Source organism: Uloborus diversus, chromosome 6 (assembly GCF_026930045.1).
Source record: "Uloborus diversus isolate 005 chromosome 6, Udiv.v.3.1, whole genome shotgun sequence".
Lineage (NCBI taxonomy): Eukaryota > Metazoa > Arthropoda > Arachnida > Araneae > Uloboridae > Uloborus > Uloborus diversus.
In genome coordinates this window covers 156,519,060-156,663,238 of record NC_072736.1, presented here as the reverse complement: position 1 = coordinate 156,663,238, position 144,179 = coordinate 156,519,060, and the positions used below count along the sequence as shown (strand labels likewise).

At 33.7% G+C, this 144,179-nt stretch overlaps 1 protein-coding gene across 1 annotated transcript; it reads right to left on the bottom strand.

Annotated features, from left to right (window-relative positions):
- Nucleotides 1-52,732: 52,732 nt before the first annotated feature.
- On the bottom strand, nt 52,733-108,619 carry LOC129225039 (asparagine--tRNA ligase, cytoplasmic-like). The gene is made up of 16 exons (XM_054859585.1): nt 108,601-108,619; nt 105,380-105,456; nt 100,303-100,368; nt 96,222-96,404; nt 96,056-96,134; nt 94,286-94,356; nt 89,006-89,092; nt 84,111-84,197; nt 78,814-78,870; nt 77,624-77,779; nt 74,087-74,208; nt 69,902-70,037; nt 69,516-69,677; nt 59,647-59,730; nt 55,507-55,638; nt 52,733-53,103 (listed from the first exon to the last, which is right to left on the bottom strand). The coding sequence occupies exons 1-16, from the start codon at nt 108,617-108,619 to the stop codon at nt 52,972-52,974; spliced, it is 1,650 nt and encodes a 549-aa protein (XP_054715560.1). The 3' UTR covers nt 52,733-52,971.
- Between the last annotated feature and the right edge of the window lie 35,560 nt (nt 108,620-144,179).

Sequence of the window (144,179 nt, the reverse complement as noted above, 5' to 3'; positions counted from 1 at the left end):
TACAATTCAGACCTGATCTGACGCATCGACAGCGTGTAGACATCTCTTTGCACTTGCATGACATAAGTTCTTGTAATTTCTCAATTGTCATTTCGGGGAGTGCACACCATAGAGGTTCAAACTCTTCAGCAATATTTTTCCATCCCCACTGACATGGATCCAAGAGCTGAAAATTTTGCTGAAGACATTTTATCCATAGTGAACACTGTAACATTGCTCTCTTTAGGTGATGCAGAAGAACGTTGCTAGATGGTGGAATACATTCAACTGGTCTGTTTTGCTGGGTGAAGAAAATTCTCCTAGCCGCATTTACGGTTTCCACTGAGCTCTAAGAATGATACGTCAGGACGACGAAGCGCTGAATAAGTAGGAAATGCTTATTGTCTTCATTGATGCTTTCGGGTACTTTAGTATAGTACAAAAAAACTTTATCAACATCTTTAAAAGCCATCCACATTTTTCATGCAGTACCTAGTTTTACCAATGCTGGCCAAACTAGACACCGGATCAACTCATGTAAAGGCATGTTAAAAATTCAGAAGATCTGATACACCTAGTGGTACTTTACGGTGCAAAACGTGGATGGAAAGATACCATTCAGATATTCTCCACTTCCATACTCCACCCATAGCTCTTGCAGTTTCGGAACTCGGAATATAGCAATCACTACATCATCCCTGTCAACAGTTTTCACAGTGATCTTAGCATGACCCGAGTATTCTACTGCATGCTGCATATAAAGGAATAGCATCGCATCGGCTTCTTCGTGGGATACAGGAGACATGGTTTCAAAATTGTTCTTGACTGAAGCAACTAGTGTCTTTGTAGGTGCATATAACCTGCTTTCCATCTGGTAGATCCATCTTCACGAGATTTTCTGCCAAAAATTCGAAAACCTCCTCTTTATTTTTATCTTTCGCAAGAAATTTAGTAAATGACTTTGATATCAAAACATTGGATTTAATACTTATTCTTGGTCCAGATCCTCTCGATTGTCTCATGTCGCTTTTCAAACTTCCCTTTGAATACCGGTAGAAAACTAAATCTACCCTATAAACGCTTTTTGGTCTCATTAATATGTACGGCTTCAAAATCTGATCGCAGTATTGTTGGGCAATTCGAGTAGACTGAGGAAAAAGCATGTGAATCAGTGCAGCCCCATCAATTAACAATTTGGTTCCGGAATAGCCGTCAAAACCAGTCCAGTAGATTGGATGATACAAGAAGCTACGTTGGACTTTTTTCTTGGTTTCCTAAATTTGCCAAGGTTGGATATAGAAGGTGGATACGAACTGTTTTCATGGGAAAAAATTCTTTTACATCCATTTGAAATGCTTGGCCGGCAACATATAGCTTAGCAAAAAGAGTGCTGCCCTCCTCAAATCAACAATGTTTTGCTTGTCTTTGGACTGAACAGAAATATTTTCTGCTCATCAAGAGGAGATTGTTTCTTTTAATAACATCATGTATGGATAATTTTCTTAACACTAAACGATCTTCTACAAATGTATTTAATTGGCTTGCGTATTTAATTGGCATCTCAGAAATGCCACTTTCTTCCGAGAGAATAATTTTGTTCTGTTTACTGCAGTTGAATCGTCATTTTCGAAAGGATTCCCGTGTTCTTCAATTGTTTCAACTAGGCTGGAAACATGAGTTTCATATCGAATACAAAAGCTGCTAGTATCTTCGTGTATCTAGTATCTAGCTTTTCAGTAGTGACGTCAGACTTCAGGCTCTGATTTTCTTTAAACTCCCCAATCATGCGCACAACTTCCGGTCCAGCAACGATCCATTGTATTAATGAAGCCGCATATGACTTAAACGGGATAGAATAGTTGATGATTTTTAAATTAATTTGTTGTTTTGCTCATGCAAATGGTCGTGTGCCATCCTGGAAAATTTCCTCTCAGTTTCGGAGCCAGATATATTTCCCCTGTGAAACTCCTGGAAATAGCTGGATCTCTGGTAACTGCTTCCAATTGAACAGAAATACTGAACGCCGTCGGGCATAATTTGTATGATCAAGAGCAAACATCTATGGACATATATGTTCTCAAGAGTGACAGTAAAACCTGAGAAATTTCCTTGAAGAATAGTGCGCACCAGATTTAAAAGTATACATTCTACTCCATGGTGATCTTCCAGTACTCAAACTGAGGCGAATCTTCTGATCTTCACTTAACCCATTCTGTAAATATTTCGTCGAAATCTTTTCGATTTTGATACGCCTTCCCTAACAGAACTTGGAGAGTGGTTACTGAAAATCGTTAGTGTATCGACTTCTCTTTACATGCGAAACTTTCAGTGTTCCTTCTGCTCTTCCCGATGTTGTTACATGAGTTTCTACTAGGAGTTCAGTTCATCCACTTCCTTCAAGCCAAGTACCTATTGCAGATGAAACAGCCATTTCTATGTGGAGACCACCTAACATGACCAACTTTTTATTTTCGCCATACTCATTCGGCATAGCCCACTGAATAGATCTTAGCAGGGCGCGTAGATAGGACCTAGATTACAAACACTTATTTCATTAAATATTTTACTTTTTCAAAAGCACATTAAAAAAATGATCATGGGCGCCCATATGCAAAATTGTAAGGGGGGGGGGGGCTCAGATTTTTCCTCATGGAAACCGATTTCAGGACAAATTAGAGTCATTAAAATTTGACATTTTTAATAATTAATTCATTAATATCTGGAGAAGAAATGTTTTTACATTTTTGCAAAGAAAAAAGCACTAAAAGCAAGCAAGTTCTAATTTATAAGGGGGGTTGAGCCCACACTTGCCCCCCTATATGGGCGCCCTTAGAAATGATGGCAAGCTATGTTAGTATTTTGAGGTCACATGGAACAAATGAAAGAGGAAAAATTTTTCTAAAAAATATTGCGAGTTTTTAATACTTTTTGCTTATTGAAAATGACGTAAAGGAATGAATACAAGCTATATGATAATTTCAATGCTAGATGGAACGAACAATCGAAGTTATCGATTTCGAACCGTAATAGAATTGTATGACTCACCTTTATTTGATATTATTTGCTACAGCATTAACCCGTCAAATATTCAGTTATTGAAAATTATATCTGAATAATAAACATATCCCTATGGAGTTAATTATTGCTGAGAACAGCATTTGGAAAGAAACGAGCTATAGGTGGACTGCAATACAAAATTAAAAGCTTCACTGCGGGTTAGATGCGGCGGAAGTTGGAACAGTTCAGTGAGAATCCCCACTCCTCCCGCTCCATGTAGTTACGTTATTACAGTGAAATTTTTAAAACTATTTACTAAGGGGGGGGGGGACAAATGCATGTTTTTCTAGTTTATTTTAGAGCTTTTATTTAGTGCACCTATTTTTTACGGAAGAATGATTTCTAACAGCATTTTGAGCAGTTAAACGAAACTTTTCACCTTTTCACGACAGCCATTTTGATGACGGAAATTTTAATAACTCTTAAACTATTTGTGATAGGAAAAAAATTCAATCACTATTAAATAGCTCTTTTAAAACGCTTTTAAATGATATACTTTAATATCACAATATTAAGATCCATAATAGAGTTCTAAGCAGTTAAACGAACGTACTTTTCTTTAAAAGGCGGCCATTTTGATGACGTCATCATAGGGGGTTCATGACCTCTGATCAAATGCCTCCCGACGGATTTTTGTTCTTAGATATGTACATAAGCATTGTGCAAAATTTCAGATTTTCGCCCCTTTGCCTGCAATCGGATTCTTTGAAATTTGACATGCTACTTCAGACCCGATAACAATGCAATATTCTATAATCCGATTAATTAATTAACTATTAATTATTAGTTTATTTCGATTTTAATCAATATTTTTGCATGAATCCCTTAATATCTAATTAAATATTGGTAGAAACCCCTGATTTTTCTGCATCAGGTAAAATTTGTTCCAATGTTCCAAGGTAATTAGAATGGGAATTATAATTGTTTTAAACTAATTTCATGCCAAAATGTAGGTAAGCCTTCAATTGAAAATTCATTGTTGACCACGATCATTGTTGAGCAATGCTTTTATTAAAATGCATCTGAAATTTTTAAAATAATATAAATATGATTTCCACACACATACATTGATGACTGGTATGAATTAGCTGGATCAAACAATTATTCAACAGGCAATTTATCGGAACAGTTGAACGCTTTTAGAGCTCGACTATTACACCCTAAGGCAAATGCACCCATATAGGAGGGCAAGGGGGGGGGCTCAAGCCCCCCCCCCCTAGAAATTAGAACTTCCTTGCTTTTAGTACTTTTTTCTTTGCAAAAATGTAATAACATTTCTTTTCCAGTAATTAATGAATAATTTATCAAAAATGTCAAATTTTAATAACTCTAATGTGTACTGAAATCGGTGTCTATGGGGAAAATATCCTGCTAAACCATGCAGAAAATGTCTGAGCCCCCCCCCCCCCTTACAATTTTGCATATGGGCGCCCATGCTAAGGAGTAAAACATAAAATAAAATAACTATTTAAAAAACTAAAAAAAAAAAAAAAAAACACACGTTTTTCTAGCAATATGATCTAAAAAGTAAAAAATAATTTTCAGATGTTAAGTATGATAAAATAATCGACCAAACAATTAACTTTAATGTAAAAAAGCGTGGGGTGCTTCATATCAGTTGTTTTTAAAAAAATTTTATTTGTTATTCTTGCAAAAAGTAAATAGACAGCACCCCACGGTTTTTTAACATTAAAGTTAATTGCATGGCCAATTATTTTATCATACTAATTGCTAGAAAAGCGTGTTTTTTTTTTTTTTTTTTTTTTTTTTTTTTTGAGCTTTTAAACTATTATTTTATTATTTTGAAAGAGCACTACGGTAAATAAATGTACACTGGTGTGCAAAAAGTAAGGACGAGACGGTTTTCTCAATATAACTTTGTACAAAAGCTTTCCAAATCAACACATTTAATACCGTAAGATACCCAATACGTAAGGACATGTGTAATGTAAGCAACACTTATTAAAAGAGAAATCAGAGGGATAAAAAGAAGCTTTATTGAAAAAGTAGCATGGAGCGCAATGCGACTGAAGGCCGAAACATCCCTGTGATGGGTGTCCAGCAAGAAACATCCGGTCTTTAGTAGGGGATATGATCTCCCCCGACTGCTTGGCAGGTTTCACAGCGTCTGCCCATGCTGAGAATGAGGGTGTCAATGAGTTGTTGAGGCATTGCTGCCCATTCGTCTTGCAGCGCCAATCGAAGCTCCCGAAGCGTTACTGGTGGTAAGGTACGAGCTGCCAAGCGTCTGCCTAGAAAATCCCATACATGCTCGATGGGATTGAGATCCGGAGATCGTGCCGGCCAATCCATACGTTCAATATCCTCACTCTCTAAGAGCTGTTAGGCAGCTACTGTGCGATGACATGGTGCATTGTCGTCCATGAAAAGGAACTGCGGACCCATAGCGCCTCTAAAAAGACGCACATATGGAAGAAGAATCTCGTTACAATAACGGGTCCCGTTGACTGAACCTGCGTCGAAGATGTGAAGGTCTATACGACTACCAAGCATGATGCCTCCCCAAACGAGAACACCGCGACCTCCATACCTGTCCCTTTCAATGATGTTCGAGGGATGATTGCGGCTTCCCCGCGCTCTCCAGATGAGTATGCGATGAGAATCGCTACTCAGACTGAATCTGCTCTCATATGTAAAGAGTACTCGTCCTCATTCATTGTCTCTTCAATTCCGATGTTCCCGGCACCACAGAGAACGCCTTCTCCGATGGGCAGGCGTTAGAGGTACACACCGTATAGGGCGTCGTGCAAGCAGACCACCACCGTGCAGTCTTCTGGCCACGGTAAAACACGATATCGGTCGTCCAGTCGCCTGTGTCGTGTGTCTAGCGATTTCTCCCGCTGTCTGCCGCCTGTTTCTTCTGGCCTGTAAGGCAATATACCGGTCATCTGCGGGTGTGGTTCCTCGTGGACGACCACTACTGAACCCCCGGATAGCTGTTCCTGTAGTTTGAAATTGTCTCCAAAGTCGTGAAACGATGCTGTGAGCAATTCCGAACTCTCCAGCCACACTTGTCACACTTGTCGCATCCAGATGTCGTCTAACAGATTGATTATTCGCCATTTCTCGCTGAGGCAGCAACTCGGTGTGATTTTAACTGCTATACGGCGTGCAATCTCTTTTCCAGAAATACTGATCTTACACCGACAACATGCTTTATACTACTCAGACACTCCCCCATTACGTCTGCCTGTATATCTGCGCATGTGCTACCGTACATCACCTTACTTAATCTCCTGATTGGTCTTTCTGTCCGCTCTGTCTTTTCGTTCAGCTGATATGCTAATTTTTCGACTTCGTCCTTAATTTTTGCACACCAGTGTATATCCTCACATTAATTATTGAGAGAAACTACATAAAATCGCTAACAAATTTTTATATTTTTTCAAGTAAGATTCATATGGTAAAATAATAACTGTCCTAGTAAAATAATAAATTCTCTCTGGATATAATACATTGAATAAGTTTTATTTTATAATACCATGCGATATTTCCCAAATCATAAAAGCATTACGTAATTAGAAAAAATAAAACAAACTCTTAAAACTCATACTATAAAAAGAAATCCCCTTAGAAAATTCGGTCTTAGATAATGTTGATTCCAATTTTCAGCTAGCCAAGTCACCAATGCATTAATATTGATTTAAAGATCAAACATGATCTTTTTAGAAAGCTTTTATGTAATGAAAAACAGCTAAGATCTGGGCCAATGAATTGATTTATTGTTTTAATTGATGAAATGTTGCTAGGATTTTCGCATTTCTTTAATAAAAGTACTCAGTCGAAGTAGAATTCAGTTAAGTTCTATGTGAGCCTCTATGTTATTTAAATTTGAAATTTATTTATTTTTTATACAAGCTTGTGAAATAATGATAAAACTCAATCTACTGAAAAATATTGCACGATTTATATCATCTTACGACTGATTTCTTTTTAAATGTTGAAATAACCAATTAACTTTTATGATATTGAACAAATTACAGGGTTAAAGATTGCCTGACTTTTGAAGACTAAAAGTAACCACAGTTAACATCCAGATAACTTTTATGATGTTGCACAAATTGCAGGATTAAAGACATAGTTTGGTTTTTGAAGACTGAAAGTAACCATTAAAACTCAGTTTACTTTAATGATGTTGGACAAATTACAGGACTAAACATTGATTTTTGAAGGCTGAAAGCAAAGATCCAGTTAACTTTTACGATATTGTACAAATTTCAGCATTAAAGATTATTTGATCTTTGAAAATTAAAAGCAATACTTTGATGCAAAGAGAGAATATTGCAAATCATAATCAAATAAACTTCTTCCTTTTATTGGGCAGATAATTCAAGACTGCAAAGTGATCAAAATTTCTTTTGTTATGTCCATTATCTATGTTAACTTTTTCTTTCAACAAATATTTTAAGCATACATTGGAGGACTAGCTCATATTTCGCAAGTTCTTTGAAAGTCTTATTCTTCTTTCTACATTTCTTATTACACGTCATTTCATCATGTGTGAATAATTGTTTTTGTTTTTTTCATCATCATCGTCAGGTAATTTTTTTGTAACAGTGTTTTTTCTGAAGACAATTCGCTTAAACTGAATAAAATGAAAAGAGATAATGTATTCATTTTGAAAATTTAAATTATGGATGTGATGCTATACATATGTGAAAATTATTCTTTAATTCTTTCTTTTTAATTCTTCTGTGAACTTATAACTTTAAAAAAGGGTTTAGCTTGACCAATCAAAAAGGAAACGATATCACACAGAAAAGGAAAAGTTGAAAGAATTACAGAACGTATGACAATGGAAGAAACTAGATTTCGATTTCTCAAAGCAAATACATTAACTTCTGCTACAGTCTCCATTGCTAAAGCACTTTCCGTTAATTTGACATTGTTGACTCTCTGTGGCGTAGAAATGTATTCCTCAAAGTCCAAAAGAGACTCGTTGAAAAAACGGTCAACAATACTTTTACTGAAACTCATTTGGTTCTCCTTGACCATGTACAATTTTACAATCGACATTTTCTCCATTTTGATCGGAGACTATGGGAAGGCCTCAGTGATATTTTCATGGAGTTCTGTCCTGATGGTCACACTAAGAATGATATTGTTCTTAAAAGCAAAAAGAATAACAGAGTTACTTAATCAAATACAATCAATGATGCAATTTTTAAATTCGAAAGACTTAATGAAGGTCAAGCGAAAAGCAATTAGCTATGCTGTCTGCACCATCGTATTCGGAGGTGTTCTAAGCAGTATGTCAATCTTGAGGAATGAAAGACACCATGCCTCAGCAGACGAAAACTCGGACACTCTTAGTAGATGGAAAATGAGTTTCGTTACCTACAAAGCAGTAGGAACGATTAAAGTATTAGTATCAGGAGTAAATTGCACAGTAGTCATTGGTAACATATTATTATTCTACTCCTTATTGTGCTTCGTGTTTCAAAATGTTAGTAACAACAGAATTTCACTATTGCGTGAAAGAAATGGTAGCTTGAAAAGCTGCCGATTCTGCATTTTGCAACATAATTTCATTGTTTCAAAGCTTTTTTTTCTTGATGATGTTCTCTCCTTGCCAATTTTTATCAATGTTTTGATTTCTATTATTCTTTTGTTTTTTAATTATTACAAACTATTATTTACTGAGCGCTCAACTGAAAATTTGACATTGATTGTAAGTCTCTTTACTATTTTTATTCATACTTCTTACCTGACATTTCTCACCGTATCAGTAACTGGTGCTATAGAAGCAAGCCATAAGTATTACGAGGCTGTGCACAATAAAGCAAAGCAGTTTCCAAACCAATATATTGAATTAAAATCATTGTTGATAAATAAGAAAAAAGTGAATCTCACACTATGGAAGCTGTATTTTATAGATAGGCGACTAATAATCAAAATTTACGGAAGTTTACTAACCTACGGTATACTTATTGCAACATATCAAGGAATTCCATTTACTCAATAGATAAAACCCAGGTACTACATAAAGAAGCTCCAGCTCCCTGGTTTGCTATCGCTAGTCAATTACCTTCACTACACGCAGTTCTTTTCGATTTGATTCACGATCGAAGCTAGCTGCGCTCACTCATCAGCAGATCCGTTTAAAGCTTAATTACTATAACTGTCCGGCAGGACGCCCCAATGGGAGGTCACAGTGACCTCCCAAAGATTTCCTTATTCGGCAAACTTTGTCTGACAATTCGGCAAAAATGTGTTCCATTCTGAAAATGACCATCATTTGGCAAAACTATCATAACTCATCGAAATTTGGAGTTCCATTCAGCAAATTGAGTATTTCCACCCCCCCCCCCAAATTTAAGTTTGTGGCGCCCCTGGGAATGAGCAATTCCAATCCGCTTGGGTGATTCTCCAAAACCTCAACAATATCCACACAGTGGTGGATACAGACTATCATTTTAGGGGGGGGGGTCATGCTCACCAATGACATCCCCCCCATTAGAGAAGCTATGGTTTTGGGCGCAAAAAGTTTCTTAAACTGCTAGGGTGTCAATTTTTAGCAACAAATTGGTTAGGAATAGGGCACCTAATATGACATGAATGTTACTAATTAATTTAATTCGCAATAAAGAGTCAAATTTAAAATTATTTTCTTTTAAAAGTAATTACTGAATGAGAGAGAAAAAGATTATGTAAACTTATACATTTCACAAAAAAAAAAAAAAAAGTTAGAACACAATGCGGGCGGATAATATCGTTGATGATTCGGGAGGGGTCATGACCTCCACGACCCTCCCCTTGTATCCGCCGCTGATCCCAGTAGAATAACAAGAATTGCATGACCCACAAAGTTTGTTCTTTTTTAATTGTTAGAAATATTTTTTCTGATGCATATTTCCATCCATATGAAAACAGTGACTCATTAATTTTTATCTAAGAAAATTTTCGAATAACCAGAAGTCACTCTCCTGACCTGTCCGAATCTTTTTCTCGAATGTAAATACTTAAATTGCTTTATAATCTTATATCATCATCCAAAAAATTAAATTTGTGGTATTAAATTATGCATAGTTAAAGATGTAAAATAATATTACTCTACTCTATTTAACTAATTAAACAATCATAGTACGTCATTTTAAAATTTTTCGAAGACTTTCATGTCACTCTCCTAGCCTAAGAGTAAGTTCAATTATTACAGGTCGAAAGAAGGAATTTGAACTTTTTGGCATAGCAACTGTTTATTCTCACCATTTTGTTGGATTCATCGAGTATTGTGCAGTTCTGATTTGCCTGGTGGTCATATGAATTTAAAATTTAAAGCTGAGGTACGTAAAAGTTTTGCAGACAACTTCCCCAGACAACATTTCTGCTAATTATATAAAAGTGAGTTTTAAAAGTTTTTCTGTTATGTAGAATTTAATTAAGAGATAATAATTTCAAAATATTACATTTTGAACATTAATTATAATTCTGGGCTTAAAATGTCACTTTCCTGGCACACAGAAATGTCACCCTCCTGGTATTTTCCATACCAGGACAGCATAGCTAAAGTGTACCGTATTATTCCGCATGCCAGAAAAAAGTAAGGTTGACCAGCATGCTGGGAAATTCGAATTTTACGGCACGCCGGAAAATTTGAGTTTATTTTGCAACAAAACAAAAGTAAATTTCCCATTTCAATTCCAATCAAAAAGTAAAAATCACTGTAAGGAAAAAAAAATAAATATCGACAGTCACCTTCTTTCAAAAAAAAAAAAAAAAAAAAGAAGAAGATAAAACAATAAATTTTTCTGTCGGCGAGTTGAAATGAAGAAAAGAATCGCGATTGCTTGACCATGTGTTCTTCATCAAGGAGGTCGGTTCCTATTTCATAAACCCTCTACTCCACCTCATTTGCTTCCCTAAGGGATTTTAGTAATGGGAGAAACCGGTGCAGACCCATTCTCTCGGAAGATGTTACTGAATAATATTTTCCTTGTTAAAATAACAAATGTGTGTGTGTGTGTGACATTGTTAATTAATATTTTTACAAAATTAAACTGTTTATTAATACCAATAAAATATGCACAAATAGTATTTTTTAAGCTGAACATATGTATGACATACGAACACACGTAAATATTGTTGATAAAAAACCAAATATCTTCAATACCTTTTATCTTTAAATCGATTAAGGAAAGCTCATCCTTGAGAAGATATATTTTTAAAGAGAATATGAGGAAATGAGAAGCAAAGGAATGTAATTGCCAAAATTAAAATTTTCGAGATAATCATTACAAATAATAGGAGAACGTCTCCTCTGCTTAGGGGCAAGAGATGGTACTAGTAGCTGAGGGGCAAGAGATGGTAGGGACTGTTATATAGCATGATTTAGAAAAACAGTTCAATGAAAGTCTACCTAGAATCTGCACTTAAAACACATTTTGCAAGGAACTTTAAAAAGTCCACTTACATCCATTTGCTTTTCACACTACGTCATGTGGCCTTCGCCATCCATCTTGTGTGATGAATAGCACCAGGTATTCGAAAAGTAACATTGTAAAAAGACTCCCTAAATAAGTTAAGCAAAGTGGAATGAACTTTTTATAGGCATCCCTAAGCTGCTACTGTTTTTATTTCTCGGAAAGAAAGCTTGGAATTTCACCTTGATTGCTTATTTTGTTTTTAATTTCCTATACTTGCTTTGAATTGCTTCTTATCTATATCATTCATCCTGAAATTCTTGAAAAATATCTGGTTGAGTACTGGTGGACGTACCTATTTTGTAAATCAAAACTCCTTTCAAACCAACTTCTAAGATGTGGTAGCAAGAAGCTAAATACAAAAACGTTTTCTGTAACAAACTGTACTCACAAAACGCAGGTTTGTACTGCAGAAAGGAGCCATATAATGACTATCATTTTAACGTAAGCCCTACAGGTCCTCGTCTAAGAACACAGGCCCCTATCCTGGGAATCGTAGTTTTTTCTTTCTCTGGGGGGTCGAAAACCCTTACAAGACTGGGATTTTTAAGCTAGTGTTTAGCGCTGACCACCGAGGAGGAAAGCAACGTTCCGTATTTATGGCCTCTACAGCTATTTTCATAAGTTTTACACGCAGTTGTTTGTTTTAGCTTTGAGTTTTAGAGACATAACTGCAGTACAGTGAAAACCTGTTACAACGAACTTCAAATTACCAGACATTTTCTTCTTTGTATCGAGGCTTTAGTAGTAATGAAATTCAAACAACGTAATGGAAATCAAATCGGAGCTGAAAATTTCTTTCGTTGAAACAGATATTTCGTTGTATCAGTATACGTTGTAACGGGATTTCACTGCATATATTTCTGATAATATTGCTGTTTTTCCTCTAATGGCTTAACATTGTAAGGGGGTTGCAACCGTTAACTAAAAGAAGCAATACAATTTATATTATAATGATTCGTTCTTTTTACGCGATTTTGAGGACATTATCTACGACCTGACTTGAAAAATCCTAAATAATGTTCAACAAATTTTGACAAAAATTTAGATGAAAATAGACTTAAAGAGAATAAAATTCCCTATAAAATGAGACCAGAACGAAGTTTCTAGAATGAATAGTTTTGGTTTTACAGATGAAAAACTACTATTTTTTGCTAAAAATTACCACTTTTCGTAACTTTAGCCTCTTTGCGGCACGTGTTAATATCATCGAAATGACTTGAAACTTTGCAAATCACATTTTGAAGTCTATTGGCACATTTTAGGGGGGTGCCGCAAAAGATTAGTTAAAAAAAGTTTTTCCCCATGTACCTTGTGACCACCCTAATGTCAACTATTCATCAAAAATTACGAACATTTTGTTAGAGCCAAACAGATATTGAAAAGAAATAAAAACAAATAAATTAAAAATGCATTAAAATAAAGTAAAAAGCAAATGTTAAAAATACATTGATAAATTAAATTGAAACAAAAATTTGGGAAAAACATAAAGGAACTTAAAGTAAAAAATAAAAATAAAATAAAATGATTTTTTCAACGCATGCTTTTTATGCATCTAGGACTAACGGTTGCGGTAATCGAGGTCGTGCAAGTTAAACGGAGACAGGCTGTATATAAAAATGGCTGTATGTGTGTGTGCATGTACGTTCCTTACACTGTTTTAAAAAATCCTGAGATTTTACGGTAAAAGTTACTGGCTCCATGTTGCCAGTAACTTTTACCGTAAAATCCTATTTTACTGTGAACTTTCACGGTAGAATAAACAAGAATTACAAAACGCAAAATGCGAGCAGCAGAGGTTCGATCTCGGGACCTTCTGATAGGCAGGCGGCTTTGCTGCCCACCACACGAGTTGGGAGACTTCCACTGAGGGGAAATAAGGTGTTATCTGCTTAGCACTGAAAACCACGTCGTGTATCAATTGGCACTGCAATCGTTTATTTTTTTCTTTACAATTAACTATTTTTTTATGTATTGTAAACACTCCATTTTGCAGTAATATTTACCGTAAAAGTTACCTGCATTTTTCACAGTGTACACAAATCCGCAGTTAACGTCGCAATTTTTGCCAAATTTGGCACAGAGGTCCTTTGATGCTCAGGAAAATTAGCAGAGGTGGAAAGCTAGAAAATCCGTGGAAATGAATGTCTATGCCTATGAATAACAGTGAATGAATGTTTGAAACTTTAGAAAAATCCAAGGAGGTCTAACTTTAAATTTTGAGTCATATATTGCTCTTTTCGACACGTTGATGGAAAATTTTGCGCTGTTTTTTTCCTTTTCTTTAAACCTGATTGTTGAACATGCATCACTTGACACAACTTTTATTTTCTATGGTAGACCGTGCAACGCCGGACGCCGTAGAGAGTATCTAATATAATACATGAAGACAATAAAATCTTATTAGCAGCCAAATTGATTCAGGCGCTTTTAATATGCTTCAAATATGTGACGACGGCGACAAAAAAATTAAATTTTTCAGATAAACATGTTTACGTTTTAAAGACGGATTTAAAAGCAATTTCTCATTTAAAGAACATGTTGCCATACAAAATTATTAAATGAGTTTCGAATACTTTTCAGTCTTTTGCTATTATCTCAATCGAATATTTTAAAGAGTGATGAAGGTTAGAAGCCTTTTTCTCTTTGTTAGTCTGAACTCATTATTTGAACTTCATTATTATAGAGATTCATTGCCATAACAGCTTAGGAAATGTGATCCTATTTTTCCAGCAATGCATCTTTCTTAATTAAATATTTTTCTCCAACTTGCAGAATATTTTCTTCTCTCTTTCAGAAGTTTTATTGAAAATATAAATAATCATCCCAGCTGCTCATTAACAAAAAGTTTTGTCGAAAAAATGTATTAATTGAACATCAACGGAACAGATCAACATAGTTGATAACTTTAAAAGTATTGGAGAATGATAATCGATACAATCGATACGTTGATGTGTTATTCAATTACTATCAAAAGAAGTAACAAACAATCAAACCATCATGATGCTACTTGGTTTCTTCCTCCTTTCTTAAATGACATTTCCTGTTTTTAATTTCAGAAACTCTTTTATTTAATGGCAATACATATATTGGGCATAGATTTCTAGCATTAGAGTTAAAAATTAAAAATAAATTTCGTAAATTAATTAGTGCATCAGTTTTTTCCCTCCAAATTACGTTCAGAGCTTAAAAATGAAAAAAAAAAAGGGACAATCTACAAAAAGTGTCAGTTTATTCTAATCATTTATGAGTGCATATAAAGTGATTTATGCCTATGCAACACATTGAAATTAAGCGAAATGACATAAACGATCTAAAGTGAAAGTACGGTCGCTAAAACTGCTGTACTAACAAGGGAACGCAAATAGCATAAAGATTGTTATTAAGATATATCCTTTTTAAAATGTTTAGTAATTGATAGGTTTTAGTTCAGTCTTTGATCGTTTATATAGAAACGTGGTTATATTATTGTTGAAGTATGGTTACTAAATTGTAGATTTTCTCATCCGCAGTGTGTCGAACGATTTTTTTTTTTTTTTGAGAACTATTTTTCGCTTGGGTGAGAAATTATTGAAGAATGGAAACTTTAATTGTAGATTTGCTCAACAAGAGTGGGTCAACAATGATTGTAAACAGTCATGCTTGTATGAGATATTATTGCAGAATGGTTACTATGTTGTAGATTTTCTCGTCAGGAGCGCGTCAGCAACGGTTTTGGCTCTCTGAACAGTATTTCTTGTCAGAAAAATTATTGAAGGAAGGTTACTATATTGTAGATTTTCTCGTCAGGAGTTTGTCAACAACGAATCCTACTCAGTGAAAAATGTTGCTTTTGCTGAGAAATCATTGAAGAGTAGTTACTACATAGTGAATTTTCTTATCAGGAGCGCGTCAAAAACGTTTCCTGCTCAGTGAACTGTCTTGCTTTTGCCGAGAAATTATTGAAGAAAGGTTATTTTATTGTAGATTTTTTTCCTCAGAAATGAGTCAACAACGATTTCTACTCTGTGAACAGTCTTGCTTTTGATGAAAAATTATTGAAGAAAGGTTACTATATAGTACATTTTTCTTTCAGGAGTGTGTCAACAACAGTTTTTGCTCGCTAAACAGCATTTCTTGTCTGTGAAATTATTGAAGAAAGAAAGGCTATTATAGTGAAGGTTTTCTTGTCAATAGTGTGTCAACAACGATTCCTGCTCTATGAAAAATCTTGCTTTGGGTGAGAAATTATTGAAAAAAGGCTACTAAACTGTATTTTTTTCCTCAGGAGTGGGTCAACAGCGATTCCTGCTAAATGTTCAGTGTTGCTTGTATGAGAAATTGTTGAAGAATGGTTACTTTGTCGTAGATTTCTTTCGTCATAAGTGTTTCAACAACGATTTTTAATCTGTGAACAGTCTTGCTTTGGCTGAGAAATTATTGAAGAATAGTTACTAAATTGAAGATTTTCTTACCAGGAACGCGTCGACAACGGTTTTTTCTATCTGAACAGTATTTCTCCGCTGAGAAGTTATTGAAATATGGTTACTACATTGTAGATTATCTCGTCCGTAGTGTACCAACAATTATTCTTGCTCTGAGTACAGTCTTTCTTGTATGAAAAACTACTGAAGAATAGTTACTCTAATGTAGATCTTTTTGATGTCTTTCTAGTACTAAAACTGCTGAAAAATGGTTACTTTAGTATAGATTACCTTGCCTGGAGTGTATCTACAACGATTCCTGCGATGTTTACAGTCTTTCTTGTACAAAAAACTAGGTTACTCTAATGTAGATTCTCTCGTCCAGAGTGTATCAACAAGGATTTCTCCGCTGTGAACAGTCTTGCTTGTATAAGAAAATATTGATAAATAGTTACTATATTGTATAGTTTTGCCAATAGGGGTATTCAACAACGCTCTTGTTTTCTGTTGTACGAATGTGTTGCAGTGATACATCTCCTAAGTTTAAACTTAATTCTTGTTACAGTCGAGTCCCGACTTACGCGAGGGATGCGTTCCAAGACTCCTCGCGTAAGTCGAAATTTCGCGTTGTGGAAAAATATATGCATACAAATTTTTTAAAGCATTCCATATACTTTCAGACACTTATAAACACCCCTCAAACTGCTCTAAAGCATTCTTTAACCATACACTAAAGTTTCTTGCATAAAGAACTGAACTTTTACTGTATTTAAAAAATAAAAAACTGTTACTCAACATAAAATATTTTAAGATGAACAAAATTAATGAGCAATAGGAATGGAAGACATAAAATAAAACAACACGGTACGCACAGCATGTAGTAAAATTAAAATGATGCACTATAATAGTACAGTAGATACAGTAACAATATTTAAGAGTTAAAAAATGAGGATAGTGATGATTTATGCTCCATGATCAGATCGTTATTCTTATCTAATACATTTTTAAATACGTTTGCTAAGCCTTTTTAACGTTTCAATTTTGTAGTTGTTCAAGCATATTGAGAATTTTAGAGTTTTTTTATATTTTTGGTCAGAAACTTTCTTTTTCTTCCCATTTTCATAATTTTAGATGAAGGTGACACTAAGGTGCTATTATTTTTCAAGAACTTTTATGTTTAGAATGAAAAAAAATATATAAATGAAAGCTGCTGAGTGTTTATTTGATGCACTAGACTAGTTTGGTGTGGGAACTTTGGCTGTCAGTGAAGCTTAAAGGAATGTAAAACCATTCACGAAATCAATATTTAGTAGTCAATAACGAAGGTGATACTTCCTTCCAAAAAAATTCGTGTTGTGGGTGAAAAATTCGCGTTAGCTCTAAAATTCGTTACTCGTGAAAAATTCGCGTTATAGCCATTTCGCGTAAGTCGAATCGCGTTGTAGCGGGAGTCGACTGTACTACTTTAATATTATAAGAAAGTTAATGTCAAGTCTCTAGGAGCTGTACTTCAGGAACATTCCCTATTTGAATGTTTGGTAGTCCTCGATTTCAATTATTCATTTGTTTTTGAATAAAATGGTATTATTGCTAATTAGGAAGTGACCTCTATATTGAAAATTAGTAATTATGATGCCTTAGTTTCAGTCATTGATCATTTTATGAAAAGGCGCTTGACGGAGTAAAATAACTCCAAAGGTAAAACGTTATTCTTATTTAAACTTTGCTTATGCAAGAAAACAGGAGTTAAGAGGCTATGAGCTTTACGTTCAGAAGCATTCACTTTGCTAATGTTCAGTAATTGTTTACTCTTGGTTTCAGTCATTGTTTAGTTTTACGGAAAAAAAATGTTGGAAAAAAAAGTAAGTTATTAAAAATTCAGAAATGATCCTGAAAAGTGCTCAACTGATAATAGAAATGAAATATGAGCCAGTCTGAATTGAAATAAAACCATAACATGAATGGGACTTGTCCTCAAAACAGTTCGGTAAAAAGTAACATTATTTCACAAACTGTCTCAAAAATATTTTATCCACTTTTACTGCTACTTTATATCCTCGGCATAGACATTTTGTGTTTCCCAAACGCGACCAAATTGGTCAGCTTTATTGGGAAATTCATAAAAGTTTTTTGGATAATTCTGCACGCGATAAATTTCGGACTAGATTTTGAGTCTTTGATTGCGCGAAAAAGGGATAAATCAGCCCTAGCATATACTTTGACTTCAACCGTTACGCTGATATTAAGAATCGCAATGTTAGCTAGAGCGAAAATGTTCCACAATTTTATTGCTAACATTCAGCTAATGATCCTACATAAGAGTAGTTTAGACAATCTGAAAGTGAAGACAAAAACCTATTTAATCCTCGTTTTAATTTATGCCTTCATACTATCGTTTATAAGATTCTACCTGCACATTACAAGATTCTCATACATAGAAAACAAGTATGAGTATTTCTGTGGAGTGAAAATAAAGATTCAAACTATTGAAACTATCAGAGCTGTTAGAAATGTTGTATCTGAAATACAATTATCGGCAATGGTTGGAAGTATTTTCGTATTGTATAGTTCGCTTTGCAGCATGCAATCCTTGTTATTTCGAAGACAAATTGAGTCTTCACGTAAAATTAACGATTTACAATCATGCAAGAGAAATATTAATCAATACAAATGCGTGATCACAAGATTATGGCTGTTTGATGACTTATTTAGCCTTCCAATATTTCTGTGCCTTGTAATTTCTATTGTTACATTGTTCAGCAAGTATTATTACATGCTTTTCACTCATTCAATTGGAGTTTTGAATTGGACAAGGCAAGTTTTGGCTTGTCTCAATCAAAGTTGCTTCATTTTACTTCTTACCGTTTCTGCATCTGACGTACTGGACGCAGGACAAAAGTGCAAGTATTTAATCCGTAATTTGGCCTCTAAGTTTCCTGATAATTACCTCGAACTTAAGCTGCTGGTGAGATGGGATAAGAATAAAATCGTTCTTACGCTCTGGAAAATGTTTCCTATCGACAGGACACTTTTTTTCAGGATTTACGGAACTTTGCTCACTTACGGTATTCTTGTTGCAACTTACAATGGTCAAGATTTTGCAGGAATAAGAAATAAAATTTCACCAAACCAAACTGGTTAGTCTCAAAACGTTGAATTTAAGGAGCATTTTTGTGTATTATGCACACGCAAAAAATGCTTTAAATATTTAACCGTAATCTGCTTTTCAAAAGTTGTTAAGTAATTGCCTAAAGCTTAAGCTGCTGCTCAGATGGCATAAGAATGAAATCGGATTTATTCTCTAGAAAATTTTTCCTACCCAGAGAACACTTTAACTTTTCTAAAGCGTTTACGGAACTATCCTGAAATATGATATTCTAACAGCAACTTACAGTGTCAAAGATTTTGTCGGAACAAGAAACGAAATTTTGTCAAACTTAACCCTTTTGCATCAAACCGTTGAGATTATTGTGGATTTTTGAGTATTATATATTATACATTACAATTAGTATTCGAAATATTCAATACACAACCTAACCTTCTAAGTTTTCAAGCAACTAGCCTGCTCGCTGATTACATGGAATTGGCAAACGTCCAGTTAAGACGAGTCTATCTAAACGAGGGGGGAAAGTAAAAATTTGATGCGCGTGTTCCGCTCATTTGAATGTGACTCTGCTCGATTTAGAGGCTAGCGTGCATCTGCAAAAGCCGACATCCCCGAAAACTAATAGATGCGTCCGTTTCCGGCTGTAAACCGGATGTTTGTCTTTTCATCTAATCGGTGGTCAGATTGTGCCTCGAAATAAAATTGTTTTTGTGATGGGATAGAAATAAAATACTTGTTTCACTTTGAAAAATGGAAGACTGCTAATTTATTTTTGACTCCAATATTTGTTAAAGGTATGGTTCAATACAAAAGTTTTTTCTTGTTCATTGTAGTTAGTGTGCTTGTGTTCAAGAAGTAATGCGAGGATTCAGTTGATATTTGGTATACAAGTGAGCTCACACGTTAACAGGCGCTAATTCAATTTTGGCTGCAAATCCTCGAGGGGGGTTGGTTTTTGAAATTTGCCTACGATTCCGACTACTGTTGACTACGATTACTACTTTTGACTGAAGGAAACAACTCAATTGGCGAGAAGTTCTTCATCCATTATTTGTAAATATACAGGCGAATCGAATGACCTTTTAATTTTCAACTACGGGCAAAGCCGTGCGGGTACCACTAGTATTACATGTAAGCTTTTAAAGGGATTTTCAATTTTCTTTTTCATTCTGCTTTCGGTTAAAAATATTTATTATCTGCAGAGACGAGCTATATGGGTACTTGGAGAGTCTTAAGGTTTCTAAGACGAGACAGTAAATCGCAGCAAGCTGGTAGATAACGTATTAGTTTCGATTACATCATGTGAGATACGTGAATTCAAAGAAAAGGGTAAAGGTGTCTTATTTCCTCTTCCTCAATTTTCTGGACTCTGAGTGTGTGCGTATATATATATATATATATATATATATATATATATATATATATATATATATATATATATATATATATATATATATATATATATATATATATATATATATAGAAACACTATCATATTTTTGCAAATGCACTAGAAAAAGATGTGCCCATCGGTATTCCATTGATCTGTCTGTAGAAATTGGAACCATTCTATAAGTAATTCTCAAAAATATACTTTAGAACTTATACAATTAATTAGAGATCAATGGAATACCGATGGGCACATCTTTTTCTAGTGCATTTGCAAACCTATTTTTGCATTTTTATGAATCTATTTTTTTAATAAACAACAATATAGAAGCATTTAGATATATTGATGATATTATTATTTTTAATAACAATGATTTTCACAATTTACACAAAGAAATTTACCCAAATGAACTACTGCTGAAACAAACAAATAAGGATGAGTCAGCTAATTTCCTTAATCTCAATATTCAACTGAATAATAAAGTTCCCGGTATAGCTTTGTATGATAAACGTCAGGATTATGATTTTAAAGTGTATTCTTTAATTCATTTTCACAGTTGTGTCAGTAGAAAAGTGTTCAAAAATATAATCATTTCACAAATTATTAGATATAAAAAATATGCAATAATAAAACAAATCTGAAAACAGCGATTCGAATTTTAATTGCTACCCTAACTGAAAATCAATATCCGGAGCATCTTACGAAGCATTTCACTTGCAGTCTTGTGGAGGACTAGCGATAGTCAATTGACAGTTCCTTGATTTTTCTGTTCCATGAATTTGATGGTTGTACGTTCTTTCTTTTGATTTTGAGTTCAGGTATGAATTTTGTTTCTCTTGTGGTTTAAATGTTCTATTTTCTTTATATAAATCTTGTAGCTTAAATATTGTTCTATTTTCTTTAGATAAAACTTGTATTTTTCGTTTTTAAAAGGTTCAATGTTTGTATTTCATGTTATGCTGATATTCTGGACTTTCAGTAACCCAATTGCTTGTTTTGTGAGATGTCGGGGACTAGTGCTGCTTTTTTAGGCAAATTTCGCCAGCAGCACTCACGAAACATCTCATGGTTTTTCCCTACCCTTGGGGAGTACCCCCTGATGAGGCCCCAGGGTATTTTGGGATTTTTTCATTTTTTTTTTCATTTTTTCCTTCTTTTAAAAGAATTTTTCGTTCTTGTTCAATCATTATATTGCTATTAAAATATATATATATATATATATATATATATATATATATATATATATATATATATATGAAGTAAACCCCGATCATTCGCGAGTCATTAACCGATAAAAAACATGCAATTTCGCAGTAAAAGGCAGATACCAAAGGCTGTTTTTTTTGTTTGCAAAGTTTTTTGCTGTTTTGCGAATAAACTCGGTGTTATCTGTTTTATTTATTCTGCTTTCTTCATCGTACATACACTTACTGCTCTTTATTGATATAAAGTTCTGTTGTGCAAAAATGCAAAACATTTTTACTGTGCTGTACATATTTTCATTGCTTGAAGAAAGTATTATGCATCAATACAGCTAAGTTTGTGAGGAAGGACAATTTTTACCTGATTCGTAACTCATTTTTGCGGTTTATCCGCGGTTTTTATTATCCGCGTTACGTGTTCCACCCAATTCCGCGGATAATCCGCAGTTTACTGTATGTAACAACACCAACGAGCCTGGACATGGTTGTCCCAAAAGTTCGTAAACGCTTGCTAGAAATGGAATTTTTAGCATTTTGGAAAACTTTTTGCTGTTTTTGTTATTACTTGACAAGTAACATTTCAATATTTTGTTTACGAACTTTTGAGACATTCTATTATTTAAGCTTAAACACATGGAACACAATTTGTTTTTCGTTTAAAAAGTTTTTTAAAAATTGCACTTTTACCAGAATTTAAATTAGTTCTCCTATTTTAGCTCCTCCCTTTAACGCATCTTGTAAAACAAGTAATAATGGATCAAAAACCAGGTAATAATACTAAGTACGGATTAAGAACTGTATCAAAGAAAAACGTCACAGATGGTGCTTTTTTTTTTGGCACAAAGCGTCACAAATTAATTTTCTTTTTTGTTTTGTTTTTCGCACCAAAACACATTTTGTGTTACCACGTGGTGTAGTAAGGGCAACGCACCTGTATTTATCTATGTTTTTCTTCATAAAAGCATTATTGGCGCATATAATACTCTGTCTCATCTTTTACTCGAATTACTCTAGAGGAAGAAAATAGGCGCATCCAATTCACCAATGGGGTCGTTTCCAAAATTTTAAAAATATTTTTTTCTGAAAGAGCATGTTTAAAAACATAGAATCTGACTATTTTTTAAATAATTTGCTTAAGTTTAATATTTAAAAAAAAAATACTTAAACGCTTTCATTGTTTATATTTCTGCCGATGACATCACAAATGATGAAATGCCATTCTCTGTTGCCATTCATAGAGCAAAATATTTAATTCGCATCTTTACTCACGTGTATTGGCAACGATAGGGTTGATAGCAAGCGTAGAGCGCAATTTTAATTCGCTTCTTGATTAAATAACGTGGAAACTCGAAAGAAAGATGCGTCAAATAGCAGCATTTGTGACGTCATCAAGACCACGCCTTGTTTGAAAAATTGGACATTTTAAAAAATTAATTAAAAAATAACTGTTGGGAAAATAAAAGTATTTTCTGGGTCCATGTTATTTTTTTTTCTTTTTTGCTTATTCTATCGATTTCAGTGACAAAAAGTACTACTTTTGACTGAAGGAAACAACCCCATTGGCAGCTTTCTGCTTTCTGTGAGGTAAATCTAGTAACATAGCAAAACTATCAGATCATTCAGTTTATAGTCTTACTACTATTATATGTGGGAAAGTTTTTCTGTATGTGTGTGTGATTGTTTGTTACTCTTTCACGCAAAAACTACTGAATGGATTTTAATAAAAGTTTACAACAATATAGCTTATGCGTCAGAATAACACAAAGGGCAGTTTTCATCTCGTTGTGGGGGGCAAAAACCCTATGGGGGGCGTTAAAACACAATTTTCACATAAATTCTCTAATATGGGGGTGAAAAAATACTTGCATATATTAACATTATATGTCCATCGAAAGCTCTGATTTTTCTGCTGAAGATGGCGTCTGTTCGAAATTTCTAAGTGGAATAAAAAACGAGTTATAAGCTTTTTAGTTACATGTTAATCTTACATTTAAAATGATCCGTTCTTTCGATGGATATAATGTTAACTTGTGCAAATAATTTTTGACCGCCACTGTTTGAACTTCATGTAAAACTTGTGTTTGAAATTGGAACAAAACAACAGCTACTCATAGAAATTTTTTCGAGCCCAGCAATAACCAAAATAAATCATAGTCGGTAAAAAAAAATTGAATTTTGACATCTTGAATTCAAATTATGTTTTTCAAAATCACGAGTGCGCGTGTGTGTGTGTGTGGATGGGGGTATCTGTATGTGTGTAGGGGGGGTATCTGTATGTGTGTGTGTGGGGGGTATCTGTATGTGTGTGTGTGTAGGCATGCGTGTGTATATGTATGCGTGTAGGATATGGAAGCAATCTGGAGAAGGTTTTCGCTAGAGGAGCAGCATCGTGAGGTCGGTCGACGGTGGTGCTGCAGAGGGAGGCGGGGTGAAATAAAATCATAGGACGCCAAAAACAGTCAAGTGAAAACAATAAGCAATCGTGATTGCTCAAAAAAAAAAAAAAATAAAATAAATCATGTGCTCAAATTGATATGTTTTATGTTTTAAATGTTTTGAAAGGAAATTCAATCGTCCTCAAAAATGTTTGTTTGCAGTAAAGATAACAAAACAGATAAGCAAAATTTAATAAAACAAATGAAATGCAAAACTTTTCACAGACACTTGATTTGAAGGCACTAACTAATGAAATTACATTCGTTTATTCTGTAGGGCAGAAAACATTTTCCATTTTATTCGTGGGGAAATAAAACAAAACTCTTAATAGGATTATTAAATTTCAAAACGCAGTCAGAGATTTGCATCTCCTTGAATTTTTATCTTACTTATTTTGGCATTCCAGCTCAAAACGGAAGAAAAAGATCGTCTGCCTGACTGCAGATATTTGCTAACGCACCGTATACCAATACAAGCAAAGACCTTAAGTTTTTTTTCGAAAAATAACACCTTAAATTTGGAAGAATGGTAAAAAGTGCTTTGTTCAAAACATGTTCCATCGATTGTTATATATTTCCTCCATCTTTCGGAGTAAAAATATTCCTCGTGTGCTACGAACCGTTTACTGAACTATTTTTCCCATCTTCGTATGAACTGAAGCGCTGCTTAGCAAGTGGTTGACCCATCCATGCGAACAAGTGTTAATCGGAAAGAACCAGATCTGGTGAGTAAACTGTATGCGGTAGAACTTCCTAGCTGAGTCCCTTTGTCAAACCTTTGTAGTATATGATGTAGCATTGAGCATGAAGAAAAATGACTTTATGCAGCCTCTTTCGGCATTCTATCATTTTTTCAAGGAGTGAACGGTTCAAATCGGTCTAGTGTTGTTGGAAACGTTTATTATTAACCTTTACCCCGAGTTTTAACAGATCTTATCAGACCAAGCTTCTCTGATCCTACGAAACAGAGAGCATCTTCGTTTTGCCAAATTCACACGCCAAAACCATTGCTTATAAGCATCTTGAGACGCAGCATGTTCATCGTCATCTTCTCAAAATAATCAGCATGATTCGACAAGTTTTCTTCAACTAAATGCAATGCAAAGAAATTGTTGCTGTCTGTGAACACTCTTATTTCGGTACCAGTGGCACCCGCACGGCTTTGCCCGTAATAGAAAATTAAAAGGTCTTTTGGCTCGCCTGTATATTTACAAATAATTGATGGTAAATTTTCTCGCTTACGGTTCCACGTTATGATAATTTCATCATTTATTCGTCCATCTTATGATAATTTTGTTCTTAAAATTGGAATAGAAAAAGAACCACATCGAATTTTCGAAAAATCGCTTCGAGGTGCACACCCCCATGCTACAAACTAACTTTGTGCCAAATTTCATGAAAATCGGCAGAACGGTCTAGGCGCTATGCTCGTCACAGAGATCCTGACAGACAAAGAGACTTTCAGCTTTATTATTAGTAAAGATTAACTTCGGCATATGACCGGCTGGTGGCGTGATGGTTAGGCGCTGGCCTTCTACACCTGTGGACCCGGGCTCTCGCCTGCTGAGGTGGCAATTTCGCTTCAAAAGAGAGTACCGGTGCCTCCATCTGGTGGAAATTGGGCGTTAAAAAACTACTGTGTCATGCATCAGCGCCTTAATGGTGACATATGAAAGACTGATGCATTGTTGGGGAGCGCACTAAGTCTGATTACGGCCCAGGCGCCTCTTGAGTTGGGTCTCTTATACAGCCCCATTGAACCCCCCCCCCCCCAAAAAAAAAACAACTTCGGCATATTGAACGCAACAACATAACAGTCTGCACACTTTTCCAAATTGGAAAAGACCGCCATTCCCAAAAGAAGGGATGTGTCGGGGTAAAACTATGGTCATATTTGGATTCAGGGAGTCATTTTACGTAAGAATCAGCAAAGATTATATCAGAAACATTTAGAAGATATTTTTTGCAGCACGCTGTTATTTGTTTTTAAAGTTTTGGATTAGTAACTTCAAATCAGCACTGTTTCCATTTTTTAACACGCTTTTATTAGTTTCGTCCATATATATGTATCTTGTAACTCAAGTTTCGCCCACTTCTTGCCGTCAGATTCGTTTGAAATTCGGCATTTTTTTTTTCATAAGCGGGAAGGTTATCAGAATATTCTCTGATAGCTAAGCTGTGTTGAAAGCTCTCAATCGAGACTGCTTTTCTACCAAAACCGTTTGGGAGTGCCATAATGCACTGGTAAGACTAGCTGGCAGTAATAGGGTTTCCCTTAGTGGGTTCCTGGTCGCCGTGACATTGTGGGCAACGAATTGGCAGATCAGTTAGCTAAGGAGGGCTCCAATGCACCATTTATGGGACCCGAGCCTGTCCCTGCCTGCTCTACAATGCAGTAAGGGCTACTGCAAAGAACCTACTTATGGATGAATCATATGGCCTGTGGCTTCAGTCCAACTCTCAAAGACAGGCCAAGACTCTGAACCAGCGGCCTCCCTGGCTTAGATCCAAGGAACTGCTTAATTTGAGTAGGAATGAGATCAAGATGTCTGTTGGGTTACTATCTGGACACTGCTCTCTTAATTGGCATCTTAATCTGATGTGTGTTACCGACAATCCTTCGTGTAGAGGATGCTAGATGGCTGATGAGAGCTCAATTCATGTGCTATGTGAATGTGACTTCTGCTCTGCGCAAAGATTTGAGCACTTGAGATACCACTATGTAGATTCCTGGGAACTGCCTAGAATTTCGGTTAGGCAACTGCTGAAATTTATTTCTGCTCCTTTAGTAGTCTAAGCGGGGATAGTACAATAGACCTGAGGTCTCAGTGCTCGCGCTAGTTTCAAGCGCTCCCCGTTTCACTTCATACTTCATACTTCGGTCATATTTGGATTCAGAGAGTCATTTTACATAAGAATCAGCAAAGATTATATCAGAAACATTTTGAAGATATTTTTTGCAGCACGCCGTTATTTGTTTTTAAAGTTTTGGATTAGTAACTTCAAATCAGCACTGTTTCCATTTTTTAACACGCTTTTATTAGTTTCGTCTATATATATATATATGTATCTTGTAACTCAATTTTCACCCACTTCTTGCGGTCGGGTTCGTTTGAAACTCGGCATGCGACCTCAGACCTGATAACGATGCAATATTCTAGAATCCGATTAATTAATTAACTATTAATTATTATTCAGTAAATTACCGCCCATTAGCCAGGGCTAAAGCAGAAATACGTGAAATACACCGCCAGCTCAGTCATTTCCAGCCGAGGACTGCAGTTTCGTGCTTCGAGTTGAACTGAACCATTGCTTTCTGTCACTCGTGTGGTCTGCTAATTCTCTATTAGCTACCAGTTTGTTTCGCACTCTTGGCTTCCTTAAGAGGTTTTCCATCTCCAGCTCAGTCACTTTCCTATGCCGGACTGATGAGTGCTAATAAGCTCGAAACTGCAGTCCTCGGCTGGAAATGACTGAGCTGGCGGTGTATTTCACGTATTTCTGCTTTAGCCCTGGCTATAATGGGCGGTAATTTACTGAATATACCTTGCCTCGCGTTCAATCTTCGAATTGAACTGAACCATTGCTGTCACTCGTCTGGTCTGCTAATTCTCTATTAGCTACCAGTTTGTTTCGCACTCTTGGCTTCCTTAAGAGGTTTTCCATCTCCAGCTCAGTCACTTTCCTATGCCGGGCTGATGAGTGCTAATAAGCACGAAACTGCAGTCCTCGGCTGGAAATGACTGAGCTGGCGGTGTATTTCACGTATTTCTGCTTTAGCCCTGGCTATAATGGGCGGTAATTTACTGAATATACCTTGCCTCGCGTTCAATCTTCGAGTTGAACTGAACCATTGCTGTCACTCGTCTGGTCTGCTAATTCTCTATTAGCTACCAGTTTTTTCGCACTCTTGGCTTCCTTAAGAGGTTTTCCATTTCCAGCTCAGTCACTTTCCTATGCCGGGCTGATGAATGCTAATAAGCACGAAACTGCAGTCCTCGGCTGGAAATGACTGAGCTGGCGGTGTATTTCACGTATTATTAGTTTATTCCAAATTTAATCAATATTTTTTCATAAATCCATATATATAAGGACGGAAAATGCTCGCACTAATTATAATTAAGTATCAGTAGAAGCCCCTGATTTTTCTGAATCAGATAAAATTTGTTCCAATGTTAAAAGGTAATTAGAACGGGAAATATAACTGTTTTAAACTACCTTAAAGTGGGGCTACTTGAGCCTGCAGGGGCTAGTTGAACCCATAAGAAAAAAGTGTTTAAAATCCGTCCTGGTCCTAGTATATAACTCAATGTATAGACTTAAAAAACTTTCTCCATGACAGGTAGCAGTACTAGGTACAGGCTGGAGCAAGAAACAAAGTTTCTGCTATTCCCAGCTTTTTCTGATTGAGGTTATGATTGCAAATTGTCTAAACAGTTGTTTTTTGTGTCTGCAAACTTTCACATCTAAGTTCATGGAAACACCTGGTATCATCAAGGTCAAGATAGTTCTATGTTTGCATTCTATTTCTAAATAAAATAACAACGTTTTAAGGTATAGCTATATAATTCACACAGTAACTAATATAAGTTAGTAAAAGTGAACTAGTTGCCTTAAAATGGGGCTACTTGAACCCAGCGTTCAAATAGCCCCAAACCACATTTCATCACTAAATTATGTTAAGTAAGGTTTGTAATCTTTTAAAATAAAGAGATTAGTTACTATTTTATACTCGTTTTTTGCAGATCTGGGGTTAAAAAGTGTCGAAAGTAAAAGAGAACCTTTTGAAGCAGGAAATAATGCGGACTATTAAGAGGAAAAATTACAATTGTGTCCAGATTGAACTAATTCCGGAGAAATGTCTTAGAGAGCGGCATCAGCCCGTTTTGTCTTAAGTAAGTTAACTCTCAAAAGGAAATTAAAAGATCGTTCACAAAACAAGCCTGGGCATCCTGTAGTATTTAGTAGCTAGGAGAAGAGCAGGTATTAAATAATATCAGAGAAAAAAAATCCATCCAAGCCATTAAATTGAGGGGTTTTCATTCTTTCTAATGTTTAAATAATGAGCATTTCAATTGGTTTCAGCTGTAGTTAGATTGTTTCTATTTATGAAATTATTTTTGGCTAAAAATATGTTTTTATGTATACGTTGATTTTATATTAATTTATATGGGTCATTCTCCAGAAAACGTAACTTTTGAACGCAAATGTTTTTCAATTTCGAAACCTTTTATTTTCTTTTTCTTTTCGTTCTTGCATGAAAGTGTTACCTACTAGAAGTAACCATGAACAATGGCCCCGCTAAGTTCCAATTGTTTTACTCATAAATAAAAAAATCAAAAAATGCCCTGCTCATAAAAATAAAATAAAAAAGAAAAAACTTTTAATTTTTTGAAACTCGAGGCCAATTTAATATCAAAGTAGTAATTATGTTAATTGTGCGAACAATCAGCTATTTTAATGATTAGTGCGAACACAATATTAAGCTCTCTTAATTAAAGTACGTCTTAATTATTAGTTTGAAATGTATGTTAAAAATAGTATTTAGTAAATTTGAAGATATACTGGCAATTTATAATTTTGGTAGAATGCCTATTATTCATGTATTTCCCCTCCATCATTTATTTTCACCTCAGAAATAATAACATTGGTAAGGTCTGTCACGGAGGTGAGGAATTGTCCATTAATATAGGCCTAATAGATACATTTTTTAAGGAAAACTTTTTTTTCTTCGTTGCTACAATCTGCACATGTTAAGCATATGAAAACATGTTCACTTTTTTTTACATTAATTTACATCCCTGAAATTCAAGTTCACGGAGGTGAGAAGTCAGAATAACCATACTAAGTTTTTGAAACAAAAACTATCTTTTTGTTTTTCGACAAAAATCTCACAACTTCAACTATGGCTGAAAATAAACAAGGGGGCTTCCTTGTATCATCTTTACTAACAATAAAGCAGTAAGTCTCTCTGTCCGGAGGATGTCTGTAGGATGTCTGTAGGATGTCCGTAGGATGTCCGTAGGATGTCTGTGACGCGCATAGCGCTTAAACCGTTCGGCCGATTTTCATGAAATTTGGCACAAAGTTAGTATGTAGCATGGGGGTGTGCACCTCGAAGCGATTTTTCGAAAATTCGATGTGGTTCTTTTTTTATTCCAATTTTAAGAAAAAAAAAACTATCATAAATTACGAAATTATCATAACGTGGAATCGTAACATGGGCACAAGCCAATTGGCGAGATACGAAATTATCATAACGTGGAACTGTAACGTCGGTACAAGCCAATTGGCGAGAAAATTCACCATACATCATTTGTAAATATACAAGCGAACCAAAAGACCTTTAATTTTTCTATTACGGGCGAAGCCGTGCGGGTGCCACTAGTGGAAAATAAAATTTGATGTCATTACTGCCACTTGTTAACGAGGAATGGCATTTTGTGTTTGGGTAACGGAGGTGAGAATTTATTGAGTGACATGACTTCTTGTCCTACTCAAACGAACTAAAACATAATATTAAAAAAATATATATACTCAAACAATTAGTATTTGAGACACTTGTGAAAGGAATAATCAACAAATAAAATTAATAAGTACATACTTTTAATCAAACAAGTTATTAAGCAAAATAAACGGCCACACAAGGTGTGTGACATGCCACGGAGGTGAGAATTCGCATGTTATGAACCAAAAATATACTAAAATAAAAATTATCATTAAAAAATTGGTGGCAGGATTGAATAGATATATTTTTCATGAAATTAAAAATCATTGTTAAATGAATTGTTACTTAAAGTTTTTACTGTAAAAGGCGTGTGACAGAAAAGTTACACTTTTTGAAGAATGACCCATGTAATAGTTTGCTCACTAGAATGCATGTTTTGATTTTATTTTTCAAAATCATTGGTCCTTCTTGATACCACCACCTGTTTTATAACTTTTTCTAATGGATTTGCTGAGTGGGACCAAGTAGCCCCAGCGCGGGGCTAGAAAAAAAATATAGAGAGTTATAATTGTTGTTTAAAAAAGGCATTAGGTGGTGGCAGAACGTCTGAAATGTGGTACAAACAAGGTTATCAGTTCACATTATGGGTTTAACGAAGCATTCAGTGTAAAACTCGCAAAAAGTATGAAAACTCGGGTCCAAGTAGCCCTACTTTACGGTAATTTCATGCCAATATGTAGGTAAGCTTTCAATTGAAAATTCATTGTTGATCACGGTCATTGTTGAACAACGCTTTTATCAAAATGTATCTGAAATTTTTGAAGTAATATAAATATGATTTCCATACACATACGTTGATGACTGGCATATGAATTAGCAGGATCAAACAATTATACGACAGGCAATTTATCGGAGCAGTTGATCGTTTTTAGAGCTCGACTATTACACCTTAAGGAGTAAAATATAAAATAAAATAATTATTTAAAAAACTAAAAAAAAACACGCTTTTCCAGCAATATGATCTAAAAAGTAAAAAATAATTTTCAGATGTTAAAATTGATAAAATAATAGGACTCGACAGATGCATCGGCGCCGATGGTTCAACAATTTAGCCATGGGCATCGGCGGCCGATGCTAACTTGCAGGAAACATCGGCCCATCGGCCTTAAAAAAACATGAAAAAGCCGATGGAATTGGCCGATGTTTTTGAAAAAAAAAGGAACTTTGTAGTTTTACTTTTTAATACAAAGTAAAGGGAGTTATTGTTTTCATATAAAATCGTTTACTTAAATTTCAGTATGAATTTCTATTTTAGTCACCCCGGAAAGAATTTTTAATACTGCATTCAGGTACCAAACAAGTTAATTGTTGCGTTGTTTCTTGCGGCTGGATGTACGTATGTATCTCTCATAAGTCATAACTCAAAAATGGTAAGCTGTAGAAGGCTGAATTTTCGCATGTGGGGTGTGCGTACGTTCCAGTTGTGCACTTCCCTTTTTGTTTTCGGTCGGGTGTTCTAAAAAGCCTATTTACTCATTTTTTGTGGCTATTAATTACTTATTTCAATGCAAAACTTATATAGCGTCTCAGACTGATGATCATTTGGTGATATATTGCCGAATTGGAGACTATGGAAACAAATATGAGATGGCGAAACCGGTTTTGTTTCATTTTGTTTTTTTAATTTTTCGATATTTGTAATATGAATCACAGTAATGCAGTCTTTTCTGTATCGCTTCGGCGGAACTACAAGTTTGGGGCCCGTCGAAATACATTTTGGGGCTCTATTTCTCTATCACAGAAGTTGTAAAACATTTATCATAAGCATTTTTGTAACTCCTACCAGGGCCGATCCCAGGGTGTCGGCCGCCCGTGTGCAAAGACCTAATGTGCCGCCCCTCAAGAGTAATTTTAATATTTTGACTAATCTTTAACGTCTATATAAATCTTTCTTTAACTTTCTGTGCCAAGTTCGAATTTAAAAAAGGGGAGGGGGACAGAAGAATGATCTTATAAAAAGGAAGAAATTTTTTATAGTAAGAAACTCCTTAGGTACAATTTATATCTTTGAAGAAAGTAATAGATACCAACATTTACTAGTAGTAAAAACGCATTTTATAGTCTTTCTTCGGTGACATCAAAGAAGGGACGGAGTTAGGGGAAGCGTGGGGGGAGGTGTCAGGGGTTCAGGGGAGGAGGATTGCTAAAAGAAAATTATCGAAATTGGCGTATGAAAAATATTTTTACTTAATCACTAGTTGTGTTTGGTTGCAAGGACAAAAGAGTCGAGTATATTCAAGGTGCATGTAAAAATTTTCGAAATTGACGTCAAATATCGCAGTTTTAGGAACTTTTTCTAGACTTTAGGTGAAAGTATTGTTGCAGTTCTTTCCTAGAATTCTTTCAAAATTGAAATCGTATTGAAGCTATTTTTTAAGACCGTAGCTTAGGAAGGATCGGAGTTCTTCCCGAAAAATCTCCGAAACTGAAATTTTAAACCCGCAATTTTGGGTTTCCTTTACTGACGTTGCAAGAGGGAGGGAGATTCAATCGTCTCCCATCGGAAGATTTCGAAATATAAGTTCAAAATGCAAATTTAGGCTGTCTTTGGTGACGGTAGGGGATCTGGCGGCTATCCTCCGGTAATTTCTCGGCACTATTTTTTCAAAAAACCGTTTTTGGCTAAATTTGAAAACAATAGGGGAAACGTGAAAATATTCCGAACCAAAATATTTTTCGGAACTGAAATCCATTATAGGCTATTCTTGGGAAGGAAGGATTTTGGGGCTCTTAAGCGAATATTTCTAAAATCGCAATTTTATATTATCTTTGGTGACGTTAACAAAACTGGGAAGCTTCTACGGATCTTTCGGATATTTTTCAACATTAATATCTGAAAAATATAACTATAGACATTTGTCCACCTCACCTCGACGATTGATGGATATGCCCTAGCGCCGTAAAAAGTTACATAAGCCTGGCAGTTCTCCTCCGCAATTCTTTAGAAATATAAGTCCCAAAATCGTATTTTAAGCATTGTTTGATAACGATGGGACTAAGAGCGGGCGGCGGTTCAGTGTGTCCTCATGAACTGTGTTTTTGAAACTGAAGTCAATTTCAGGCTAGTTTAGGCAAGAAGCTGTGACTCCACGGAACCGTCTAAAAACGAAATTTTCAGGTATAGTGATGGCGTTGGAGAAAAGGGGGATCCGGGGTCTTTCCCCTAAAGTTTTTGAAACTGATGTTTGAGAAACGCAATTTTAGTTTGTTTTTCAATACGTTAAGTGAGAGGGGGCGGAATTAGGGGCTTCTTTAAAGACGCTAATTGAGACTGTCTTTGGTAGTAATATTTGCGAATGGATTTCGGTGTCCTCCACTGCAAAAATTTCGAAAAAATCCAAAGCCACTTTATATGACGTTTGATGATAGGAAGGGCTGTCGTCTGAAAACACGTTTTGTATTTTGGAGCCAACATTTTTAGGCTATGTTTGATTAAGTTAAGGTGGAAGAGGTGAATCAGAGACTTAATTGGGTCCTTACGATCGATGGTTCAACCAGCGAAATTTTCCGAAAGTAAAGGCCTAGAATCGCAATTTTAAGCCTTCTTTAGTTTCATCAAGGAGGCATGGCCTTTTGGATCTTTGTTTTGGAACCACATTTAAATTTGCTTCCCGGGGCAAGGGCCCTTTCGTCCTACCTGATCTGAAACCGGGCAGTTCATTCAAGATTTTAATCAGAAATTTGTTTGTAAAGGGAGAAAATTACAACATTTTAGTTCGTCATTCATATATGTTACTCTCAAAGGAGTCGCAATTTTCCACTTTCTCTCCACGCATCCACGATTGTTAAACACAGAGTTTGTTACATAGTTTGTTGTTTAAAATGCTTGCGAGAGTATCTAATCAGTATAGCTATTTTTTTTATAAATAAAATATGTCTTCATAGTTTAGGTCTATAAAAGCTTGGGAGTAAACATTAGTGGCCGCCCTCGGTGCTTCTTTTAGACGGCACCATTTAATGCTTCAGAAGGGGGCCTTTCCCCTCCACTGTATCCATGCCTGATTACCAGTTCTGTCACAAACTTTGCAACCAAATGAAGCATGTGTGTTAAGAGTAGATATTAATGAACAATGAACCAAAAACAATGTTCCCTAGCATTCTATTTTCTTAAACTATGCTATGCTGTTGGGAAACCGACACATACTTTGACAATTGAACATTCAAAAATCAGCATATTTAGACTACTTATTATAAGTTATCTTGTGAGAAATTCTTGAGGAATTTTGCTTGATTATATGAAATATATGATGCGACCTGCGGCCGCCCCTTGCTTTGGCCGCCCTTGTGCGGCGCACACTCTGAACACCTGCTAGGATCGGCCCTGACTCCTACGGTTCCCCTATGGTTATGGGGCCTTTCGCGCAATTGCAACATTTGCTACATTTTAAATCCGCCACTGCACGTCAAAACAAACTCGGGTGAAAGTTTTAAAAGTTTTTCTGCTCAATGTTTATGATTATTTTGAACTACTTTTTACGACTATTTTTTGTATTTCCGAGAACACTTGCGTGCCCCTCCTCCCACTTCCTTAATTTCTGAAATTAAACTCTAGTTTTACTTCTGAGTTGTTTAAAACTAACACCATTCATAAAATTAGAGACTTTTTTCAAGCTTTATCTATTGTTTAGGAAGAATTTAGAGCATTAATGTAAGAAATTGATTAAAGACGTTTTGAATGGTGACATAATTCGGAAATCAAAGGGACTTTTGAATTTTTTCTTCAGAAGTGCTGAAGTAGATTCAGAAACTCTTCCGAGGCGTTGGTGGTAGCGGTTCTGTATTAAACAAATAAGGCCAAAGTTGGGGCCGAAGTTTAATGTTGTGTGTTACTCCAAAATCAAAGGGTGACTCCCTAACCCACCCTCGTCGTTTCAAGCATTTCTTAAATAGTTAGCGATTATTAATTTTGGTCAAGAAATGTCATTTTGCGTATTTCTTATACTTGTTTCACCTATATTTCGTAATGAGCCATCTTTTTTGCATCATTAATAGTGATCGATTTTTTTTCTCTGTTGTAAGTAACTATTTTTATGTATTTATATAAAATCAATGAATAAGTTATTTTCGTTTTCATCATATTTTTAATAATATGTTATAGAAAAGTTTCAAGGATTTTCTATCATGCATTTTTTTTTAATTTCAGAAAATGATTGTTAAATTGAAAAATTTTATTTGAACTTGTTTGTAGTGCTTCATAATAGATTAAGCAATCAAATTGTTCAATATTACGTGTGCAAACATCAAATCAAGTAGTATATGTATTCAGTTATTAACTTGGTGTAAATATCGAGTTTGTTTATTGTGGCTGCGTTTTAAGAACTTCGCTCTTTTCATGGCTATTTCTTTTTTCCGCAAAATTTATATCACTGTTATAGCTTTTATGAAAAATACAAACTTTTCTGTTCATAAATTTTAAATAAGTACAGAAATATTCCTGTTATGATTTAATATTGTAATTTATCTATTACCTTTTTTTGTTTAATTTGATGACTAAAAAATGTATACGTGCAATCTTTCCACTTTAATTGCGTAATTTGTTGACGGTTTCATAGTTTTATTCTTAATTTTTTTTGAATGATTAAACAACATAGTTTAATGTTTTTTATCTGTGTTTAGTGTACCTAAATCCATACATTATTACAATATTACTGAAATCTTAGTTATATATTCAATTTAACAAAAAAAAAAAGAAAAAAATTTGTTATTAAACAGTCTCTTTGTTTTTCTTCCTTTCTTCTTTCTTTCTTTTTTTTGACTGTTCTTCTTTGTCTTCTATCATACAGCAGTCAAAAAAAGAGAAGCATATTTACACCCTATACAGGTTGTACATAGTACGATCCAAAAGTTCGGGGGACAAGCTGTATAAAACCTTACACAGAATAATTCACATTACCGAAGCACATCCACCTTCAAAAGGTCACCCCGAGGGACTATGTACTTCTGCCAGTGTTCATATAACTTTTGGAAACACTCCTGGAAGCCATTTTTTTCGCTACCTTCTGTGATGCAGCTTTATCTTCTCCTGACGGAAGAAAGCGGCGTCCATGCAAGTGTTTTTTTTTTTTTTTTGCTGGGAACAGGTAAAAGTCACACGGAGCTAAGCCCGACGAAACGTTATGTTATTTGTTTGTCATATCAGAGTATTGACCAATCGAACTGTGCATCCTCAACATGAAAGTCTACTTTTTCCCCACGATGAAGTTAAAGCAGCAGCGCAAGAGGCCTTACAAGAGGTTGCGATAAATGTCTTGTTAGGAGTCCTTCTAAAAGCTATACGAACGTTGGCAGAAGTGCATAGTCGTTCAAGGTGACTATTTTGTAGATATGTACTTCGGTAATGTGAACTATTCAGGGTAAGGATTTATACAACTTGTCCTCGAACTTTTAGATCATACTACACACGTATGAGTTTTCAAATTACTATTTCATAACGTTTTTGAGTGACACAAGTTTACGCACATGAATACATCACAAGAGAATTTGCGATAATTAACTAAGGAGGCGTTCAAAATGGACAGTTTGGTCATCTATATGTTCTTAGGTACATATGCATGTACAGATGTGCTGAAAAAACTTGTGAAGTTTAAATTGGACGATCGTAAAATAGAAATTTAGGTCGAAATCTGATTTTTTTTTTTTTTTTGTGATTACAATTCCTTATTCGGAGCAAGGAAGTAAAGTGAAATGAATCAATGATCCTTTAAATCCCTGACAATGTTATCAATTTATTTTTTATTTATTAATTTTTTTTTTTTTTTTTTTTTTGCCATCGGCCTTCGGCAATCGACAATCGACCATTTGGAGGAAAACAATCGGCCACCGGCCATCTTTGAACAATCGGCATCGGCACATCGGCCAAAAAATGCCATCGGTCGAGCCCTATAAAATAACTGACCAAACAATTGACTTTAATGTAAAAAAAAGCGTGGGGTGCTTCACATCAGTTTTCTTGAATTTCTTCCATTTGTTATTCTTGCAAAAATGTAAACAGACAGCACCCCACGGTTTTTTTACAGTAAAGTTAATTGTATGACCAATTATCTTATCATACTAATTGCTAGAAAAGCGTGTTTTTTTTTTTTGAGTTTTTAAACTATTATTTTATTATTTTGAAAGAGCAACGGTAAATAAATGTATATCCTCACATTAATTATTGAGAGAAATTACATAAAATCGCTAACAAATTTTTATATTTTTTCAAGTTAGATTTATATATGATAAAATAATAATTATCCTAGTAAAACAATAAATTCTCTCTGGATATAATACATTGAATAAGTTTTACTATATAATACCATACGATATTTCTCAAATACTAAAAGCATTAGGTAATTAGAAAGAATGTAAACAAACTCTTTGTAGTTTTGTTACTAAATAGAAATCAATACAATACTAAAAAGAAATCCCCCTTACAAAATTCAGTCTTAGATGATGTTGATTCCAATTTTCAGCTAGTGAAGTCACCAATACAATTGCTTTAATATTGATTTAAAGATCAAATATGATCTTTAGAAAGCTTTTATGTAATCAAAAACAGCTACGATCTGTGACAATGAATTGATTTCTTTTTTTGATTAATGAAATGTTGCTAGGATTTTCGCATTTCCTTAACAACAGTACTCAGTCGAAGTAGAATTCAGTTAAGTTCTATGTGAGCCTTCGTGAGCTTAGTTCTGTGTTACTTAAATTTAAAATTTATTTATTTTTTATACAAACTTGTGAAATAATGATAAAACAATCTACTGAAAAATATTGCACGATTTATTTCTTCTTATGACTGATTTCTTTTTAATTATTGGAATAACCAGCTAACTTTTATGATATTTAACAAATTACAGATTTAAAGACTGTCTGACTTTTGAAGAGTAAAATTAAAGATAGTTAACATCCAGCGAACTTTTATAATGTTGCACAAATTGCAGGGTTAAAGATATAGGGTGGTTTTTGAAAACTGTAAGTAATCACTTAACAACCAGTTAACTTTTAATGGTGTTGTACAAATTGCAGGATTAAAGATATGGTTTGGTTTTTGAATACTGAAAGTAACCACTAAACATCAGTTTACTTTTAGGATGTTGTACAAATTACAGGACTAAACATTGATTTTTGAAGGCTGAAAGCAAAGATCCAGTTAACTTTTACGATATCGTACAAATTTTAAGATTAAAGATTATTTGATCATTGAAAATTAAAAGCAATACTTTGATGCAAAGAGAAAATATTGCAAATCATAATTGCGAAAGTTCATCCGAACTATTAGGCAGATAATTCACGACTGCAAAGTGACTAAAATTTCCATTGTTATGCCCATTATCTATGTTAACCTTTTCTTTCAACAAATATTTTAAGCACACATTGAAGGATTAGCTCATATTTCCCAAGTTCTTTGAAAGTCTTATTCTTCCTACTTTTCTTATTACGTCATTTCATCATGTGTGAATAATTGTTTTTTATTTTTTCATCATCTTCGTCAGGTAATTTTTTTTTGTAACAGTGTTTTTTTCTGAAGACAATTCGCTTAAACTGAGTAAAATGAAAAGAGATAATGTATTCGTTTTGAAAATTTAAATTATGGATGTGATGCTATACATATGTGAATTATTCTTTAATTCTTTCTTTCTAATTCGTCTGTGAACTTATAACTTTACAAAAAGGGTTTAACTTGCCCAATCAAAAAGGAAACGATGTCACACAGAAAAGAAAAAGTTGAAAGAATTACGGAACGTATGACAACGGAAGAAACTAGATTTCGATTTCTCAAAGCAAATACATTAACTTCTGCTCCAGTCTCCATTGCTAAAGCACTTTCCGTTAATTTGACATTGTTAACTCTCTGTGGTGTAGAAATGTATTCTTCAAAGTCCAAAAGAGACTCGTTGAAAAAACGCTCAACAATGCTTTTACTGAAACTCATTTGGTTCTCTTTGACCATGTTCAATTTTACAATCGACATTTTCTCCATTTTGGTCGGAGACTATGGGAGGGCCTCGGTGATATTTTCATGGAGTTCTGTCCTGGTGGTCACAATAAGAATGATATTGTTCTTAAAAACAAAAAGAATAACAGAGTTACTTAATCAAATACAATCAATGATGCAATTTTTAAATTCGAAAGACTTAATGAAAGTCAAACGAAAAGCAATTAGCTATGCTGTCTGCACCATCGTATTCGGAGGTGTTCTAAGCAGTATGTCATTGGTAAGGAATGAAAGACGCCATACCTCAGGAGACGAAGACTCAGACACTCTTAGTAGATGGAAAATGAGTTTCGTTACCTACAAAGCAATCGGAACGATTAAAATATTAGTATCAGGAGTAAATTGCACAGTAGTCATTGGGAACATATTAGTATTCTACTCCTTATTGTGCTTCGTGTTTCAAAATGTTAGTAACAACAGAATTTCACTATTGCGTGAAAGAAATGGTGGCTTGAAAAGCTGCAGATTGTGCATTTTGCAACATAATTTCATTGTTTCAAAGCTTTTTTTTCTTGACGATGTTCTCTCCTTGCCTATTTTTATCAATGTTTTGATTTCCACTATGCTTTTGTTTTATAATTATTATGAACTATTATTTACTGACCGCTCAACTGAAAATTTGAGATTGATTCCATATCTCTTCTATATTTTTATTCATACCTCTTACCTAATATTTCTCACTGTATCTGTAACTGGCGCTATAGAAGCAAGTCATAAGTATTACGAGGCTGTGCTGAATGTAGCAAAGCAGTTCCCAAATCAATATATTGAATTAAAATCGCTGTTGATAAATAAGAAAAAAGTGAATCTCACTCTGTGGAAGCTATATTTTATAGATAGACGACTAATAATCAAAATTTACGGAAGTTTACTTACCTACGGCATTCTCATTGCAACTTATCAAGGAATTCCATTTAGTTGATAGGTAAAACCAGGGCCGCCCAGGGCGAAAGTTTCCTGGCACTCCCTCTCCCCCCCCCCTTATACACACAGAAAAATCAAGTTAGTTATAACGTCAGTGCATAATACGCGTGAATGGGTCATACTTGAATTTTTGATGTATTAATGAACAGAACAATCAGAGGGCAATGCATAATGCAAATTAAAACACAAGCAATGAATCTGCTAAAATATTTGTGAAACATAAATACCCCAAAAACTTTTCGAAAAATGGAAACGTTTAAAAATCCAAATATTTATGTAGTGAAATGTTATCCCACTAAATAAGAAACAAAGAAATAAAACTGAATCAGCTACTCATATTGATCAAACGAAGAACATGAATAAATAATATGCTGATTATAAATAGAAAATGTATTTATCGAAGTAAATTACATCAAAATTAAATTTCGATCTGGACTCATCCAGTGATTCTTTTCAAGAGTTTTTTTGGTTTTACTTGTACCAACTTAACAGGGGCGCCGACTTGCAAAAATTATTAGGGGGGGGCGGACATCACCAGGGGTTTAGGGGGTTATGTAATCAGGGCCGTCCGAAGAGCTGACGGCGCCCCGGGACGAAGGTTTTCTGTCGCGCCCCCCCCCCCATACACACAGAAAAATCAAGTTAGTTATAACATCAGTGCATAATACATACTTGAATTTTTTACATTTTAATGAACAGAACAATCAGAGAGCTATTCATAATACATACTAATTAAACGCAAGCAATGAATCTGTTTCTAATATTTGTGAAACGTTAATGAACCAAAAACTTTTCAAACAATGGAAATGTTAAAAAACCAAATATTTATCTTGTAAAATGTTATCCCACTAGATAAAAACCAAACAATTAAAACTGAATTGTTTATTCATATTGATCAAACCAAGAACACGAATAAATAATTTGCTGATTATAAATAGAAAATGTATTTATCGAAGTAAATATTACATCAAAATTAAATTTCGATCTGGATTCATCCAATGATTCTTTTCAAGAGTTTTTTTTTTTTTTTTGGTTTTACTTGTACCAACTTACTACCAGCTTCCATATATATTATAAACAAAGCTGTTATTTTTTTCATCAAATATTTATAAGTTTTAGGGGAAAGCCCACAAATACTCAAAATCATCGAAAATCGCTCAGAATTGCGTTTTTGGAGCTCTAATTTCGAAAAATCACTGGCCCTAATATTACAAAATACGGCCTTACAAATTGCGTTTTAAGACGTGAGTTAAGGAAAATTTTCGTGCAAGGATCCTCATGCCGCCTTTCTTTAATATGACAAGCAATGGGTTTTTTAAACAACACTTTAAAAAAAATTAAGTTGAATAGTCCCTGAATGTGAAACATTGCTTAAGTTTTTTGCACCATAATTTTGAACAATTTTCCTGGGAAATGCTCCAGATCCTCCTATCCACAGGGGGGGCATTTCAGCATTTCGTTTGGGGGGTCGAGTTTCTTGAACATGAATTTCCTCAAAACGGTATAAAATACATATTGGTTAACAAGAACTGATAATTAAATGGTTTTAATGGTAAGAATAATTAGGTTTGTAAAGAACAATTAAAATTTTTTCGACCGAAGCTTTAAATTTATTTTGTTATAAGTTATCTCACAAAATATCTCGGTACTAGTTTTTATTTTTTAGTAAAGTTTTAATCTGCTATTTTTGGAGTCAGGAAAAACAGAAAATTTTGTAACTATAGTTAATCAATATCCAATGACTTAATTTATTGCCAGTATAGCTAAAGAGGAAGGTCTTGCTTTGCCTCATTGCGCTTCGAAGGCAATTCTCTAACCTCCTGAGACACGAAAGTCAAAATTGATTGACGTTCAGTTCTCCTTCAACTTTCTGGTTGTGTGCGTAGTTTTTTACACCGATGAAGAGGCTCCATTATTATAACCTTGAAATAGCTATATGCTGTATTTTCGTGTAAATTTGTGCTTTATTTACGTCGGTTTTTCAATTTAATCACGAAAATCATCTTTTAAATGACTGACCTGATTAAAACAGTCAAAAAACAATGGAAGCAAGAAAGTTATGTCAAAAAAAAGCAAGTGTAAGCGCAGTCTCTCAATGTCTAGGTCATTTTTGAAAAACTCAGTTGATTTTTCAAAATTTGTTTCACCTCTGTTTACTAAAAGCAAGCACGCTTGTTCAACTGCAACCCCCAGTTGATGCAAACCGCTCAGTAATGCAAGATTGCACCGTTTCACAAACTTCAATGTAAATTGCTTTGTAAAACTCTTTTGGGGTTTCGAAAATGTGCGGTGAGCTGGCATCGTTGTTTTCATATTTCTTTGGCATACGTCGACTCCGAGGAAGCGAAGGATCATCAACTTGCGAAGGTTTTTCTTTTAAACACAATTCCCAAAAGTGTTCAAAACTATCACGCCTTCCATTCAATACACAAATCAGGCCCTCATATATTTTTTCCAGACTAGCAACACTTAGATGAGGGCATTGAATTTTTTCATTGACATCCTCGACTGGGTTCATTGCATGGCAATAAAGACGTAAAAAGAAATAAGTCTTGAATTGTAACATTGACTCAAGGTACCCTGCACATTTGTAACCTGCCTCTGTTTTATCCTCAGCAGAAAATGTTTCAAAAAACTGTAAATTTTTCAATATTCTCAAGATACTAGAAGCTCGCATTGTCCATCGAGTCGGGCAAAGGGGTCGTAGACCAGCTTGGTCGTTGGCATTCTCACTGCGTATGCTTCTGAAAAGTCCCATTCTTTTGGGAGATTCCCTTACGGTTTTTATTAAGTCCTCGGCTAAAGCCATAATATCCCTCATGGACGTAAGATGGCGGAGACTGTCTACAACTGCCAAGTTTAAACTGTGAGCAGTGCAATGCACGTAAAGTGCCTTTGGTTGTACATCCCAAACCAACTTTTTGAACTTACCTCTCATGTTCGCAGCACCACCATAGCACTGTCCTCTTAAGTTATCCATTGATAAATCAAGACGAGCGAAAATGTCTTTTAAAATACTAAACAAAGTTTGCGATTCAGTGTTGGGGGTCTCGTATAAGTCAATGAAGTCTTCGTTGATGATTAAGGAATCATCGACCGTACGAATACAAAATGACACTTGTTCGTGAATTGAAGAATCACTTGTTTCGTCAACCATAATAGAAAATGTTCAGTCTTCTTGATCGAAGCCAATACCTTTCTCAACACAGACTTTCTTAGAAGATCAATGATCTCGTTTTGAATATCGTGGGACATCCACTTGTACCCCGAACGCTCTAACCAAATTTTTAACTCGGGTACGTCATTCTTTCGGAGTTCTAACAATTGAAAAAAATTTGTGTGTATATCTTCGTGCCCTCTGATTGCTAGTCCTTGTCGGCATAGAAATTGCACGATAGTAAAAATTGTCTCCAGAGCTAAACGGCTTTTCTTCATTTCACTAGCTAACTGCTCATTTAATTGGGAAGCCACACTTCGGTTAGAGATAGAATTCAGGTTCAGAACTCCTTCTTTGTGTGTAAACGTATTTTCATGAAAACGAAATTTTTGCAAAGCCTTTTTCCAGTTAGAAAATCCAACGGAAGTAGGCTTCTTCTTTTTTTGAAGAAAATTGAAATAGCTTTTTAGCATCTGCCTCTTTGCAGGTTTTGCAAAAAACTTTTTCAGTTGATGACTCATATTCTAGCCATGTATATTTGTTCAACCAAGACTTTTGAAATGATCTTCCTTTAGCGGATTGTCCAGGTTTCCGCTGTGAACAGTTCTCGCCCGATGACGACGAAGCAGGCACAATAATTGCAGGTGGTTGACTTGCAGTATGGTCTTCTTCTGCAGTAACTTCCAAACGTGCCTTTTTGGTAACAAATTTGTCCATTGCAAACTTAATTCAGAATACACTATGCACTGAACGAAACTATTCACATTGAATGACTGCGCCCTGCGCCAGTCAGGGTGGGCTTTATATAGCCGGGGCATCGTAATGTCTCGAAGCGTCAAGGCGACGGACGCGAGACGGAGGGTTCCAGGCGCTTTTGCTCCAGTCTTTTTCATGTCGCCGCAGCCGCAACGCCGGCGCCGGATTTTACCCGAAGATTCGCGCAATAAATTCAAAGAACTCGCAGCGCCGTAACTTTACCATGATTCTCACTATTATTTTGCAAGGAAATTATCGCGAAATAAAGAAAATGAAAAATGCTAACCTAATATTGTGATTTTAGAAATCAAAATATATAATTGGGGGGGGGGGGGGCTCTGCCCCCCCCCAAATGTTTTTTGAGGGGGCTCGGGCCCCCTCAGGCCCCATGGAGTCGGCGCCACTGCAACTTAATACCAGCTTAAACATATATGTTAAAAACAAAGATGTCATTCTTTTGCATCAAATATTTAAGTTTTAGGGAAAAGTTCACAAATACTCAACAACATTGAAAATTGCTGCGTTTTTGGAGCTCTAATTTTGAAAATTTACTGGCCCTAATATTACAAAATATGGCCTTACAGTTCCATTTTAAGGCTTGAGTTTACGAAAATATTCGTTCAAGAGTTCCCATACCACCTTTCCTTAATATCACAAGCAATGTCTTTTTTAAACGACACTTACAAAAAATTTAAGTGGAATATAGACCCTGAATGTAAAACATTGCTTACCTTTTTCGGACCACAATTAAAAAAAAAAAAAAACAACAACAACTGGGAAATGCTTCAGATCCTCCTATTCATAAAGTCTTCAAAGTTTGTCTAAGGACAATTTGAGAGACTTGACACTTTGAGACTTCAATTTCGAAAACTTCGCAGGGCGGAGAAGGAATTGATTTCAATCTATTTAAAAAAATAATCAATAGGAAAGTCCCTGAGCTCCCTCCCTTTCCATAACATCACTGAACATGGCCTATAATCTCGTTTTTAAGGCTAAAATTCAGTTTTTAAAACTAAAAGTTTCAAAATTTTGATTGAACACCTCTTGAACCCCTTCCTATCCAATCAAACAAAAAATAATAATAAAATTTTTTTTTTCGTTTTTTGTTCTTTCAGTGTGCTTCCCTAAAACTTTTCTGGTTACAGCACTGCACGCAAGGGCAGAATTCAAGCAAATTTGGTGGGAACTAGACAAAGAAGTGCCTTTTGTTTGATTTTTAAACAGTTATATTCTCAGAAATTGTATCTTATTCAATGATACAAAGGAAACAAATGTTTTGGAGACCGAGAGAGAGGAATATTTTATCTTGCCCTAGGAAAAAATAGACAATTCTCTATTTTGTGTGTCTATGACTATGTATCTAAGATACACGAAATGAGGCGGTGCCGCAAGGTGCCCCTACTTCAATACAATCGTAGCATTTTATACGATGAAGGGCGCCGCAAGGTGCCCTTTATTTCGTGTGAATGTTGCAAGGGCACCCATATGCAAAATTTTAAAGGGGGGGGCTCAAAAATTTTCCCCATGATTTAGCAGAATATTTTTCTCATGGAAACCGATTTCAGTAAGATTTGAGACATTAAAATTTGACATTTTTAACAACTTATTCATTAATGGCTGGAAAAGAAATTTTTATACAGTTTTGCAAAGAAAAAAGCACTAAAGCAAGGAAGTTCTCATTTCTAAGGGGGGGGGGCTTGAGCCCCCCCCCCTTTGCCCCCCTATATGGGCGCCCTTGGAATGTTGTCATGTTTTGTCAAAACAAGGAGCGCCTTAAGATGCCCGGGGCAATTGCCCCGCTCGCCCCCCTCCCCTTTTCGGACAGCCCTAGATAAAACCCAGGAAAAGTCAACTCTCGGTAACTCGAAACCTTATATAATCCAAATTTTCCGTTATCTCCAAGTTTTCCTCCGCTCCCAAAATAATTTAGTGCTTTTAGTACAAAGTTGTTTCAATATTTCGAATCCATTCCTCTTACGTCGAAGTTTTTACAAAAGTTTCGTTTTGTGATTCTCCAAAATCCTAATAATATCCTATCTCAATATAATAACACAAGAATTGCTTGGCCCACCAAGTTTGTTCTTTTTTTTTAATTGTTGGAAATAAGTTTTTTAACGCATTTCCATTCATATGAAAGCACTGACTAATTATATTTTTTTTCAAAGAAAATATTTGAATAACCGGTAAGACTCTCCTGGCCTGTCCAAATATTTTCTCTAACGTAAATACTTAAATTGCTTTATAATCTTATTTCATCATTCAAAAAAAATTAAATTTGTAGTATTAAATTATGCATAGTAAAAGACATTAAATAATATTACTTTACTGTATTTTATTATTTAAACAATCATAATGCATTTTAAAATTCTTCCCAAGTTTTTCATGTCACTCTTTTGGCCTAGGAATGAGTTCAATTATTACAGGTTGAAAGAAAGAATTTTGAATCTTCTGCATAACCAACTGTTTATTCCCACCATTTTGTTGGATTCGTTGAGCATTTTACAGTTCTGATTTGCCTGTTGGTCATATGATTTTAAAGTTTAAAACTGAGGTATGTAATATTTTTGCAGTCACTTCCCTGGGACAATATATCTGTTGATTATATAAAAATGATTTTTATAAAAGTTATTTCTGCTATGTGTAATTTAATTAAAAGATAAAAAATATCAAAATATTACATTTTGAACATTAAATAAAATTTTGGGCCTAAAATGTCACTCTTCTGGTATTTTCATACCAGGACAGCATAGCTAAAATGTACCGTATTACCCCGCATTAGCCGGCATGACGGAAAAAAGTAAGGTTGACCATCATGCCGGGAAATTCTAATTTTATGACAAGCCGGATAATTTGAGGTTTATTTTGCAACAAAAGTAAATTTCTACAATCAGTTCCAGTCAAAAAGTAAAAATCACTGTAAGGAAAAAAATAAAAAACCCCTGAGAGTATATAACATTCTTTCAAGGAAAAAAAAAAAGAAAAAACAAATTTTCTGTCGGCTTGGAATAAAGAAAAGAATTGTGATTGCTTGACCATGTGTTGTTTTTCTTTAATCTTCAACAAGGTGATTTGGTTTCTACTCCACCACATTTGCTTCCCTAAAGGGCTTCAAGCAATGGAAGAAATAGGAGATCCACTCTCTGAAGATGTTATTGAATAACATTTTTCTTGTTAAAATAACAAATGGCATTGTTAATTAATATTTTTACAAAATTAAACTGTTTATTAATACTAATAAGATATGCACAGAACTGATAGTATTTTTTTACCCTGAACATACAGTGAAACCTCAATAAGTAGTCAACCGGTTAAGTGGTCACTCCGTTTAAGTGGTCGTTTTTCTTTGGTCCCAAAAAGGTCACATTCACAGTATTGTAAAATAATCCTCCTTTACTGGTAACGAAATTTAATTTTACGCGGTTAACTAGTCACTCAAAAATTGTTTTCTAAAATTCCTTTTCCTTGTCGGATCTTAGAAAATAGTGTCGGACTTAGTTGAAAGGCTGTTGGATAGTCATTTTTCCTTGAAATCTCGATCCTCGGTTCTGGTCGTTCAAAGCATACTTCTTGCTGTGACTCTGCCGAGTGCCGAGAGTATGAATCAAACTCCTTTCAGCAAGACATACAAAATGTAATACCTGCAGAAAGTTAATCAGTATTTAACATCCGTTCAAGGAACTACAAACACAGAATTTAAAGCTTGATGTATGTTAGAAGAGATCATTCTTTTCCATAAGCAACAACTTCATGAGTCAACATTGAAGGATTGTATTAATGTATTGTAACTAAATAAGTTGTTATTTAGTAATGTATAAGTAAGAGAAAATGAAACAAAGTATCTATCATTAGTATTTTGCCCCCTTTTTAACATTTCCACTAATTTATAAACATTGATTACATAAGCTATTGTTTTTCTCACAGAATTCTACTGCTGTTCATGAATATTTGTAAGCCTTTTTTTTTCTTCCTTAATTTCCCACTCCACATAAGTAGTCACTCCGCATAAGTGGTCAAAAATTTTTGGTCCCTAGAGTGACGACTTAACGAGGTTTTACTGTATAACATTTTTATAGTATTAATTTTTTTCCTAACCTCGATTTTTCCGGCATGCCGAAAAGGACCAGGCAAGTCTTATTGAAAATCTGGTGACCCCTCAATTTAGCGACATGCCTGCTAATGCAGAGTAATACGGTAATATGGCTATTACTATGAAGTACTGTACTGCTTAGGACCAAACTGTTTCACACTACAGTGAAATCCCGTTACAACGAACTTTAAGGGACTGCAAATTTTATTCGTTGTAACGGGAATTTCGTTGTAATGGAATTCAAATAATGTAGTAGTACAGTACAGAACCTTTTATCCGGGAACCAAAAAACCGGGAAACCAGAAAACCGGCAACTTTGTGCGAATTTTCCCGTCATTTTTCAAAAATACGCATTTTGGCAATTTTTGAAAAACTAAGCATTTTTTTGAAATACCTAAAAGAATGTGAACGGTATCTTAATAAATACCATATTACTCAAGTATAACAGGGGAAAAAGTTAACAAAACCGAACTTCAAAGGGTTATTCTTTAAGCAAGACAAAATTTCCGAAATATTTTCTTGAATTAAAAAGTACTCTCGTAAGTCCAAAATTTTCATGTTTTATTCCAACTGAAACCTAAAGAAATAAATATTGTCACATTCTAATGCAATATTTTATTGTGAATGGCCTTAAATTAAAATATTGCAGTTTAGAGCGAAAGAGCGGGAAATGCCGAAAACCAGATTCGCGAATTTCCGGATAGCTGATCGTGGAATCTGGAAATCGTTAAACACAAGACTGTAATGAGGTTGTAAGAACTCATAAATAAGATTTCTATTCTTATTAACTTAATATAAAAACAATAGTTATCAATAACTATCGTAATCACAAATACAACATCTTTACAAAAAGTTAAAAAAAAAAAAAGAAAGCAATGCGTTTATGAAAACAAATGTTTTCATACACTACAGTAGAAAACTCGCACATTTACGTTCAAAAGCTTGTTTCTTTTTTTTTTTTTTTTTCCAAACAGTGTGAATGTCTCAGGTCTTATGAATAAGTTAAATTTAAATTATTCTCTCACGATAGTAGTTTTTAATATTTCTATATATATATATTTCTATAGTAGTTTAAGTTTTCTAAACAATCGGCCAATAGCGCTTTTTAGAGATCCAGAAAACCGGGAAATTCAGATATCCGGGATAGCGATGGTCCCGAACTTCCCGGATAATTGGTTCTCTACTGTAGTTATATAGGGACTGAAAATGTAGTTCGTTGAAACGAAAATTTCGTTGTATTGGTATTCGTTGTAACGGAATTTCACTGTATAATGTTTGAATCAATTGCGACAAAGGATTCATTCATGGACTTTTTAGCTGATTGCCAGCTAGCTCCAGAAGGTCCCTTTAAGCAATTCTATATGCTGTATAATGTCGTCTGAGGATTTTTCGACTGCTGAAAGCTGGTGTAGATAGGAAATTAAAAACATTGAACATTTTCTCAGTGTGTTTCATGGAGAAGAGGAGGTTACATTTTGCATAATAACACCAAGAAAGGTAGCAAAGATAGTCATACTTAAGGTGAACATATCGTTGACCATAAAATTATTGCTTCCATTGTTGGTATTGGTAATTCCAGCTTTTCTCGACTTCTGAAGAGGTGCTGCATTGAAACGACAATTTATTCTACCAAGAAAAGACAAATATCAAGACTATGCAATAAAGTCGAAAATAGGCTTGGCTTATTACTTGGAAATACCATTAGGGGCTCATCACTGTTGATTTATTCAACTTCATGCCTATTATTCAACTTACATTCAGAGATAAATTAAGATTAAAAATTAGCTTTATTAACTCGAATATTGTTTCTCAAAGTTTTTTTTTTTGACAAGGGCAAATCTTTCTCAATAGTTTATCAAACTATTTTCAAATTTCACTCTTTATCAAATTAATTATATCAAATTTTCACTCCTTTTGGAGAAAAACAAAGAGACAATTCACATTTTAAGTTTTTTTTAAATTTAAAAAACCTATTTATCCCATTTTTACTTTCTTCGATATCTAATATATAGAAGAAAGTTTGGATTCGTGCAAATTTTCGAATTTCGAAGTTTGACGGATTCGAACGTTTTGAGGTGTGCTGAGTCCATTTCGACTATTTTTGGAAAATGTCCGTCTGTCTGTGTGTGTGTGTGTGTATGTGTGTCACCAGTTTTTTGTGGCCGCTCTACAGCAAAAACTACCGCATGAAATCGAACGAAATTTGGTACACATATGTGCCCCTATGTGAACTTGTGCCCATTGGTTTTTGGCGCGAATTCCTCCAAGGGGGGTGGAGCAATGGGACGTTTTTTGAGTTACGCATGTTTGCTATTCCTCAGGAAGTAACTGGCGAAATCATTTTTTATTATCATGCATTGCTTCAATGCATAACATCTCGAAATGGAGACTCATTTGAGCATTAGGGCAGAGCATCATGTTTGCAGTGCGAAGGACATGAGGTCAAATCCATGTGGCCTAAAAAATTGTTTTGATGACTCGTCCTCTTCTGTTCCATAATTTAGCGAAAAAATTATCTAGACTCATTGTAGGATTTTGATCTACAGCTCTGTTGTTGTTAAAACCATGAGAGAACCCATTAATCTTAACATGGAAAATTGCAGTAAATTTAAAAAAAATATTTCAACAAAATGGAAACTTCCGTTTTAATAAATCTTTTGCTTTATTATGTATTGGTTAAGTGCATAATATTCCGAGATGGAGGCTTATTAACTCAATTGACAAGAGGGTCAAAAAAGAGGGTTACCGTGAAGGTCATGGGGTCGATCCTGCCGTAGGCGATAAAATGTAGTTTTGAATGACTAATTTTTAATTTTCCATGAATATATAATTTTAACTCATTGGGGGCAGAATTCCAAGTCAGTTGCATTGCATTAAAATCAGTTTAAAAAATCCCTGTTTATATTTGTATGGCAAATCATAGAATCATAAATAGTACTTTTCCAAAGGCGATAAATATTATTATTATTATTTTTTTTTTTTGGGGGGGGGGGGGGGGTTACACATTGACCTTCAGACATTCCTACTTCATCAAACTTCAAAAGGAGAACAACAATGTCAAGATTTTTTAATTGCTATGAGCGAGAAATAAATAAAATTTCATGTTTTGGCTATTACTCAAAATAAATAAATAAATAAATAAATAAAAAATATAAAAAACTGGGGTTTTGAATTCTTTTTTTCGAGTGTTAATGCTTCACATGGGTCAGTGAGTCTTTATTATATAGCATTAATGTACATGTATATTTTTGGGGATTCACCCCCTCCATTGTTTTTTACAATATCAAGAAGTGATGATAAACAATAGAGATTGTACATCCCCAGAAATATAAGTATACCTTAATGCTACATAAAAGCATGCTTAGGTTAATTTTTATCTTAATTATATCTGTGAATGTAAGTTGAATAATATGTGAAGGTAGAAATAAGACTAAACAATTATTAGTAAAATTTTTTTTATCCTCTTTGAAATGTTTCGGCAAGTCCCCGTCACGATCTTGACTACGAAGAAGGCAGTTTGTGTTTGTCAGAAATGAACTCAACTTTCTTTTTTAAATGCTTTTTCTCAAAGCTTTGCGAAAAACAACCAAGCACAGGGGCTCTAAACATGGTGAAACGCCAAATTATTTTGCATAGTTTGCTCCAGAAAAAAATTACATACATTGCTTTGAACAAAAATAACATGTTATTTATGCTGAAATGTATGGAAACAGCAATTAAATATCTGTACCTCAAAGCCAGGACGACGTAAATCCAAAAACTGCAATTTTCGGTTGAGTAGTGCAATGTACGTAGAAGCCTATTCTGCACGCAGGGGTGCCCACCTGAGGGGGGGGGGGGGGTCATGGCCCAGACAGCAAGAATAAAAGTGCACACATTTAGGGGGGGGTGCCCTTGCTCTTAGGGGGGCACACAAGCGATGTGAATGTAATTTGTAAAAAAATCCTTTTAAATTTTTCACCTGAGTTAAAAGAGTGCACGTATCATCCTTTGCATGAGAGAGAAGTTTTCCTCTCTCCTGTAAAATTACCTTAACGTGGCTTATTAATGCGATTAATTCTGGCTCTAAGGAACAGACATTTCTTCCACTCCTTCGAATACTTTTTTTTAATTTCATTTTTCAAATTCACCTGGATCTTTGAGTCCAGTTTTGTTTTTTCAAGTTTTCTTGTTCAAGCTGTTGGCAGAAATAAAGAGAAAACTTCTACACAGATTCCTTCTCTTGAAACCAGAGATATTTAATGGCTTTATGAACAGAAAGACCGATATCTTTACGTAAATAAGGAGAAAACAAACCAAATTGATAAGAACAACTTTTAATTAGATAATAAAATATTTCAAGCAAATGTTTGTTTACATTTTTTTTTCCTTTTTGCAAAAAGAGATGAAAAATATATTGGGAAGACAAATAAATAACATAGAATGAGGTAAGTTATAAAACTTTTCAGTATACTTTACATTAGCTTACTAGATAAAATGTAAAATTATTGAAATATATTTCGAATTTATTGCCGAGTATGGAATGTCCTTATTTTATTAAGAAAATAATTTAAGGAGTACATCTGTCTACAAAACGTGGATACAGGATGGCATCTCTTATGTGATATCTGTTCAAAAGCCAAGTGATGAACCTTTCTAGTCCAAGGCCATAGCCACCATGAGGACAACTGCCATACTTGCGCTGAAAAGCAAAAAAAAAAAAAAAAAAAAAATCATTAAACAATTTGCATTTCTTTGTAAATATGAACTGTTTTTCAATTATTAGAAATGTATGAAAATATTTTATTTTAAATTGAAAAAATTGTTTAAAAAATGTAATTTGAATTTTGACCTCTTGAATTCAAATTATGTTTTTCGCAATCACGAGTGTGTGTGTGTGGGCATGTGTGTTTATGGGGGTATGTGTGTGTGTGGGGGTATGTGTGTAGGAGGGTATGTGTGTGTAGGCATGTGTGTTTCTGTCTGTGTGCAGGCATGAGTATGTGGGTAGTTGTGTGTATGAGTGTTTGTGTGAGGTGGGGAATGTGTATGTGTGTAGGCATATGTGTTTGTGTCTGTGTGCAGGCATGAGTGTGATGAGTGTGTGGCTAGTTGTGTGTAGATATGCGTATATGTGTAGGTGTCTGTATGTGTCTGTATGTGTTTGAGTGTGCGTGTAGTTGTGTGTGTGTGTAGTTGTGTATGTAGTTGTGTATGTATGCATGTGTGTGTAGGATATGGATGCAACCTGGAGACGGCTTTCGCTATAGGAGCAGCATCGTGAGGAGCCCGTCGACGGTGATGGTGCGGAGGGTGCTGGCGGGAAAATAAAATGATAGCACAGCAAAACAGTCAAGTGAGAACAATAAGCAATCGTGATTGCTCAACAAACAAACTCTTAAAACATTTTTTCATAACTCAACAACTCGAACGCTTATGACTCGAATAATCATTTATCTCAAAAATTTTGTTGGGTCCCAAACATGGGCATATACAGAGGAGGCAAGGAAGGGCAGCTGCCCTACCTTCCAAAATAGAAAATAGTTAAATAAAAAATAATAATAATATATAAAAAAAAAATTCAGGTTGCTTTAATTTCTAAACTCATTGATTCAGCTCTGATAACTTTGCTCCTAATTTTGTAAGTGTTATACGCTATCACCATGAGCATTGAGACACTTTCAAAAATTCATTTTTACGAATTTCTCAAAAATCAGACCAATTGCTCAGTAACTTTTATCATATAAAAGATATGCTCCAACTGTTATTTTCCAATAAAAAGTAAATCATTCATAAATAAGGGACCAGAAACAAATTGAGAAAATGAAAGGTTTTGGATCATCTTTCATCATAAGTACCTGAGAATAAAATATAAATTTCAGAAATAAGTTAATTACCATACAAAATTTTTAAAAATAATTTCGTGAAAATATCATTTATATTCACGAAGATATAAGCATTTCTTTCAAACATACTTTTTATGTGACAAAAATTACAGAACAATTGGTCTATACTTTCGGCGATATATAGGGGCATTTCAAAGGGGGAAACAAAACATTCACAAATGCATATTTGCAGAGTTTCCAAAATCAGAGGAAACCCAATAGGGGGCGAAATGGCAAATTGTCCAAATGACGGATCTGCTCAACCTTTCGTTTTGAGCTGGGTATGCCCTTAAGTTCCAAGCTTTTGAGAAAGCTGTGGGAACTTCCCATCCCTTTGAGGTAAAAACTGCATCAAGTAAACATGCAAATGCTCTTAACTACATGGTTAATCTTTAAAAAAAATTTTAGCACAAATTAATGTGTCTATTCATCTTTATTCATGATTAAAAGACAAACCAAAAATTCAGTTCACAAAGGATCCTCAATAAAGAGAATTAAATGTTTTTAGAGGGGGGGGGGGAGCACTCAATACTGATTTAACCATAGTTAAATTTTTGCTGGAAGAACAACCAAATATTTTATGTGTTGCAGAAGCTATGTGGGGGAAAAGTTCATAGTGCTGTAACCATGACAACCAGTCAGAGAAAAGAGAGGAAAGTGGGAAAGCTATTTGGCCTTGATGTTCAGATTCTAAATGCATAGATTTTAGATTAGGAACAATGTACAGCTATACACCACCAGCTCAGTCAATTCCAGCCGATGACTGCAGTTTTGTGTTTATCAGCACTCATCAGCCCAGCATAGGAAGTGACTGAGCTGGAGATGGAAAACCTCTTAAGGAAGCCAAGAGTGCCAAACAAACTGGTAGCTAATATAGAATTAGCACTGACCAGACGAGTGACCGAAGCAATGGTTCGGTCCAACTAGAAGATTGTAGGCAAGGCAGGTATATTCAGAAAGCTACCGCCCTATATCCAGGGTTAAGGCGGTAATAAGCTCGAAACTGCAATCTTTGGCTGGAATTGATTGAGCTGGCAATGTATTTCTGCCTTAGCCCTGGCTATAGGGCGGTAACTTACTGAAAATATACAGCTAGGTAATTATCGGTTGCAGGCAACTTAATTAAAAAATGATACGTGGAATTTAAAAATGTTTTATAAGCAACTACTTGACCCTGACTTTTTTTTTGGCAACTAAGTGTTAGAGTAGCAGACATTTACCTGGTCCGTGTACCAATAATAATTCTTTGGGTCGATTCCAGCCTTTTGGTATCCCTCCATCAGTTCATCATATTTCCACATCCTCATAGAGCCTCCAACTATTTCACCAACACCAGGCATTAAAACATCAACCTGTTTAAAAAGATTCACAGTATTATGTTTGAAGACAACACAGATTTGACAATTTCTTAAAATCATAGTAATTTTCGCTCGAATAAATTCAAAAAAGAGCTTTAAGCGGAAAAAAAAATCACTCCTAAAGATTTTAAATACAAGAATTACAGTTTTACAAAACAAACTAGTAATTTAGACAGCTTTAGAAAAATTAGAACAATAAATAAAAGGGAGAGAGGTTTAGGGGGAAAATGGTTGGTTTAAGAAAAAAGAGTTTATTTCTGTTTAAAAAAAAAAAAAAAAAAAAAAAAAAAAAAAACTTCAAAGAAAATCACTTGCTTTATGTTTGTATAACATAATTCTGTGACAGAAAGTAACATTTCTTATAAAATAGGAAATTTCAGCAGTATAACTTTCAGTTGCAAGTTGTATTTGTTCTTCACTTTTTAAGTAAATATTTGCAATAGTTTTTTAATATCATTATTATTACTACAAACATCACAAATAAATAAATAAATAAATGAAAAAATCTATTCATGAAAAAAATAGGCAGGTTTAAAAGCATTTTGTTTTAAAATCTGGAAAAAAACCTTGTTGATCGGAATTAGCAAACAAACAAGATTGATCTTTTTAAATTCTTTTGGCAATGAAAAAAGTAAAAAATTAAATAACTTTAAGTTTAGAACTTAATAATGAGTATTGAAAAACTGTTTGCATGACAGAAAATAAATTATTTACACAGGGCTCATAGCAAGTGGGAAAAAATATATAGGAGTTTAAAAGGGAAAATATAGGAATTTAAAAGGAAAAATATAGGAGTTTAAAAGGCAAAATACAGGAGTTTTGTAGAAAAATATATAGGAATGTCGAAAAAGTATACCATCTAATATGTTTGGAGCACTGTATAAAAAAACAAAACACCAGTATCAATACAATTCTATTTTGCATGAGTCACAGATGTGAGAGCAAATGAATTTTTGTACCCACCTTCGCTGAAATGAATCATGTTTGTTTAAGACAATTTTAATTTAATTAAGCAAAATTTTGCGTGCGTGTATGGGATTTTCTAGGCAGACGCTTGGCAGCTCGTACCTCACCACCAGTAACAATTCGGGAGCTTCGATCGGCGCTGCAAGACGAATGGGCAACAATGCCTCAACAACTCATTGACACCCTCATTCTCAGCATGGGCAGACGCTGTGAAACCTGCCTAGCAGTCGGGGGAGATCATATCCCCTACTAAAGACCGGATGTTTCTAGCTGGACACCCATCACAGGGATGTTTCGGCCTTCAGCCGCATTGCGCTCCATGCTACTTTTTCAATAAAGCTTCTTTTTATCCCTCTGATTTCTCTTTTAGTAAGTGTTGCTTACATTACACATGTCCTCACGTATTGGGGATCTTACGGTATTAAATGTGTTGATTTGGAAAGCTTTTGTACAAAGTTATATTGAAAAAACCGTCTCGTCCTTAATTTTTGCACACCAGTGTATATATGTATACATATGTATCAAGTTTGAATTCGACCTAATCTGCCAAACGAAAGGGGTGTTAGAAGAGCCCAAGCGAAGCATGGAACTATCCATTACCCTCTGCAATTTGTAACCGTAACCAAATAGATAGAAAAAAATGAGCCAAAAAAAAAAAAAAATTCTGAGATGAGGAACGATTTCTGAAATTTTTGGAAAATCTACACACAAAATGGAAAATTATAGGAATGTTTTTCCATGGATACATATTTGAAAAAAGCAAACAAAATCCTATAAAATGACACTTATTTCATCGAGATAGTTACATTTTTTCAGCGGGCTACAAGCTTCGAAACATTTAAAGTACTCAAAGTTGAATTGGTACCAAAATCTGCACAGGGCATTTTCAAAAACAATCGTTTGAGCTACCATCGGTAATTTGAACTACATGTAAGATTATATGTGACAAAATTAAAAGCTTTAAAAATCTTTACAGCAGCACACTTAAAGTTAACATTTTATACTATCAAAATTACAAAGTAAACTCATTAAAAGAAAAAGAATTAATTGAAAACAAGTAAAAAGTTGCAAGTAAAGCCATCTATATTTTGTATGTTTCATAAAAATAATCAAACAGAAGTGTAAAACACATGCCAACATTAAAGATGTAAGAGTGCAAAGTGCAGAGGAGAAAAAAGAAAAAAAATGGATCAAAGGTTTTTGCATTTTTGGGTAGCATTTAACATCCGACAAAAAAAATATAGGAGTTAGTGAGAAAGTATAGGAAATATAGGAGAATATCTGACAAATTGTGAAAATATAGGAGATATAGGACTATGAGCCCTGTTTACATTAGAGGTTTAACTGTTGTTATTTAATTGAATATGAATTAAGGCTCAAGTCAAATATACTTTCTAAACAATGCAGCTTTATTCTTAATCACAAGTACAATTAACAGAAAGATAAAGAGCAGGAAAACAAGTCTATTTAAAAATAGTTTTCAACAAGGCATAACTATGAATTATACTGCCATGGGTTGCCATACCAACAAAAATTGGTTTCAGAGATATTTGAAGAAACATGTTTTGATTTCCCACAAAAATCCGAAAGATAGATGACAAAAATGTAAAAGAAAAAGGAAACTAGTATGTTGTGGCCATCACGAAACTTTCTTCTATATCTTTCTTGTGAATTCTGATCAATCCCTATGCTTGAAAAGAATGCAATATTCCCAGCAAAAAAAAAAAAAAAAAAACTTGACGACCGTCCGAATTCCTGAATTCCCCGCAAAAGCAAAGCAAAGAACGACTTGAAAGTTATTTTAAAAGCCTTGCTTGAATTAATTAGATGTTTTATTTGTTAACAAACATAAAATGGCAACAGTTATTAATTTTAAATCATTGCGATAACATTTCCGATTATCTCCCGAAAATTAAAATCACGTGAAATAAGCAGACGAGAATATTGTAATTTATCTTTCTTATTGTTGCATTTATAAAGCTATTTTTATTAACACAAAAAAAAAAATCAGACCCCCATGGAGCGATTGGCGCCAAAATTGAAACAACGCCTATTTACAAATAGATTCACATTTATTCCAAATTTCATCCAGAACGTAGCATTACTTCTTGAGAAATGGCACTCACAATGAAAAAAAAAGAACATTCGATTGCGCCACCCCCTTTTCAGTTTTTGACACCAAAATAAAATCAGCTCTTATACCCACTAAGGTCTACTTGCCGATAAATTTTTCTTTCATTCCGTTCATTATTTCTTGAGATACAGCAGTCACAATTGACGACAAAAAACGTTCTATAGCTCAACCCCCGTTTGAGTTATTGCCACCAAAATTGAATCAGCACCTGTTCCTGTTAATGGCAACGTATGGTCCAAATTTTGTTTGATTCCGCCAGTTACTTCCTGAGGAATAGCAAGCACGCGTAACTCAAAAAACGTCCCATTGCTCCACCCCCCTTGGAGGAATTCGCGCCAAAAACCAATGGGCACAAGTTCACATAGGGGCACATATGTGTACCAAATTTCGTTCGATTTCGTGCGGTAGTTTTTGCTGTAGAGCGGCCACAAAAAACTGGTCACACACAGACGTGACACACACACATACACACATACATACACACACACATACATACACACACACAGACAGACAGACATTTTCCAAAAATAGTCGAAATGGACTCAGCACACCTCAAAACGTTCGAATCCGTCAAAATTCGAAATTCGAAAATTTGCACGAATCCAATACTTTCTTCTATATATTAGATATAGAAGAAAGTAATAAAAAAGTTTGTAAATTTTGCCTAAAAATTATTAAAACACTATATTTAACAAAAGAAATAAAACTTCTTTAGTGCAAGGATTAACATTAAATAACAAATTCTACATTTATTGTCAGAATGCATTATTCATTTATCATCACTATAATTACACTTTAAAATGAGATTCAAATTAATATTTGTCCGATTAATTAAAATGTTATAATTCATACACTTTAATGGGAATTAAAAGAAGATAAAATGAAAGAAAAGCATGCAATACCGATTCTGTAAGGCGAAGATCTTCAGGACACTTGCTCATGTAAAATGATTTAATTTCAGCAGGAAATCTGCATAACATGATAGGCTGCAAAGAAATAGATCAACAAAAATAAATTTAAGTTCTCACCTTTTTTTTTACAGTACAAAAATCTGAAAATAGTAATAAAAAGAAAGATGCATGGAATGAAAAGGTTTTTTGCAGTTAAAAATTAGTTTGCTTTGCTCTTTATGAGCTATAGTTAAAATTTATATCAAGTCTGTCGGAAAGTTCTGTCTGTAAATAAGGAGGAAAAAAAGAGATACAATATAAAAAAAAAAACATTTAAACAACATCTTCTGTACGACACAATGACGATCCTTGCTTGATACTTCTGACTAGGGTGATGGTAATTTGAAAATACTATTTTACAGCACGTCTCGTCTTTTGCAGGCGTAGAACTCAAGTACTGCTGTTTTCACACCTTCATTCTTCATATTGTCGCCTCAGAGCAACAGCAGGATATCTTACCATCATTCCTGGGATTAGATGTCTTACTGTTGCTCTGAGGCGACGATATGCAGCTTGGATACTCTTCAGAAAATCATATCGGCTAAGCTGGAAAATTCTTTCACTTCCACCTAGAGGTCAATGTCGTTCTTTTTAATAATCCGTTCACCATTCATTCTTTTGATCCGTTCATTTAAGTTGTTCATTTGAATAACTTTGTTCATTTAAAAATTTACAAGCGATCTCTCTGAGGGACATACTCACGTACATTCGAAATGTTTCATTAGATCAGCAATATTCTTTGAAGGAAAAATAACTAAAATCTAAAAGTAGGAAAATGGCTATAAAAAATGAATTAAAATTCTTTTTATTCTGGTTTAGATGTATAAAGCAGTTAAAGTTCATTTTGTAAGATATTTCTCAGATGCCAAATGGTAAGATATGTTTTCCATTCCAAAAACCGCAGATTACATTTCAACACGTCAGTTATTAAATTTTACTATATAAAAAAATAAACTGTTACAGTGGAAAATTTGCAAAATTGAATTTATGTGAAATAGTGCACTAATTTTAAATAGAAATATCATATCTCTAAGCGCACAGGAGAAAATAAAACAAAAAATGATTTTTAAGCTGTACTTTAGGTTGCATTTATAAAAAAAATGTAAATCACAAAATAAATAACAGAGAAAAAAAAAAAGAAAAGAAAAGAAAAATTCATTTGAATTTTGACATCTTGAATTCAAATTATGTTTTTTGCAATCACGAGTGTGCATATGTAGGCGTGTGTGTTTGTGTTTGGGGGATATGTGTGTTTGTGTGTAGGGGCGAATGTGTATGTGTGTGGGGGATATGTGTGTTTGTGTGTAGGGCATATGTGTATGTGTGTGTAGGCATGTGTGTTTGTGTCTGTGTGCTGGCATAAGTGTGTGGGTAGTTGTGTATATGAATGTGTGTGTGGGGGGGGGGGGGGGTATGTGTATATGTGTGTAGGCATATGTGTTTGTGACTGTGTGCAGGCATGAATGTGTGGGTAGTTGTGTGTATGTGTTTGTGTATGTGTGTGTATGTGTTTGTGCGTGCGTGCGTGCGTGTGTAGTTGTGTATGTATGAGCGTGTGTGTAGGACATGGATGCAACCTGGAGACAGCTTTCGCTAGAGGAGCAGCATTGGGAGGGGCCGGTCGACGGTGATGTTGCAGAGGGTGTCGGTGGGAAAATAAAATCAAAGGGCATCAAAACAGTCAAATGAGAACAATAAGCAATCGTGATTGCTCAAAAAAAAAAAAAAAAAAAGAAACAGGCTACAATATTAAACATGAGAATAAAGAAATGTTCATTAAAACTATGTACCTTAAGGCTGTTCCGGTAGAAAAACATGCTAAACTTGACTCTTTGGGAACAGCGACAAAAAAAATCTAATCGCCGGATTGCAATGAAACTTTTTACTATACCAGATGAATGTGTAAAAAACAACGTGCATGAAGTAAATTGCTGCTGAGTTACCTACATTTATCACAAAATGATATTAAAAAGTACTTTTTGTCAAATATGAAATATTTCTCTTAAACACATTCATGAAAAATCATCTAAACACAGAGATTCGAGATTTTTTTCTCTGAACCATAGAAACAATGTAGACGCATTGCAATTGAAATATTTTGTAAATATCATTAAAAATTTTTTCAATGCTCACGTGTTCTGAAACTTACTCGATTCTGTCCACTAATCTTATAGTTGCCTAAAGTGCCAATAGATGGCGTCAAAAACTCGAATAAGTAAGGATACGTGAAATTAAGGTCTATTTTATTAATAGCTCGGCTTTTTTCTCATTTTTATGCTAATAAATGATTCCATATGGACCATAAACTTTCTGTAACAAGTTTCATTCCTTCATATTCTTCATAAATCAGTCTAGATTTTTTTTTCTCTAAAACCAATTGTTCGTGATCGCGTGGGGATCCCGCCGAACAAATATCGCCATCAGTGAGTTTTGCAGATGAACTAGATTTTTGCGAAAAAGTGAGGCTTTCCATGCGTGTGCCTGAAGTGATGGCCAGTGGTATCGGATGTCAGTGCTTGTAGCTTGTGCTTGAGGCGGCAGTGATTGTAGTCGAGGAAAGAGAAAGGGGGAGGGAGGACGTCCCCGTGTGTATTTTCCGTGTTGTTAGAAACAGGTGGGTGAACAAGAAATGGAGGGTTGGCCTACGAGTGCTCGCCACAGAATCTTTCCTAATCCGCAATGAATATCTTTCTAAATTGACGCAACAGAGATCATTAAAATTTCGTGATATTTTATTTCAACAATGATTTTAACTATTTTTCAAGAAGTAATTAATATTTTCTAATGTTAACGAAGGACAAAGATGATCTGAAAATAGTTCTTATTTAATAAAAAAACCTTGCTCAATCCATTTGCGCAGGTGTGACATCTTTGTGCATATATTTGCCCTTTATAACAAAGAGCAAAGTATTATGTATGATAATATATGAACTTTCAAAAAAAAAAAAAAAAAAAAATTGAACTTGAAAAGTAAAGATTTTTACATATTGTGTGCGTACGCGTAATAGGCTCAAATCATTACCTTGTAGACACGAAACTTTTTTAGAAAGTAGGTACTTCGTATATTATGTAACGTTTAATGGTTTTTATATTTGAATGTATCAAAATTTTAAAACAAAGCTTAAAATTCTGGGAATAAATTGCAAATACAAGCATAAAAATGTCAAATTTGTGCAAATGGATTAAGTAAATCTTCATCTCAATTTTATACTTTAAAGTTTTAGACTTGGAAAAGTAACAGATTAAGTAAACATTATATTGATAAGCGTTTATTTAAATTGCACAGGAAGTATTATAGTGTGATCCGCGAGTTACTGACCATCAGCCAGTAAGTTGAACTAACTTGTAACAAAGGTTTTGATTTGACCATTATGAAGGTTACGTACGATATACTTACAGAGACATCTAGAAGTTTTCAAGGAAGTCACTTTTCTTACTGGTGCAAATTGTTATCAGATAAAATGTTGAACCACCTTTTTCTAGGTTAAATTTAATTTTACAGGTTCATTTACTGAGATATGCTGATCAATGCTTTCTCAGTGAAGGAAAAAAAATGCATTTAATAACTATCCATTTATGCTGTTTGTTATTGAAGGTTGGTCGATTACATACATTGATCTAAAATGCCTTCAACGCCAGTAATTGACAAACACGATCTACCTGTAGTAATGACATAGTTAAATGCTAGTTTTAAAGCTTTTTTCTTTATACCAAATTAATTACAAACATTTTTATGCTAAAGATATGAATGTGTATAGTACAACTTTTATTGAGAAAAAAAATATTTTAACCATTAATTGACTAGCTTGGTTAATTACTAATGCTCCAGATCAGCGGTCCCAACCAGCATGTTGTGACTTCCAAGGGAGTCGCGAAGAATTTCTTATAAGAGAACACATTCAAAAACATATCATTAAACAGTTTAAAAACTAAAATATGTAGAGGAAAAAAAATCATTTTAGAGAAGCATCAATACTTGAGCGTAGTGGCGAATTTAAAGAGCCTGATGATCCCTCAGCATTATTACATTTTGGTTTACGGACTTGCATCCCTACAAATTGCCGCGAAAGAGTCGAAAAAAACCTCCCTATAACATTATCTAAAATTGTCTGAAAGTTCGTTTTTGGAACTTTAATATCAATTTTTTTTGTGAGACAGTCTCTTAACCCCAACCCTCATCCTGAAAGATGTCATGTAATTACGTTTTCAGGACTTAATTTGGAAATATTTCGAGAAGTTCCTAGAACCCTATCCCATTCCCTAAAAATAGCAAAGAAATGGATTTTTAAGCTTTCAATTTCGGAAAAATTTCACAGGGGTGCCTTCTATTCCTTTTGCATAATTAAAGACCGTACAAACATTCCTTTTCAGGATTTAAATTTAAAAAAAAAATTCCGGGTGAGGGTCTCCGATCGTTTCGCCTTGCCATCAAAGATAATCTACTATTCTATTTCTGAAACTTAAATTTCCAAAGATTCCTTCATATTACCCCCAATCATTTCCCCCCCCCCCCAATCACTAAAACTTGATTAAAATACGTTTTGGAGACTTCAATTCCGGAAAAATTCCGGGGGAGAGGCTACCTATCCAAACATTTGCCTAATATTTAAAGGAACAAACAAAAAATACGAACAAAAAGACTATTTTTTAAAAAAATATTTCTAAAATCCAGGGGGTTCCAATTGCCCCTCCTCACCCTGATTTCCCAAATGACGGACCTGAAGTAAACTTTGAAACGAAATCCAGGAAGGATAGATCGTTTTATTGATTTTTAAAATATTTTTGGGGGAATACCCCATTGGATCTCCCTTTTTGCTACATATTTTCCTGGTTTTCACCTCTCTAGCCCTTCCGAAGAATGCTCGTAGTCATAGTATATATTCCATTCTCCTCCAAATAAAAATGATGACAATCAAATGACTACTCATCATCGAAGGGGGGGGGGGGAGTTCACTAATCTTGCTAAAACAAAAGGAAAAAAAAACAGTGTTTAGTTAAAATTTCATCACGTTTGGGAAGCAGAGAAGTGCTTGAACTAAATCCAATAAGTAACTTTTCTAACTTGGTTGTCCGTTTTCTGCTCAAGTCATTGTGGCAAAACAAGACGCATGTTTTATTCTGATCAACGTTTTGAATACAACCAACTTTAAACTATAATACTCAAAAATATACTGTCGTGAAATGTATGATAAATTTACATTTTCCCCAATCAAAATTGAACATTTATATCTCTCATATACAGTCGGCTTCCGCTCCAAAGCGATTCAACTTACGCCAAATGCCTATAACGCGAGTTTTTCTCGAGTAACGAATGTTAGAGCTAACGCTAATTTCTCACCCACAACACGAAAACTTTTGGAAAGGAATCGTGGCGCAAAATGACGGCTTCGCTATTTACTACTAAATATTAGTTTCGTGAATATACTTTCATCCTTTCAGCATAACTAACTGCTCTAGTTCCCACCCAGCGCTAGTCAAAACATCGCTTTGTTAGTGTGTATAAATAACAACTCCACAATTTTCTTTTAATATTTTAAATTCTAAATATGAAAGGTGATGAAATATTCTGCACCAAAGCACGCTGTTTCATGCTATGTTTGTGAAGATAGAAGGAAAAAGTGAAAATTTGTGACAAGATAACGAATTCTTGAACGCTTGAAACTCTAAAAAATGGTTCGAAGGCAGTGGCGGATTTACCAGGGGGGTGGTGGAGACGACCGCCCCCTCCGTAACTGTCCTTTTCGAAAACCAATAATATAGAATTAAAGGAATTACTAGCTTTCGCTATTAATTTCAATCAAGTACATTCCACAAATTTGCTTTAAATTAAGTTGAGACAGTGTAGTCGAAGATGGACAGCATTACCCACTTTTTAATTTGAAACCGAAGCTCGCCCCTCCCCTCTTTTTTGAACATTAATAATTTTTATATTTCTGTATGTATCTTCCAGCCTTTTTCTTCCATGGACTACACTATACTGGTATGATGATACATTTTGCTATGATTTAGAACAGTGGTTTCTAACCCTGGGGGTGATAGCCCCCAAAAGGGAGATTTAACTCTTGAGGGGGGCGATAAGTTTGTGAGGGGCGATAGGGGGTGATTAAAATTTAAAATACAGGCTAAAAGGGGACAATTGATTCCCTCCCCCCTACATAGTGGGTTGAGGGGAGGAATATGGCTTTCACGTTTTTCAACCGCCACCCCCTTGAAAAGAATGTAAATCCGCCACTGATCGAAGATAGCACAGCAATACTGTATAGTACTATTACAGTGTAGTGCTTTATTATTACTGCATACTGTATATGTACCGTACTGTTTTTTTTTTTTTTTTTTCATGTCTCTCTCTCCCATTGATAATTGATATTGTGCATCGTTTGAATACTGCTGTTTTTTTAAAAATACGGTAAAAATTCAGCTGTTTATGCAAGAAACGGTAATATATTGTTAAGAAATGGTCTGGAACAGTTTAAAGGGTGTTTAAAAATGTCTTAAATAATTGGATAAGTTAATACAAAATTCGTATATTGTACACGTATATTTGTATATAACACACACACAAAATCAACTCCTTCAAAGTTTCAGTAAAGATACTAAAGTTAGTTGAAATCTATGATCTAATAAACTTTAATTTTAAAAGCACCAGCTTTGATACGGTGCTCCAAAACTTGAATTTGTTTATATATATATATATATGTTTTTTTTTTAATTATAAAATGAGAAAAAGCTTACTGATGATCAATTGGGTGACGGAGAATTAAAAACAGCAACAATAGTGATAATAATAATGAACAGAAATTTAAAATTAACTTTAAATTTCTTTCTATTAGAATTAGAAAATTAATTTTTTTTCTCTCTTTTTTCTTCAAGTCCTTATTCTATTATACCCTTCTCAAATAGTTTCAATTATGCGTGCTCAGTCATTTAAAACGAGGGGCATCATGACCGGATAATTGGACAGTTCGGGCAATTAGAGTTTGGATAACTGGAATCCTACTTTGATATAACACAAATGTAATGTATCTTCAAATTCAGAAACCTGTAATTCTGTTATGGGGGAAAAATTCACTTCAGAGAACTCATAATTTAAAAATATTGATTTTATTTTTAAAAAACCATTTTTTGTGAAGGTATTTCTGAAATTAGATTTTTTTGGAGTTTTAAATAATAAAAAATGTAATAAACATCCATGGAATGACACAACCAATGATTAAAAAAATTATAATAATGAAAATTTAAAAAGAATCGCCGTTTTTGGTTCTGGATCAAAAATGGCCGCCAGGGGGGGGGGGATTTTGGAATGCCTCCCCTTTGTAAAATTTTTGTTTATACAATGTCAACAAGCATGCCGAGTTTCATAATTTTATCACAATTTGCAGTTTCTTCCCCCGTAGCCCCCCCCGACTATTTCCAAGTTAGGCGAAAACTAAGATCGATCTCGGGGGGGGGGGGGGGGGGAGCTGTTCCTCCCCCTCTTTGCACGACTGGGCCCTGTTAAATGCCGTAAAAAACTATGTTTTATTCTTCAAAATTTTAAAAGATTCGTACCACCAAGTTTTCTCTGTAATTCCATGGTAATTTTTGTGGACCTTTGTCATGAACAAAAGGTAAAATTCCTCGTAAAGATTAAAAAAATGTGACCTTTCAAAGACAATTTTCTTTTAAACTGTCCAAGTCTGATTTAACAAACTTTCCAGTCTTTTCTATTACTATTTAGCAATTTCTATAAATGCAGCATGAAGGAAACAAAGCTTCTAAAGATTAATATTTAAAAAAAAAAAAAAAACTACATTAGATTGACAACTTTTATTAGTAGATTTAATAGCCAAAAAGAAGACATTTCTAAAATATGTTGCCATAAATTTACCGAAGTTTCCGCGGTTAAAAAGATGAACCCTTGGTATAACGAAATCATTTCTGATCTAAACTTCAAATCGAAGCAAAAATGCACTCATCTCATTTCTCTGCAGCGGTTTTGTTTGCTTTTCCGATTCCTTCGCGCTGTCAATGCCTGAAGGCACTTGAGGGGTGTGTTTCGAACAATGAAAGACATTCCTCACTGACTCCTCTGAAGAACAATATCTCCTCCACACAAATTCCGGTTTGTCCCCTTTTCTGGATGTCGCGTAAATCTTGTCAGTTGTAAAACTAGTTTGCGGCTAAAACGTACAACGAGCATGATGCTTTCGTCACAACCAAGGTGCAACATTTTGCGCCATCTATTGGGTAAAGGAAGTTTTTTTCATAAAATGGGACACTCTTAAATAACAGAAACTTAACAAAAGTAAAAAATCATAAAACGCCTGCTTTTTACATAAAAACTGGAGTAAAGTGTCGGCACTTAGTTTTGATGAATCAATAAATAGGTCCGGTAAGTGCTGGGGAGTTGTGATCTCCGCCTCCGCTTATGGCCAGAGTTTATTTTTATTAATTTATTTTGTGCGTTTATTTATTTTAGTTTCAATAGACCAATAAATTCTTGGTAAGCTTTTAAACAAGTTTCCAATGTTCATTTCTTCACATCGACATTAATTCTGTATCTTCTACTGTGTGGTATCATCTCTGCTTGTATAAGCACGTAATATTGTTGACAGACTTACGGAACTTTTGGATCCCGGCGCAAAGAAAGAAACTAGCAACCTTGCTGTTGGAGGAGGTGAAGGTGCAATTTTGCAACTCACCAACTCTGCAGTAAGGCGGCAGGGAAGTACTCACCAAAGGACAAAAGCACAGGCAGGAGAGGAGGAGGCTGGCATGGGAGGAGAAAGCCACTGGGCCAGCCATTCCCTAAAAAGTTGGCAAAACCAAACGACTTCAGTCGAAGGTTTCAACTCCTTCCCCTGTACAAACTATTACCTCTAAAAGAGTGAGGACAAATCACCCACAGTCTTCGGCTCAAGAAGCTAGTATGCTCAAGATGGCTGTTGTGAGAGAAACCTTCCCTTCAGAGAGGCTATCTCAAGAAGATATCGAAAGTATTCAACTGGATATCCTGAGTTGGACGGATCTGATCCACTCTGGGGATCACACGCCGAAAATTCTAAGGGCTGCTACACATGCTGGTACACTGATAATGTAAAAGACTGAAATTGTAAACATATTATGGCGTAGTCGAACTTTCCCATGTTTTTTGCTTGACATTATTATGTAACATAGCAACCATGAAATGCTTATTATTTTATTGTATGCATAGGAAATAAGTACTTGGGTTGTGTTTCTAACCTAACCAACCAACACTCATGCTGATTTCAAACACTACAATAGAAAATTGGAGTAAACTTCTACACGCAAGTATGCTTCCGCATGCAACCATATGCAATGCAACTGTGTCTAGACATGCATCATTGTATACATATGCATGTAAGTTTGCTTATGCACAAAAGCTTGCTCACACATATATTACGCATGCTCACATGTATACTGGATAGGCACACATGTATGTTACAGTACGTTACAAGTGCATACTTATGTACATGCACACAAGTATGTATGCTCACACACGTAAGTATGCTTACACATATAACTATGTACATGCACGCATGTATGTATACGTATGCATGTATGTTGCAAGTATGCTTGCTTTAGTCTTTTCAACGAGTCCAAAAATAAAGTCAAGTATTCTAAAGGATAAAAGAGGAAAATAGTACACATATCTTCTTTCTGTGCTACCTTTCATCTCACGCTTAGAAAGTCACAACCTCGGGAAGTGGGTATAACATTTTTGCATTATTGCATTGAGACTGAGCAATAACTGTAATGCAAAAAAGGGGAAAAAGTTGAATATAAGTAATTAGAACCATCTAAATATCATAGTTAAATACCTCATTGATTTTGTCAGTCATTTTTCTTTCAGGCATTTCTGGTATATCTTCTCCAAATTCATAAAACGATCCGTCTTCTTTTGTTATATTGTTTGCACGGAGGTATTCAATAGCATCTGCGTAGTTCATTCTACGAAATGGCTTTTTTGGGGCTTTGAATTCCTAGATTAACAAAAGAAAAAAAAAAAAAGAAAAGAAGTTTGATAATAGTAAACAAAAGAAAACTAAGAGATGTTAGAAAAGAAAAGTTGTGTGTACAAGTTATAATAAATAAAAAAAGGAATTAGAAGTATAAAAATTGAAGATAGGAAAAATTAAATTACTTAACAATTGAAACCTCTATGTGAGAGAAACACAAAAATCAGGTGTATAGAAAAAATACTTACTGGGTTAAATTCATAAACTAAGTGAGCTACAGGTGACTTTAAAATTCTTTCAGAAACATCACAGATTAGATTTTCAAGGCGATCAAGAAGGTCATTGAAAGTGATAAAAGGACATTCAGCTTCTACATGAGTATACCTAAAAGCATAGTTGAACATTTGTAATACAATTGCAAATAAATGAAATAAAACCCTTCAACATAAATTAATATGATAACAACTACATACTTCTAGAATGGCAAACAAAATCTATGTCATTAGTTGATGTCATTAAAAACATATAAATTAAATGATTTAACGATAGCATTTCTTTAAAAATGAATTTAAAGTAAGACAGTTAGCGATTGGGTAAGCATTCTTGAAATTAGCTTGGATAGGACTGACTACATTTCAGCAAAATTGAAACATACATATTTGTTTAACCCATTCGGGACGGCAGCCTGCCGAAGCCAGCGCTCCTTCAGGATGGCAGCTGTTACACGTGGACTGTGCGTACAGGCCGGGGCAATTTCTCCCGCTAAGCCTAATTCGCAGTTGTACGCATTACATAACAATGAATAAAATGTACACTTCGCGTAGAAACGAAACCATTTTTTAATATATGATAAAATACGTATGTCATAATTTCAATCATAACAAAAAAATTTAATGAACAATAAAAAATTACAAAACATATTGTTTTTTTACTGTAACTAAGATTATTAAAATTAGACAATATATTTTGCACAAAACAGGAAAAATATTTGCGCTTAATATTTGTGAAATGAAGAATATTGTAACAATTCATATTTCAAAGCCGCATGAAAAATTTCAAAGCACTGAGCAATGCGCATTGCGCATTTTACACTCATAGGTAGTGTTAAGTCTTTTATTCTGCTTCGAGCAAACGACACATCTCCGTCTAAATTCTTTGCCTTCTTTTTCAGTGTAAAATTTTAGAAAGTATCTACTGAATGAAGAACTAAAATTAAAATAATTTAAGTTGTTTAAATGTCGTCCGAAAGATCCATAGATGGATCAGTCATAAATTTAGATATTTCCTCCTCGTAAAGATGACGTGTTCACCATGGCTACACAAATGAATCTAAAAGTAAAACCCCTTTCTAGAATCTCTCTCATGAAATCCCATCATAAATGGAATCGTAACTAGAAACATCCATTTCAAAATGAGTATGCGTTTCCCTTTTCATTTGCTAGCACGTTTATATTATTTTTTCACGAAATCTAATAAATCACAGACATTTGACGGACCCCATTCTGACGTCAGAGAGAGAAATACTAATGTTCTAGACCAATCATCTGGACGGAACATGGATAAGTAACGCCATCTGATATTAAACATTTCGTTCCGAAATCGAGCCGCACGCTAGCGTCGCTCGGATTCTTGAGTAGTATATGACTGAACGCAAATACGCGTGATTCGGATGGGACGAGCAGCCGCCGCTGACGCAAATATGCGTCCCGAACAGGTTAACAGTTATGACCATATTACAGATTTTAATGAGCATTTTGATTAAATTGTTTCAGTATCTTCTCTTTAATTTTGCCTCTAAGCAAGTTTGATATAAAATAACAATTCTTTCACAAATGGCAAAAGTCACAATTTTCTTGAAAAGCAAAATTTTGGTTAAAAAAAAAATCTATTGGGAAGCCTCAATCAGTGATGCTCCCATCAATTTTTCTGAGGATATACTCCCAGTAATCCATTATACACAATATGTGTATACGATCATATATATAATATGTCTAAAAAATGTTTGAGAGTATTCAGCACATATGGAGAACACCCCTGGCCTCAACATGTTTTAAAAGGGCAAATTTCAAACGTGATGTCATTCTTCGTTATGGAACTTAGGAATACATGTTTACTTAAGAAAGAAGTTGCCATTTTACATATGACATAAAGTTGGGAAAATAATTTGTATCCTTTCTAAAATGTAAACTTCAATAGATGACTCAATACATTTTGACTGGTTCAATATGGTTTATATTCACTTCGGATAAAAATTTTCCATGACCTTGTTACATGAAAAGAATAGTACTATTTAATATCAAACTCTCCAATTTTCTAAAATAGGCATTCAGCAAAACTTTTATGTGAATGCCACTACCTCATCAAAGTGCTTAATTTTTATTGTGATTGAAAAAATATCAGTGCACAGTTGAAAATAATTATAAACTGTTCTTGTTTGTTTTTAACATAATAATTTAAGTGAAGTAAAAATATAGAGAATGCAATATACTGATGCCTAAATGTCTAATAAATAGGGCATAATAGTAATGAATGGGACTAAGTTTAAAGTTTTGAATAATAAATTTATTTTATAAAAATATTGCCCTTAGGTGTTAACAGTGCATCTAACCATCCATGTAACTTGACAGTATTTTCGTTCTTTAAAGTAAAGCCATGTTTTTCAGTAAATTCATTTATCTAAACCAGATATTTCAGCTGGCCACAAGGGGGAATCAGCTTTTTGAGCCGTATGTTGGGCACCCCTGTTTTAGAGCATTAGAATTTCCTTATTTCAGTGTTCTATCCCGACAGAAGTCAAATACAGTGAATGCCGGTTAATTTAATCAGAGGTTAACTGAATCAGCCTCTTTAATGAAACAAATTGTCAAAAATAGAATAAAATGCAGCTTTATTGAATTAGCTGCTTTATTGAATCAGCTTCTTTATGGAATCAAAATTGTTTAGAACAAATGCGATTCATGTATGCGGGGGCCTTTGTATTGATTTTCCAAAGCCTTCAACAAATTAAGATAAGTTCTGATAAATTTAATAATGATTTTTTTTTACAAGTGGTTGAGATGAACTCAAATGCATTTGAATTACTTTTTGAGTGGACGAGGCAAAATCAAGAACATGCAATTCCACCACTACAGAATATAAAATATAAGAAGTGCTGAAAATAAAGGTGAATTCAAAATTAGTGATGTCCCAGCAGTAAAATCCGAATACAAAATAGGGCGGGCGGCTGTTAAAGAAGCGGATGCAACAGGATTCAAAAACTGATTTATTTTTGGCATCATTCAATTTTCTAGTACAGTGAAGCACTGTTTATACGTTTTTAAAGGGACTGTATGAAAAAGCGTACAAATAAAAAAACGTATAATAGGTACAGGTTTCGACGTATTAGATTCTGCCGGAACCAATTTAAAAAATGTATAATTGATAAAAACGTATAAAAGAGAAACGTATAAATGGAGCTTCACTGTATTAATATCTTTTACAAGCAATACTTTTAAATCACTCAAGATTTATAATGCTCTTTTTGCTACTGTTACTTTCTTACTGCTCAAGAAATTTTTCCATGACCTTGAATAAATTTCCATGACTTTTATCAGAAATATTAAGTTTCCGTGACTTTTCCAGAATTTCCTAGACCTGTATGAACCCTGGACAGATAATTAGTTATCAAAATTAAAAAGTTAAACAAAACATTTTTGTTCCCATAAAAAATATTGCTCTCTCTCTCTCTCTATATATATATATATATATATATATATATATATATATATATATATATATACACACACATATGGAAGTCTCAATAATCAAAATATACAAAACAAACTCTTAGTCAAAAAAAAAAAAAAAAGGAATGGAAATGTAATATGATCTGTATTAACCACAAAAATATAATTAAATGCAGAAAACTATGCTTGGACAAATATTTCAGGCTTTACCGCTGAAACATTTTTTGTTGATCTGGAGCACACTTACAAGATTTAAATATTAGATTCAATAGGGGCGTTTTATTACTACTGATAAATAATGGATTTAGTTTGTAAAATTTTACAACAAACAACATAGAAAATTTTATACACAACGCGTAGATAAGAGAATTTGATCACAAAGTTTTGAAAAGATTTAGAAATATATTCCACATTAGTGTTTGAGAATATCAGAACTGGTCTTGGAAAATAAGAACAGCTGAGGGAGAAAGAGAATCAGAAATCTTGAAGAGAATAAAGTGTTCTTGAGAATTGACCTTTTAATTAATATCTCCAATAATTAAAGCTGTAGAAAAACGAAACCTGCCTAAACATGATGCCCAAAAAGTCACAAATCTATTGATGCCTGCTCTTTGAATGTCAATTATTTTCTGGTGTTCTTGAGAAGTTCAAGTGACATAAGCACATAGATAAATAGATGCACTTGGACTTAATATAGAAGATACTTACTCAGCAAGATGCCTTCTGGTTCTAGATTGTTCAGCTCGATAAGACATTGCTACACAAAATGCATCACCTAAAGATGGAATAATTGTTTCTAGGTATAGCTGCGAAGATTGTGTTAAATAAGCCTGAAAAATATTTGAAAAATAATTATAACAAAATAAATTTTACAATCAAGCTTTTTTCTTCTGAAAAACTCATAAAACTGATATAATGAAAGTATTAACATATATGGAAACTATCTGAACAGTAAGTTACAAAATAAAAGAATAAAGAGCTAACAAAATATATTATTCTTCATTGGGTTTCAATGCAATTTTGAAAGGGTAAGTAATTATTATTTATGATGAAAATGAATAATAAAAGAAACTTTGCCAAACTCAAGATCATTTGATTGATATATAATCAGAGTCAAAAACAGTCAAATGCATAATAAGAAATAAATAGGTATAGGTAATTTTTTGCAGGAGAAAAAAAAAGGAAAGATTGAACATTTTGCAGCACAAAATTACAGATTTGCAGCAATCTGCAACTTGGTGCAACAGAGCGCTATTTCCTTTCAAATGCATAACAAGTTTCATTTGACAGAACAAAGGAAAATAAATAGAATTATAGAAATGTGCTATGAATTTTGAAAATAAAACTGATAGCTTATAAGAACTACTGCTTAATTTGAACTGAAAAGCTGGCATCTTGGGTGAATTCATTTCTAAAAGAGCATGTAAACATGACATATGGAACATGGTGGAACAATGATAAAATAAAGGTATATTCGGTATTCAGCCAGATTTTTGGCCAAATATCTGGTATTTGGTCGAATCACTAGATATAACATCACTAATTTACTCACTTTTTCATCTTTTTTCTCCGTATAGACATAATCAAATTTCAAATGTCAGTAGCACAATGAAGGACAATAAATGAAACTATCAGCTGTGTCTCATATGAACTAGAGTTTATTCTCAGCTCCCGAACAAAGACCAATAACATACACACAGAAAAAATAGTGTCAGGCATATGATGGAAAAATATATAACAGAATTTAAAAAAAAAAAAACTAAGCACTTTTCATAATGCATTCAAAACAACAAAATAACTTGTATGGATCAGAAAAGGCAATTTAAGTATTCCTGTAGTTTTCAGTTATTCCAAGAAAATGACTCAACGAAGGAGGAAAAGTGCGGCTCAAGTCAGGCAGAGAATTTCTTATCATTATCTAGCTTTCAATCTTTGAGTGTTGAAACAAGCATATATTTTTCTTATTGGGAAAGTTTGGTTTGAAATGATTAGAACCACTTTTCTTCGTTTGTGATGTCATTTTCTTAGAATTTTTGAAAACTATAGGAATACTAAAATTGTCCTTTCTGACCCATAAAAGTTATTTTGTCCTTTTGAGTGCATTATGAAGAGTGCTTAGTTTTTTTTAAAAAAATTCTGCTATTTTATTCTTTTTAGTGTATTTCAAACATAGAATAATGTTACCATCACAAAACTTCACTTTATTTTCTCATATAAACGCTCCATACTAAAAGGAAAAAAACGTATATACGTGTCTAAAACTTTAAGCATTTGGCACTAAGAATTATTCCTTGTTTCCCTCTAGAATTTGTTTGTGTGCTAATTTAATTAGAACCATTTAAATATTAAAGGATTATGAAACTAATTCATATTTTACAACATACAAGTTACTCTTGATAAAAATCCGAATACGTGTTTTTATTTAGCCACGTTTTTGATTACTGTCACAGATGAGGATAAAAATTCCAAGAAAGCAATGATAGTAAATACATTTCATGCTTGCTCCAGAGAAGCCTTGATTGAAAATGCTTATTATGATAATTTATACTATTGATATTGCTGTTGCAAGGCAACAAAATTTGTAGCAATGGGCTTTATATTTAAACATTTAATGGGGTTAGTACATGAAATTTGCTGTTTTCCATCCCTACTGAAATAATAATTTTATTTTAGAATTGAATTTTGTAGCATTAAGTTGTGCCTTAAGATTAAGCAAATTATTTAGTGGAATCCGGAAGTCTCTAAGTGGTCTAGTTTCTGAAATATAAGCAAAAGCACGCCTCAAATTTTTCCGAGACAATCAGGCCAAGAATACTAAAAATGCTTAAAAATAATCCTGTGTTTCAGTAATCACAAAAAAAAAAAAAAAAAAAAAAAAAAAAAAAAAAAAAAAGCAAAATCCAAATAACTGTAGAACCTCTGCACATATTGTTGGAAATGAACACATTGGGCAATATTTTTATTAACTAAGGAATAGTACTACCAAGTAACTAAAGTGAAGGCATTTACCTTTTTAAGTTAATTTAACATTGTTTAAAAGAAAGCATTTTGAACTGTATACAAGCAACATACATAACATATGCCCTATTTGAAAAAGAAAGGTAAAAGAAAACTAATCATTAACTAAAACAGCAAAGAGAAAAATGAAAAAAAAAAAAAAGAGAGAATTTGTCTATAATAACAACCAAACATACTTTTATTTCTTGAAATTAAAACACAGAAATTTAGGAAAACAATATAGTGTAACTTTATAAATTAAACTTCAGTATAAATGGAATGGTTATGACTTAGTTGTTCAAAGTTTGTTAAGTAAGAGAACATGAGTAATTCAGCTAAAAAACGAAATGTGTCTGCTTTCTATAAATTTTTAATTTATAATATCAACCACATCATAAGGTTTTCAGATTTCTACTATAATTTCAGAAGTCCTTCTGAAATCCTCTTTTTGTTTACAATATTTCACTAGGACATTAAAAATTTTTATTTGAAGAATTTTCAGAAGTTTTTTTGAACAACAGTAAACTGAGTAGAAAACACAAATCATAATAATAAGCTTAACAGCTATATTATTAACAGTAAACTCCTGATTATCGGCGGTCGGATTATCTGCGGGTCCTTACATTTTTTTTTTAATTTGAAACTTGTGATTGTGTTGTTGTTTGCTTTTTGATTTCACATATATTTTTTATATTCAATGTTAGTAGATGCAATGTTTTTAGTTATAATTTGAATGAATGTGTGAGTGTCATTAATATTTTTTATCTATTGCATACACTAAGCATCGTTTTTTACCTATTATTCAGATTATCCGCGGTTTCGCTTATCCACGGTTACCATGCCACACTATTCCGTGGATAATCGGGAGTATACTGTATTTAAAAACTTTTTCACTGAGCACCAAATGTACTCAAAAGTAACATTTTATCCCTACAGATTACGAATTTGCCCAGGTTTACTCTAAGTTAAAAAGGCAGTTCATACATAGGTAGTTCAGTTTCATATGAGTAAAATATTTCCCTGAAAAGCTTTCTGCTATAAATGTTGTAAATATATCTCTGAAAAGTTTTTATGCATTTTTGTCATGTTCTGACAAGGATTTTCATTAATTAACTTTCTCTTGAAAACAACTTCTTTAGATAAAATGCAAAATACATTATCAAATACAAAAATATAAATATATATCAAAATACGAGAAAATGAATACTAATTTAAACTGAAAGACAAATAGTGGTTAACATGTAGTACCTCCTGTCCAAAGTAGTCCAGTTTAAAAAGCGTGGAGCCGCCTTCAACTTGGGCTTGCACAAGAGTTGGTGGAGAAATTTCAACATAATGATTATCAAAAAAATGAGCTCGAAAACATTGCATTAAATGAGATCTAATCAACATTATTTTGGAGAGCTGTGAGGTGAAAAAAAAAAAGATTTCAATGATATTACATAGATTTACAATCATAAATAATCTACTTATTACGTTTGGGACATTTCTTCATTCTGTGCCTCAGAGCCAGTATAACCCAAAACTCCCTTCTGCCATCATCAATGAAACTCGTCTAACTTTGCATTTTTTGAACTTCATTTTTGAAAACTCATCAGTGGAGAGTAAGTACCTCAAGGGACCACCCCTATCGCCCCTCCCATGTATCCATCCCTGACTTACACTAAAATGGTTCAGAGACACAGAATTTGTTCACACAAAAACAAACCTCAAAGGAAGAAACAGAGATGATAAGTTTAATTTGCGTAATTATGGCTCTGACAAACAACTTCATTATTTTAAAATGTTTTGATGCAAGGCAAATCTCCACTTATTTACCAAATGAAATCTTATAAACTTAACAAACCATTTAAAAAGGAGAATAGTTACATTTCAAAAATAACTACAAACCTGGTATTGATATTTAGCAGTAACTTACTGCTCTTAAGCGCCAGAGCTAGATGTTCAAAAACTTCACATCACAAAAAGTAATTCCATTACTTATAAGTAAATGTATGGTTCTGATTTATGGAAACTAAAAACCCTTTTTAATTTCCTGGTTCGTCACAGAATCAGATTTTTTAACTATAATTTTATCATACATTATGCTCCTGATATGCCCAAAGAGTCTTATGACTCCCCCCCCCTCCCCTTTGAGAAATGACCCCTCCAAAGCCAGAAGCTGGATCCACCTTTAGGTATTGTTGTATAAAATTTATAGTTGAAGCATATAATCCGTTATTAGAATAACAGCTAAGGAACAAAGAACACAGCTCCCAATACTGAATATCATATTTTATTTTATTATATCTTATGTTTTGTAATAAGAATGGCCAATTGCAATCCTCACAGAAGATGCAGGATAAATATTTGATGAAAATATAAAGTTCCTTATTTCTTCAATTAAGAAGTATTCAAAATGAAGAGAATGTTATAATATTTAAAAGCACTGTACTTACATTTTCACCTCTCAACATTAAATGCCTGTTGTCCAACTGCACATCAACATGTGATTCCTACATAAGTAGAAAAAAATGAAATAACACATAAAAAATTATTCAAAAATAACAAGCAAATGCTGAGGAACCTTCAAGTTTAAGAAAATAAACTTCCCAAAAATGCCAATCGGTTTTTTATGTTTTATTGGGGGAAAATAGTTTTTTCATACTTTGCACTTTACACTTAAAGATCCCCTATATCTACCACTAGTTGTGGTTTAGCTGGTTGGATGGGACCCTGAAGACAGCTCTGATTTTTTAATCCAGACCAGGAGCCAAGCAATCCCTGGTCCAGCACACCAGAGATATTGGTTCACTTGGAGGACTTTGTGACCACGACATATTTAGAATGTCCCAGGCACCATTAAGAAACGCGGACATGGCCGCTCTAGTAGTTCTGCCGCCCTAGGCAATATTGACAAGTGCCGCACCCCTTCAATTGAATAATAATAATAATATAAAACTAGCCTGCGTGCCCGGCGTTGCACGGGCTACTTAAAAAATGAAAGAGCTGTTCAATTGATGTTTTTGTATTATTCTGACATCAGTTTCTAAAGCGCTAAGGAGTAAATAATTACGCGTAATGCAAGGTTTGCAAAACACCAGTAGAGCATATTTTTGGCAAAAACCTCTTTAACGTTAATCATATTTATCAATAATACAAGTTATGAGTATTTTCAATTAGCACAAAAGATGAAAACATATGCATTCTCAACTATAATATGTGCTCACTTTAAACTGAATTAAATCTGATAGAATATATCTGAAATATTTATGTACAATTACAATCAGCTTTTTACATAAAATGACACACACTTTTTTGTTGATTACGTGAAACTAAAGCACCAAGACTTATTAAATACCAATAAGCACTAATTTAATATCAAGCCATCAGATTCCAATTAAGCTTTAGTTAAAATCCTTAAAAACAATCTTTTTTGTTTCACTCTGTTTCACTTAAAGTAATCCAAAAAATCTTAATTTAACGTATTCTTTTAACGATACAAACTGTATTGCAAAAATCGAAACAGGAAGGAAAAAGAGATTTATTACAATTCGAAAACTCACCCATGCGACGGAAAAAAGTCCAACAAAATAAACATAATTAGTCGCACATCCTAAATGTACCCAAATATGAGGCCGGTGAATGATAAACTTACACTTCAATCAATAAACATTACTAAAGAAACATTTTTCATATGCTGAAAAGAGTTAAGAACGTTGAATGTGAAAAAATAAGAAAGGACAGACGATAAATGTCCGAATAGAGCAACCAATTTTAAACTAATTAAAAATGAAATTCTAGATGGAAACGTTGTTTTAAGATTTGGACAGCAGCCAAAAAAATCTCTTTTGACACAATCATTAGAATTTTATTTGCTCAACCATATGCAAAATGGCAACAGGAAAGAAATAAAAATTCCTGAATAGCGTTATGTTAATTAACGTTTTAATTAATATCTCCACTAATTAAAGTCGTACAATTATGAGATTGGTCCTATTGTTTTCTTTGGAAAATTTCGAATTGATCGGTATCTCGTTTGACTCCTGATTCGCAGTGGTTCTTGAGAAGATCGATCTTCAGACAGACAGACAGACAGACGGACGCGAACAGATTTTAATATTATAGTGGATAATAATATATTAATAAAATAAAAATAATTGTAAAGTGCTTAAAATTAGAGTGAGTTTCTAGTTAAATTCCAAACTAGGTTTGGCATATCCAAACACTGGTACATACTTTAAATTATCTTTTTTAACATTAAAGTAGTGCAATTTATGGCATTGAAACAGATATTAATATTTAAAAAAGATTATTATTATTTTTAGCATTGAAGTAGTGAATTTTATGACGCTGAAACAGATATTCATACTTTTAAAAAATATGTTTCAATTTTGAAATTTGCCGCACTAGGCGGCCGCCTAGGTTGCCTACCCCAAGAGCCGGGCCTGAATGCGGAGGATCTTTGAACGGCTATGATCGAACCTGGGACCCTTAGGTTAACAGCATGATCCCCCCCCCCTCAATAAGGCCACCACTGCATACTGTCTGCCCGTAATTATTATAGATTGGCAACTGTTTAATTAATAGGATGAGTCTATCTGAATAAGGAGGAAAAATTAAAATTTGACACATAAGTTTCACTCATTACTCATTTCAAATGTAACCAGTGGTGTTCCCATAAGGTGTACTCCATATACGTCGTATACGCTCAAACATTTTTTAGACATATAGCGTATACCCTCAAGCTTCATAAATTTTCATATTATGACATACTATGTATATGATCATATACACAAACTGTGCGTAATGGATTACTGGGAGCATGCCCTCAGAAAAACTGATGGGAACATCACTGAATATAACTCAGATTAATTTAGAATCTATCTGCAAAAGCATGCATCCCTGAAAATTAATAGATTTGTACAGGGTATCTGCTACATTTTGAGTTTTGAAATCCATGACTTTTCCCCGACTTCTGCTTGTAAATTTTCATGACTCACGGGATGCAGTTTTTTCAGAATTTTTTTTTTATTTTTTACCAGAACTTCTAAAGTAGAGTCTTGTGAAAATTAAATTGTAATCATCTGATCTGTGCTTTGGACATATGCTTCTAAAAATTCAAATTAAAGTGAAAAGTAACTAATGACTGTTACAAATTAAGAAAAAAAAATAACTAGTGACACACATGAAATAATTAGAGTTTTCAATTAATTATTTTGCATCCAAGGACATGCATTTATAATTCTTAATTTTTTGAAAATATTTTTTGAATTCCAATAAATTATACAAAATTTTTATATACGTAAGAATTTACATGCAATCAAATTTATTATTTTTTCTCAGAAAAATCTGATATGATGCACAATACTTTTTCAATCACTAAAAATATTTTTGAAAAAAATTAATTGCAAAATGATTTTTTTAAATTAAAGAACCTTCGAATATACAGCAATAACGATGTAAAGCTAGGTGAACAGCAAAACATTTGAGCTTGATTTTTATTTCTTTTCTATTGAATTTTTTAAAATAAATATTTTATTTTATAAAGAAATAATGAATCAAAAGTTTTTTTTTAAGTACGTAGTTTTCTAAAAAATCTATGCCTAGAAAGAATTTAGTAATTACTAAAATTAAGTTAACAATAAAGAAAATAAATAAATTATCAGAAAAAAGAATATTAATTAAAGTACTTAATAATTAACTTGTCAGACATATTACCGCCAAAGTTTTAGGATAGGCTACAATTATTCAATTGAAACAAATCTCAAATTTGTGGTTTTTGCCACATTTTCGGACTTTTTAAAAATTTTATGCTGGAAAATTTGCTGATCAAATTATTTTATAGTTGTCCTGAATGTACTAAATTAATTCTTTGAATCATTTTTATTTCTAAAATCTTCATTAACTCAAGACACGGCTGAAAGGCTTTTAAATGCTTTACATGGCCTGGACTCTGTAAAAACATGTCTCATGCAGCAGGCTGTAAATGACACAGTATTTTCTTCTCCCCATAAAGTCGAAAGAGAATTATTTCCAGTCAAGTATCAAAGAAATTGTAAAAGTCTATTACTCAGTACTTTAAAATTTCAAATTAACTAGTGCGTAATAATTCGTGGAATGCTAGACAAAAAGCGTACACTTTCTTCTTTTGGATATTTAAAGCGTAATTGCTTAATAGGATTACAGATAAAGTAAGTGCAATTTTTTTCTTCAGACCCCAATATTAAGAATAACCCCGATTTAAAGTATAAAAGTTTCGGGTCCCGATGTATTCATTAAATCGGGGTCTGACTGTATTATTAAATCCTTATTTTATTCCATATATTTAAAAGAAATATCTGACTTGAACTTCCATTCAACTAACTCTTCTTAAATATTTTATTCGAATTAAATCATGTAAGAATGTTAGCATAATTATTTCTGCCACTCATAAAATATTTTGACAGTGAACATTTGTTATTTCTTGTTTTTAAATTTTTTTTAAGGCAGCCAGATGCATAAATGGCTAATTGCAGTATGGAAACAAGCAGTGAAAATCTGAAATGTTAAATTCACAGCAGTTACACAAACAAAAATTTTTAAGACTGCATGAATTTTTTTGCAAATATGCACCATAATATTAAAATTAATTGGATGAGCTTTTTTCCTTAACATTTTAGAAATGTTGCCTTTCTAGGGGAGAAAATGCAAAAATTTTTATAAAGTAGAATTGTGTGTGCAGTTTATAATTTTTCTTAAACCTCTTCATTTTCATTTGGCACAACCTTACCATAGAAAGAACACTTTACATAAAGGCAGCTTCAGCAGTTGTAAACTGCTGTGGGAATGAGTTTCGAGATGTTTGAAGAAACGAAATTTGGATTCAATACTAACAATAGGTTGGAGGTTGAGAGTTTTTTTGCACTTTAGTTTCAGCAAAAACTAAATAAGCAAGCTTGTACAATAAAGTTGAAATACAATAGATGACAAAAATACAAAAAAACAGTTACTGCACTTTACATTCCCAAGGCAGTAAAAATGATTCTCATGTATTATTTAGCAGACGAAAGGTATAGAGCTACTTACAATTGCAAAAAAAAAAAAAAAAAAAAAAATGGAGTGTCAGAAAAAGTGTAAAAAATCTTATTGATCTTATGAAAATATTTGACTGACTAGATCAATACAAACTGAAATTTAATTCCTAAGGGTAATACACTCCATCATTTTACTAAAACATTCAAGAACAGCACTTCTTATTACATCCTTATACAGATTATTAAAGCACAGTATCATTTTGAAGAAAAAAAAAACATATAGAGTGTACAAATAACATAAAAATTGCAGAAATAGAAACGTATGAAATCAAACTTTGTCCAATGTGCATAGCCTCACTTCAAAGCAACAGTAAGATATCTAATCCTAGAAATAACACTAAGATATCTAATCCTAGAAATAACACTAAGATATTGTTGTGGTTCATTTCTCGGTATGAATTCACCACAATTCAGAGGTATTTTCCTGCGTAGATCCTTTTTCCCGTAAGATATTTCGCATGTTTAAAATCCAGTGCTATCAACTTTAGAACAAGACGTTAACTAATATTATTTTTTCCATTTCCTTACAACCACGAGCGTCATATGCTTATACTGCTGCAATTACAATAGTGAAAAACAATTTATACAAGGCCAACCTACATTCAATATTTTACAAGGCGCAATATCTTACTGTTGCTCTGAGGCGACAATAGAGAGAAGGTTATAGAAAAAGTAACTACCTCGTTAAGTACATTGTCAATACCGCCCGAAGGAGCTTCACCAACAAGTTTCCAATAATCACACTGCAATTCATGTCCACCAGGGGCCTACAATTAAGATGTTTATAGAATATGATTAACAACACGTATGTTAGACAAACAAAAGTTTTACGATAATTACAGTCAATTCGCGATAACTCGAATCTAAAGGAACCGACAGAAAACTTTGACTTACGGGAAGTTCAACTTACTGCTCGTTTTTTGACATTATAATACCAAAAACCGTCAAATATTTTAATTCATATGTACATATGCAGTAGAAGACCGTTATAACGCACACCTTTGAACCAGAGCTTTTGCATTATGCAGGTTTTTGCGTTATATAGAGCATTTCATATATTAATATATCTATATATTGGCATTTCAGAATGAATTTATCTGCATTAAAACACTAATATTACAATTAGTCATATAAATATGTTTTGCAATCAAAAGAAAGTGAATTATCCTTCACTTATGCTAGCTTCATGGTTAATAACAGCTGCATTTTCAAGAGTGATCTGGTAGTATTTTTTTAAAACTGAGAATTCTAATTTTCATTTAAAACCTTTGAATTAAGATAGAAAGATGAAAAACTGTTTTCAAATTTAATTTGGCTAACAATTTTTATGTTTGCAAGGTAGAACAGAGGGCTTTTTTTAACTGCAAAAGTTATTATTTACAGCTGAAAAGTTGTGCGGTTTATAGAGAATTGCGTTATATAGGTCGGCGTTATAAAAGTATTCTACTGTAACAGATAAAATTACAGAACTTAAAGTTTTTTGCACAATATGTAGTTTCTCCGTGAAGAGTTCTGAAGACTAAGTTGTGTCTGGTCTTGAACTTCTCCAGCCATCCAGCACTGGCATGAAAATTTTCAATTTTCAGTAATATAGCAAAAATCGTTGCTTTCTCACGCAGCAAAGACTTACTTATAGGAATGGCATGGTCTTGATTTCGATACTGCTGGAACCACTTGAATAGAGCTGATCTACTTTAAGAAAGCCGCACACCTTCATTCGTTTCAAATTTGGATTCATGGATTTGTACTGCTTTTGAAGAATCTTTCTTTTTGATTGTTGCATTCCTTTCAATGTCATAAATAAGATTTACTTTACTTTCTAAATCTAAGGTTTCTAGCTTTTGCTTAGATATCTTTAATAGTAAAGACAAATCTTTCTCTCTCTCGGGAAATCATCAGCAAATGATGGAACTAAAGAATGAAGGAAAATGAATCTTAACTTAGATCAACCTTTGAAAAAAGGTACTATCAGTTGAGTTGATAACTTGACAGCTTATAAGTAAATTCGTAGTCCAGCAACATGTCTAAGTGTAAAACAATACAGTACAAAGAAAGAAAACATGTTATACTCATTTCCACACGTGTAACTCCTTTATCACACATTGGCTCAACAGGTGTCTTCCTTTCTTTAGAGGTCTAATGTGTAGGAATTGCAAGTGAAGAAGAATGAATTTTTCTCTCATAGTCACTTGCTTCTTTCTTTTTTTTTTTTTCCATTCTTCCAAAATAAATTTTGAGTCATTTTTGAAAAAACTTCAGAGTTAAAGGAAGTTAACTTCGAGATATTGATAATAATTAGCATGGAATGAAAGGCAAAGGGATTGGGACTTGATAAAAACTTCGAGTTAAAGTAATGTTCGAGTTATCAGAATTTGAGATAACGCGAATGGACTGTATATCAATAACTTACTATCCATATAATTGAATAAAAAAATAAAATTAAACAAGCAATTCTGAATTTAATGTTTTAACTCATAAAGAGGCTGGAATTGCACTTGGAATTTTTGACTTCCTGATTTTAATTAAAAAAAAAGAATTTTCATTTATTTGCTTCCTAAAAAAGAGAAGTAAGCATCAAAAATGAGAAAAATTCAATTCTCACACCAGATGCAAAGAGATCACATTTTTTAAAGCAAGAGCATCAAAAATATAAAAACGAAAAACATTTAGTGTTAGAATTAGTTATTTCAGAATTGCGTTTTGCTCATTCCACACAATGTCGCAAGGTGTCGCAAGGGGTGCCACAATGACCCATGGCAACATGGGCGCCCATATGCAAAATTTTAAGGGGGGGGGGGGGAATCAGATATTTCCCCCATGGTTTAGCAGGATATTTTCCACATGGAAACTGATTTCAGTACAGATTAGAATTATCAAAATTTGACATTATTGCTTAGTTATTCATAATTGGCTGGAGAAAAAATGTTTTTACATTTTTGCAAAGAAAAAGTACTAAAAGCAAAGAAGTTTTTCATTTCCAAGTGGGGAGGGGGGGGGGGCTTGAGCCCCCACTTGCCCCTTTTTATGGGCGCACATGCATTGCATCATTACCTATATATATATTAGAGACAGACTAGGGCAGTGGTTCTCAACCCGCTGACTGGCAAAATCTTTTTTAAAAAATTTGTGGCCCGTTGAAGTTCTTACCTTAAAAGTTAATAAAAATAATTAATAATTGCAATTAATTAATATATTTTGTAAACAAATTTCGACTTGCAGGATAATAAAAAGTGGCGATTTTTTTTTAAAGTTCTTTTTTTCGGGGGCCGCTTAAAAATTTGTGGATCTGCCCTTCATTAAATTTATGGACTGGACGTGTTGTTAGTTTAAGTAAATTTTCAGCATTCGGAATGCTCTGAGCACAGAATATTACTCATAGACTCCCAGTTAAAAAGACAGTGAATTCCTGTTCAGATAGGCAATCAAGCAAGAGAGAGCTCCTTGCTCTTTAACTCAGATAATAGCAAGTATTAAGAAAAATAATACTAAGAAGTCCAGTGTGGAAGAAAAAGTTGATTGATAAAAGAGCTATAGTTAGGGCAAACTAATCTGGCAGCTTTGTGAAGGCTACTAAGATCTTAATCACAACAGTAGGACACTGCCAGGTTTAATATTTTTTTAAAGCTTATTTTAACTTACTTCTAATATTAGCACGGTCAAGAATTTTGTATCATTTAAAAGGATGCAGTTTCAAAATATATATAAAAAAAAATCGAATTTTTGAAAGTATTTAGGGCTCCAAAGCAGAACACTTTAGGATGTTCTGCAATGTAAAATCGTTCGACCAAAATTGTTCTGCAAGTATTTCAAGCATTTTACGCGAGAAAACGTGATTTTCCTCGAATGGGTGCTAAAAATAAAAATCATTTCATATAGGAGTTTTTTCTTTTTTAACTGCACTGTTGCTATTTATTTCTGTGGAAATGAGATATTTCCGGAAACATCACAGCTTTCAACAAATGACTAATTAAAGAGAAAATTAGTTGATCATGAAAACTATAGAATCAAAAAAACTTTAACAAGGTGTCAAACCTAAACTGATTGAGATTCTTCAAAAATAGTTTATTTGCTTTCTAAAATGCAGATATAAAATTTCAGGGCCCAATAAAGGTTGATTTTACTACCTCTTTTCGGTACTTTCACAAAAAAGTTATTTTAAAATCGGTACTTTCACAAAAATCAAGTTATAAAATCAGCAGCGTCTCAAAACTAACTTTGAAAATCGACACATTCTAGAAACAATATTAAAAAAAACGAGGGTTTCACAAAAACCTGTGTTTTAAAATAGAAAACATGTTTTTCTATTTAAAACATAGTTTACACATAAAATAAAATGCTAAGATGATTTATATGAACAATCGCTTAGGTAACATCTTTTTCATAGCATTAAACTCAAGTTTCACTGTTTTCCGCCAAATTGCTTTTAAGCAATCTTCTAGCAGTTTTAGGGGATGGTGATTTCCTGAATTGTACACAGTAAAAGCTTATTGAGCTGAGATACAATGATACTTTCCCTACCTTTTAGGTGCCCCCCCCCCCCAAAAAAAAAACGTTCAAAATATTAGTTAATGACATTTGTTCTTTTCAAGCTAACGTTTAAGTTGCTCTAATTTTCTGAGACAAAAATTGGAATGTGCCTTTAAAAAATCACAAAATCAATGCTGATAAAAAAATAAAAAAAACTTTCACAAAAATAGAATATTGATACAGTACTTTCACAAAAATAGGTAGTGAGAAAAAAATTCTGGATTTGCCCTTGAATTTTATAAAAGTATTTTACAAAATTTTATAAAAATCTGAACCTAGGTGGCAACTTACATTTTTTTGGTTAATTTTACATGGCATGAAGGAGCAATTAAAATAATGTTACTAAATAAATAAATTACTAAAATAATAATTAAAATGAGTTGAGTTTGTGTTGCATAATAACAAAACTTTCTAAATCATTATCATTGAATTATTTTCTGGATGCAAAGGGATTGAAATCTCAAACAAGACACGCAATTTCCGGTGATGGACGTGTTTCCATGTTGGCATGTTTCCAAAACATACGTGTATGTATGAAATTGCAGTGGATGAAGTCGATTGAGAAAGTCCTACAAAGACTTATCAAATTCAACGTTGCGAGCTTCCCGACTTTCTTCCAATTTCAAGAAATATGCGGAATTTCTGCAAAATTCTATCTTGAGTTGGAAGATATTTGTAGAAAATTTGCAGTTTCTACAGATTTTCTAAACCACAGTTTTTGCAGATTTTCAGCACTGTGGTTTCTGCAGAAATTTCACTGAAATTTGTAGAATTTCTGCAGAAAATTTATCAGTTTTCATCTCACATTTAAGCAAAATTGTTCTGCAGCTCAGTCATCTGTACTGCAATGTACATCGCAAATTTAGTGTATTCTGCTTTGGGGATTTAGGGTTCTGATTCCCATTAAGCAAGATTATATCATGTCTTACATGGACCACAATCTATTTTTTTCTACAAGAAAAAAATAATTTTGAAAATGGAGAAGTTAAGAAGGTTTTCCAAATCAAGAACTTATACAGATAGTGAAATAAATGCAAATTTTCCTTACACTTTTGCCTTCTGGAACTGCATTTAGTACACCATACACACAAATTGTAGATTCTGTTGATAAAACAAGGGCTTCATATGTTTGACACTAAAAGAAAAAAAGTTCAAGCATTCAGCAAAAAAAAAAAACAACAACATTCAATCAAACGAAATAATCACAGAAATGTTATTAGAGTAGTATGACTTCAGAACTCAAGCACAGATCCATCGAGGGGATCCTGGGGTCAACATAACTCCTACCCCCTTAAGGGACCAAATATAGCCTAAAGCTGTATTTTGTTGACTTACATTTCAAAATATTTGTCCCCGATACTCTATTAATGCCCAAAATTGTACTTTGCACTTTCTAATAATGGACCCCCTTCCGAAACTAGAATCTGGATCTGTCCCTTCACTAATGCATTTATATAAGTTTTCCAGATAAATTAGAATGCCTTTAACACTAACAAATAAATTTGAACTTGTCACTTATTCAAATACAGAAATGTTCGAAACATTTCTAACAATGGAGTACAACCCAGTACTTTAAGAGTTTATAGAAAGCTTTGATTGCCTTTCTTTGCCTTTTTTAAAGTTGGAGCTTTAGTAAAATTGCGGAATTTGATAGATTAAAATATTAGTTTAAAATAATAAGAAAATAAAAATATTGTATCAATAAGCTTACTAAGCACTAAGTCTGGCCAGAGGAAATTTGGGTTCGTTTTAGGGCTCTTCAAAAAATTTTAACGTGTTAAACAGAACCATTCATAGAATTCTCATAAACTAAAATGGACCCTTCAAAAAATTCTGACTGACCAAGTTTGACCTTTCACAACTCATTCATTAATGAAGCAGTACACAAATTGGAAATCTAATATATATTGATATATTACTTTTGTAACAAATAAATACCTTTGTGCTGAAAATTAAAATAATCAATTAACCAATGTTTTGAAGCACAAAAATGGCTAATTACAGCAAGTTTACCATTTTTAATGCAATTTGCAATTTTTGTGCTTCAAAATGTTGGTTAACTGATTATTTTAATATTACTTTTGGTTCAGATTTTGAATTTTCACAAAAAGATTTGATTTTTCATAAAAACATGAACCTGTGAAAAATTCTGGGTAGATCCCCGACACAGGATCACCCAATCAAAAATTTCTTTATTGGCCATCATTAATATAGGGGGAGGGGAGAAAAAAATGAACGAGAAGATAACTTATTTCTCGATTCTTCTATTCTGTAGAAAAGAGAAAATACAGTGATCCCTCATTACATTGCACTTCATTATATCGCTTATTCAGACATATTGCACAATTCCTCTCTCCTGAAAATTATACTTAAAAAAAAAATGTTTTTGCAGCAGGGTTTGTTGATTTAAATCAAGTGATTTTTAAAAAAAAAATCATTCATTTAAAACAATTGATTTGAATCGAGTTTTTTTTTAAAGAAAATCATTAATTAAAATGAGTTGATTTTATTTTTATAAACTAACCTTGCATTTTTTTAAATGATTGCTCTCAATTTAATTACACTGCATTATACCATCTCAACTTCAACAGGCAAAACTACATAGGTCCCTCTTTCAGTGTGTGTAACAGATTTTCACTCTTGCAATATTGTTTTTACTCCAAAATTACAGTTCAGAACAAAATAAAAAAAATGCAGTTTTTCTTACACACCATGACTAATATAGTTAAGAAAAGTAATTGTTCAACATATTATTTTACACTAAAAATGTACACAATGATGGAAACCTTATCTTTGAGAGAAGCATAAAAGAAAATCACATCTTATCTAAGAATTATAACGCATTTATAAATTTTGAAAAATGAAGTGAATAGTTATAGTAGAGAACTTATCTTAATTTTAAAAGTAGGCTGAATAGGTTCATTCATAGTATGAAATATATGTTTATTAATGTAAAGTAATAAATATTTACAAATATTAGAAAACCTTTTTAAAAAATAAAAAAAATAGGATTTAAATCTAAAAAATCCGGTTTCAATAAAAAAAAATCGACTTTTTTGATTTAAAAAAAATCGAAAACATCACGAACCCTGTTTTATAGTTGACATTACCGAAAAAAAAGGTTACATTTTACAAAAACAAGTATATTTTCCTTTTTGACACAATGAACAAAGCTGGTATGATTTCCATGCCATTGATTTGTTGCAGTTTAAGCAGCAACTTTTTATCCACATTCTACCATAAAACAATAGACATGTTTAAAAGATTTTTTTATTTATTTCAAAAGAAAAATTGGCAGACTAATTCTCTTTGGTTTTTTATTAAGAACATTGTTTTAATAAACCATCTCTAATAAGAAACTAATCTTTTGTAGGTGCGTAAATCATTAATTTGTACATTAATTGAATCATTACTTTTATGACCTCAGTTATATTGTGCTTTTTTGTTGTCTCCTGAGAAGTGAAATATAACAAGGGGTTACTGTATCTTATTTCTTCACTGCAATTAATGGAAATATTCTATACGCACATGAAATTAATTACATTTTTTCATTATATCACTCATTATGTCTTTGGCAGAGGTAAAAGTTGCAAATGCTTTCAAGACTGATTTTTTTCAAATAGAAAGAAAGTGTGTCCTAATTTAGTATTTAATACAGGGTTGGTAAAAGACTCGTTTTTTTTTTTTAAAGCCCATGGACCCAAGACTTTTTGGTTTTTTTTAAATAAAACCCAAAAAACCCAACTAAAGCTGGGTTTTTTAAAAGAAATGTGTTTTTTTTTGTCTTTTTTTAGGGGAAATATGGGTCACTTGTAGCATATTGTAGCGTAAGTATATGGACAAAGCGCAAAAATTGTCTTGGGGTAAAAAAAACTGGAAAACTAGTTAAAATTCAGCGTTTTCTGAAGAAAAGTATAAAAGACGACAAAACCCAAGAATGGTGAAGTTTCAGATTTTTTAGTTTCCATGATTACCAACAGTTAAGGCAAAGTTACTTCTCGAGTGATAAAATCTATTGTTTTTAATTACTACATTTTTCTTTTTTTGCATTTCATTTTGTTATGCAAAAGTACTGTAGAACGTTAAGTAGTTTAAATCCTTTTTTACTGAATTCGAGCTTAATCAAGACATTTCTTTGAATTTTATGTTGCCTGTTTTTTTATTTCTGTGTACAGAGTAACAAATATTAAACTTTTTCGTAAGATAATGAAAATACTGTACATCCTATTCTGTTTTCTGTCCGACCGTTTGTAAAACCTATTAATTTCTAAAAAATATACCTTGTTTATTTGAGATTTGTGAGATGTTGGTTTGCAAAAAATAATTCCTAGAATTTGCTAGAGAAGTTTCCTCTGTACAATTTACAAATATTGAGAAAATCAGATGTGACAGGACTTAGTCAAGATAATTTGAGTTATTTATTGAGCAGTTAAAGAAAACGGTTAAATATATTTATTTAAAGTCTTTGAAGTATTAAGAGTTAAGACTATTAAAGTTCAAAATTCATTTTTTTTGTCCATTGTCTGTTGTGAAGACCAAATAAAAAAGAGGCTTAAATTGTGAAAGTATCTAAATTATTTTTTTTAAAAAACTTCTCAGAAAATTTTAAAAAACCCAAAAGTGGGCTAAAACATGAGTTTTTTTTAAATAGGTTTCTTCAAAAAAACCCATTGGGTCCAATCTGACCAACCTGATTTAATAAAGTAAAGGGATAGATTACAGTACACTTTACTTTGAAAAACCAATAAAATAAAGTTAAAATAAAAAAGCAAAAACAGTTTTTCACAAAAAGTGTTCAAACATAGAATATTAATGAGAAAAAAAGAATTTAAGTTATTATATAATGAAATAGCATTTTTCTCTTAAATAAGACCACAAAACACAAAGTAAAAAAATAAATACAGTTGATTCTCTATTTAATGACTTTTAACGGACCACAGAAAATCATCCTTAAGCGAAAATGCGCCCTTAAACAAAATTTTCTAAAACTACAGTTAAGGGTCCAGGACCATAAAAGGTTGTCTTTAAACAGAGAAATCGTTAAGTAGAGCATCATTAAGCAGAGAACAAACTGTTAATAAACAATTATCTCAAGCTTCCCAAATTTAATCCATTCACTGATAATCCATCACTTTTCAATATTTATTTCACTCTGTCTCACTTCGTTTAGAAAAGTTTTAAAAAGATGGAAATCCATCATACATTTGAAAACTTTCACCCCTGGTCTTTGCGTCTGCAGTAAATATTCTTGCAATATTTAGTTACTATTTTTTTTACATAATCTTGTAAATGGTCAGGTTTACAAATATATTTTGATAGCGACAACTTGATACGTAAGCATCCGAAACGTAACGTCCTGAAACACTTATAATGAAAAAAAAAAAAAAACACATAAACTTTTGAAAACAACAAACACAAAACTGTTACGGCTGAAAAATTTCACCCCTGGTCTTTGCCTCTGTAGTAAATATTCTTGAAGTTAATATTTTTTACATAATCTTGCAAATGGTCAGGTATACAAAGACATTTTTATTTTTGAAAGCGTCCGTTTGCCACAATTTGATAAGTAAGCATCAGAAAAGTTACTGAAATATTTATGACGAAAAGGAAAATTCCATGAAGTTGTGAAAACAGAAATACAAAAATGTTTTTTAAATGCATAAATACTAAATAACAACCATAGGCATATGTAGGAGTCACCATAAGTATCCACTAATTCAAATACAGGTAAGTAAATAAAATATAAAAGAGAAGTACTGTTAAACCAATCACAACATTAAATTGCACAAACTGCAGATTACCGCAGACATGTGTTTTGGGGTTACAAGGGTCTTTTCATTCAATCTTGTTTATTTTGCATTAAAAAGAAGGTCCTTGTAATTTCGAAACACATGCCCGCAGTAATCTGAAATTTGATATTGTTATTTCTTTTTAAACACTTCAAGCAAAAAGGTAGATTCAACTTTATATCACAACATGTTGCTTTGAAATGCACATTCACAATATTTGTACAAAACATAAACTAACTTTCCTTTAAATTGTAGTTTTCACTTCTAAAAGCACACAACTCTTTAGACTAATACAAAACTGGCTAATTTTTTGTTTTCCAGAGTTAAATTTTTTACTGCAGATGGCTTAAAAATGCTTTTTTTTATTGCTTAATTCTTCAAAAATTTAGTGGGGTCCCACCATATATTCCTCAATTTCTGAGACTGATCTAGCACCCTTCCGTTTTTGATTACAGTCATAATCTCAATTCTAAATCTTTGTGCACGATAACAACAATAAATTAATAACAACATGAAAATAAAGTACTCTAAATTCTTACTAATAAATCATTCAATACACACTGCAAATAGCCGGACCCATCTCTTAAAGTGATGAACATCAATGCTTTCCCTTAAATAATCAGAAAAAAGAATACGGTTCAATATTTTAATACAACAAATGAAAGATGAAACATTATTAAGTGTAAAATATAGTAGCAAACACTGAAACCTCTCTAAAACAACCACGTTTCGTTCAAATGAAAAGTAATCATTAAGAGAGGTGGGCACTTTAAAATATTTACTAATAACATTAAACTTGTGCGAAGGTGATCAAAACTGAAGAAATTGTTCGCAGAAGGCAAAAGTATTAAAAGCTACAACAGAGAAGAGGGTGTTCTCAGAGAGTATGGAACTGTTTTTTTAAAGATTAAAATGTCACTAATTTACTCTCCAGAAGGTGTTGTTCAATGGACATGTGTTGGGAAAGCTATCATCAAACATCCTTCAGAAGCTTGTTAGAAAATAGTCAATATCACATGAAGAGTAATTTATCAAATGGAACACAGGCACTATTTAGAAAAACTCATTTTTTGCCACTTCCGGTTTTTTAACGGATTTCTGCTAAAATGCGGAAAACTTTCATGCCTGCAATTTAGTTTATTATCATTAGAATAAAGCAGAAATTCTTAAATAGTGTTCCAGGGAACCGCCGGGTTCCCTGGAGATTACTGAAGGGTTCCACGAAACTTGCATTTTTTCTTTCTTCAAAACGTTCAATTTAGTCACGTAAAAAATAATGGGTTGAGTGAAGGGTTCAATGAGTACTTTCCGAATGAATGGCTGAAAAATATCAAAACAGAAAAATACAATCCCTTACTACTTCGCGCTTCTACTTTCGCGGCTTCACTACATCGCGGTTTTTTCTAGTTTTTTTCCCCAAACATAGTAATTAACCTTTTTTATGGGCTCGTGTAAACTTTTTACTTCAAAAGAATACCAAAGTATGTCTTTTAAGTAAGGTGAGCTCTTTTGAGGGGCTGTAGTTGTAGTAGTTGAGGTATAAAATCTCCGAAGAAAGTGAAGGGGATCGTTATTTCATTTTAACCGTCAAGCACTAACTGAAAGTATAAATCACTGTATTATTACTAGGGGATAAATACATCTGTAGTGAAGATGGTGTTCAACAATGTACTAGCTTTTAAAGTTGTAGAGGTAATCCCTTTAATTAGGATGAATGTTGAGGTAAAACGGGAACACATATACGGTCACTAACTGGCAATTAATTCATCATCGAACAAGTTGAGCCTTTTTCATAGATTAGTAGTAGTATTTAAGAACTACAAGTGTGTGTGTAGTTTATTTCCCAATAATTAACAACGTGATATCTTTTTAGTTTTGTGTATTATTTTGTGCAATATATTGAATACTACAAATTTAATGGTGGCTAAGGGTCCTGTTATGTCTGGCGTGTTCTAGCTTAAAAACCTATTTAAACTGTCGTAAGTAAGTTTGTGCTCCAATAAGGAAAATATTCGGTTTATAAATACAGAATCCTCATTCGCGGAAAAAGTTATCGCGGTAAAGTCTGGAATGAATTAACCGCGATAAACGAGGGTTGACTGTAGTGGATTAAAAACCCAATCATGTCAGCACTAGAATACAACATTTTTACTGAAATGGTATCTATATAAAAGTCGACATTTAAAAGGGTTCCACTTATCAAACAAATTAAGAAACACTGGAATAAAGCAAGTAATAAAGCACAGATCAGAAAGGCAAATAAAACACGAAAAGCCTAAAAGGATAAAAAGAAAACTTAAAAAGAGTACCTTGTCTGCGTAACCTATGTACCCAGCCAAACACTTTTACTCTCTTGCCTCGATAAGACGTGCAGTCACGAATTTTTACCTACAACGAAAATATGCATTACAAATTCAAGCACAATACATTGTTATGTATTTTTAAACTTTTAAACATAACTTGATAACTAGTCACCTGAATAGGTTCTGATAAAGAGTCATCCATTGTAATTATAATTTTTTTAGCCTCCTCTAAATTCTTTTCCCTTCTTTCGGCATCTTCTTTCTCTTTTTCAGCTTTGTCAACATTTTTATGTTGTTCTCGAACCCAAATCTTTTTCACCTTCTTTATTTGTGATTGAGACACAAGTTCCCACTTCTGTAAATAATGGAAGCAAAATATATTGTTATCCATGAAAAAAATTACACAACACGCAAAGCAGCAAATACTGTTTGTACCAGAGGAGCAAAATGTGCAACTTTGAGATTGGATATGGCCTCCATGAGCTCCTATTGTGGCCTTTAGAGAGCTTTGGCTAGCTCCTATATTATTGTTTGACTACAGACTGGCAACTTGAAATTTCATTTAAAATTCGTTACAAATAAATAAACTACAGACTGTGGCAGTTTGAAATTTCATTTAAAAATCGCTACATATAACTAGACCCTGATTTTGTTCAAAATAGGAACCATGTCTAGGTCAAATAATTGTCGGCTTTGGCTTAAAGTTGGTAACCCAAGTGTAATAAGGATCAATTACTTTTAAGTAAGTAACAAAAACAAATATCCCTAAATTTCAAAATTCAGATTTTAAAATTCATTTAAATATTATTGCTATATGTTTTTTTTTCCAAATTTAAAATTTTTTGGTTTTTTTTAAATTTCTTCATAATACTATAAAAATACTAAGAAATAAATATTTAAACATACTTCAACTGTTTTTTTTTTATTTGAAGTGGTATTTAAATATGTAGTTTTTGTAACAAAAATTTAACAAGTTAAACTCTTGGGTAAATACGAAATATTTTTTATTGCAATTACTTGCGGTAAATAACAATTAACCAACTCAATGTTTTTTCCTATTATTTCTATGTAATGTAATAAAACTATAATAATTGCAGAAAAATTGCATTTATAGGCCTATCAACTCATATGACCTTCTTTATTGCCGTATAACATAATGGCCTCCAGCAGTAAAAAGGTTCTCCATCTCTTGCTTATACGTCACTTATTTCTTTCAAAAAAAAATTACAAATTCAAAAGTAACGGTCAGCAACAGGCTTTTGGCTCAGTTGGGCTGATTTTAGTCAATTTATCAATCCCCAATGAAGATTGAGAACCCTCTTTAAACTATTCACCCCATAACAGTTGCTTTCACATACTATTCCATACGCCTACAACCCTGTCGATGCAATATTTTGTTCCGATTTCAGGATAAGTTCGCAATTTGAAAAGCTTTAAACAATCAGGGGTGGGAGCTGTAAAAAAATTCAAGACAAAAACTTTTAAAACAGAGAAGATGTGTATCCCAAACTTAGTATTCAAGTAAAGTAAAAGAATAGAATACAGAACTTTATACTTCAAATTTATAAATAAATAAATATTAGAAACTTATTTTCTACGAAAAGTGTACAAAATATAGAGAATATTAACAAACACAATGAAGAATTATGATTTTTAAAGAAAAATTATAGCACTTAATTTAAGAATAATTATTTTTTATTATTACGTAATGAACAGCAGTTTTATTTTTAATACAATCACAAAATACAAATGAAAATATCATGATTATGGAAAAAAAATCATCAACTTCTAAGAGCAAATTCATTAATTAAACATTTATTACTTTTTAACTTATATTCCATCTTACACTGTTACGATTATTTTTAAAACATAGAAATTCATCAAAAGATTGAAAGCTTTCACCCCTTAAATTTAGCCCATAAATGTATAGGGTCTGGTGGGGGAAAGTGGTCAATGGGGTAAAGTGGTCATAATTCAAACAAATTGCTATAGCTTGGAAATTAATGTTCGAATGAATGTAAAAATTTTTATTTTAGGGTAGTGCTGTTAGAAAATACATTTTTAATACAAAATTTTACAACTGGCAAAATTTTATTTGGTAAAAAAAAATATTTTGTGTACATATGAAAATTTGTAAAATCTAAACACCTCTTTTAACTTTCTTGGGAAATTCTGTTTGTTAGAATTATCAACAGATTAACTGCGCAGGAAGCTTCCTACATGTCTCAAGAACTCTTACTCATTCACAGTTAGCTGAATCTATTTTGAATAATTTTGCAGAACAATTTAAGTAAGATGGGGTAAAGTGGTCATAATATTAGGCTTAACGAATATTGTTCCTCGAAAGTCACTTAATCTTTAAGTACAACACAGATATAAGTTAAATAATTATTTCACTTAATATGTATTGTTTTTATAGTAAACAGGGTTAAATATACGAGTATATGGGTGTAGGCACGTATATATATGTATTCACATAAATGCACCAATAAACATGTATATGGGTACCTGCAATTATTTTTTATCCATACGGAGATACATTCGATTATTCATGTATATGCCCGCTTATACTCGTATATATACGAACACTTATATACTCAGGTAGACACGTATATCCGGGTACGCTTTCGAGTAGACACTTAGATACAAGCATATGATATACGTGTATACAAGGTGAGTCTAAACTCTTCGGCAAATTATTAAAAGGCGTTAGAAGGGAAGAGAAGAAGCAAAGGATCATAAGAAACATATGGTCACGAACTCAATGCTGACGAGCTACATGCACGCAAAGCCAGAAACTGATGGATGCAAAACAGGTCACAAATTTATTACACAAAGACAATTTTACACAACTTTTTAGATGTTAAGAAAGTTTTGAAGTGATTGATGAAATTTTCTGCCGGCAGCTGTAATACATGCGTCACAATCACTCTGTTGCAATTATGAGACTTTTAAAAAATTTTCATCAGTCACTGCGCCTTTGTTGCGTGCAGATACTACAGGCCGTAACTTTTAACAACTGCTCTAAATATTTCTTAAAAACTAAAATGTCAGGTAAAATCATCTTTGTGCATCCATTGTTTTTCATCCATCAGTTTCTGGCTTTGTGTGCGTGTAGTGCGTCAGTGACCATAAGTTCCTTATGATTCTTTGCTTCTTATCCTCCCCTTTCACACTACTTAGATTCAGCTTAAGATCTTGTATTCACTTGGTAAGCACATATGCATATTAGCGGATATACTCGTGGATATACGCGGATACATGTACTGGTGTATACACATAAATGTACGTATGTACGTCTAACAGGTATATAATCGTTTTCACATGTAAACATACGTATATACTTGTGCTTCCAAATAGATATATATATACGTGAGTAGACACATACAAACACGCACTGGATATATCCATGAATTAACTCGTGCATACTCGTATATGTATATATGTACACTTATATATGCTTATATACGTCGACTATACACCTATATACTCAGGTATGCACGTATATACTCAAGATACAAGTGCAAACCCTCATATGATGTGACACGTATATACCCGTGTAGACATGTATACACTCCTGTAGGTAATCATGTATACATGCTGATATACTCCTGTATGCACGTATATATTTGAGTAGGCACATGCATGCATGTATCTGATGTATACATGTATCTATTCATATATGAACATGTTTATTCATATTTACACGACACATATATACCCGCACATACTCGTACATATACTGGTAAATATAAAAATAACCGAAATATACAAATATTAGGGTTATTTGTAACGGTTTTGCAGCAATTTTTAACTATGACCACTTTATCCCATGCTATGACCACTTTCCCCCACAACATGGGGTGAAGTGATCATAAAAAACAAAGGGAAATGTAAGTGTTATAAAACTACTTAAATCAAGATTTTTTTACCTGAAATGTACCGTGTTCTTCAATAATGCAATGTAAAATAACAAAAAAAGTTGAAGTATTTAAAGAATATATTGTATTTATTATCCACCTATGCTAAAAACCTACGATTTTATGACCACTTTATCCCACCAGACCCTACTCCATTTTAATAAACTTAAATAACTTGATTATAAACCCTCTTACTCTTTTTTGCTCAGGACTATACATTGATACGAATGTTATACATTGTAACAAGACTATGTAGACTGAATATATAATAAGACAATTTATATGCTCAAAGAAGATTAATAGAATATACATTTAAAAACAAAGTAAATATACCTGTCCTTCTTGTTTTGAATCTGTATAAAACTTTGGGAATGGTTCTTTACCAGCATAATGCATAGCCTAGAAATGATGGCATAATAAGAGACAATAGGAAAAAAATAATAAAGTCATCTATATGCATAAGTGGCTACTTCTGTATGTAAGTATGCCCGGGGTAATATTCAAAACTGCTGGACCAATTTTAAAAGTAAAAAAAAAGTTATTTCTTAAAAAGTAAAAAAAAAAAGCTTTTTCTCACGTTTTAAAAAGTTATTACGGAAAACAGTAAATTTCACGCCATTTCCCCGTTAAATGATCTTTACTAATAATTAAGCTGAAAGACTCTCTGTCCGGATCTCTGTCTGTCTGGATCTCTGTGACGCGCATAGCACCTAGACCGTTCGGCCGATTTTAATGAAATTTGTCAGAATTAATTTGTAGCATGGGGGTGTGCACCTCGAAGCGATTTTTCGAAAATTTGATTTTGTTCCTTTTCTATTACAATTTTAAGAACATTTTCCTGAGCAAAATCATCATGAGATGGACGAGTAAATTACAAAGGTATCATAATGTGGAACCGTAACATGGGCAAGGCTATTGGCAAGAAACTCACCATCCATTATTTGTAAATATACAAGTGAACCAAAAGTAAATGTAATAATGTTTCTCGGCTTTCTCCATGTAACAAAAGTATCGCCATTAAGAAATTCTTGAATTTTTTTGTAAAACAATCCACTAACTAAATTAGGCAAATCTATAAACAACACAAAAACTTCTATTAATGTGTCTTTGTGCACAATTTCAAACACTCGCCAAGTTTTGCTACTTATTTCGGAGACATTTTGTATGAAAATGCTTAGCATCATTTTATAGTCACCAAAAGTATCTCAGTGTTTGGCGACAATATCTCCTTGACGAAAATTAATAACAGACAGTTGAACAAAGTAGGGAGGGGGAGCATTATCCAAGGTATCCCAAAATGATAACTGCAAATTTGGTAACATTTTAAATCAAACCAAGAACTGCTTGAAAATTGAAGTTTTCTAAAAGAACTGAAGCACGTATAGTGGGATTACGTGCAGCTACATTTTTTTAAAAAACCATTTGTATTTCAATAGCCATATGGAGAAAGTATTAGACTATGTTAAAAAAAAAAATATATTAAGTGAGAAATATTTTTTAACAAGTGAAATTTCATAGATTGGAAATTCTTCAAACTTTTATATGCTTAAAAGTCGTGCTTTCATTTCTAACTGAATACTATTTTGTTCTTTATACTTATTGCTATTTTACTTTTATGAGTAAGGAAGAAGCTTGATTTTAATCACGTCAAAGCAGTGTGTTTTAAGTTCCTGCAGTTAAAACAGAAAACAAATGAAAGTACGATTGTTTATCACAATTATGACTGATCCAGGCAACGCCGGGTATTTTTGCAAGGGAATTCATATTAAGTTTAAATGAGTAGAAAGCATATAATATTTAACAGAGAATAAATGTTCTATTTGTCAATAAAAAGTAAAAGGAGGAAAAAGTTTTTAGAAATTTTTTTAGCATCAAATAGTGTTTTCTAAATAGAAACTAGTATGTTGTGGCCATCACGAAACTTTCTTCTATATTTTTCCTTTTTCTGATCCCTCCCCATGCTTGACGAGGAAGCAATATTCCTAACAGAAACAAAATTACACATGCAAAAACTTGACGACCATCCCAATGTCTGAATTATTGTAAAAACAAAACAAAGAGCGAAAATTGAAAGTTACTTTAAAAGCCTTAATTGAATTAATACAAATATTTTATTTATTAACAAACATAAGATGGCAACAGTTAAAAATTTTAAATCATTGAGATAATATTTCCGATCATTTCCATACAATTAAAATCACGAGAAATACAGAGACGACAATCTATTACGATTTATCTTTCTTATTGTTGCATTAATAAAACTATTTTTATTCGCAAAAAAAATCAACACCTCTTGGAGCGATTGGAGTCAAAATTGAACCAAAGCCTGTTTACGTATGGATTCACATATATTCCAAATTTCAACCAGAACGTAGCATTACTTCTTGAGATAGGGCACTCACAATGGAAAAAAAGAACGGGTGATTGTGCTACCCCTTTTTAGCTGTTGACACCAAAATAAAATCAGCTCTTATACCCACTAAGGGCTACTTGTCAAAAATTTTTTGTTTGATTCCGTTCGTTATTTCTTGAGATACAGCAGTCACAATTGACGACAAAAAACGTTCTATAGCTCAACCCCCCTTTGAGTTATTGACACCAAAATTGAATCAGTACCTGCTCCTGTTAATGGCATCATATGGACCAAATTTTGTTTGATTCCGCCAGTTACTTCCTGAGGAATAGCAAGCACGCGTAACTCAAAAAACGTCCCATTGCTCCACCCCCCTTGGAGGAATTCGCGCCAAAAACCAATGGGCACAAGTTCACATACGGGCACATATGTGTACCAAATTTCGTTCGATTTCATGCGGTAGTTTTTGCTGTAGAGAGGCCACAAAAAACTGGTCACACACAGACGTGACACACATACATACACACATACATACATACACACACACACAGACAGACAGACATTTTCCAAAAATAGTCGAAATGAACTCAGCGCACCTCAAAACGTTCGAATCCGTCAAAATTCGAAATTCGAAAATTTGCACGAATCCAATACTTTCTTCTATATATTAGATATAGAAGAAAGTAAAAATCTAGTGACCTGAAGAAAAATGAATCACACAATAAAATCAAAAGAAAACTTAAGTTAAAATTGATAACCTGGATCAATTTACAATGTTGCCACAAAACGACAAATTTTAGTTACAACAAGAAATTCAACCAGCACTATACAAGCCAACTTTTCTGTATACCATACTTGCGAACCTTTGAAGGGGAAAAAAAAAAAAAAACAGGAAATTCCACTAGAGGTGATTCACCAGCGACATATTTTCCAAAATTATTACATAATGCTTTTAAATACCATGAATATTAAATTTAAAGTGAAATGGGGATTGTTCGCAGATGTAAACTATTTGGTAGCAGCAAAAAAAATAAAAATACTACAAAGAAAAAACCAAATAATGAGTGAATTTGCTTAAAGTTTTGTACATTCCATAGCCTCTACCAAAAAAAGTTGCTACAAAAATTTAATTCCTAATATCCATAAAGAAAAAAAATTCAATATTTTATGAAAATAAAATATAAAATAAGTAGGTATAGGGTAGCAGATGTTAAAATAACTTCAAATTTTCAAAATAATTGAAATATTTTTAAGATGCAAAAGGATTGAAATTTGATGCAATTTTCAGCAAAGCAAGTGTTTCGTTGAACATGCAATGTGGAAAGCTTTAAAAAATAAATTTTTACTAAATGAGTTATTTATTGGAAAAATCCTTTTACCCTAACATTGGTGGATGACTAGAAAAGTGCGCCATCTATTCAGAAAAAAAGTGAAACTTTTTGATGATTGATTGAAAAAACTGCAAAAACGGGAGAAACTGGTAAAAAATGGGATATTGGGAGATGGAAGCAGAAAACAGGAGCCTCTCGTTAAAAACAGTAGAGTTGGCAAGTATGGTACATCTACTTTGGAAGAAGAGTCATCTCTCTCTCTTGTTAAGCATAAGTTCTAAATTATTTGAAACATATCTTTTTACTGGGAGAATATACTTAAGGTTAAAACAAAATAATCTGATTAAAAATTAAAAATTATTACCTATTCATAAAAAGTGGCATATAAAGGGGAATTTGGGGATATACTTTCCTTAAACCAAAAAAAAAAATTCCTTTTTTGACAATAAAAAACAACAAAAATTAAGAGGTCCCTCTGACTACTTTCTTTTACGGGTACACCATTGTATGCTCTATACTTTTTTATGGACACATTTCAAACCCAGTCAACAGAAATGTTTCTGTGGAGCTAAAAGAAAGAAAACCAACCAATCATTTCCATTGGAAATGCTGTTGAAAGATGAATTTTGGATATATTCTTTTTTTGGGGGGTAAAACAGTGGATGTCATCCCTTTTACAAAAAAAAAAAAAAAACATGAATTTTCTTCAGAAATAAACTTTTTTAGACTGAAACAAAATATTCAACATTTTTTAATGTATTTATTTATTTTACCCTATTTTATTCCTTCCTACATACTTTATTCTTTTCATTGAACATTTCAAAAAAAAAAAAAAAACCTTCAATCCAGTTAAGTATGAACAAAAAACCATTCAATTCGATTCAAATAACAACAATCACAATTTTTATCATAATTAATCACAATTTAATCATTAATTAATCACAATTGTTTGTAATATTAATTATTTAATATTAATTTAGTAATCACAATTTGAGTTCGCGCTTGCCTAACTTATAACAGACTTGCACAAGGCGCAAGGTGCTGCAATCTCTTAATACGGACGGGTATCACGCTGGATTGGAAATGTTCAGCCAGTGCTTCGCTCCGCTATTTTATTTGTGAACTACTTTCGAGTTAGAAATGGCAAATTCAAATTTTGATATATGCCCTTCTGACATGAATGTGAATGAGCGGGTACCGGCAAATAAGGGATGAGTTCCACTTTGCTGTAAAAAACCTGGCGAGAAATAAGGGGATGGATATACACCGTTTAGGTGGTAAAACCAATGTTTACACATTTTTCAACAGTAAATATAAGCTACTTTGAGAAGAAAGAAATTCATGGGTCGATTGAAATTATATTACAGATTCTGAAAACGAAAAAAAAAATTTTTTTCTCCCAAAAGTGGTTATAATTTTTTATAACTTCCAAACATGTCTACCACATAAAAATGATGAAAAAGTCTACTGAAAATGGACAACTTGTTGTAAGCTCTTACAAGTGGTTGTACAGTTCCCAACAAAAACCTGTATAAATTAACTACAACGAAATGATTTCAAAAAGGAAAAGTGAATAAACTGAAAATGAAATATGAAAGTACAATAAGTATAGTATCAATCATATTTCCAAATTGAAATATAAATAAATGAAATGTAATTAAAGTAACCTATAAATAATTCTTTAAGATTTTTCGAATGAATCAATAAACAATGAACCATGAATTACCTTTAGCACACTTTTAAAAGGCATTTTATCAGTACCATCCCCTTGTTCATCACACCCAGTTTCAGAAATGTATATTTCTTCTGAAATGAAATTGAAAAAAACTTGTAAACAGATAAAAGAACAAATATAAATTACATTCAATAAAGGTAGCAGGATGATTAAGGTTACCATAAGTCCTGTTTCTAGTGACACAGTCCCGTTTTTAGATAGCCTTTCTCGCTGTCCCAGCATGTAGTTGCAGTATGCGCCCAGTAGGGCCGTTTCCATGGACACTTTCGACCCCGGAAAAAACCTGCTTTTCACCGCATTCTGGTTATTTGCGGGGTTTATGTGGTATCTTTCTACTCCTGCTAGCTTCTGGAGTGAAAGCGGTGTTTTTACCCGGAATGCATTACGCGAAACAAGTTCCTCTACTAGCTGCTAAGGATGCTGGGTAAAAACCGCTTTCTCTGGTACAATGGGAGAACCTTTTTTTTACAAGAAAACGGGGAATTTTTCAATCGGTTTTTTGTGGAGCCAGAGCGGGGATTTACTGGGTCGAAAAGTGCGCTATAAACGCGGCTAGTGTTAAGAAGAAACAGAAAGGGACACTGGGAATATTTCAGCCAAAATTCGTGCTAATAATTTGAATCGTGAAAACTATTGAAAGAATTTGATAAACAAAAAAATGTTTTTTTGGGAGTTTTTTTTCTTGGAAGAATAAATTTAAGTAGCCCTACTTATGCTGATAAAAAAATATTCATACACTAGTATCTTGTGGCCATTACGAAACTTTCTTCTATATCTTCTTTACTAATAATAAAGCTTGAAGTGTGGATGTCTTGATGTCTGTGACACGCATAACGCCTAGACCGTTCGGCCGATTTTCATGAAATTTGGCACAGAATTAATTTGTAGCATGTGGGTGTGCACCTCGAAGCGATTTTTTGAAAATTCGATTTTCTTCTTTTTTTATTCCAATTTTAAGAACATTTTACCGAGCAAATTATCATAACGTGGACGAACGAAGTACCATAACGTGGACTAGCAAATTACCATAATGTGGACGAGCAAACTACCATATGCGACCATGGGCGAGCAAATGAACATAGCAAATTGGGGAGAAATTCTTCCTCCATTATTTGTAAATATACAGGCGAACCAAATGACCTTTTAGTTTTCTGCTACGGGCAAGGCCGTGCGGTTACCGCTAGTTACTAATAATAAAGCTGAAAGTCTCTCTGTCTGGATGTCTGGATCTCTGTGACGCGCATAGCGCCTAGACCGTTCGGCCGATTTTCAGGAAATTTGGCACAAAGTTAGTATGTAGCATGGGGGTGTGCACCTCGAAGCGATTTTTCGAAAATTCGATTTTGTTCTTTTTCTATTCCAATTTTAAGCCCATTTTTCACAGAAATTTAATAAAATGGGAAAGAATTTGTTCTGAAAATTATCTTTCTTTTCTTTACTTCTTTATCTTTCTTTTCTTTACTTCTTTATCTTTCTTCTTTTCTTTTCTTCCTTACTAATAATAAAGCTGAAAGTCTCCCTGTCCGGAGGATGTCTGGATGTATGTAGGATGTCTGTGACGCGCATAGCGCCTAGACCGTTCGGCCGATTTTCAGGAAATTTGGCACAAAGTTAGTATGTAGCATGGGGGTGTGCACCTCGAAGCGATTTTCCGAAAATTCGATTTTGTTCTTTTTCTATTCCAATTTTAAGCCCATTTTTCACAGAAATTTAATAAAATGGGAAAGAATTTGTTCTGAAAATTATTTTTCTTTTCTTTACTTCTTTATCTTTCTTCTTTTCTTTTCTTCTTTACTAATAATAAAGCTGAAAGTCTCTCTGTCCGGAGGATGTCTGGATGTATGTAGGATGTCTGTGACGCGCATAGCGCCTAGACCGTTCGGCCGATTTTCAGGAAATTTGGCACAAAGTTAGTATGTAGCATGGGGGGTGTGCACCTCGAAGCGATTTTTCGAAAATTCGATTTTGTTCTTTTTCTATTCCAATTTTAAGCCCATTTTTCACAGAAATTTAATAAAATGGGAAAGAATTTGTTCTGAAAATTATCTTTCTTTTCTTTACTTCTTTATCTTTCTTCTTTTCTTTTCTTCTTTACTAATAATAAAGCTGAAAGTCTCTCTGTCCGGAGGATGTCTGGATGTATGTAGGATGTCTGTGACGCGCATAGCGCCTAGACCGTTCGGCCGATTTTCAGGAAATTTGGCACAAAGTTAGTATGTAGCATGGGGGTGTGCACCTCGAAGCGATTTTTCGAAAATTCGATTTTGTTCTTTTTCTATTCCAATTTTAAGCCCATTTTTCACAGAAATTTAATAAAATGGGAAAGAATTTGTTCTGAAAATTATCTTTCTTTTCTTTACTTCTTTATCTTTCTTTTCTTTACTTCTTTATCTTTCTTCTTTTCTTTTCTTCTTTACTAATAATAAAGCTGAAAGTCTCTCTGTCCGGAGGATGTCTGAATGTTTGTAGGATGTCTGTGACCCGCATAGCGCCTAGACCATTCGGCCGATTTTCAGGAAATTTGGCACAAAGTTAGTATGTAGCATGGGGGTGTGCACCTCGAAGCGATTTTTGGAAAATTCGATTTTGTTCTTTTTCTATTCCAATTTTAAGCCCATTTTTCACAGAAATTTAATAAAATGGGAAAGAATTTGTTCTGAAAATTATCTTTCTTTTCTTTACTTCTTTATCTTTCTTCTTTACTAATAATAAAGCTGAAAGTCTCTCTGTCCGGAGGATGTCTGAATGTTTGTAGGATGTCTGTGACGCGCATAGCGCCTAGACCATTCGGCCGATTTTCAGGAAATTTGGCACAAAGTTAGTATGTAGCATAGGGGTGTGCACCTCGAAGCGATTTTTTGAAAATTCGATGTGGTTCTTTTTCTATTCCAATTTTAATAAAAAAAAAACTATCATAAGATGGACGAGTAAATTACGAAATTATCATTACGTGGAACCGTAACATGGGCACAAGCCAATTGGCGAGATACGAAATTATCATAACGTGGAACCGTAAGATGGGTACAAGCCAACTGGCGAGAAAATTCACCATACATTATTTGTAAATATACAGGCGAACCAAAAGACTTTTAATTTTTCTATTACGGGCAAAGCCGTGCGGGTGCCACTAGTCTTTCTTATAAATTCTGATCCCTCCCTAAGCTTGATGAAAAAACAATATTCCCAGCAAAAAAAAAAAAAAAAAAATGCACCCAAAAACTTGATGAGCATTCCAATTTCTGAATTATCGCAAAAGCAAAGCAAAGGTCGAAATTTGAAAGTTATTTTAAAAGCCTAGCTTGCATTAATTAGACATTGTATTTGTTAACAAACATAAGATGGCAACAGTTAAAAATTTTAAATCATTGAGATAATACTTCTGATTATTTCCCAACAATTAAAGTCACATGAAATATGCAGACGACAGTCTATTGAGATATATTTTTCTTATTGTTGCATTAATAAAGCTAATTTTTATATCAAAAAAAAAAAAAATCAGCCCCTCTTGGAGTGATTGGCGCCAAAATTGAACTAAGGCCTGTCCACATATAGGTTCACATTTGTTCTAAATTTCATCCAGAAGGAAGCATTACTTCTTGAGATATAACACTTGAAATGTAAAAGAAAGAATGTTAGATTACACCAACCCCTTTTCAGCTATTGACCCCAAAATAGAGTCAGCTCATGTACCCTCTAAGGGCTACTTTTCGATAAATTTTTGTTTGATTCCTTTCATTATTTCTTGAGACATAGCAATCGCAAGTGACGGCAAAAAACGCTCTATAGCTCAGCCCTTGTTTGAGATATTGACCAAAATTGAATGAGCACTTGTACATGTTAGGGGACACATATGAACCAAATTTTGTTTCATTCCGCCAGTTATTTCCTGAGGAATAACAGGCGCGCATAACTCAAGAAGCGTTCCATTGCTCCGCCTCTGAAGGAATTTGCTTCAGTGTTGGCAAAAACCCGGGTTTTTTTAAAAAAGCCCATGGACCCAGGGTTTTTTAAAAGAAATGTGGGTTTTTTTGTCTTTTTTTAGGGAAAATGTAGGGTACTTGTAGCATATTGTAGTGTAAGTATATGAACAAAGCACAAGAATTGTCTTGGGGTAAAAAAAGCTGGAAAACTAGTTAAAATTCAGCGTTTTCTGAAGAAGAGTATGAAAGACGACGAAACCCAAGAATGGTGAAGTTTCAGATTTTTTAGTTTCCATGATTACCAACAGTTAGGGCAAAATTACTTCTTGAGTGATAAAATCTATTGTTCGTTTTTAATTACTACTATTTTTTTTTTTTTTTGCATTTTACTTTATTGTATTTCATTTTTTTATGCAAAACTACTGTAGAACCTCAAGTAGTTTAAATCCCTATTTACTGAATTCCAGCTTAATCAAGACATTTCTTTGAATTTTATGTTGCCTGTTTTTCTATTTCTGTGTACAGATTAAGAAATATTAAACTTTTTTGTAAGATAATGAAAATACTGTACATCCTATTCTGTTTTCTGTCCGACCATTTGTAAAACCTGTTGATTTCTAAAAAAAAATATAACTTGTTAATTCGAAATTTGTGACGTGTCGGGTTACAGAAAATAATTCACATGAAAGCCTTTTAGCTAGAGTAGTTTCCTCTGTACAATCTACAAATATTGAGAAAACCAGACGTGACAGGACTTAGTCAAGATAATTTGAGTTATTTATTGACCAGTTAAAGATAAAAGTTAAATATATATTTTTTAAATCTTTGAAGTATTTTTAATGCCGTTAAGAGTTAAGAAATACTATTAATGTTCAAAATTAATTTTTTATGTCCATTGTCTGTGGTGAAGAACAAATAAAATAGAAGTTTAAATTGTAAAAGTATTTAAATTAATTACTTTTTAAAAAAACTTCTCAAAAAATTTTAAAAAACCCAAAAGTGGGCTAAATAATGGGTTTTTTTAAATGGGTTTTTTCAAAAAAACCCATTGGGTCCAACCCAATTGGGTCCAATCCGGCCAACCCTGATTTGCTCCAAAACCAATGGGCACAAGTTCACATAGGGACACATATATATATGTACCAAATTTCGTTTGATTTCATGCGGTAATTTTTGCTGTACAAAAATTACCGCATTCTGTTGTGCAGCAGCCGCAAAAAAAAACGGTCACACATATACGGACACATACACAGACAAACATTTTCCAAAAATGGTCGAAATGGACTCATCACGCCTCAAAATGTTCAAATCCATCAAAATTCGAAAATTTGCACGAATCCAATACTTTCTTCTATATATTAGATCTAGAAGAAAATAAAAAAAAAAGAAGCTGGTTTTCACTTGAGAGATATCCTCACTTAAATGTATCAATAAAGCTATTTCTTAGCTTTTAAATAGCTTTGTTTTTACAGGAATATGATCATGAAAGTGAGTGGTAGGTGCCATTTAGATGGGTTTGGTCTGACATAGTCTTAACAGGGAAGGTGTGGTCTCACAGACCGCTCAAAAGTTCATCTGTTCACCCCTATTTCATTTTCAGTCCAATTGAATGGTTTTTACCAGTAGCTTTTTGTTTTGTGACCTTGAACATTCCTCTTGCTTATCAGTACCTTAGGGCAAGTGCAATGGTTTAAATTTCATTGCATTCTTTAGTAGTGGTCTATGAGACCACATCTCCCCTTCAATTTTCATCAGTAAGACATGGCTCTTAGCATTAGAACCGTGGATATAGGTTCATTTATCTTATCCGCATTATGCAGAAGCAGCATATGAGTTTCTCGAAAAATCTTGAGACTCTAGCGAAATTTGCCCAGAAAAGGTATATTTCGATTCAAAATTCAAAAATATTCTTTCCCTGTACTAATAAAAATTCAAAGAACATCTGAGATAAATTACAATTATGTATTTTAATTACACAATTTTGAAAAAATTTGTAAATTGAGTGGTCTTTGAGTCCTTACGTCTACTGGTATGTCCTACTTTTCACCAAAAAAGATAAGAACCAAAATAAAATCTTTACCATTATTTTTATACACCTATGAGTTATCTGATCAAAATAATAGCTTTACATTCAAGACCAAAGATTTAATTCTTGTTTAACAGTGTAATTATTCAATGTATGGTAGAACCCTGATTTAACGAACCTCTATTTAACGAATTTGGCGATTTAGCGAAAATGTTTCTTCCCCCCCCCCCGACTAAAATGAAGGCAAAACCCCTATTTACTGAATAATAAACCCTGAATTAATGAATTATTTTAACAGCCGAAATTTTTTTTTGTTATTTTGAGTAACGAATTATTGAATTGTCTTCCAAATGTTATATCCAGATTGTCGAAGCAGAAAAAGACTTTATCTAGGAATCAGCAATTTTTGGCGGGCGAGGGGACAACCAACGAATATTGATTTTGATGCAGAAAGCGATAATGAAACTCCTATTAAAACTGATACTTTTTCAAATGCTTTACATATATCCTGGAAACTGTAAAAACATATCTCATGCAGCAGGCTGCAAATGACACAAAATCTTCTTCTCTCCATAAAGTCGAAAGAGAACTATTTCGAGTCAAGTATCAAGGAAATTGTCAAACATCAATTACTCAGTAGTTTAAAATTTCAAATTAACTAGTGTGTAATGAGTCGTGAAGTGCTGAGTGTACACTTTCTAATTACGGATATTTTTGCGCAGTTGCTTATTAGGGGTTTTAGATAAGGCAAAGTGCAGTTTTTTTCCCCCCCACACCCCGATATTACGAATAACTTCGATTTAACATATAGAAGCTTCAATTCTGATGCGTTCGTTAAATCGGGGTCCGACTGTATTTTATGTTTAGCCGGCCTAAAAACGGTTGGATTTTCACACAAAAATAATTTGGGAGCAAAAAAGCATTTCTCGCAGTTCATAGCAATGTTGGGAAAGCAAATTGTAAGACATCATGTTTCATTCTTAATTTAAAATCAGTACCACTGAAGTAAACTTGGGCACAAACACATTTTGCATCAGATGTTCATTTTAGGAGTTAATTTATGCTTTTTTTCCAAAAAAAAAAAGCAAACTAAATTTCGACTTTTTTCAAAACATGCTTTTGCTTGGGTTAACCATCCCGTTTTAAAGGGAAGAATCAATGGTTACTGGGATGACAATGGCTAACGAAACAAGATAAGTATATAACACAAGTTATATATATTTTACAATACTAATCATAATTTAATACTCACGTAGCTGAAGAGATTCTAAGCCGTTTTCAAGACTCATGGCAGTGTAATGTAGTCTGAAAATATTTTTTAAAATTCAGTAAGATATCAAACAACAATATTGTATTTTTCAAACTGGGGGCATTCCACGGTATTTTTGACATTATGAAGAGTCCGTAACGTGACCTTTTTTTGCCATAACTTTTTAATTTACCGTTTGATTTGCAAATTATTTTAATTTGAGCTGGTCTGTTGGTAGGAAAAGATCAAAATAAAATAATATGCTAATCAAACAGTAAATAAAAAAGTTATGGCAAAAAAGGTCACGTTACGGACTCTACATAAATGTCAAAAATAGTCAAGAAGAATGTTATAGCTTCAATTTAAATGAATATAAATTACGAAAACATTGATTATGAATTGAAAAGAAAATACCCGACTGCGAAAATCGCTAATAATCAAATTCAATGATTAATTAAAAGAATAAGTTAGAGTAAATAGGAAATCATAAAAAAAGTATGCAGAGAACACAATAATGTTTTCAAAAACATTTTAAAAAGGGATACGATAAGAAAAATTAAATGAACTAACAAGGAAAATGGAAAATTTTAAGCAGTGTCAATCGCTTGACATCTAACAGTAATATATCACAGGAAAACAACTTTTCTGCTTATTTTAGTAATTTCGTGATGCAATATTGAACAAGCAAACAACCGCAAAGAGGCAAAGAGCATTGTAGACGAAACCAGGATGTGGAAAAGTTGAGCTGTAATCATCCTGTTAAAATATTCAGCTATTAAAAAAAAAAAAAAGGCTGCACATAATTTTCAATAATAGTTCCCACAAATAAATAAACCAGGCTGGATTTTGCCAGTGTATTTCTCTCACAAAGACAACAAATAGTCACGAAACTTCTTTCATTGTAAAAAAACTTGAACCTTAAGGCAAGAGAACACGTTCGGATAAATCTGCAACGGTCTACTACTGACGTCACAGCTGCGTTGCCTTCTGATGTCATCGGAATGGGTGGAGTTACGTTTTTTTCAGCCGGTCTGAAATAAGCGGATTTACGTTGTTTTATTCTCGCTATTTTTTTTACTTTCTTTTCCTTCTTTTTCTTATACTTTTGTAATTTTAATGATACGACAATGATGTGATATGAGGAAATAAGAGATGTGCACATGGGCGCTGGCAAGGGGGGGGGGGTGGAAAGAGGACTTCTTATAAATACCTCACGGCTTTTGAAAAAAGAAATCAATTTCAATTGACATTTTTTTATATTAACTTTTTTACTAGTTATTTACAAGAAATTTAAACAAAAATCACTAGGTTTTCTTTTTTTAGGTGTTTGTATTATTTTTACGGGCATTCTTCATCCTTGACTAAAAACTAAATTGAATTAGTTAAACATATTGAAAAATTACAAAATATCTTAAGAAACTGCAAAATACATCACGATTGGTATTATTCCCTGCTTATGTTTACCTGAATTGGCAAGAAGGTGCCCCCCCCCCCTTCCCCCGTCGACTTTAAAAAATGAAGTTGTAATAATTTAAAAACAAAAACTTTTTAATACTTTTAAAATATTTTTAAGCATGTTTTTAATGATTATTAATACTAAATAAGAAAGAAAGTAAAAATAACTGCATTTTAAGCAAAGGGCAAATACAAAACTGCAAAAATACTGTGATCAGAAAAATGTAACTTTTGAACTGAATAATTAAAGAGAAATACGTCTTAGAAGTCGCTTTAAGATAAATTAAATAAATAAATAATTATTCACATATTTTTTTTTAAAAATTGGAAAGTCAATAAATAAATAAAAATTAATTTTAATTTTGACTATGTCTTTCGCAATCACGAGTTTGTGTGTGTGTGTGTGTAGGCGTGTGCGTGTAAGTCTATCTGCAGGCGTGTATCTGTAGGTGTGTGTGCAGGCGTGTGTGTGTGTGTTCGTGTAGGCATATGCGTGTGTGTAGGCTATGGGTGCAACCTGGAGGCGGTGCCCGCTGGAGTAGAAGTATGGGGAGGGGGTGGTGAATGTGGAGTCCCTCCAAAAATCCACCGGTGGTGGCAAAAATAAAACCAAAGGACGGACGGACGCCCAAAACGATCAAGTGAGAACAATAAGCAATTCGCAATTGCTGAATTTAAAAAAATGTAAAAAAAAACAAAAAAAATTAGTTTGAATTTTTGGCATCTTGAATTCAAATTATGTTTTTCGCAATCACGAGCGTGTGTGTTTGTGTAGGCGCATGTGTGTGGGTGCGTAAGTGTATGTATGCATGTGTGTGAGTGAGTGTTGTGTACGTGCGTGTGCGTGTAGGTGTTCGTGTGTGTGTGTGTGTAGGCGGGCGTGTGTGTGTGTGTGTAGGCGGGCGTGTGTGTGTGTGTGTGCAGGCGTTCGTGTGTGTGTGCAGGTGTTCGTGTGTGTGTGCAGGCATTCGTGTGTGTGTGCAGGCGTTCGTGTGTGTGTGCAGGCGTTCGTGTGTGTGTGCAGGCGTTCGTGTGTGTGTGCAGGCGTTCGTGTGTTTGTGTATCTAGGCATGTGTTTGTGTCTGTGTGCAGGCATGCGTGTGTGGGACATGGACGCCACCGCCCATCAAAAGTGGATTCCGGGGGACAGTGCTCAGGAGCTGCCGCGCCGCCGCCGGTGGACGGTGGTGCTGCAGCCCTGGTCCAAGCTGAAAAAGGAACCGGAACATCAAGGACTGTCAAGTGAGAGCAATAAGCAATCGTGATTGCTCAATAAAAAAGTTTACATAAATATGTTTTTGAGCAATCGCGGTTGTTTATTGTTTTTACTTGACAATACACTGTAAAAAATATCGGTGAAACATCGAACCAAAATCGGGAGAACATTTGCTGGCTCTTCTGTTTGGGGAAAGAATGAACCATAAAGCGGCGTCGTTTTCTTCCCGCACGAATGGTGAAAGCTGAAACCTAGAATGAGTCTCGCTCGCGCAAAAGACTAGTGCGAGGTTGAACCAAAATATTGATCGGTTGAGCGCGGGTGGATAGCATATGGTAAAACAATGAAATGGTTTTATTTAATGCGAAGGCTTAGAGTTTGATCGAACTGTATTTTGGCCCAACTTTAATATTAGAAGCAGTGCGTAGTTTAACGTACTATTATGTTGTTTTCAAGTATTTCTAAGAAATCGAAAATAAAATAAAAAATCTATGTTATTAAAATCTAAATGAGCAAAAAAAAAAAAAAAAAAATTCTGGTTCTATTGCATATTCTTTCATTTAATCACCTACGCCGTATTTCGATTTCATTATTAATTTTATTACTATTGACTCCAGTAATAATTATAATGTAAAACAAGAACTTATTTTTTTTTTTTTTACTTTTTAGGCATAAAGATATTTTTTCAATAATTATTGAAATATTAAAATTATACAATTCTTATAATTTTTATATTTCATTTAACTAATACAGAATTTGAGATTTTTTATTTATTTATTTTTGTTATTCTTCTTCTTCTTTTTTTTCTTTTGAGGAAAAATATGAGCAGATTTAAAAGTAAATGCTAAATTTGTGCTTTTGCCTTTGTGATGAAAAGTAAAACAAAACATAAATAATACAAAGTTAATGTCCAAATTTGCAGGACACTGCACACGTGTTTCGGGGGTTAAAAGGAACATCTTTTAAATGGGGAAGAATTAATCTCATGATATAAATATTATACATTGTTTCAAATGTGCTTGAACTTTTATTTCGTTTCTGTGTGAAGAAAAATGTATTCCAAGTAAATAAACGTATAAGCAGTAAAATTCACGTTTTTTTTTCGTTTATGCATCGAATTTTTCTTCAACTATTTTTGCACACAAGTCCTTTGATTTCATTTTTCTATGCTTATGATGCAAACTTCTCTGGTGCACGGGCCTCCATGAGCGTGTCCATCTTCTTCATTGGTGGCGCCCATGTCCTCTGGTCCTCGGGCCTCCGCGAGCATGTTCCTTCCCTTGGATGGTAGCGTCCATGCACCTCGAAATCGAATTAGTCATTAACGACCTTTCGACTTCACACATCCTTTTTAAGCGAAAACAGTATCCAGCACGCAACATCCAGTATCCAGCCCCAGGCATTCATTTGAATTTGAAGTCAATAATTCAAATTGCAGCGTTGCGGTAAAATGCATTAGTAGGAAAAAGAAGCCCTTTGAGTAGGGTCCCTAGGTAAATGATACAGCGACCTTTGCATGTTTTAACATGGGGCCGTATTCGCCTGATCGGTAGGGTGTTGGATTCGCAACTGCAGGGTCGCGGGTTCGATGCAGCTGGTCGGAGATCCTCCGTGTACGCTAATGGTGACAGGTTCACGTCACGTTTAATCAGTCGTGATCCTCGAAGTTTCTATTTCAAATCGATATGTCCGAGGGTGCTGGATCAGAGATTGCCCGGCTGCTGGTCTGGATCAAGAAACTTAACTGTTTTCAGGGTCCCATCTGACCAATGAAACCATGTGTAAGCGGTAGGTACGGAGACATGATCGGCCATATGTATAATTTTAAGGGGGGGGGGGAGCTCAGATATTTTCTTCATGGTTTAGCAGGATATTTTTCCCATAGAAACCGATTTCAGTGCAGATTAGACTTATTGAACTGTGAATTTTTAATAAATTATTCATTGATGGCTAGAGAAGAAATGTTTTTACATTTTTGCAAAGAAAAAAGTACTAAAAGCAAGGAGGTTCCAATATCTTAGGGGGGGGGGATTGAGCCCCCACTTGTCCCCCTATATGGGCCCCCTTGACGGGGGAGCCTGGAGTGTAGGCTAGGGTTATTTAACATGTTGACTACGAAGGTATTGCTGCTACTTTAATCTGCTATTAACCTATTACCAAGTATATGCTAGAGAAAAAAAAAGTTACACTTCATTTCATTTCATCCCCCCTCCCCCGAAATTTTAAACTTTTTTAATTCGATTCTATTTTTACAAGTTTATTCATTTAAAAAACGTATTGCTGGCTTTATATCCTTGAAATAAAAATCAACAAATTTATGGACTAACATTTGGCACTGGGGTGCTAAAATCAGATGTTCCGGTCAGCCGAACCCGGAACCCCTAGTGTTTAGATTCCAACCACGCTTGGTACTTGTTTTATCGACCCACTGAAGAAATGAAAGGCTGAGTTGACCGTGCCCAACCTTGGCATAGAACCCGGGTCTGCGGCGTAGCGAAACGAGCAGGGGACTCTTATTCAAGTCATCCTAGTTTATTCCATAAAATAATACAAAAAAACCGAAACTTTGTCAAAAGCAGTCATTTAAAGGAGTTAGGATGCCTGAGCACAAATGCACTAAACTTCAATAATGTATATTTTTCGTTTTAATCCATACCTCTGTTTCCTCTTATTCCTCATTAGAAATAATTTTGATTTTGTATAACAATATTGCCCCCTCCCCCCTCCCCATCCTGCTCTTCCATTTTCATTGTTTTTTGTCAGCCGTTTTATTTCACGGACTCTTAAAACCTATTGTTTCCCATAAACTTAGCTATTAAATTATCCCATTTAGCTATTAAATTTCATTTAATAGCTAAAATAAAAATATAATGGTTGATTAACTTGATAAACTTATTTTGACAATCGCCACCCTCTATTTTAAACTTTAATAATAATATTAACGAGAAATAACCAATGTTTTTAGTACAAATAAACAGATTTTTAACGGATGTCTTTATATCCAAAAGTTTAAAACTTTGATTTGAAAAAGAGGTTTCTGGAAACCCCGAAACACGTGTATTCAACAATCTATTTTTTTGTGCCAATAAACGTTAGATATTTCCTGTTATTTCTGAACTCAAAGGAATTAAATTATTTCTTAACAAAAAAATTCGATTTTTTTTTCCATTCTTTTTTCATATACCGTTTTATTTTACAGAAACTTAAAACCTATTTTTCCCCACGAAATGTTTCCCTTAAATAGCTAAAATAAAACATATTTTGGTAAATAATTTGAAAGATTAATCTTGATACCTCCTCTCCCCTCCCATTTTTCGAATAAAATAATCATATCTTTTAGAACTCCAGATTTATATCTTAAAAACAAATAATATTTTAATTAAATATGAACTAAAACCGTCATTTCTTTAAAAAATAAACTCAATTTTTGTTTTACAACAATAACAAAAAGGAAATAAAGATAAAAAAGAGAAATAAATAAATAAAAAAATAAGATCGAAAAGCGAAAAGAAAAAATTATCAAACGCGAAAATCAACTAGCAAAAGAAACGATGTGACGTCAGAAGGGTCATTAAAAGGTTAAGGAGGGGGTTTTACAAAAGTATTGCATTTATTACATGTAAATAGGAGTAGGTTTTACTGTTTCTTTGTTTTATTTGCATTGTGTGCAAACCCATTGCTTGCAGGCTTGAGCAGCTCATGTTTTGCAAGTTTTTCACTTCTTTTATGAGACACCTTTCGGACTAGAGTCTCTGTATGTAGGGACTCTACTTTCGACACCTTATTACGAAATAAATTTAATAGCGCATTGCACAAGATAATTTTCCTTTAATTTAGAACTAAATCAATGTGTATTTCACTCCCGCCCGAATTAAAGTTGAGCAGTTTTTTTCTCCGGCTTTGTGAAACTAGTGTATTTATGCTGCGTTCGGAAACAATACCGATTACACCATGCTGTTAATCACGTTGTGGTTAGGACACCACTGGTATTTTCTTGGTAAGCAGTGGGTTACGACCAAAGAGAGTGTGAAACTTGAAACACGAGAGAAATGGCCAAAAATACCATGTGATCTCGCTAACCATGTCGATTCAACGGGGTTAACCAATAGAGAGAGACCGCAGCGTTTCCGAACGCTGGTTGGGCCCAGGGATCTCGCAGGTTCCACCGCAAGCGTTCGAAAACGCTTTCGCAAGAGCAAGAACCACGGTGACTGTCCCTTGTTTCCAAACGTACCCTTACATTGCCGTGGGCGCGGTTTTTTTTTTTTTTTTTTGGAACAATATGCAATTAGTTTATACCTTATATTTGCTCCCCCGATGGAATTTTTTTGAAATGACGGTATTGAATGTTTTTATACAAACGTATGGACAGCCAAAAAATCTATTTTGACTTTCCCCGAATGAATTATGACGAAATTTCTCAATGTGTATGTGCTTATATATGTTCCTGATAACTTAAAGAATAAAAAGGAATTCTGCATAGAGCCTGTGTGGGCGTGGTATCCTGGGTGCTTATTCCAAGCTCGAAATTCACCTTGCGAGATTAGTTCTGATCGCCTCACTAGATGGCGCTATAGGGAAAAAAGCGGTCTCGAAAGGAAATTCTCGCAAGTAGCGATTCCAATCGCCAAAAGAAGGGGAAAAGTGACTTTTCGGGCGCTTATTTGCGGAGCGAAATCTCGACTGCCCTAAAGTAGGTGAGATTGTGCGATTTTTGTGATACAATTTGGGAGTTTGTCTTTCTGAAAGGTATTGGCTCGAGGAAAACGAATTTGGATGTTGCCAAACTTGGAGATGGTGCAGGGGGCAAGGGGGGGGGGATTAAAACTGCACTGAGGGGGGGGGGGCAAGTGGTTTTCGTTAAATTTTTGTGATACAAAAATGGGAGTTAGTTTTTCTGAAAGGTATTGACAAGCAGAAAACAAATTACAATGTTACGAACCTTGAACATAGTGAAGGAGAGGGAGGGGGGTTAAAACTGCGCTGGGGGAGGGGGGGGGCAAGTGGTTTTCCGTTAAAATTTTGTGACACAAAAATGGGAGTTAGTTTTTTTGAAAGGTATTGGCAAGCAGAAAACAAATTAGAATGTTACGAACCTTGAACACAGTGAAGAGGAGGGAGGAGGGTTAAAACTGCGCTGGGGGGCAAGTGGTTTTCCGTTAAATTTTTGTGACACAAAAACGGGAGTTAGTTTTTCAGAAAGGTATTGGCAAGCAGAAAACAAATTAGAATGTTACAAACCTTGAACATTGTGAAGGGGAGGGAGGAGGGTTAAAACTGCGCTGGGGGCAAGTGGTTTTCCGTTAAATTTTGTGACACAAAAACGGGAGTTAGTTTTTCTGAAAAGTATTGGCAAGCAGAAAACAAATTAGAATGTTAGGAACCTTGAACATAGTGAAAGGGGGGGGGAGGGGAAAACTGGTTGTCCGTGGAATTTTTGTGATAAAATTACGGCAGTAGTTGGTTTTTCTGATAGGTATTGGCACGAGGAAAACGAATTAGGATGTGGCCAACCCTAAAAATGGTGCAGGGGGCGGGGGGGGGGGGGGTTATAACTGAAAACATAAAATAGGTATATATGCAACATTTTTCGCTTTGCAATAAGTTTTCAAAGCTTAAAATGCTTAATTTAACTAATAACAACATTATAATGCACAAATATCCGAATTAAATTGCAGACACGTGTTAAGAACTTCTTTTTCAATGTAAAATGTTAGTTTGTGAATGAAAATGCATTCGGCTACGGTTGATAACTTCCATTGATTCCACTTTCTTGTAACCAAACCCATCATTTAGGAATTAAGGTAAGGGTGGGGGGGGGGGAATCGGGGGCACTCCAAATTTTCAAGATATAATGCATTTGAAATAATTAAGGGGCTAGGAATTTCCTACTCCCTCTTATTTTTTTGACCGTTCGACGGCCTGCACAAATGCGTCTAGGGCAAATTTTATGTAAAAAGCGTTTATAAATTTTATTTTTCTTTTGTACATTATCCCACTTAAAATTTAGTTTTTCACAAAAGTACTAGTTGTTTCTGAAAATTGTATGAATTTCAAATTTACACAGAATATACAATCCCTTTTTTTTTTGCGTTTTAGCGGGGGGGGGGGGGGGTGACATCACAAATTACCGCCCCGGGTGTCACCCATGCTTGGTACGCCACTGACGTAGGTAATTTTTTTTTCCTTTTTTTTTTCTTTTTGTCTTCTTTTGCTATAAAATCCTCCTCCCCCCTTTTTTCCTAAATTCTTTATTTATTACCTACTGTCAATATTCAATTTCAATTGAATTCAATTTGTAAGATAATTTATTTTCCTTTATTGAAATTTGATATTGATTAACTAATTACAAAACAGTAGAAAGGCTGGTAATTTCTGGGGAGTTGTTTCTAAAATTTGATTTTCCATTTCGCCAACATCAAAATTAGCAATATTATATAAATACTGTATTCGATTATACTGTAAGCATTTGTAAATTGGCTGCTATATAATATGATCGATTTCAAGGAAAAGAGAATGCTTCAAAATGCTCCTTTTTTCTTTTCTTCTTCAATTTAGGATCTTTCCTTTGGGTTGAACTTTAAAGTTCTTTATCAGCTGAAGAGAAATAATGATTGAAAAATTTATTCCTTTTACGAATATTTTTCAATATACATTTACAGAAGCAGAGTATTTATTTATTTTAAACTGCTCTTGTAACCAAGATTGCTGTTTTGACTTTTTAATCTTGAAAATAAAGATGGAATTGTGTAATCATAGGTACAAGTTGCTTGTTTTGAAAAACAAAAAAATCTAGAAAAGTAGTTTTGAGGATATCTTAAGATTGGGTCTTGGAAAACAATACCTAGAAAAAATGGAATTTAAAAACCGGAATATTGAAGAAGTAATACTTTTTATTTAGCATATGCTTATTTAATTATAATTTTAAAGGAGAAGAGAAAAAAAAATCTAGAACATGTCTTTGAAACTGAGATTGTTGTTATAATTGCAACTGGAGCGGGGGGAGAGTTGGATTTCACATTACTAATCCTAATATGGAAGATCATATATTCTGTTATGTCTGCTCCCATCCCCAAAAGCTCAATTAGCACAACAAACCTTTTACATTTTGTAGGGGTGACCCTCCCCCCGAATATCCGGAAGACTCCCCCTCCAAAAGCAAGAGCCCCCCAAATAAAAAAATACCCCTCAAGCCCCTTTAAAAATTTCAATGGCGCAATCAGCGCCATTGAAATTTTTACCCCCCCCCCCACATTTTAGTGTTTTTTTTATTCAATTTGAATTAGCAGATTTTTTCATCAAGACTCTTGGATGCCTCTAAACCTTTCGCACTCTGCACTTCATTAGACACGGCAACAACATAATATTCAATCCACGATTACGAACTATTTATATTTTTTCATCTGCATTTATGACGGTTAAGATTTTTTTTTAGTATCATTATTTTTTTTTAGTTATTATTATTATTTCGATTATAGTTTCTTGGGGAAAATATAATTCATATAAGACATTCTTACTAATATAGATGGTGTTATATAGTAAATCAACAAAATTTACGGATAATTTTTATCAAATTTATGTATTGGCTGTTTTAACCTCTTCGATTTTTGTTTTAGACACTGTAATATTGAAATATGCAAAAAATACGACTTACTTTTTGCCATTCGACTAAGCTTTTTGCACCGGAGCATTCTGCCATTTTTCCTTTGTGTACTATTTTTTAAAATTCTCGGAGAATTAATTTTTAAGAACATCAGGATTTGCTTCAAGAAAATCTAAAATTATTTCGGCGTGATTCTTTGTAACGTAAAACGTATTCTTTGAGGAATAGCCATTAGCGTGCCAGTCGTCAAAGTTCGCGCTTTTCCGTCCAAGAATTAAACAAAACAAAACTAGCTGCACTGAAAGGACATTGGTTGGAAGAAGTCACGTGTACCTCCTGGCCGACCAAACTAATCGAAAAAATCGGCGCCTCTTCGAAAGACAGCTGCGAGCTGTTCAGACTTCAACGTTGCGAGATTTTTTCGATAACATCGATCACGTGACGGGAAATCTCGAAGTCGAAACGTAAGTAGTTTAGAATGACCACCCTGATCGGTAAGGTGTTGGATTCGTGTCTGATATAGGTCCCGTGATCAATGCCAGCAGCTCGAAGATCCTAAATATGTTCGCTAATGGGGATTGGTGCACATTAAATCTGCAGTGGCCTCATTACACTACAGGTTACCTCTACCAACCATTTCAACCGGTTTAATGGGGACCTGAAGACAGCTCTTTTTTCAATCTAGACCAAAAGCTGAGCAATCTCTTATCCAGCACCCCCCCCCCCCTAGGGATTGATTCACTTAAAATACATTGCGACCACGACATATTTAACGTGCCCCAATCACCATTGACGAATACGGGTAGGACCTTCGATCGGCTTGTATCGAACCTGAGACTTTTTGGTTACGAGTTCGACGCCTTACTGGATAAGGTCACCACGGCATGCCGTGATCACAAAGTATCGTTTCTATTCCATATGGAACCTCGATGGATTCTTGGGGAGGTGCCGTTCTGTTCTGGATCAAAAACTTTTACGATCTTCACAGAGTCCCATCCAACCGTGACCGTCACCAACTAGCGACGGTCAAGATCCAACCGGTTAAACCACGCAAGTGATATAGGTACGGGAGACTCCGGAGTATACTGTGCGCCTCTGAGAAGTGGAGCTGTGGCCTTGAGCAAGTTCATTTCTTTCAAGGTAGAACAAACAGTAAGAAGAGGGATTTTTAGCGGAGAGTTGGGCTAACATCAAGCCTTATGACGTTTAACCGTTCTTCCTCACCCTTATTTCAGCAAACGGAATCGTTTAATCCGCCGACCAACGGAGCTCAACTTGCCAGAGGCGGACAGTAATGCAATGTATGGCCCGTGTGCGTTTTGTTATTATGTGTACGCTTCCCTTTTGGTTACATCCTTATATGATATAAAAGGGGTGTCTACGCTTTTTTTTTTTTTTTTTTGCAGTGGATTCTAATGTAATAAAAAGTTGCCTTAGTGTCTGGAGTACGGAAATGGCAGTCGACGCAGTTGGAAAGTGATTTTATAGTTTGGCCAACAAAAACTGAACTTCGTTAAAGGTGATTGGTTAAGATGATTTGTATGGAAGTTTCGTCAGATATCTATAATGTTTCAGAAGATGAGGCCATTAATAATAATTGCGCAGTTACTTCTGGAAGTAGTGCTACAAATGAAGAGAAAAGTCCTTCAAAATGTATACTCATGCGCCAAATTAAAATCCTTCAACGCAAGTTGAAACAAAGAGATGAAAAAAGTAAGAACTTACAAATACTGCTAAAAGCTACGTTAGACGTATAGTGCCTAGGCACTATAGTTAGACGGTATGACGAAAGATGAAATCTCAGGCATGTGTAGTCATCTAACGTTCAGACAGCTACTATTTATTTTCAGTAAGTTACAGTCCTATAGCCAGGGCTAAGGCAGAAATACATGAAATACACCGCCAGCTCAGTCATTTCTGCCGAGGGCTGCAGTTTCGTATTTGGCACTGTTGGCTTCGTTAAGAGGTTTTCCACCTCCAGCCTCCAGCTCACTCATTTCCTAAGCACGAAACTGCAGTCCTCGGCTGGAATGATTGAGCTGGCGGTGTATTTCATGTAGCTACTATTTAGTTCAACGGTAAAACAGTTTAAATTAAGGAGTAAAGCTAACGTGCAACAGCAGAAATTTTCCTCTTTTATGAATTGGTTTTGATTGTATTCGTTATTTACCCAAGAACTTATTGTGAAGTACAAAAATTAAATGGCCAAACTTTGGATTAGGGCATTGCAATCCAGGAATTTTTGAATATGTCTAATGTAGTATCTCTTAACCAACAAAGGGAAAGTCACTCCTCATTCAATGAGTATGTATGGTAGACCGGGTCGAGTTTGCGCGGATTTTTTTCAATGAATTTTCTAATTTTTCTGTTTTAACTTAGGAAATTTTAGACATTGTGGTTTTATGAAGCAGTTAATGGAGTGAATATTGGTATAATCAGTTGTTGCTCAGCTTGTGTTTTTAACCGTTGAATTTTTTTTTTTTGGTGTCCAAGTCGGTTGCGTAAACTTGCTCCAGACACGGGGTACGTTTACGAATATTTATTTTGACATCTAATGCGGTTCTGTTAGTGTTTTGAACATAATGTATTAATATCGCTAAAATAAAGCAAATTTATTACAGACTGAATAGTGTATAAAGTTGAAGCTGAAGGGGCATGAGGACAGCACTATATGATTGTAAGCTATAAGATACGAATATGCAACTTAATTAAAAATTAAATGGTAATTTTCAAAACTAAATGGCCGGAAAATACTAAAAATGTTTGAGACAGTTTGGAGCGAAAAAAGTGTCAGGGGCACGTTTAAATAAGACACAGAAAGGACGATCGTAAAGGTGCTCCGACGTTTAACGCGTAAACTTGCCCCGTCACCAAGTTTGAATTTATTTTTAACGCGCAAAAAAATTTAATGACATTTCAGTTCATACAAATACAATTTTCAAAAAAGGATAAAATTCTGCTAATTTTTACATATAGTAAAACCTGTATACAACGATACTGTTGGGACCTAAAAAAAAATATCGTAATAGACAGGTTATCTTTATAGACAGTTTGATGCTGACATTTTGCTGGGGCCAAAAAAAAAAGTTGTTATAGACGGGTTATCGTTATAGACAGTATCGTTATACTCAGGTTTCACTGCATTTGTTTTTTCTTAACTAAGTATTATTTATTCACGAAATAAGTTTCAAAATGTTCAACACAATATTTACTCAACTTGATAGTAAACAGATTATTCTTTCTGCATGCTGGACCGAAGCTCGACTAATGCTCAAAAACTTGTGAGAATATTCGCTAGGGAGTAGCATCAATCTGTTACGACTGTTAGCTCTCCACTTATAATTCGTTTTGAAAAAAGGGCACTGCGTAGACGTGGCCCATGCGTAAACGTGCCCCGGTCTACCCTACTTACTTTGACTTTACTTATTGCCATGGTAACTTGAATCCTTCTCACAGAAGCTCTGCCCCTGTGATTGGTACTGCATAATTTTATCAACACGCCGAGTTACTAATTCTTTTCTTTAAAATCAGTGTACTGGCATCGCCCCTCGAAGGTTCCCATCATGCGGTGACATACCAGATGGAAGTTCCTCGGGATGTATACTGGCAGATTAATAGTCACCTGTGCTATTGAATGTGCAACAATGAAAGTATCGTTGATTAATGTAAGAATGGAATTTATTGCCGCAGGTGATGCGTTGGCAAATATTTAAGTACTAGTGGTACCCGCACGGCTTTGCCCGTAGTAGAAAATTAAAAGGTCGTTTGGTTCGCCTGTATATTTACAAATAATGGATGATGAATTTCTCGTCAATTTGCTATATTCATTTGCTTGCCCATGCTGCAGTTCCACGTTATGATAATTTCGTAATTTACTTTTCCACGTTATAATCATTTGCTGGGTAAAATTCTCTTAAAACTGGAATAGATAAAGAACAAAATCGAATTTTCGAAAAATCGCTTCGAGGTGCACACCCCCATGCTACAAACTAATTCTGTGCGAAATTTCGTGAAAATCGTCTGAACGGTCTAAGGCGGTGAGCGCGTCACAGAGATCCAGATATCCAGACAGAAAGACTTTCAGCTTTATTATTAGTAAAGATAGAGATAAAGATTCCAAATTCTTGGATGAAAAGTAAAGGGGTGTCTTCAGTTTCGGAAACGAAACCCATTCAATGCCACCTACAAAATATAATGAATTCAAATGTAATTTGCCTATATGTATTTCAGAATTATACGAGCTACCTTTTTTCAAAAAGTGATTTTGAATATTTTAAAAGCAAAAATGTGAGATTTTTTCATACTTAGTTCGAAGTATTATTTTGTACGTATGTTAAGACTCATATTTAAGAGTTTAAGTACAAAAAAAAAAAAAAAAAAAAAAAAAAAAAAAAAAAAAAAAAAAAAAAAAAAAAAAAAAAAAAAAAAAAAAAAATTAGAAAATTTAAGTGAACCGTTGCTTCATAATCTTTATTTAGATTTGAAGTTGAAAACTGTGATTACACAATACTTTTTTTCCCTATTAATTTTCATCACAAAAAAAAATTAACCCTTAACATATCTTTTAAGGGCTTCAGCCAGGCTTGTCATTGTCAGGAAGGAGACAATCGGCCACTTCCATGGCTAAAAGAGTACATTTCAATACATTTACCATTATACTAACGAGCTGATGTGTGCATCACATGACTTCCTTTTACACCAATTTAATGCTATTTCCCTATTATTGCAATTTTAATGGGATTCTCTCTCTAACTCTTTAAATATCACTAGCAATGGCCACATTGAAAGCAGATTTAAAAAAAAAAAAAAAAAATCGCCAAGTTGGCGACAAAACTTGGCAACCAAAAGACTGGCGATATATCGCCAAGTGACCGCCAAATTATAACACCACTTGAGTTTGCATCGAAATTAACAATGATTTCCCCCCAAAAAGGTGCAAATGACCCCTTTAGAAACACCCGAATGCAACCAAAATAGGAGGTGCACAACTAGACCCCACTACGAGTCTATGTACCAAATTTCAACTTTCTAGGACATACCATTTTTGAGTTATGCGAGATACATACGCACATACGCACATACGCACATACGCACATACACACATACGCACATACATACAGACGTCACGAGAAAAGTCGTTGTAATTACCTCGGTGATGGTCAAAATGGATATTTCGCGTGTCTATACATTCTTAGGCACTTTTCCGCATGTGGTTGAATCGAAAAAAAAACTCAACATTCATTTGGGGGTGAGCAAAATGGAAATTAAGGGCGATTTTTGAGTGAAAATTTTTTCGCGAATACAATACTTCCTTTTTTGTAAAAGGAAGTAAAAAATACTCCCATTTTCCTTGTTTAATCGGAAATTCCGTTAAGTGCAGTTTTGTTATAAGCGGCTCCTACTATATTAGCTTGTTTGTTTATGTTTATACTATCAAAAATACCCGGCGTTGCCTGGGTCAGTAATAATTGTGAGAAACAATCGCTACTTTCATTCGTTTTCTGTTTTAACTGAAAGAACTCAAAACGCACCGCTTCGACGTGATTAAAATTCGAGCTTCTTCCTTATCCATAAAAGTAAAATAGCAAGAAGTATAAAGAACGAACGAGTATTCATTTAGAAACGAAAGCACGAATTGATGCATATAAAAATTTTAAGAATTTCCAAAATATGAACTAACAAAAACAAATATCACAAAAAAAACCGTGCGCTTTTCTTACTTAAATAGTACATATACACAAAAAAGATCTCAACTATGTTTCTATAAGTGGGCAAAAAGTAGAGTTTCCAAATGCTTAAATGACTTTAAATTCATGTTTGCTCCTGAGAAGCCTTGATTCAAAATTTTCATTATAATTACTATTAATATTGCTGTTGTAAGGCAACGAATTTTTGCAACAATGGGTTTTATATTTCAATCATTTAATGGGGAAATTACATGAAATTTACTGTTTTCCATCATAACTTTTTGAAACGAAGTTTTTTAGAAATAAATTATAGCCTATGTTGCTCCCTGATAATGTAGCTATCTATGGTGAAAAAATGGTTAAAATCGGTCCAGTAGTTTTTGAAGATTACCTCGGACATACATACACACTCAAGTAGCCATTTATGTGCATTCGACTCCCGCTACAACGCGATTTAACTTACGCGAAATGGCTACAACGCGAATTTTTCACGAGTAACGAATTTTAGAGCTAATGCGAATTCCTCGTCCACAACACGAATTTTTTAGAAGAAAGTATCGGCTTCATTATTGACTACTAAATATTGATTTCATGAATGTTATTACATTCCTTTAGCATCAGAGCAGTTAAAGTTCTCACATTAATTTGGCCTACACCTCGCGTTGTCAGTACATCAAATAACATCTCAATCAGCTTCTTTCATTTATTATTATTCTTTTAATTCTAAATATTAAAGTTGATAAAATATAATGGCACCTTGATGCGCTGTTTCATCTAAAGTTTGTGAAGGTGTAAAGAGAGAGTTTCTGACAAATAATAATTAAAAAAATAATAATAATAATTTGAATTTTGACATTTTGAATTCAAATTATGTTTTTCGCAATCACGAGTGTGTGTGTTTGTGTGCGGGGGAGGGGTATGTGTGTGTAGGCATGTGTGTTTGTGTCTGTGTCCAGGCATGAATGTGTGGGTAGTTGTGTGTATGTTTTTGTGTGTGTATGTATGTATGCGTGTGTATGTGTGTGTGTAGGTGTGTGTTTGTGTATGCGTGTGTAGTTGTGTATGTATGCGCGTGTGTGTAGGACATGGATGCAGCCTGGAGACGGCTTTCGCTATAGGAGCAGCATTGTGAGGAGCCGGTCGACGGTGATGGTGCTGAGGGTGGCGGTGGGAAAATAAAATGATAGGACGCCAAAAACAGTCAAGTGAGAACAATAAGCAATCGTGATTGCTCAAAAAAAAAAAAAAAAAAAAAGGTTAAGATTCTCGATATGCTTGAACAACTACAAAATGTCAACGGTAGCACAATAAGTATGCGTCTATCTTCTATACTTAGAGTTAAAAGTCGAAACAAAAGGATATCCATAAAAGTTCAGAACTTAGTTTCAATATTGAAGCTTGCAGAGTGTATGAAAAGTAAATAGTAATATGAAAATGGAATCTGCTGTTGTATTGTGGATTAAAGAGATCAGGAAGAGGGGCTGTTGCCATAATTGTAAACGTTATAAAAGAAAAGGCGAAGCAACCGTATTAAAAATTGAAAAAAAAAAGATAAGAATCTGATCATGGAGCATAAATCATCATAATCTTCATTTTTTAACTCCTAAATATTATTACTGTATCTACAGTACAGTACTGCTGTAGTGTAGCATTTTATTATTACTATATACTATGCGTACCGTGTTGTTTTATTTAATGCCTTTCCCTTCCATCGATACATCATTTTGCGCATCTTAAAGTATTTTATGTTGAATAAAACAGTTATTTTTATTTTTTAAACACAGTAAAAGTTCAGTTCTTTAGGTAAGAAATTAATGTGTTGTTGAGGAATGCTTTCAAGCAGTTTGAAGGGTATTTACAAATGTCTGAAAGAATTTGGTATGTTTCCAAAAAAAAAAAAAAAAATGTATACATACATACATACTTCTACAACGCGAAATTTCGACTTACGCGAGGAGCCTTGGAACGCATTCCTCCCGTAAGTCGAGACTCGACTGTATATAGATTTACCAAAGGAACTGAGAAACATGAAGTTTGTTACAGAATTTAGTTGCATGTTTCCCTCGCAAAGAACATGTGGACCGTTCCACGGAAAACGGTCATTTTGTTTCGCACGTGATGCCTCATATATGTCATTAAAAATACAGTAGGGTCCCGATTTAACGAACCTCGATTAAACGAATTTCGCAGTTTAACGAATCTTTCTTTTTCCTCGAGTAAAATGATGGCAAAACCCCGATTTACCGAATATTAAACCCCGAATTAACGAATTATTTCAACAGCTGAATTTTTTTTTTGATTAATTTGAGTTAGGAAATATTGGATTGTTTCCAAATGATTTTATCCATATTGCCCGAACCAGCAAAAGACTTTTCTTGAAATCAGCAATTTTCGAAGGGCGAGGGGGCAACCAATGAATAACGATTCTGATGCAGAAAGCGATGGTGAAACTCTCATTAAAACTGTCACTTTTCAAATGCTTTAATTGGCCTGGTAACTAAAAACGTATCTAATGCTTTCTGCAGCAGGCTGTAAATGACATAGTATTTTCTTATCTCCATCAATTCGAAAGAGAACTATTTCACGTCAAGTATCAAGGAAATTGTTCGAACATCTATTACTCAGTAGTTTTAAATTTCAAATTAACTAGCGTGTGATAAGTCGTGGAATGCTGAATAAAAAGTGTAAACTTGTTTCTTTTGGACATTTATGCGCAGTTGCTTATTAGGACTTTTGATATGGTAAGTGCAATTTGTTTAAAAAAAATTTCCCACCCCGATATCACAAATAACCCCGATTTAACGCATAAAAGTTTCGGTCCCGATGAATTAGTTAAATTGGGGTCCGACTGTAATACTTTAAAATATTGATGAACAAATTTTTTCTGCTTAACAAATTAGACTTATGTGTGAAATCTTAAACAAAAAATTTCGTCATTACCCTTTAAATTTATTACTTTTTAAGGGGGTCCGTACACATTTTGAAATTTTTTTTATTAAATACTTTAGAGTTTTGAAATTTTTTGCACTGATTCACGATCTATTTAACAAGCAAAATCATAGCATAAATACTAAAAAAAAATTTTTTTTATTTAAACTTAATTTTTTTTAAAAAAAATGGGGTTGCTTTAAATTGCTATCACTCAAAATATTCTTGGTCAATTTTCAATTTTTTTTCAAAAAAATATGCACAAATATCTAAGCTTTAATTTTTATTCGGCGATTTTAAAAATATTGATTCAATAAAAAATAGAAAATATTTGAAGAAAATTTTCAAAAAATTCGAAGATACTTTTTTTTAAAAAAAATCATATTTTTTGCAGTAAACGTTTTTTTCAAATTCGCCGAATAAAAATTAAAGCAAACTGTTTGAAAAAGATATGCTCCAAATTTCATTACTTTATCTCTATCGGTTCCTGACTTATAAGAGTTTGAATGCAAGAAATCGGGAAAAATTGCATCATGGAGAAAAACGCGTTTAAAGGTTTAAAGTTAAATACACATTAGTTAGGTGAATGCAACAAAAATAATTATATCTTTTGTTCTAATTAAGATAGAAGGTTCGAACGTACTTTTAAGCAGATGAAAACGGAGATATTTTTCAAATGATAAAAAAAATTGCAAACTTTGACGATTTTTGTGTCATTGACCCCCTTGATGAAAAATACGAACCGCTACAAGCGGGGCAAAAGATTGACTTTTTCGTGGAATGGCCCACGTTAGATATTTACGTAAATTCTATCATTGCTTCAGTTTTAAAAGCTTAGTGGAAAGTTTCCTAGAAAACATTTTTTTTTCTTTTTTGATGAAGTAATGCTTTATTATGAATATCATGCGCTATCCATCATACTAAGTGCACCCACAGCACCTTGATGCCTGGCTATTAACTGAAATGTTTGTGAACGTAAGTGTATATTTTGTTGAATTTTGTATTCTTTACTAATAATAAAGCTGAAAGTCTCTCTGTCTGGATATCTGGATCTCTATCTGTCTGGATGTCTGGATCTCTGTGACGCGCACAGCGCCTAGACCATTTTGCCGATTTTCAAGAAATTTTGCGCAAAGTAAGTTTGTAGCATGGGGGTGTGCACCTCGAACCGATTTTTCGAAAATTCGATTTTGTTCTTTTTCTATTCCAATTTTAAGAACATTTTACCGAGCAAATTATCACAACGTGGAAGAGTAAATTGCGAAATTATAACGTGGAATCGTAACATTGGCGAGCAAATGAACATAGCAAATTGGCGAGAAATTCGTCATCCATTATTTGTAAATATACAGGCGAACCAAATGACATTTTAATTTTTAACCGCGGGCAAAGCCGTGCGGGTACCACTAGTACTGAATAAAATATTTGATTTTCTTTATTTTTTGGCTCTACAATAAAGAGTTTTAAAACATGAACGTGGATTCCTCTTATCCTCTTAATACCAACGAGGATAAGTCAATCAATGCCCTCTCAAGAATAAAGACGATCAGCCAATCAAAATGAATATAGTTGACCCCTCGTTTTACTAAGAAGTTAAGTTGCGTGAAAATGCCGCGAAAAAAAAAATCCTCATTCTAGTGATAGATAAATCAATCGATTATTTCAGAAAGGGCATTAGTTCCTCTAATAAAACTTTTCAGGATTCAATTAAAAGTTTATTTCATTCATATGTGTACAAAGTTCTACGAGAATTATATGACTAATCTAACCATAAGTAGGATCATGACCTCATCTTAAACTACGTTTCATTTGGTCACTAAAATTAATTCCAAAAAAAAAAAAAAAAAATATTTGAATTTCGACACCTTAAATTCAAATTATGTTTTTCGCAATAACGAGTGTGTGTGTGTCTGTATGTAGGCGTGTGTGTTTGTGTCCAGGCATGAGTGTGTGAGTATGAGTGTATGTGTGTGTATGTACAGACAGTGATGCTAGAAAGATTAAAATGCATTTACAAAACCAGTATTTAGCAGTCAATAACTAAGCCGACTCTTCGCACCACGATTCTTTTCCAAATATTTTCAAGTTGCGAGTGAATAATTCACGCTGGCTCTAAAATTCGATACTCGTGAAAAACTTGCGTTGTAGCCCTTTCGCGTAAGTCGAGTCGCGTTGTAGCGGGAGTCGACTGTACTTTAAATTGTTTTGCCGTTTTTTTGAAAATAGTTATATTTTGTGATACAATGTTTCACTTGGTCCGAAATTATTTCACCCAGAAGAACAGTGGACGATAAGATATAACCAGTACCTAAAATTAAAAAAAGTTCTTTAACGTCAGTAACAGATAAAGATAGTTTCGTTTCGTCTGTAGAATCGGTATAAGAAATCGTTTTTCGAAAATAATAATCTTCTATAGATTTTCCGTAAATGCCACTGGCTGTGATCTTTGAAATTATTTCATTTAGCTCATTTTTGCATGGAAACTCTTTTACTACCGCAACACTAACAGGGGTTAGAAGGAACATATCGTCTGATATCAATATGCTATCGGGATGGAAAGTCCTAAATGTTGATAATGTCGATATGATGGCAGTCTTTTCACTAAAAATCTTGCTCTGGAAATTATTTATTGTTTGTGGCCTGATAAACCAATCATTTCTTCGAATTGCTTGACCAATGGTTTTCACAGAAACATCGCTGCTTTTCTCTAAAGATTCCAGAAGGATTCCTGGTGCAATAAAACACTTATAAGACCCTTTCTGAACAGCAACACTCAGTTCCGAAATGCTACGAAGTCCACTTTCACGAAAAAGTACAGTAAGATTTGTCAGCAAAACCGCTGTGTAGCTGAAAGCAAGGATCATCAGACTAGACACTGAAGACGCATATAAAATCCTGCCACTTGTGTGCCGGATTTCGGAGGGAGAACAACCAAATGGCTTCCTTCGGCAAACATTCAGCAAAATTCTTATGAAGGGAGACTTAACACCGAAAAATGTTAGCAGTATTATACTGACGAACACAACAGCTGCAATGGTGCATAACCATGCCTCTGTTGGAAATGGTTGTAGAACAGAAACAGTTCTTGGAAGTACTCTCGGTGCTCTGGTGCCAAAGAATTGCCCCGTCACTGTATACGGAGTACTGAAATCCACAACAGTTGCTCTCATTTCTGTTATTCCAACATAAGAAACAGCAATGTCTGCTTCTTTTCTTTGCAGAAGCCCAATGAGCCCTGTCCAACTTCCGTTCTCGAGTCTTCTTCCCCATTCGCCATCCAGAGGATAAACAAAAACATGCATCGGTGCAAAATACTGGAGTAAAAGGCGGAGCAGAGTGCTTTCGTAACCTCCCACCACTTCTACTTCCGAATTTCTTTCGTTAATTTCGATTACATTTCTATATGGAGAAATAGCAATCTTCAGATTTTTATTGCACTTCATTCCTGCCATTTTTCGAACAATGCAAGACGCCTTTTTTTTTTTTTACGGAAGTATCGCTTGAGTGCTTTGACTGTGATTAACCAAGAAATTCTATGGAGGAACACGAAAAATGTCAAAGTAAAACTATTTGGGGTGAATGATAGAGCCTGATATTTTGGTTGTAGTGAAAAAGATTTACAAAACCAAAATCATGAAGCACCTTTCCTTAGAGTATTGTTAGATTCCGTTTGTCCTTTGCCGTATCCGAGCTCTTTAAACTGTTTTTAGTTTAAAACATTGTAAAGAGACAAAACATATTGCTCAAAAATAGAATTTAAAGCATTGCGTAGTTTTTTTCTAACGTCTGAAAAAGGGTTGTAGAATGCCGAACGACGCTCATTCTTACAATTTTTAATGGTGGTGAACTTGCATTAAACATAAAACTCCGTGATGCGTCGATCAATTTTTTTTCGATTAGAAACTTAAGTCAAAAAATGCTGAGCAATAAACGCACTTTTTTATTTTGTTATAAAACGTCAATCACCAATTTTAGCTGCACAAATCCAGACAACATTCATTCTCATTCTTGCAATATCCAATGATGGTGAACTTTTATTAAACATAAACCTCGTGTTAGTTTATTCAGTTTTTTCGAATAGAAGCTAGGGAGCATGCTGTGCAAAAAGCGCACTTCATTACTTCGTTATTCAAAGCCAATCATTAACTTTAAAATTTTATTCGAAACTTCATTAAAACAAAATTAGTAATCAAAAGTAACATTTTCTCTTTTCCTATATATTGATCCACTTTCCAACTAGCAATTCGTTGAAAATACATAAATAAAATAAAATAAAAGCTTTAGGAAACACCGCATTAACAGCATAGTCTCTTTTATACTTTGACAACAGACTACGTTTCGTGTTTTAGCAATTATTGGTCAAATGCCTTGAGAAGATAATGAAAGCGTCATTATTACTTCTTAAAATTAGAATAATTTTTTGGGGGAAAAATACCCAAATGACACGAGATTTCAACGATAAAGTCAATAAGGTTACACTAAAGTCAAAATTAAGTTGAAAAATCGTGACAATCTGAATTTGGGAACAATAATTTAATGATATGGATTTTATATCAAGTTAGGTTTATTTCCCCTAATTTTTCCAGACTTTAACTGTATTGAGTGCTAGTTTTATGTATTAAAAATGTACACACATATCTGAAAGTAGTAGAACTACTCTTTTATATCGAGACGCAAGACTTAGTTAGAAGTATCACGAAAACTGCTATAAAAGAATTTTTGTTGTTATTCAAAAATTTACTTTAAAAAATGGGTTTTTAAATTGAACTCTCCACTGTCGAACGCCAATGCTTTGCACGAGTCAGCAAGTCTCTATTTATCAAGACTTATATGCGTGGCGAGCAAGCAACACAGTTTGTAGGCCATATTACGCATCAATCTTCAAATTTTTTGAACGAGAATCGACTCATAGCTTTAGTCGATTATAAAATGTTAAATGAAAACGATGCTTATGCACACTGCATTTATTTAAAAAATTTACTCTTTTTCTCAATTCAATTCAAAATTATCTCTCACCTTTTCTTTTCTTTATTGCAGAACAACTTACAAAATTTCCTTCAATACCTTTTGTTTGATGTCTTGAAAAAGATGGCAGATGGAACACATTTCCTTTGTATCAAAAGATGAGAAAATCAAAATTTCTATCAATAAGTTTCAGAGAGATTTTAAAATATATACTTCAATCAGCAAAATTAATCTTCTTCAGAGAAGTCTATATTTGCGCTGCACGTGTATTGTAAGAGTGGAGGATCACTGTCAGGTGTTACGTAATCCAAACAGGTTTGTGCTATAAAAACTTTTCAATCGGAATTTTTTAAAAAATCTTTTAATGGCAGGAAACATGCAAAATAATGCCATTCAAAATATTTTTTAAACTATTCTTCAAATTACTACTCTTAATATTTAGTACACTTTCAATTAAAAGTGTTTTTTTTTTGAAGTCAGAAGCGGAGATTTTTGCACAATTTTTAACTAAAGTCAACAACTTTTTAACGCTTAACTATTGATACAAATAAATTTTTATCTTTTGACAGTCTAGTATTTATTATTCTGAAGAGTTTTTGAGCTTTTTTAAGCATAAAAGGGCTTTAAAGTAATAGAAAACTTATATTTTCTGCAAAACATTTAATTTTTTTAAATTTCAAAAAAAAAAAAAAAAAAAAAAAAAAAAACACCCTTCTACTTTTTTTTCACTTAGCAAGAGAATGGTTTAAATATGCTTAGTTTAGGAGTGGTAACACCCAATTATTCACAGAATACTTTCTGTTATTTATACTGAAAGAGAAAAGTATTAAATTATGCCAATACGGTGTCTCCAAAAAACGATCAAAAATCGAATTTTTGAAAAAATTCTCCAAAGCGTAATTTTCATTCAATTATTCAGACTTGCCAATTTACTTCAGAGTTTTAATTATTCTGCCAGCTCTTTTAATGGAAAAACTGCAGAAAAATGATACACAGTGAAAAACTGCTGATAACTAACTACCTGGTTCGACCAACGCCTCCTTAATACTAAACGCCTATCGCTTTCTCGTTTTTAACATAGAGCAAAAGTGAACCCATTAAGTTAATTTTGGTACTCTTGCTGCTGCCATCTATCGAAGGCCGAAAGAATTAGAAATTAATAGCGGAGAATACCTTCCAAATTTAAATTTTGAAATTAACCAGTTAACAATTTGATTTCAATTGTTTGGATCCATCGGCATAGTAACGTCATCTCTATATTGCCACTAGGTAGCGTTGAAAGTGTACCGGCGGAGGATCACTTTTTGAGACCAATGTGGCAGGCATTTAGTATTAAGGAGGCGTTGGTTTGACTCGGTAATTGTTTTCTAGGCTCCTTGATAAACAAATCGTACTTGTTAGAAAAAAAAAAGGGAAATCCTTTTTTTTCTCACTTTTTCAGATGTTTGTTTCAACATGACGTATTTCCTCTAATTTGAAATTTTTTTTTTCACCAAATATATTGTAGTGACTTTTAGATGGACCAAATTTTTATTATTCCCTTAAGCGTATTTTCGTCACTAGAGTAACTTTAATTGAGGCAAAATTTCATCAATTATGGTCATATATTGTGAGTTCAGTACGAGTGAACCAGTTCTTTCGTATTTTATTTTCTGAAAAGTCTTTTAAGAAGTACTGGCTGGAATGATTTATATTGTATTCCAGTATTCATACTCTTAAAAATAACAACATGTTACTGTACAAAACTTTGCCTTTTGTTGAATGTCTTTTCCACCGTAAGCTTACTTCTTTCGCATTGAAAAAGGCGTTCCTTATATCGCCAAAACACTATAATTTGCAAGTTTTGTGCAATAAGACGTTGTTATTTTCAATTTTACATTTCTGCACTGAGGTACTTATTTATTGGACACATATATCTAATTGCACTAGTGAAAATTGAATTTTTCTCTCCACCCGTGATGTAGGAAAATACCACAGGAAAGTTACCATACAAGATGATACTGAATTTAAAGATGAAGACAGAGGAACATCTCGTCTAATTCTCAATTGCATTTGAGATTGCTCAATAAGTTTGAGGTAATTTGTTTTTACCCTGAATAAGTACATTTCATAAAATATACAGGGCGTTCCGTTTTAACCCGCAAAAACCTTTATATTCGCAACCGTTAGTCCTAGATGTATACTTCCAATTGCAAAAATGTTCAAAATCAGATGCAGAGTTAAGGTTTGACAGTTTGAAGTGAAAATAATTATGACTCAAAAAGTACAAAATTTAGCTTTTTATACGGGCCCCAGGTCCCTTAACTTTTACACAGGGAAATTATCTCCATTGAAAAATAATTCCAACACAAAAAAGTTGAAATTAGTCCGACCAATATTCACCGAGCTATGAAACGCAGCGTTTTGTGACCTTCACTACTTTTCACTCGCCGTCAATAACACCTTTTGGGGGAAAATATAATAGTTATTAAGTGTTTAAAATTACATTTGTGCATATAGTGATTTTTCAAATTATTCGAGGTTTTGTAGTGTGTTTTTGCGTATCACGGCACAACATTTGCATTTATTTTTGAATAACAATGAAAAATATAAATACCTTTTTTTTTTAACTTCGACAACCTGTCATTCTTTCAAAAAGGCGATAAGTTTCAATTTCATCTTCTATATGCTCCCTTAAGACTTTGAACTCGAATATCTCCTTGAATTTTGGTTGCATAAATGTCAAGTTTTTTTGTGTAAGCAATAGTTTTCAATGGAGATTATTTCTCTAGATATTAGTTAGGGGACCTAAGGCCCGTATAAAAAGTTAAATTTCGTATTTTTTATTTTTGCTTCAAACTTTCAATATCTTAACTCTGCATCTGATTTTGAACATTTTTGCAACTGGAAGTATACATCTGGGACCAACGGTTGCAAAAATCTTGCACGTTAAAACGGAACACCCTGTATACATCCAATTATTTCAAATATCTTGCTACGATATTCTTTAAAAGACGCAAAAGATTCCTTCGGTAAAGAAACTTATGTATTTTAGAAATAGCTCTTCTCTCCAGGACAAAATCTGCAACTAAGTTTAAATTTGTCACAATGAGTATAATTTTTTGATGGAAGGGAGATGGCATTTTTTCTACTTTTCATGGCAAGAGTTCATATTATGTCATTACCAAGACTATTAATAGAAATTGAAATGAAACAGTGATAGTTTTGCGGTTCAAAAAAAGCTGTTGGTAATTTCAAGATCGACAGCATTTGCTGATGGGGCGAAAAAATAACCTAATATTAGTGACTGAAGTAGGTAGAAGGAAAAAGTACCTTCCAGTCGTAAGTGGATTATTGTATGGCTTTTGAAAAAATTTCCTTACTGCTGGTACAGTAGGCGCCGCTTAATGTGATCACTTTGGGACAAATATAATTTGATAACAATAACCGACTGATAACAATAACCGAAAAGAATCCAGGAGACAAAATAATGAATTTTTTCCAATTAAGGTGCATTTATTTTGGCAACCTCAAATTAAATTCACAATGACTCAACTGAACGCAGTTTTAAATTATAAATTAACAGAAAGGAAATTTCTGAATTATAAAAAGTTAAAGCTATATTATGCAATTTTTTATCTCATAGTAATAGGTGAAGTAAAATATGACCGTTTTCCCTGACATTCGTAAACCGGTTTCAAATCACATTCAGCTTTTCTATCTTTTCCAGCATGGTTTTGCTTGTTGTTTAAATTTTAATTTAACTTCGCTTTGTTTTCAATCTCGACACAATTCTTTAATAGTTTACAAAGTAATGGCAACAATGGAGGTCCTACATCAATGCCATGTCCAGCGACTGAATTTTTTTAGGTGCAAAATAAAGTTTTCTTAGGGGGAGTCTGTGGTCACTGTGGGCGAACTTTTTGTATCTTCATTCCTAGAAAAATTTTGAACTGCTATTGAAAACCCACAAAATGCTACACAGAAAGTTAGTCTCGTCGTGTTTGCCTATGTATTTCTGTTAATTGAGGAACAAAAACGGGGGAAAATTGAAAGTTTATGAAAAAGTGATAACAATAAACGAAGACGCTGATTACAATATCCGACTTTTTTAACGTGTGTTAACATACAAGTGTTCCGGGACTTTGTGATTCTGATAACATTAAGCGAATGATAACATTAACCGTGATCACATTAAGCGGCGCTTACTGTATTTTAAACAACTGAGCACTTAAAACCCTTGTTTCATATTTATAACAGTCATCACTGAAAGGAGAAAAATTAAAGAAAAATATACAGGTGTCCCTCGTATAACACGGTACTTGTACAACACGGTTTCGATATTACACGGTACCAAATTTGCGATTATTATAACACGGTTTCGATATCACACGGTGCGAAGCTTACTTCATGGTAGTATTTATACTTCATTTTAATACTTCATGATTTAGATATAACACGAATGTTATCTTTAAAAAAGATGGAATTTCATTTTTGCTTAATACATTCTATTAATGTTTGATAACTCTAATAAGTTCTTACTTTGTTTTTATGAAACTTGGTTTCGATAGAACACGGTACACATCCCTTGATTTACATTATTTCTAAGTCTCGTAAAACACGGTTTCGATATAACGCGGTACATATTGACATGATATTTACTATGCACATGATTAATTAGTGTAAAAAAAGTTAAAAAGTTATCTTTAAAAAAGTTTCGTATAACGCGGTTTAGATACTACACGGAACGAATTAACCGTGTTATACGAGGGACGCCTGCAGTTTGAAAATAAAGTCCAAATCCAATACCTTCAGTTGTTTGTTGAACATGTGACAACTATTTAGGCTACTAGGTAATGATTTTCTGAACTTATTTTATACCTACATATACGTTTTTCAGACAAAACTGATTTTCTTATAAAGTTCTTGAATCCACATTGACCGTCACTGTAGTGTACAATCTGCCCACGGATGATATAGAATCGGCAAACGTCCAGTTAAGACGAGTCTATCCGAAAGAGGGGGAAAAGTGAAGATTTGATGCTTGTGCTCCCTCAATTTCATTGCGACTGAGGCCAACATACATCCGCAAAAGCTGGCATCCCTGAAAACTAATAAATGCGTCCATTTCCGTCTGCAAATCGGATGTTTGGCTTTTCATCTCATCGGTGGTCAGACTGTACGTAGGGTGCTTCAAAAATACATGTAAAAAAAAAAGTTTCTCCTAGATACCGGGACACCCCTCAATATTTTTAGACTTGTGGATAGCAATATACTGGAAGAATTTTAGCTTCCTGTTTCAATTGAAAGAGGGTGCTCAACCCCCTCCCCCAAACTTCAATAGTAAACTTCAAAAATAGTTCGAACTGAACAAACATTTGCTACATATTTTAATATACACTAGAAACATGCATATACATTGCAATAAAACAATTATTAAAAAAAAAAAAACACCTGGGGAAATTAAATATTTCTCAATTTGTGGCATTTTCTAATATACGGCTAATGTTAAATTAAGGGGTCATTGAACACCGTCTTGAAATTTGAGTAAGGAGCTAAAACTTTTACAGCATAATACTATTAATAAGTGTAAAAAAAAAATGCCGGAAATATGTAATTGAAAATTGTACGAAATACAACTGGAACGGCTTTCAGGAATTGAGCAACAAATATTTTTCCAGACTGAAAACAATTTTGTGGAGAGAAGAGGAAAAAAAAGATGTTTTTCTTATATTTCTCAAAGTTATTCTTACTATTATTGCTTGAAATACAAACTTTATCCGTTATTTTTTTTTTCGAAATTTTACATTTCGCTTGTTCATTAAAAGGAAAAAGAATAAAATAAATGTTGAATATACTTTCTTGCTCCATCTGTCGTTTGTTTAGTCCTTTGAATTTCTGAAAATTTACATAAAATACAAAAAATATACTGTCACTGTGAATTCAATTTAAAACTTAGAAATGATGCTGCCAAGTTAGATTTGCCCTAACTATTGTTAATAATATGCAAGGTTTCAAAAATGCAACATTTAACATTTGTGTAGATAGGGCGATAGCATCGATAAAGAGCTGCAAATCGCAGGAAATTTCTGAATGTCGCAGTTTCATTAGCGATCTGGTGAAGCAGAAAATAAAAGTGGTGTTGCAGTGGATCCCTGCACACTGTGGGATTAGAGGAAACGAGCTAGCTGATGCTCTGGCCAAGAGGGGGTCTTCTATTGTTCAACTACCAAATGAGCCAGTCCCATACAATGCAATAAAGTTATATATGAGAAAAAAAAATCAAGAGTTTTTTTTGGCAAGACCTAAAAGCTAGAAGCAACCACAAAGTTTGGTTTATAAACCGTGATTTTGTCCCTTCAGCACCAAGAGCAGAGTCAGTAGCTTTGTTTCGACTTTTAACTGGCCATGACTGTTTACCAAAACACCTTCACCGATTGGGGATTGTCAAGAGTCCCAATTGTCCCCTTTGCAATTCAAACGAAGAAATGGACATTCGTCACCTGCACACTTGCACCCAGCTTTCCAGACGTAGCCTGTGTGACCGTTATTGGGAAGCAAGAGAGCGTATCGGCAGCTAAATATTTCACTCTATTGTTCCTGTATTGTCCTTGTTCTGTGTATTGTGTTTGTTTTTGCTATTTTGTTCTTTGTAACCTTTTCTTGCTGCCAGCCATTGGAAAAAAAAAAAACATTTGTGTAGATGTTGTTCAATTGGACCAATTTTCAATTTCATGTAACTACTAACATAAAAAGTATTAAGCCAAAACATTTTAGATATTTTTATGCATGCATAAAATGTACCCCTATACCAAATTTCATTAAAATCTACGAGGGAAAATAATTAATTAAGGGCATGCTTATGGATTTTTGCTTTTAAATTTAAAGATGAATTTTGCAATTATAATTCATGGAAAAAACTAATTCTAACGGAGTTGCAACTTAGAAGTAGTACTTTTATAGCTGTGATAGTTTCATTAATTTTCAACTATGATTTATAAACATATATTGAAATAAATTGAAGACTGGTTTGACCAATTATGGTCCTATTCGCTTAAGTCATATTAAGATTAGTAATGGCAGGGATGCCACTGAGCTCTACTACGTACTACTAAAAAAAGTTGCTTTAGTAGTCCTGTAAAATGAAAAAAAAAAATCTTCAAAATAGTCGCCATATGCAGAAAAGTTTTTAAAGTATTCTCTCAACTTACTCAACATCAGCATTTATGTCATAATAATAAAATGATGCTTTGATAGATAGGGGAGAGTGTAGTACCTTGGGACACATTTTAATATTTTGATTTTTAACGTCAATTATTTAAATCAAATTTAAAATTTAAAAGTCACATTAAAATACCCCAACATATTTCTCTGCAATAATTTTTTAAAAATTCAGACAGTTTGAAAGTAAAATACTGCCAGCCATTTAAATTAAAAGTTCTATCCTATCCCAAGGTACAACATCCTATTTTAACTTGGGACACATCCTGTTGTACCATGAAGCACTTTTCATGATTCAGGAAACAGCCATATACTTGAACCAATTTTGCACTAGTGAACTCAAAAAAAAAAAAAAAAAAAAAAAAAAAAAAATTTTTTCATGGTAATGAATTAAACTATGAATAATGAGTCATAAATAACGAATTAATGAATTATTATCTAAGATTATATGTATTTAAAAGACTACATCAGATTAGAACATTTTTCCATGTTCCTAAACACATCTTAATTATTAAGAACCATGCATATGTTGCACCTTAGGA

Coding starts and splice junctions, on each gene's coding strand:
- LOC129225039 (XM_054859585.1), bottom strand. Junction 69,678..69,901: donor TAGTTTATGAATTTAACCCA/GTAAGTATTTTT, acceptor TTGTTAATCTAG/GAATTCAAAGCCCCAAAAAA. Junction 59,731..69,515: donor TGACTGACAAAATCAATGAG/GTATTTAACTAT, acceptor ATTTCTTTGCAG/CCTATCATGTTATGCAGATT.